The following is a 115,902-nucleotide window of genomic DNA, read 5'->3' as shown; positions in this document are numbered from 1 at the left end:
TCATTGTCATGTTCAAGAAACCAATTTGAAATGATTCGAGCTTTGTGACATGGTGCATTATCCTGCTGGAAGTAGCCAGCAGAGGATGGGTACATGGTGGTCATAAAGGGATGGACATGGTCAGAAACAATGCTCAGGTAGGCCGTGGCATTTAAACGATGCCCAATTGGCACTAAGGGGCCTAAAGTGTGCCAAGAAAACATCCCCCACACCATTACACCACCACCACCAGCCTGCACAGTGGTAACAAGGCATGATGGATCCATGTTCTCATTCTGTTTACGCCAAATTCTGACTCTACCATCTGAATGTCTCAACAGAAATCGAGACTCATCAGACCAGGCAACATTTTTCCAGTCTTCAACCGTCCAATTTTGGTGAGCTCGTGCAAATTGTAGCCTCTTTTTCCTATTTGTAGTGGAGATGAGTGGTACCCGGTGGGGTCTTCTGCTGTTGTAGCCCATCCGCCTCAAGGTTGTGCGTGTTGTGGCTTCACAAATGCTTTGCTGCATACCTCGGTTGTAACGAGTGGTTATTTCAGTCAAAGTTGCTCTTCTATCAGCTTGAATCAGTCGGCCCATTCTCCTCTGACCTCTAGCATCAACAAGGCATTTTCGCCCACAGGACTGCCGCATACTGGATGTTTTTCCCTTTTCACACCATTCTTTGTAAACCCTAGAAATGGTTGTGCGTGAAAATCCCAGTAACTGAGCAGATTGTGAAATACTCAGACCGGCCCGTCTGGCACCAACAACCATGCCACGCTCAAAATTGCTTAAATCACCTTTCTTTCCTATTCTGACATTCAGTTTGGAGTTCAGGAGATTGTCTTGACCAGGACCACACCCCTAAATGCATTGAAGCAACTGCCATGTGATTGGTTGATTTAGATAATTGCATTAATGAGAAATTGAACAGGTGTTCCTAATAATCCTTTAGGCAAGTGTATAGAGAGAGAGAGAGAGGGAGAGAGAGAGAGCGAGAGAGCAAAAATCTGAGCATTGGAAAAACCAGGATCAAAGTTGACATTTTGGAGTTAAAGGTTTGGAATTTTGGATTTCTCTCTTTCTTTCTTTTTTTCTTTTTTCACTCCATAAATCTAAAAATACCGTAAACAGCCAGAAAAGAATCATACATTTCAACAAGTATATAAAATCATGCGAACGATATATGATCAAACCCATCTGTAAAACAATTCAGAATATACTGAAGAGGGGAATAAAACTGTCTGGTGTATGTTAGTGTTAATGAAATAAAATAAATAAAAACAGCTTTAAAGATATGTATTGTAATTGAAAATTTTTTATTAATAAATGAAATGTATAAAATCAAGTGAATGTTATATGAACAAACCCCTCTATAAAATCCTTCAAAATATAGATAGGAATAAAACTGTAAATTTTGGTAGGCTACATGCAATTTTTGAGAAAGTATTGTAATTGAAATCTACAGAAAAAAACATAACATGCAATTAAATAAAAACTTAAAGGGGACCTATTATGCCCCTTTTTATAAGATGTAAATAAAATAAGTCTCTGATGTCCCCAGAGTGTATATGTGAAGATTTAGCTCAGAATACCCCACAGATAATGTTTTATAGCATGTTAAAATGGCCACTTTTAGGGTGTGAGCCAAAACGCGCTGATTTTGAGTATGTTGCTTTAAATGCAAATGAGCTGTTGCTCCCGGAGAAGAGGGCGGAGCTTCAAGAGCTCTGGCATTAGCAGTGCTAGCCTTCGCAAATAAACATTTCACTATTAATACAAGCCTGTTATCTTTACAGAAAACATACTGTTTCAAAGTCAGTCATCTGATTATACTGTGCATAATAAATTTGCATTTATGAATTACACAGATGGGGAGCACAGCGGGATAAAAATAACAACATAGCTGGTCTCATGCTATCACAAACTTTATAAGTCCCACTTCTGATTATGAGCTCGACAACTTCAAGTGATCGACTCACATTGCTTTCATATGCAACTTTTAACAACCACATTCCTGTTCATGATCATTCTGACAGCACGTGAAGACAGCATCAGTGAAAACATGACATTGATAGCTTTAGCAATTAGCCTTACAGAGTTCCAAGAAGCTCTTTCAGAAAGGCAATTTGGAAAACAAACGCGTGATACTTACTTTGTCTGGAGCTGATGTTCATGCACGAAGCGTTGGTATTGATTCCTAAACATTTAGGGGACGTTACAGATTTTTTCCAGGATATTTCCTTTGAAAATGAAATTGAACCACAGTGTCCTCGGCTCAGATGAGGGGAGATTATGGCGACTCCTATGTTCATTAGTGCATCCCAAAACACTACACTTGTAAAGCCTCTTTGGTAGGCTTAGGAGGGAGAATCTGAAACAGCTCGTTTGGGGAGACTGTTCATGATTTATTGGTTTTATAAAAAAATTAGTTGGTGGATTTTTAACATTAGACTGGTTGTTGCCACACAACTGTGTTCAAACACCTTATAAAAGCCATTTTTGCATTATAGGTCCTCTTTAAAAGTGCTTCGAATGTTTTTCAGTCTGAAACGTTATGAAAGCACAATAGCCCAAAATTGACTGTTGCATGAAAAACAATGTCTGTAGTGTCTTGCCTTATTAAAAATGTCAAGTTTGACTGACGATTCTTGGATTTTGGAGGATTCTTGGATACTAAAAAGTGGCTGGTGAACAAGTCTCTCATACTGTTGCTGTTAAGCTATAAACAAAATGACTGTTGGCTGGAGCTAATATGAGGTTATAGAGCTGTAATGTGGTTTGTTTCATATTTAATGCGTCACTTCATCCAGATTTACCTCAAACATAGAAATATCAGCAATGAGCTCATAGTTCATGCTGCGCGCTGGTATTTGCTAAACTTTCTCATCATTTCTCTCCACATGATGTCAAGAAATTATACAAAACTGAAATGAGATATGTTCATCTCCTTTTTCTAGCGAATGCCCTTTCATGATGGTATTGCCTGAATCATCTGTAAAGTAAAAAGATGTGAAGAAACAACCTCAGAATAACCCATCTGTTTCTGCATGTTATTCTCTGAGCTTTTAGTGAACGGATGGAGAGAGGAGCGCTAAGAGCTCCTCCAGAAACTATTCTTGGCCGTTTTGACAACACAGGCCTCAAGTTTCTCTTAATGCAGATCATTTCAGTTTAATGCCACCATCTGGAGTCAAAATTATATAATCCCATAATTCATTCCAAACGGATCCTGGCATGCTTTAACAACATTTAAAAATGCATCGAAATATTAAATATAAAATGAAGAACTAGAAGTTCAAGACAAACTAGTGTGTTGGCTTGACAAAGACTTGCCTGGAATTCTAATGCAATTTTAATACCTGAGCCATTTGAAGGTTCAAGCATGTAGTATGTAGGCCTCACTAGGAGGTTACTATCCGGTTTTTGGGTGTAGTTTTAAAGACATTAACAAAATCTAACTCAATATTTTTAATTTGTGGTAGAGGTCATAAGGTCTCTACTTGGGATCACATTTGGGCGATTGTATCTCTTTTGTCTGCTCTGTAAGAGACAACTCAGGTAATAGTTTGCTGAAATCTGTCACAGGCTTCATTTGTAGATCAATCAACTCAAGCTGATTTGCAGCTGCCTTGCGAGTCTTCCACTCATCCACAACAATCTAATACCCCTCAAACATTGTGATTTCATTTCATGTTGTGTAAAATGTTTTGTTTTTATTCATAATGAGGGCTGAGGAGTGTGTTAGAGATGAGAGACTGAGCTAATGCTGATGCTAATGCAGCAGATGGGTTTTCAAAGAACACTATACCACCATATTGTGTTTGACTTGAAAATAGACAATCCTGCTTAAACGCCATAATCATAAACACCCTCAGTAGTAGAATAGACCTTAGTAACGCCATACATGTCATGAAAATGGTGTTGTGACGGAGCACTGACTATAAATATAGGCTGAATGTCAATATAGCTTAAATTTTTTTGTTTGTTAATTTTTAAGGGGTATTTTCTTTAAGGGGTGTTTTATCAGCTAATCAACAGCAACGTTAAACGTACACAACCTCGAACTGAGTATAGCATCGTTTTCATTCGAAAAGAAAATATTTTATTTTGTGTTGATTAGTAGCCTAACGACTTCCCAAACATTTGTGTGTGTGTCAGATTTGACATGAAATATGTACTTAGAAGTACTGAAGTGTTTTCGCTCTATTTCGGCATTGAAAGTAGTTCTAAACTAACTACATCGCTGTTTGCACTTTTGTTTCTGAATGAATCGAGATGGTCCTCACTGCAGAACACAAGATTCAGGGGGTGTGGTTGGATCTAGATCCAACTCCTCCCACCTTACATATACCCGAACCTACCCGTCTCAACCCCCTGATCCCTAAACCTACCCATCTCCACCCCTAAACCTACCCATCCCCACCCCTATACCCACCCATCTCCACCCCTAAACCTACCCATCTCCACCCCTAAACCCACCCATCTCCACCCCTAAACCTACCCATCTCCACCCCTAAACCCACCCATCTCCACCCCTAAACCTACCCATCTCCACCCCTAAACCTACCCATCCCCACCCCTATACCCACCCATCTCCACCCCTAAACCCACCCATCTCCACCCCTAAACCCACCCATCTCCACCCCTAAACCTACCCATCTCCACCCCTAAACCTACCCATCCCCACCCCTAAACCCACCCATCTCCACCCCTAAACCCACCCATCTCCACCCCTAAACCCACCCATCTCCACCCCTAAACCCACCAATCTCCACCCCCTATATGTGGATCCAACCCCGCCCCCTGGATCTTTGTTCTGCAGTGAGGGGCTACTGAATGAATCGCGTGTTTGAACGAATAGGTCTAATAACTTAAATAACTCGCTCACTAGTGATTTACCGCAACCTACTGTCATTTTTTACCCTGCTGAAAAAAACAGCCTAGGCTGGTTGGCTGGTCTTAGCTGGTTTTAGCTGGTCTCCCAGCCTGACCAGCTAAGATCAGCCTGGCCAGCTGGGAAAGTGGTCAAAACCCCTCTAAAACCAGCCTGCTAACCAGCTATGACCAGACTGAATGACCAGTTAAAACCAGCCAAACAGCTTAGGCTGGTTTTAGCTGTTTTTTTCAGCAGGGTAGTTTCATATTTAAAAATATGATTTTATTTTTTTCAATCATTTCATCATATTTCTATTATAGCTCTTCAGATAAGTAGAATAAATCCTAAGTAAAGAAACAGCTCCTCAGATTTGAAGAATCATTCATGTCTAGAGCACAACGCTGCAGGATAGCACGCACTTCACTTTAATAGTGTTAGTTACTTGAACAAATCTTTAATTATACATGAATTCATTCACCTTCAAATAGCATTCTAGTTTCTGTCTTTTTATACAGTTCAGAACAATTTATCTTCAAAGACATTTATATAACATGCAGAAATGGCACAGCAAAGACAAAGAACAAACCAGCATAATTAATGAGATGAATAAAACCTGACTCTTATTGCAGTGTGAAATAACTCTATTCGCTGCCCTGCTCTGTTCTACAGTAATTCTAGCTGTTGCTTTGGTCTCTTGCGCCACTAAGTGGTTGATCCTGTTCTGTCATTTCATAAGAGGAAAGATCAGACCTGAAAATGCAACGGACTTGCAAAATTAGTACTGCATCAAGAATAACAACTTTTCACTCACAATAAATATCGGAGCTGTAAATGCAAAACACAATTATTAAGTAAAATAAGTAAATCTATTCATGCTTGCAAAAGATATACATTTTCTCTTCATGAGAACAACAATAGCACAAAACACACTCAAAGGAGACTGAAGTGTATGAAAGTGTGTTTATTCATAGAATAGTCGTTTAAAAAAAACATCCAAAACACAAAATTGCATATAAAGAATGAATCTGATAAATGCACACATAACCGTCTATTTTGTTCAAAGGTAAAACCCAGTGACCTGTCAAACATCAAACGTGAGATCTCATCTCAAAAACCAAGAGCTGCTAAAATGTGGAAGGACATTAACTTGACTTGAGGAGTGTTAAAGCGTCCACAGGTGACCGCAAGGCCTCGTCACGGTCACAGCAAAAACACAGGACAAGGTTCAGACACTAGCACTATTTTGCTGTTTGGGAAAGGCAATCATGTCTTAATTAATTTTAATGAGAAATATATCAAATTTCACCCCAAAATCATAAGCAAAAAAAGAAAAAAATAATTATTTATTTTTATTATTCCCTGTGAGAATATCATACCACGAATATTCTGCCTCCAAATTCATATTATTGTTCCTTGACATTTCAGTTATTTACACTGGTGATTATCATCAAATTTTCACTATTACAGTGACCTATATTATATGCTGATTTTAAATAATTCAGGCAGTACAGCAGATGTTTAAATATAATAATAATAATTCCTCTCTAATAATATTTACTGTTTTAATAATAATAATAATATCATTTATATAAATTAGTTATTGTCATGACAATAATTGTACAATGCAAAAAATGACTTCGTTTTATCAAAGCAAAATAATTAGTTTTAATTTTGTAGTGAAATGACATTATTTCATCCGACATTGTAGTAGTAATAATAATGATAATTTAAATAATAATAATAATAATTATTATTATTATTATTACAAATAATTGTCATGAAGATAGTAAAGAACCATAAAATTGTCTTAATTTTCTTAAAGCAAAATAATGTATTTGCTTTGATTTTGTGGTGAAATGACAGACATGGTTTAAACGTTAAATGTTTGTTTTATCTGACTGTTTGTTTACAGTTAGCATTTATAATGAAACAAACAGAAACTTATCCACTGTTAGATGCTAATTACAGTACATAAATATTGACCAAATATTGCAGACTAAGAGGACAGTCAAGTTCCTGTTACACTTCACATGTCAGCTACAACGCCTTGAAATGTGAACGAGACAAAACGACAGACTTTGGACTGAAGGCAATGGCTGTGGAGTCAAAATAACAGTACAGTGCAAAGTCATTATTTCAATTGGCCGGCTCCAGCTCCGCCCCGGTGCTCTTTTGATTGGCCAGCCGAAGCTCCGCCCTCTGGCTCTTTATACATGCGACTCAGATGCTGCACCAAAGCCTCCAGTTCGGGATTCCCTCCGAGCTCAGCGATCAACCGATAGGCTTCGGCTTCCAGATCCAGCAGCGTCTGACGGGTGTAAGCGAACGAGCCCACCTTCTCCAGATAATCCACGCAGTAGCGCTTGATATCCACGTTCTCCGTGCGCTGCCGGAGGATGTTCTGCACCTGCGTGCTCTCGGGACGCGACCAGATGGCGTGAATGGTGGGGAAGGAGAACTTGCCTTCCGTCAGATCCTCGCAGAAGCTCTTGTTTTCGCTGTACTCTGTCGAGTTCAGGTTGGCGTAGTCATCCCGTATCTGGAAGAAGAGCCCCAGTGTGTCCAAAAGTGGCTTCAGATCTTGTTTCCAGTGGGAGAAGAGCTGCATGAGGCCCACGGCGAGGCCGAAGAGACCGCCGGTTTTCTGCAGCACCATGCCGCGGTACTCATCCTCGCTTGGGCAGGTGTAGGTGTCCCTCCAGTGGATGTCCAGGCCCTGGCCGCGGTGCAGCTCCAGCAGCTGACGGGTGAAGACGTGCACGGCCTCGGGGTGCTCCAGCGTCAGCACCTTCTCCAAGCCGAGGAAGTAGACGTAGTTGGCGGAGTTGATGACCGACGGGATGCCGTAGATGCTGTGGGCCACCGGGAAACCACGCCGCAGGTTGGAGCTGTCTTCAATGTCGTCGATCAGCAGACTGGCGTTGTGCAGCATCTCAGTCACCTCGATAATCACCTGGGGAGACAAATATAAGATCATTGTGAAAACCAGAGCCTGTATTCACAAAACATCTTAAGGCTCAAAGTAGCTCATAACTCGCCAATTTGTGACCCTGGACCACAAAACCAGGCATAAGGGTAAATTTTTTGAAATTGAGATTTATACATCATCTGAAAGCTGAATAAATAAGCTTTCCATTGATGTATGGTTTGTTAGGATCGGACAATATTTGGCCCAGATACAACTAATCTGGAATCTGAGGGTGCAAAAAAAATTTATATTGAGAAAATCGCCTTTAAAGTTGTCCAAATGAAGTTCTTCGTAATGCATATTACTTATCAAAAATTAAGTTTTGATATTTACATGATCTTTACTTAAAGGGATGGTTCACCCAAAAATTTAAATTGTCACCCTCATGTCGTTCCAAACCCGTAAGACCGTCATTCATCTTCAGAACACAAATTAAGATATTTGTGATCAAATCTGAGAGCTCTCTGTCCCTCCATAGATAGCAATACAACTGCAACGTTCCCAGGTCCAAAAATACTGATTACGTTGATTGTGTTCTGGGGTACTCTTCAAAATGGTGGAAGACGGTAACTCGGGGAGAAGAATTGTTGAATAAATTGTTGTTATTATTGTTTTCTTTGTGCACAAATTCTTGTAGCTTCGTAAAAGTACAGTTGAAACACTGATGTCACATCGCTGCGTTTCTGGACCTGTGAACGTTGCAGTTGTGTTGATGTATACGGAGGGACAGAGAGCTCTCAGATTTGATCACAAATATCTTAATTTGTGTTCTGAACATGAACAAAGGTCGTATGGGTTTGGAATGACATGAGGGTGAGTGATTAATGACAGAATTTTCATATTTGGGCGAACTAACCCTTTAATATCCTAATGATTTATTCCTAAAGATAAATGGATAATTTTGACCCATACAATGTATTTTTGGCTATTGCTACAAATATACCCCAGCGACCTAAGACTGCTTGTGTGGTCCAGGGTCACATTTAGGAGAAAATCTTAAAAATAATGGGCGTCAGTCCTAAATTTAGAACAATTTTTGCTCTGAGAGTGTTTCACAAAACGTTTTAGCACTAAAACTAGCTCCTAAATCTGTGAAACGTTAGGAGTAGTGAAGAGGACTAAGACCAAATCACAAACGATCCTAAAATGTCTGTTGCTGGCAATCTACCTCGGAACTTGAACATTTTAGAAACATTGGACGATAATGAGCTTTTAAAAAGGTATCACCTTTGGGTTTGGAGGTTATCCCAATTCCAAATTTTCCTTTGATTATATCCTTGTTTTCATTAACAAGTTGGGAAGTAACCGCTGTTCTTGCGTCTAGTTTTCTTTTACGTTTGCATATCTTATGATTATTCTACTCTGTTTCTGTAATTAAAGGGCTGTTAATACGATCGGTTGAGCTGCGTTTGAAGCTGTTGTAAATTACTCTACAAACACACACCTCTTTGTTTCTGCGTTTGCTGCAACCACAACCGTTTCTGAGGAACTACACTGTTTTTTATTAATATCATTACATTTTATTTGCTTTGTTTTATTCTGTGAAACCTTGCTACGTATACGGAATAACCGTTTTATAAAATCAATAAGCTCCGTGAAGCCATGGTTTACAGTGAATTTATAACAGCTAAGGGGGTTTTAGGCACTGTTATAAATGCACTGTAAACCACGGCTTCTTGGGGCTTATTGCTTTAATTTACTTTGTGTATTAATAGCTTCCTATTGTTGTATGTGATGTGTGCAGTCATGTAAAAGCTCAAAGAAATGATTACCAGACATAAATGGCAGTCTGTCTCATCAGAAAAGCTGTGGTGAGATCAGCAGAGACTGAGGAGTGCACAGATCTGCATGAACTGTAATGTATGTAATGGCCTGGAGAGGGCAGCACTAGATAGGGTTCACAATCAGGGTGTGTCTGAAATGCTGACTAACATCCCTGTGTTGTGTATTTAGTGAAGGTCTGCGCAGACACATCGTGTCATGATCAGCAAACATGTTTCAAAGGAAGCAAATCTGAATGTGACATGCATAACTGTATCTTTGATTATTAAACGGTTTGATAATTGTAGGTAAACGGTGCTCGACTAAAACTACAGAAACTTTCATTTTTGTAACAAATATAATACCAGGCTAACAGAGAATATAAAGAGACACTAATGAATATAAAATAATATGTTTTTAAAGAGATCTAAAATAAATTAGTATTAAAATACATAATAAAATATACCTAATAATTTCATATAATTTGTGCAAATTAATTTATAATAATAAAAAAAAATAATAACTAAAAACACTACAATTACATTAATCAATCAATGAAAATAATAAAATATTATTTTATGACATTAAAGCGTGTAGGCCAATTTAAAAGTTATTTTAATGCAATTCATTTTATAATAATTAAAACGCTACATTAATACGATTAGAATTACGTTTTAATCAATCAGTTAAAATAACATAATATCATAACATTAAACAAAGTTAATTTAGGAAAATTTTTAAGTTCTTTAAATGCAACAGTAATACAATCTTTATGACAACCTACTGATGCTAAAGTAGTATTTATATAATGTAAAAAACAAAAATCAGTGCTTAAATCTACAATAATGTTCTTTTAAGAATATAGCACAAGTGAGAAAATGCATAATATAATTGTCACATAAATAAATGATTTATTTAGTGTAATATAATTAATTATTCACACTTGTTTTGTATTCCATAAAGGCAGTGCAGTTCTTGACGAGTGAAAGTGTTTCCGATCAGCGCTGATAGGGAGCATATGGTGAGCAGAGGGGAGGCCAGCTAACGCATTCACTCGTTAAAGTAATCAGCGCTGACACGGTGGGTCGAGTCCTCGGGGTCCGTCCACAGCCGAGCGCTTTACATGACCTCAGATGACCTCTGAGCCACATACACTCACACAGACAGCAGAACAAACACGCCGCGTGAGTAAACCCACCTGTCAGTCACAGCGGCAAGTGAGCGCTCGGCTTTCACACTCCTAGACAATACTGTAAACCATAATAAATCCATGCAAAACTATTTAGGGCCATGCATAAACTTAAAGTGATGCATATTCATCATTCATATAAATGAAACAGGTCATAGTAGCTACTAATCAACTGAATGTGTTTTAAATACACAACAACCAGATTCATATATATATTTTTAAATCAATCAACCATTTAATTGAATCCCATAGATTTGAACTATTTGAATAGGATCAACAGCTAGCCATATTTTAACCATCTTCATACTTATTAATTAAATTAGGGATGCACAATATTTATCGGACAGATAAATTATCGACCGATATGAGAGAAAATGACGTCATTTTTATTGCTCCGATAAATTCCTTTGCTTAAATAGCTTGTAAAAGCACCGCGCGTATTTTATTTTCACTTTTAAATTAACGGCAATTCGGCATCAATTGCTTGAATTCAATTCAAGCAACAACAAAATACAACACAGTTTATTAACAAAACAAATAAAAATGCACCATGCTATATGCCTATAAAATAACAAATAACTTAATATGCATGGTAGGCCTATACAAAACTGAAAATCAGTAAAGACTGAGGAACAAATAATTATAATAATTATAGAGCGTTTATTAGTGAGATGGGAAGTTTTGAGGCACGGACTGCATACACCTTGATGTAAAATAATGGGAAAAATATCACAGTTTAAATAAAATAAAAATCAGCAAATACTGTGGAACCAAATAGGCTAAATGAGAAACGAATGTTTAAAAAATAAATAAATAGACCTTCCAATATCACCTTAGATAAATGGCAGGTCAACAGGCTTTTCAAAATCCAAAAATATTTTTGAAACAGGCGCTTTTACATTTGGTTTTGAAACTCTTCTGCCATCGTCTTGTGTTTTTCACCTCACTCTTCATCAGTCAGCTCGACTCTCTCTCCTCAGGTGATAAATGAAATCTGATCTGTGATGCGCGACTGTCGTTCGTTCGGTGTGCTGCATTGAGCAGCCGCGTTCAGTTCTAATTGTAGTGTCTGTTCTCTAACTGAACTAAATGATTTTTATTACTAAAATCAAAATGACGGTGAGGGACGGTGCTGCGGTGGGCAAGTGATAACTGGTGTTGCGACTTAACCTTGGTATGAGGATGCACTTTGTTTTTGTTGAGCATGCACTTTTGTTTTTCTTTTTTTTTTGAGGCTGACAAATGTCAATGCATTTTTTTATAATGTATTATAAAAGTACCGAAATACATGCCTCACAGACATGATAAATATATCTAAAGAAAGCTTTAAATTGCTACTTAACGAAATAAATAAAAACAAAAACTATTTAATACAATCGTTATCCGTGAAGATGCACTTCTCTCTAAAGGCGCGTCTAACGAGGAGATGGTGAATCCTTACGATTTCCCCCGGACACATTCATGGCAATTACTTTTTCTTTATTGCGTGTATTTGAATCAGAACTCTTCATCTGTGCTGATGGCTTGCAGCTGCTGCGGGACACTAAACACCGTCGAGTCGCTCTCAGTCGCGGCAGCACGGACTCATGTTGTTTCCACCAGTGCGGCAATTGTTTTTCATCAATAATTGATGGATGTCTAAAATATAAAGATAAGGAGAAGCCTAAAACAGGCCCGAGGCCCGGCCCGCATCTGAACTATGATGTGAATATTGGCCCGAAGCCTGGCCCTAGGGACATAAAAAAGTAGGAGCCCGACTTTAAATTAAATTTTAAAAAAAACAATAATAATTGGGGGCTAAAAGTGTGTTGTAATGCAAGCGTTACTGAACATGTACCGAGTAAAATATTACTGAAAATTGATTAGTAATGCCTTACACTACTGCTTTACAGCAAAAAGTTATAAGTTAATGCATTACTTTTGTAACGCCTTACTCCCAACACTGCTTAAAGACTATAACTTTCTCATCCTCGTGCACTAAAAACGTTGAATACATGCATTTCTTTATGCATGAAATATTTGAATAGAAATTTCAAATAGTAGCCAGAGCTACTAAAATATCAGTTTAATCAGTGAATTCTCCTGGGTGCACAAACTGCAGATTATAATATAAAAATATGAACTTATCGGTATCGGGCATGAGAAGGACTTAATTATCGGTTATCGGTTAAAATGTTTCATATCCATTTATGCTGATTCTAAGCAAGTGGAATAATCATATTTCAAAATGCATTTATTTAAATCAAATACATGCAAATAGTTAATAAGTTTAATTTATGTGTAACTGACAAATATGCACCAAATTAAGTTGTTAACAGTGTTATTTTAATATAATTGAGATTATAATTTCTATTAATATTTTGAATCAGTTTTTATTTTCATTATTTTAATTCGAGTAAAAGTTTTACTATTTTGTGTTTGTAATTTTTAGTAGCATATTTTTAATTGATTTTTATTTCAGTTTCAATTTCTCATTACATAAAGTTCAAATAAATTTAAATTGGAAATGTAGCTGAAATCATTTTTTAAAAACTAGTATTTACATGTTATTTCAGTTTAGTTTAAGTAACAAATGATTAGTTTTTAAAACATTAACACTGTTATTACTGTAATACAAAATCGATCCAAGTTTTATAGCCATATTTTAAGCATGTTTTTCTTAACTGACTAAATGTAATTCACAATGAACAGTTTTTTGTTGATTCTAAGAAATTTCAATAAATGCATTTTGAAAATTATTATTTAAATAAAATTAAATAGATGCAATAGTTAATAAACTACAGCATGACTTTAGAGTGCATAAATCTGATTTGTTTCATTCATGTATGACTGACAAATAATGCATCACATTAAGTGTATTACTTTGTTAAAACAGTGCCCAATCCAAATGCATGGGTGTTTTATATGCTTAAATCTTAAATTTAGGCCTAAATATTTGAGTGATACGGGCTGTGAAACAGGCCTAAACGTTGATTTACAGGCCCAAAAGTGCATTTAGATGAATTATAGTAACCTACTTTAAAGGGTTTAAATAGAGACTGATCTTTACTTTCAAAAACAACAAACAAAAAACCACCAAAAACTCCACATGGAAAAAAAGCTGCCGCACCGGAGCGACCAGCAGGGGGCATCAGCGCTGGCATCCGCTTCAAACATGGTGAATGCAGAGAAAGAAAAAGTTCCAGCGGAAAGACAGGCGTGGAAGATTTCAGAGACTGAAGAACTGCTGAGAGTTTGACCTTAACAAGTGAGGATCAAGAGCTGCTCTGAGACAAAGTTAAAGTTCGTTCGCTGTCGTAGTAATGAAGCGTGTGCTGGGCTTCCAGCCAGCATCAGAGGCCCTCACACATTCATCCTGCAAACACGCTGCTTACAGTAAGAAACCGCCCCTGTAGAGACCCTATAATCACACACACACACACACACACACACACACACACCTCGGGTATATCAGTGTGACATCTGTAAGAGCAAGCGCTGATTCTGATTCTTGGAAAGCATTTTACACAGTAAGACAGAGATTACTACTGTATTTGTCTGCCTTCTAGAAACATTACATCACCAGCGTTGCTGCTTGATTACAGATGCCTGCAAAAAATCTGGATCAGTCTTGACTGTTTTCCAGAGGAATGCTTAGATATCTGTACTGAAGTAAAGACAAATACACTGATTAACAACAAGATTCTTTGTAGTGTGAAAGCAAAATTAAGTCATCTAAATAAAATTTATTTAAAAATATAAGAAAAAGTATATTCATCATCAAATCCAATGCGTTTCAGTATAAACTATTTGAATAAATGCATATTTAAATAGATGCAAATAGTTCAAGATATTTATATACACATTTAAAGATAAAGATACGGATTAAAAAATATTGCTTGTTTTACAGCTAGCAATATTTCAATCAAGGTTGTCCTATTTAACTGAATAACTATTATTATTATTTATTTATTTACAATGAACATTTATGCTGATTCAATACGCAACTGGAATAAATGCATTCTAAAAATAAGGTTTAAATAAAATCAAATAGATGCAACTAGTTAAAATATGCCATTTTTTTTAAATAAACATTTAGACAAATACAAACATTAAAAAATAAGTAAATAAAAGTATATTTATTAATAAATCCAACGCATTTCACTCTCTATATTTGAACTAATTAGATATTGCTTGTTCCACAGCAACCTATTTAACTAAATAAATTTCCCATTTCACAATGACCCAATATATGGTGATTGTAAGCAATTTGAATAAATGCATTTTGAAGATGATTTAAATGAAAGGCAACTAGTTCAACTATGCTATGATTTTATATAAAATTTAAATAAATAAATCTTTAAAATAAAAAAGTAATATTTAATATATATTAAAATAAAAAAAATGAATACATGAATACAAATTAATTTACAAGCAAGTAATTATTTTATGCAAAACAGTTGTTTTCCCTTTTTTGGCTTTAAAACACACACAAACACAAACACACACACACACACACAGACACAAACACAAACACAAACACAAACGTTTGAGGGGACTTTCCATAGACTTCTATTACTTTTATACTGACTAAACGATACTTTCTATCCCCTAACCTACCCCTTACCTGTTGCATTCTTACACTTTCAGAAAAATATCATTTATTATTTTCAATATTTTTTTCCCCTTGTGGGGACCCCACAATGTCATATTTCAGGTTTTACTATCCTTGTGGGGACATTTGGTCCCCACAATGTAGCATAAACCAAGTGCACACACACACACACATTAAAGACAACAACCTGGACATGTTTTTGTGAGATTCCCCCATTTTTATTTGGCTATTCTGACCTCTGACTGAAGTGCAGTGAACTCGTCGATCCGGCAGATAAACCTTTCTGAAACTCGGGTCAAATCACAAGCTCTTAAAACACCAGCATTCCCAAAACATCTCAGGAAAACAGGATTTCTGCCACTTTAAACCCTCTAAACACACAAACAGATGGGAAACTCAGGCACTACGTCCTCTAAAGTCAGAAAATCAACGTCTGTGAGGAAACACTGGCACTATTCAGTGCACTTCAGAATCAAAATACGGTCTTTATATTTTTAGATTTGAAGCTGTTCAGTGAACGGTGAATGAGAAGCGATCTGTTGGCAGGCGTCAGTGCAGTGTGGCGTGTGTGATACAGCGCATGTGCAATCATGCTGACGGTTCAACAAGAGTTTACAGCCGGATAAACCACGCCACAGAGACAGAGACAGAGACACAGAGAGAGAGAGAGAGAGAGAGAGACAGAGAGATTCAAGGAGACCAATCAGAAATATGAGCAATCACTCCAGCCCTTGAATATAATTCACAAACCGATATAATTACTTAATTGACCAGTAAATAGTATAAAATGAATGCATATTCATTATTAATCAGAAGTGTCACATGAAAGACAATTTGAGACTAATCCACTAAATGATTGTTTCAGACTCGAGAAAGCAAAGCAAACGCTGTAATTACAACCAGACATTTATTACTGCTTGCCAATCAAAAATCAAGACAAACTAATGATCCTCTGTTTCCGAATAACGTCTGAAAGACATCTTGAAAAAGATTTGTGTCTACGTTACTGCAATGACAATAGGCGTAAAAAATAATCCTGCATTATGAACATGAAACGTGCTGGAATGATCAAATTTTCAAGCCCTGTGAAACAGGAAAACCAACCTGATATAAACAAGCCTAATAATGATTAAACCGCATTACACGCATCCAAAAAGGAAGCTGTTTTCTATTCACAAGATCAAGTAAACTTGGAAGTGGAGAAAACAAGCTCCGTAAAACAGCTTTAATGACACGAACGGCTGACTTTGCCCCGTCTGAAGAGCTTTAATGAAATATTCAGGATAAAAAGAAAGCTGTCGAACAGCTGGTTGAATGTGATCTGATGGACTAAACTGAAAACACCGAGCTCTGACAGATTCACTATGACAAGATTAACATGGTTTAATCACTGGACCAGATACGAGTTCAGTACGATCTCTCAGACTAATGCCTTCAAAGCTTAGAGCGCTAATTAACACTGACGACGCCGTACAAAAGGTGCAAATAAAGATTATTGGAGTATGTTTTACAAGATAATGCTAGTTCAGTCTTTCGACTTTAAAATGTAATGTTGAATTTGATATTACTTTGTCATTTAAGTTTAATAGAATTAAAGTGAGAAAATTCAAAGTTTCAAAATAAATCCTATGATGTATAACAATATTTCTTTCCATACTCACATCATACATTAAAGAAAATGTACTCACCATCAGGCCATCCAAGATGTAGATGAGTTTGTTTCTTCATCAGATTTGGAGAAATGTAGCACTGCATCAGTGTCTCAGCAATGGATGCTCTGCAGTGAATGGGTGCCGTCAGAATGAGAGCTGATAAAAACATCACAATAATCCACAGCATTTTGTCTTCTCCAGATGTTAACTGATGGACTGGAGTGGTGTGGATTATAGTGATGTTTTTATCAGCTGTTTGGACTCTCATTCTGACGGCACCCATTCACTGCAGAGGATCTATTGCTGAGACACTGATGCAGAGACACATTTCTACAAATCTGATGAAGAAACAAACTCATCCTAATCTCAGATGACCTAAAGGGGAGTAAATTGTCAGCAGATTTTCATTTTTGGGAGAACTGTTCTTTAAAAACAAACCTTTTGAAAGGGAAGACTCAATTATCTTTAACAATCAGTAGCACAGAAATAGTAGCACATGAATTCAAACCTGGAACTGATGCAACAAAAAACACTTAAAACCTCTTCAGCGGCTCTCAAATGATTTTTCATTGATTAAGAGCCCTTTCCTCCAACACAATCCAGTGCTGTACTAAGAATATGCCACTGACAATATCTAATAATCATTGCAAAGTGTCCTTCTGCATTAATGAGATTGCTCATGTGTCAGTCAGCGGTACAGATATCTGCAATGCTGGAGAGAAAACAGCAGGATTGCCAAAAAATTAATTACATGATTTTTTTTCCTCCATTTTATGGCTGCTGGATTGTTTAGCATTAGCATGTAGAGCACTGTTTAGAGCATTGTGTATTGTTGGCATAACTATATGAAGGGGTTTAATGGGTATAATGAGATTTTGCCCTTTCATACGCACTTAACCCACCAAAAACTTTCACCGCTAACAGACTGCATGTGTTTGAACATCAAAAACATGTACAAGAAGAGATTCAGATCTCATATCTGGTTATTTAAGAAGTATTTCAATCACATTCATTTAAAAACAACTGTTGTACGACTAAACCAAATCAAAGCAGACTCATATTGACTTACGGTATCTTGGGTGCTGTATGTGCAAACAATAGCTCTGTGTGAGAAACGGTCACAAATTCAAGACTTCTTGCTCTTGAAGCAATCCTGTAGCTCATTGATGTATTATGCATACATTTTTACACTTGCTGCTTGATTCATGACGAGTCCGAACCAAATCAGGGCTTAATATTACATATAAACAAAAATATACAGGCAGTGTCCAGTTTAATAAAATGTAAATACTTCATCTGGCACATAAAATTGCAATGTCTACAACAATATTCTAATGACCATCTGTACTAATGGGTCAAACTGGAGCTTTCCACAACAACAATGAAAATAATCATGTAAAGGATTATATGCAGTAAATATTACATACAGTATTAGTAGGTATTTTTGCACAGTATTCATATTAATTATTATTATTAATATAAAAAATATTAAATTGCATAAATAATTTTATATTTTTTATAAAATTACATATACATATACATATATACACATACATATATACACACATATATATATATATATATATATATATATATATATATATATATATATATATGGCATTGCAGATATATATATATTAAAAAAATTACCCAGTATTATTATTATTAATAAAATTAGTATTATATAATACACAAATATAACGTTAATTAATAATAAATAAATAATATACACACACACACACAAGTACATATGTACATATATTATACAGTATTATTAATTTTTATCCAGTATTATTACTATTAATAATTATGCTAATAATAATAGTAATAATATACAAATAAGGTAATATGATAATAATAATAAATTATTATTGTTATTATATAATATACACATATATGACAAACTTTATGATGATGATAATACTACTAATAATAATTACATTTAAGAAAAAAGTATGAATTGTGAGAAAAATTCACCTTTTTTATGTCACATCTTCAAAACAATAAATAATTTGATTAAATAAATCATATTACAATTTTTTAAAACTGTAATACAATAAAAACACTAATCACAACATAATGAAAAACACTAGGAATAATGGAGAACTCTGGGTGAACCGTTCCTTCAAAAGCTTCTCGTATCCTTCATGTGCATGTATTTCTCTCTGCTGTAACACGATCCCGTCATGAACGCCTCGACTCAATCTGAAGGGCCGAATGCTGAACATGGCCCATGATGTGATGGTTAAGAGCTAAAATCTATTTGCATTGATCATTTTCAGTCTCTGCAATGCCAGCGCAGAAAAACAACAAGACAAAACAGGAAATGGCCAGTTTGCACAAAAAAGGTTTGCATGGAAGTTAAGCTGCAAAAGCATGTAGAAATGATTGTGGGCCTTCTGAACTAACCATAACCGCATAAAAAAAATAAAAAAAAAGACAAAACCTTCCAATAGTAGATTGATGACGTAACTAAATCACCATGCATCATGCAAAGCAACTCTCTCAGCTGACAGACATTTAAAAGTAGGCATGCAATCTGATGAAATAACTAGAAATCGCTGATGCCAGGGTTATGACATCCCAACCACATTTACACATCAACACCATAAGAGTTCATTTACATATAAACGTTTGAAGGTACTGCAGCGATTCAGAAACAGGCAAGAGGCTGGAAAATGATCTGATCAATCCTAACTAACATTAGTCATGTTAAACCTTAGAAGCATGTAGACTAGTTGATTAAAGATAAAAGCCAGTGTAGTGTGAAAACATCTGTTCTCTTAATTAGCAACTGAGACAGGTTTTCTGCCAAGTCGTGAGTTCCTCAACAAAGCAGCAGATCTGTTTCACTTTCTGTTCTATGTCTGTTTAAGCTTTGCCCTCGGCAAACACAAGCTGACTGAAATAAAAATCAACACAAATCTAATAGAAACCTCAGGGAGAGAATACCACAAGGACAATCTAAACTAAACCTGTCAATAACATGCACAGATCTGAGGAAGCCTGTTCAAATAAAATAAAATAAAAAAATAAAATAAAAATAAATGAAAAATATTAAAAATCTAAATAAAATACAATAAATAAATTTTAAATTAAGAAATAAAATAAGGTAATAAAAAAAAAAAGTTTTTTTTTTTTTAAATAAATATAAATTAAGGCATCCTTTCGTCTTGCAATTCTGACTTTTTTTTTTTTTTTTCAGTTAACATCAGAATTGCAAGGGGGAAAAAGTCAGAATTGAGAGATAAAGAGTCTATTTTTTTATTGTAAACTGTACAGAAAAGTGTGAACTGCTAAATATTCACATTACAATAGAGAATATTTAATTTAAACTTTGTTTCTCGCCTTCCACAATATATTTCAACAATACTGTGAATGCAGAAACACTTCCTGATAAACACAAACAAAGCCTTACCTGAAGCTTGTCCTCTGGGACGTTGAGCCAGTGGTTGAACGCTTGCGAGAGTTTTGTTCTGACTTGTTTTCCTACCAAAACAGAGAAAAGCAGGAGAGATGACAAGAAATCCAAATGAGCTGCAGCACAAACACGGACAGAAAAGATCAACTGATGTTTCCCACCGAGACCGATTCCTCAAAAACACCTCAAACCTTCCCCAATAACGTGAACGGAGAGGTTTAGCTTTTATTTTTACTGAAGCTTTTCAACAACAGAAAAAAGCATTTCTTATTCTTTAGCACAAAAAACCTCGTGAGTTTGTACCCAGACAAGCAGACTGAAATAAACTGAAAAATATGAAATACATTTTTAAAAAGTACACATTTCAGCTAATAACTAAAATAACAACCTAAATATTCTAGAACTAATAAATACAATTTGATGTAAATGTGTGTATATATATATATATATACAATACAATTACTAAAATGAACAAATTGTCATTAAAACAGGGTTATATTACCATATAAAAGAAAAACAAACATTTTCTTTACTTGGATTAAACATTAACATAAAACATTAAAAATACAACACGACATGATTTCAGCTAGTCTGAAGTACTAAAAACTAAAACTAATAAAAACGACAAACAACAACAAACTAAGAAAATCTAAAAATAAAATATGCAGTATCTCATCTAAGAAGTTTATATTATAGTTATTATAGTTAACTAAAACCATAAAAAATGAACAGCATGAAACAAGCAGTGGCTCAAGTCTGAATGCTGACATAAATCAATAGAAGTGTATTTGCCTTTAAAACACAATCTTAAACGCTGAAGACTGCAGAGCTCTGATTATACAGCAAGCTGTCTTCAGGAGGATCTCACTTCATCTCCATTCATGAACGTTTTCCCTGCAGCTTCCTGTAACTCGAGCGAGTTCGGCTGCGCTGATCTAATGCCCTCCAGTAATGATGACTCCGTCAAGAGCATGCCAGATACACCCTCAATAATCAAAGAGAACAGACCATTTCCAAAAACATCACAATGTGTATGTGGACTGGATCGGCCTCAAAATAGCACTTTTAGCTTCGAAAACACTATTTATGATATCATTGTATCAGATTTTCTATTCCTGACAAATTGTATCAACGGAATTCTGACAAACTTTGGTTACACAAACTAAATTTGTAATTCTTTTTATAAATTAAATTGATTCATCTTTAATTGTAATTTATTTTATTTCTTACATTTGTTTATTTAATATTAAATATTTAATTATTATTAAAACTGAAAATCTTTTTTACTATAATATAGGTAGGAACCATTTCACAGATTACTGACTTTGATTATACAAACTAAATTTGCATTTTATTTTCTGAATTAATTTTATTAATTGTAATTTTTTTAATAAATTTGAAATAAAATCATTTAAACCTTAAATTATTATTAAAATGGAAAAACTTTTTATAATTTATAACCATTTATTTACAGTAATAGGAATCACTAAAAAGTAAGAAATCATCAGAATTAATGAGAAATCTGAATTCTTTTGACTCTGGGGTGAAACATGACCTGGACCTGTTTTAATGAGTTTCACCCTTAAATGGGAGTAAATGACCTACTGGCTGTCTTTCTCAATCTCTGCACTGTTTTCTCTTGCTTTGCCCTTCACTGGCGCTGTTGAGTTTGTTCCTCAGTGATTTCTTCCCTGACCTCTGCAAAAACTAGCATACTGTCACAAAAGACATCATTAAAATTGCAAGAGGACGATGGGAAAACAACAGAATGAGTTCTGATGCAGCAGCAGTATTTCTCCTCGCGCTCGCAGACTGAATATTAGAGGAACAACTCCTTCAGACTCAGCAGGCTTTCTCTGTCGATACAATTAACACACTCTCACTTAAACAGCAGCAAAGAGATGGAAAGGGGAAGATTTAATTCTGCAAGACGGTAGGAAATTGAAGCAGAGGCAACAAAATTCTGATAATTATTAAAAAAAACATTTATGCATAATTCAAAGTTTTCATTAAAACAGTCAGATTATAGTTAAATAAAACAATCTAAAACCATAAAAAAACGTGTTACTTGAAAAACAAAAACATTAACCGAAATAAAATATGAAATACATTTTCAAAGTAGACTTTTTCAGTTAGTTTCAAGTACTAAAATAAACTAAAATGAATCATTTCTAAATTACTAAAGAAATAACTAATTATTTAAGAAATAATAAAAATAACAAACACAACAAAATACTTGAACCAAAATTAAAATGAAAACAGAAAATATAAAAATAAAACCTGCAGTATCTTATCTAAGGAGTTTATTCAAATATTTATAGTTAAATAAAATCATAAAAACTTAAAATATGAAGAAAAAAATATATACATTTAATTTTTTTTTTAATAAAATAGTGACAAATTAAAGTGAAAATATAAAAATTCAATCTAACTCAATGTTAACAAAAACTACTAATGATACTAAAATAACACTTGAGAGTAAAAGACATCTATATTTTACAGAAAAATTACATGGTAACATAATCTCACAAAATGACTTGGAAATATAAGCCTACACTATAGTAATGTATCATACTAGAACTACACAGTGGGTTACTACTAAAGCTATAAGCTACTCCAATGTCTAAAAGGTCACAAGAGCCATGAGGAACAAATCAACCCATCGCAAATAGTCCTTAACAACATGTGACTCTTACAGAATCTCATGTCTGGAGCAGCTAATAATAGACACATGATATTGTCATTTATTGTGCATTGTGCTGACTGCAGACTTCCTGAATGACTGCTGCTGGATGATGATGCTTCAGCCACAGAACAGCCAGCTGACATCAAATGTCAAGCACTGACAGCAGCTTCCAGCTCCATAAATCACGGGTTTACAGGGCTGTAACAATATATCCGGTCACAACACAAAACTGCAACAATATGCATCGTGGATCATTTATTCAGAATGAAAGTTTAGACAGATTTAATTTAGCATCATATTTGGTAATTGCACATAAAACGTGGCGAACCCAGAAGGTCACACATTTGAGCTTTTATGTTGATTATTATTTAACAATGAAACATTAAATGCATTATTTGATCAAATGTAACACTTTTTATAATTTACAAATTTATAAGATTATTTCTATAATATTTATAATTTACAGATATTTCTAAAATACAATATTATACCAAATATGTTAAACCCAGAAGGTCACACAATTGAGCTTTTATGTTGATTATTATTTAATAATTAAAAATTAAATGCATTATTTGATAAAATGAAACTTTTTATCACTTACAAATTTATAAGATTATTTATATAATATTTATAATTTACAAATATTTCTAAAATACAATATTATACCAAATATGTTAAACACAGAAGGTCACACAATTGAGCTTTAATTTTCATTATTATTAAAAAAATTCATTATTTAATAAAAATGTGTAAAATTAAGGAATATTTATGTTTATAAAATACTATATTGGATCCTGATGTTATGGTAAACCCAGATCACACATTTGAGCTTTCATGTTAATTATTATTAATAAATGAAAAATAAAGTGTGTTATTTAATCATATATAAATTTGTAAATTACAAATAAACATTGTAAAAAAAAAAAAAATACAATATTTAACAAATAATTATAAAATACAATATTTATGCTTTTTAAATGCATGTCAGGGACAGAGTGAAACTGAAAGTATATGTTTGTAATAATGCATTTTTATCTAAGCGGGATCATGAATATTTATGTTCTTGTTAATGAACAGAACCATTTGTGACGATTCAGCACCAGTTAGCAAGCGCTTTCGGTGTGAGAGTGCCTTTAGTCTTCCACGTTGATTGGTCGGACTCCTGACTCTAAACAAATCAGATGCTCGTGACCGATATGAGGCCACTGTCCATGGTGGAGGACAAGGGATTTAGAGACATGATCTCAACTTTCAATCCTAAATACAACCTGCCGCCAAATAGCGCGTTTCAAAATTAAATAATTTTATAGGCACATCGGTTTTGAAAATGACCAATACCGATTATCATAAAAATGCTTAATATCGGTGCCAATAATCGGCCAGGCCGATAATCGGTCTACCCCTAATTTTAACTACTTTGGCTGTTTAAAGTATTGTGAGAGTATGGTATCATGTAACAAACCGAATCATTGACGTGTGTATCGTTACACCTCTACTATTTTAAAAACATTCTCTAATGCTTGGATCATTAAAACATGTTTACAACCTCATACTAAACTCAAAGACCACAAATTATTTATAATTTTACCACTGCAGAAAATGGAAACGATTTACAGCATCTAAAATATATATATTCAAATTTGGAAAAATGGTTCATGTTTGTCACCAACACAATTATGAATAATTTCTCATCTCTTAAGTCTCATCGTAGGAAAGATATATATGGCGACAATAATATACATCAAGTAAAATTGTCAATTTTTTTCACCCTAATGAATTATTTTTCTTCTGTGGAAGGAAAAAGATGATATTTTGAAGAATGTCATGTGTTTTTTGCATACGATGAAAGTCAATGGGCATTAATGACATTTATTTCTCAACATTCAAAACAAGTCCAACAGCTTTTGAACGACATGAGGGTAAGTAAATACTGGCAGAATGATTATTCTGGGGCAAACTATCTCTTTAATGACAAACCAAATCCCATCACCCATAGCCAGGTCAAGGCCTGCAATCAGAGAATCCTATAGGCTGGATTTTCAAATTCTACCTCAAAAAGTTCTACGCATAAATTCTACGCATAAAAAGTTCTATTCAATTTAAAAGAGTAATCAATCTTAATTAAATGAATCCAGCAGGTCAAAATAAAGTCATGCAAAATGTGGAAGCATTTCCCTATTTCAGCAAATGTCATTTGTTTCATTTAGGACTGCTGCATAATTCTGTCATAAATGTACCGTAGTACAGTGAACTCGACTCATTTCATTATAAAATCCCACTTCATCTCCATAAAGCACTTTTCCTACAGCGAAGCCATTCTTAAAATATCATTTAACCTACATTTCAGACAAGACCAAGCCAAGCTATTAATATCCAAGACATTCAGCAACATTAAAGCAAAGATACACTCACAAATTAAAACTTATTCTCATGCCAAACCCATATGAATGACTTACTAGTTTAGACACAAAACAGTAAAGGGAAAATAAATAATACATTTTATATTATATTATACATTTTTTTCATACTATGACAGCTCATGGTGACCACGGCTATATTAATCATCAATCTCAATAAACCATAACAAATGTTCATCCACTATTTGTGTCCCTGGAGCACAAAAGCAGTCTTAAGTCGCTGGGGTATATTTGTAGCAATAGACAAAAATACACTGTAGGGGTCAAAATTATAGATTTTTCTTTTATGCCAAAAATCATTAGGATATTAAGTAAAGATCATGTTCCATGAAGATATTTTGTAAATTTCCAACCGTAAATATATCAAAACTTAATTTTTGATTAGTAATATGCATTGGTAAGAACTTAATTTGAACAACTTTAAAGGTGATTTTCTCAATATTTAGATTGTTTTGCTCCCTCAGATTCCAGATTTTCAAATAGTTGTATCTCAGACAAATATTGTCCTATCATAACAAACCATACATCAATGGAAATATAATTTAATCAGCTTTCAGAATATGTATACATCTCAATTTCAGAAAATTGACCCTTATGACTGGTTTTGTTGTCCACGGTCACATATTTCAAATCTTCTGAAGGGCACTGAAATATAGGTCTAGCTGTCTAACTGCATTTCATATATTCAAAATAGCTTCTATTTTGTGTCAAACTATCAAAGAACAACCTAAAAATTCAGTCTGTTTCTGTTCCAAAGTGAAGATTTTGTCAGTTTTTCCTCATGTTCCACAGAATAGTCTCAGTTTCATGACATGGTGAGTAAATTAATTTGTATTTTGTGTGATTTATTCCTTCAGCACCACTGTACTGTACATGCAGCCAAAAATATATGCGTAATGCCCTACAGATGCTCTCACCTGGCAGCTGTAACAAGTACTTGTACGGTTCCAGAAGAATCCTTTCAGAAGTTGCTCTTTCGTCTCCATCCATCCCTCCGTTTCTACAAAGAAACCTGCTGAGAGAAGAAGAGAGTGAGAGTAAAAACACAGCCTCCACAGAAGGTGACAGCTCAGTATTTTCTCTTGTATTCGTGCCGCAGCGGCTTCTAACAGCTCATTATTCCTGGCCGAGTTGTCATTAATTTGATTTGCTTTACTTCCTGGTAAACTGCTAACATTATGCATGCGGTGGCGGGACGCTTTGGGGTTTTCCCACAGTAAGCAGGGCTTCATTTGTTGCAGAACAATTGGAACCTATTTTAGTGGACCTCAATTTAATTTACTTTTGAAAGTGATGTAACATGTTTCATGAAACGTAATATACTACTGAGGTCAGTTAGTTCAGTTCTTATGCTCTTCTGTTCACCAAGGCTGCATTTATTTGATAAAAAATAAATAAAAAATAGTAAAAATTGAATTTATAAATGTGTATATGCATGTATGTGTGTGTGGTTGTACATATACACATATATAGTTGTTGTATAGAGTTATTATACTCTTATACCTTTTGTTATTTAATTGTTTTTAGCTTTATTTTTTTAGTTTTTAATTTATATGTTAAGTTTTGAAATTTTGTTGTATGCATTTGTCATTTTTATTTAATTTCTTTATTTTTAGGTAGTATTTATAAAGGTTTAGCTTTTAGTTTTGGATCTGTTTTTAGTTGTTTTAATACTACAATTGATTGCGTCTGTTGTCCTCATTTGTAAGTCACTTTTCTGATTAGGACTAAACTGTAACTATTAACTGAATACTGGTGTGTTCTATTGCTGTTGCTGCCATTGTATAAAAGCAATAGCCATGGTTAAAAATCACTAATATATGAAGTGGCTTATTGCTTTATTAATGACTCATTGTTTTGAATGAATAATCTTACATGGTGACCAGATAAACTGTTGCTATTTAAACCATCAGGTGTTTAATTGTCGTGCCTATTTAATCACTGTATAATGATTAAATGAACACTTGCATTAGTTGGATTATCTATCTATCTTCTCTAAACTCAAAAACTGAGCAGAACATCAGCGCCAATTAATGCAATTCTTAATTTCAGAGTAAATGTAACTGGGTCATTTCTTTCAATGAGATATATCTCAGCAGCTGGAGTGACACAAAACAATAGATGAGCGCTTAAGCAACAATGGGAAAATTTATTATAGCATGTCGCAGTCATGGAAGCACAGCACTGGACTCATAACCAATTTCATGGACACAGCAACATGATTCTGCAGTCGCATCCCATCACTCAAACAGACACGGTCGTCTCTTCTGGGCCAAAACAGATACAACCATGACCGGGGTTTTCGATGGAAGCTTGTTTTTGCCATGGGGTAAAACCAATGTAATTAAAAAAGGTAATTGCGACACTTTAATTGTACAATTCTGACATTTTCTAGCAATTCTGATATAAAACTCAGAAACGAGAACTGTAAGCTCAAATTCGCAGACTTGTGCGTTTATATCTTGTAATTCTGACTTTTCTTCTCAGATTTGCAAGCTTATATTTTGAAATTGATTGGTTTTCCCAGTTTATCGGCCATACCGATAAATAACATTTTTCTGTGTTGTGTCCGTTGCTTGAGCAGCTGATAAGCTCATGTACAAGAGCGGCCCCTAGAGCAGTGGTTCTCAACCGATTTACATGTACATTTCATTAAATAAAATAAAAATATTGGTTGGATCACAACAAAACAACATGTTAACTACTAACATGTATGAAATTAAAATAGGGTTTTGACAAAAAAGTTTTAAAATGCCTCTAAACTTAAAACCATTTATAAGAAGAGAGATGAGTCAAAATGATGAATGATTATATTATTTTATCAGATTTTTAGAACATTTGGTCATTTTCATCAACTGGTTAAAATTTACAACTGTGCATAAAAAAAATTCGGTCTGATTTTTGCGTTGATTTGAACAATAACGGGAGACGGGCCAAAGTGGGCAAAGGTAAAAATCTTTGTCATTATTTTATCTTTCTTATTAAAAAAATAAGAATACACATTGCAAATACTAGGGCTAAACGATATATCGCAAAATTATCGTTATCGCGATAATAGTATATGCGATATCCGTATCGCAGAGAGTTGCGATAATTAAAATTTATTTTATGTGCCAAGCATTTGTTGCATGCATAGGTTGTCCAAATTTGACCAATCAGAAGAGGCTTTACCATGTTTATACCCGCCTCCCAAGTAGGTGCTATATGCTATTGGCTAGACCGGGCCCAAAGGTGAATCTAGTGGCTCAGAGCAGAAAGTGGAAAATATGGCGGGAGTAGAGACAAGCGAGGAAAGTGACAGCAGCGAAGAACTTGTGCCTAAAAAGAACTGTACGTCTGAAATATGGCAGTATTTTGGCTTCAAGAAAGACGACGTGTCACAAATGCAGGTACTGTGTAAGTCGTGCCGAAAAACTGTGGTCACGTCGAGAGGAAATACAACGAATCTCCACAGTCATCTGGAACACAACCACAGGGAGCTATATGAAGACTTCCGAAAATGTAAGGCCAAATCTACCAAAACGGCTAACGAAAAGCCAAGTAACAATAAGGGAGTCGTACAGACAACCATTGATCAAAGTTTTACAAATGCAACGCCTTACGGAAAAACGTCGAAACGCCACAAGGAAATAACAGATGCTATCACACGCTTTTTAGCTAAAGACATGATGCCTGTTAACACTGTGAGCAAAGAAGGCTTTGTGGGTCTAATTAACAAATGAAGATATCAGCTGCCATCGAGAATTTTTTTTTCTCACGTCGCAATTCCACAGATTTATGACACTTTGAAGACAGTGAGCTCCGAGCTCCACCAAGTGGACTTCTACGCTAGCACCACTGACCTGTGGTCGAGTCGTACGACTGAGCCTTACATGAGCTATACCGTTCACTTTCTTACTCAAGACTTTGAATTAAAAACACTCTGTCTGGGTGTTGTGTATTTCCCTGAATCCCACACCAGTGAAAACATAGCCCACGGACTGCGGGACGTTTTAGCCAGCTGGAAATTAAAAGAGGAAAATCAAGTGTCCATTACAACGGAGCCAATGTGGTGAAGGCTACCGAACTTAATAATTGGGTCAGGCTACAATGCTTTGGACACCGCTTGCATCTGGCCATCGGTGAGTGTTGAATGTTTATATTTGCAATAATAACTGAAAAAAATGTTCAGTTGTTTTGTTTGTATAGTTGCATGTAGACTAGACATGATTTTGGATATTGTAATATTTAAGATAATGTGTTTATTTACATTATTATATTAAATATATTCCACAGAGGCTAGTAAATTGTAGCTGACAGTTTTCTATCTCAAATGCTGTTATATAAAATTGTAATTATAATATTGTGTTATTTCACCCTGTATGTCCTTGTTTTGTTCTTAACTCTTCAGAAAATGCTGTTAAAGGTGATGAGCGCATTACACGAGCTGTTGGTCTCTGCAAAAAAATAGTGGGACATTTCTCCCACACCTGGAAGGGGAAGATGGCACTGAAAAAAGCACAAAAAGAGCACAACCTCCCGGAGCACTCCCTCATCACAGAATGCCCTACAAGGTGGGGTTCGAGGCAGAGAATGATTCAGAGAGTTCTAGAGCAGCAGCGGGCCATAAGCGACGTTCTGTCAGCAGACAAAAAGTCAAGACATTTAGTTCCTACTTGGCAGGACCTTGATGTACTTGAGTCCATAAACCAGGCATTGCAGCCTCTGCAAGAATTTACAGATGCTCTATCAGGTGAAAGTTACGTAAGTGTTTCATATGTGAAACCTGTACTTCACTTGATGAAGACCTCAATTCTTGCTGCAAAAGAAGAAGACAGTGACTTAACAAAGTCCATAAAGAGGAAGATTCTAGAGTACATGAACACCAAGTATGACATCCCTGCAACTCAAGAACTTCTGGACATGACCTGCTTTATGGACCCCAGATTCAAAGCCAACTACATCAGCTCTGACAAGGTGTCAGACATCAGAGCCAGGGTGATGTCTGAAATTGAAGCAACTGTGCCACAGCCAGGTAAATGTTAATATGACAGTAGTAAGTGACAAAGTAATGCACTATAACTAGATTTGTTTACAATATTTACTTTATTACTCTATTTTAGGAGCAGTTCCTAAGTAATCAAGATCACCAGGGCATGGGTCCATCAGATGTCACCCTAAAGAAGGCCAAAAAATCCCTGGGCAGTTTCTTCAAGACATCCCCAGCTCCGTCATCTATGGAACCATCGCACACTGTGGAAGTTGAATTAAACTACATGATGTCTCCCACCATAGACAGTGAGATGGACCCTCTCACTTGGTGGCAAGTCCATCAGGTCGACTTTCAAAACCTGAGTAAACTAGCCAGGAAGTATCTCTGTATACCAGCAAGTAGTTCACCTTCAGAGAGACTTTTTAGTACATCAGGAAATGTTGTGACGTGCCAACGCACATGTTTAAAACCTACCAAAGTCAATATGCTAGTTTTCCTGGCAAAAAACCTGGAATAAACATTTGGCATTGCATTGTTTACATGTTATAACAATGTTTACATGTTAATAATGTTTACATGTTAATAATGCTTGCATGTTAATAATTATTTTATGTATGTGGATGTTGACAAGATGTTAGTCTTTCCACTACATACCAATTTATTTAAGCCCTTCACACTTATTTTTTATTTAATTTGTTTAATATTTATTTTTATTTAAAAAAACAGTCAAGGCAAGGAAATATTTTGTTTAAAAGATGCTCTTGTTTTAAGATGCTCTTGATGATTGCATGGTTACATGTGAATAAAAAGTAATGTTTGAGAGTAATGTGATTTTTGTTTGCAGGTCTATGGTAACACAAAACCAGAAATCAGAATATCTGCCCAGGTTTTCAGTCATTCATAGTGTTTTAAAGTCTAAATGTTTGCACCTTCCTTGACAGTTTTTTTTTTTTTAGCCTGAATTAGATTTAATTAGATCTGAAGAATATCCTGTTTATTTTAGTATGATCATTACATATATAAATGATTTTAAAAAAAGCTAATAAAAATAGCATTTCTCTAGGGAAATGTTATATCGCAAGAAATATCGTCATCGCAATATTCAACAACAATATCGCATATCGCATATTTTTCCAATATCGTGCAGCCCTAGCAAATACACTTAATATACAAATACAACTAACTTTACTTCCAGGTACAATAGGTGTATTTAGCAGGAGCATTCAAGAAATTGAATGAACAAATATAAAAATTTAAAACTATATAGACTGATTCCTAAAGCAACTGTATTAATGTTTTCCAGTCAAGAGCAGAGTGATTTTTCTCTTTGCATTTTGTTGTTTTATTAACGTTAAAGGAATAGTTCCCCCCAAAATAAATATTCTGTCATCCGTCTATCAATTCTGTCAATGTTTTATTTTTATACCATCATTTACTCAAAAGTTGTTTTATTCTGAGTGAGTTTCTTTCTTCTGCTGAACATAAATGCTCTTTTGAAGAACGTGGAAAACCAAATGGTCCACAGTGACTTCTTCCTACTATTAAATTCAATGTGGACCTGCAACTGTTTGGTTACCAACATTTTTCAAAATATCTTCTTTTGTGTTCAGCACAAGAAAGATATGAATACAGGTTTGGGACAACATGTGAGTGAGTGAATAATGAGAGAAATTAAATTGTAGGGTAAACTGCATGTTCAGTACTGTAAGACCTGCACGCATCTACAGACACGCATCCATTTTTCTCTCAACGGTTTACTTTCATTTTAGGCATAATCAGCCGAGTCTATACATAAACCTTGTGTGTTTTGACAGTATTAGCGCAAAAGATTTTAGTGCGCGCGCTTCTGGTGTATGCGCTCAGACAAAGCGGTCGTCAGACCAGCACGAATTAAACATTTAACCGGCAAGGCTTGTGGTGCAGTGCCAGAGTAACTCTACTGCTGTATGTCGTGTTGTACAGAATATAGAGACGGCGGCGCCAGAACTGTATTTGATAGAATATGTTCTGTAGCACGATACTATGATATTACTTCAAAAGCAGATCGTGGAGAGATTTTATCGTCCACAATCAAAAATTGTCATATTGCACACCCCTAATTCATATAATTTCCCTCTGTAAAACCTTTCAATGCTTTCCGCCATATTTTCAAACAAAACGAAACCTACGCTGCATGCTGCGACTGTGTGAGATTGTTGGACAGTATTTAGGTGAGTTTATATAATCCTGGTAAACAAATGGTTTTAAACAGAATATTAAACGGTAGCACTAGCCGTCGGGAATTTCATCTTGTGGTCAAACTAGAGTGAGCTTGGCGACCCCTTGTAAATCTTTAGTAGGGGTCGTGACCCCAGGTTGGGAACCACTGCTCTAGAGGAAAATCACTGGCACTGCATTAGTGCTGTCAAATGATTAATCGCATCCAAAATAAAAGTTTTTGTTCACATAATAGATGTGTGTGTACTGTGTATATTTATTATGCATATATAAATACACTCACATTAAAAACTTTTATTTTGGATGCGACAGTCTGACAGCACTATACTGCATGCTGTTTGTTTTGACACGTGACACTGCGTGGGAAACATCAGATGTGGATTTAATAAAACCTTGACAATGAAACACTACAGTACATGTTTTCATATCATTATAACGTTTGCACACAGATTTCATGCTCAAATTTGCTTAGTGAATGAGGCCCAATGTGACCGAAACACACGCACGTCGACCCAAATGTTTGACATCAGGAGTGTTACCGTCAATTTGCAGTAGTCTATGTCCACTTGGTCACTTTTATGCATTTGTGAAGTTGCATATTTTAAAGCTAGAGATGCGAGAAAGAAAACTGATGTTAATGCAGCCGACTGTACGGAAGTTCTAAGCGGCCATGCATTATTATAATTTTTCTGTCTTGTTTTCTCGTGATCACGACTTAATTTTCTCGTGATCACGACATAACGAGTTGTTTTGTCGTTATCACGACTTAATTTTCTCGTGATCTCGACATAACGAAAGTTGTTTTGTCGTTATCACGACTTAATTTTCTCGTGATCTCGACATAACGAAAGTTGTTTTGTCGTTATCACGACTTAATTTTCTCGTGATCTCGACATAACGAAATTTGTTTTGTGGTTATCTGGACATAACGAAAGTTGTTGATCTCAACCTAAAAACCGTTTTCTCACGACGTAATTGTAGCTATAGTGAGAAAATCAGGGTCGCTATATTGTCTTCGACGATAAAGTTGCAGACCCGACAGCCTCCTTCTCAAGTGTCCAACACTTATGTGTAAGTTGTCAATCACTGACAGACACAGAGCTAAAATGTCCGAGTATGAATATGCATGACAAGTATTCTATCATGGATCAATGTAGTCGGTCACACACACAACACCTTCAATATTTGGGATGGTACTTATACCATATTTTTATTTTTATTATTTCAGTTTGAGTGAGTCCCTGATCAAAGTAAAAGCGAATACGATCATCCATGATGCTGCTTCTATAGCATTTTCTCATGACGAATACACAGAGAAAATTAAGTCGTGATAACGACAAAACAACTTTCGTTATGTCGAGATCACGAGAAAAATTAAGTCGTGATAACGACAAAACAACTTTCGTTATGTCGAGATCACGAGAAAATTAAGTCGTGATCACGAGAAAACAAGACAGAAAAATTATAATAATGCATGGCCGCTTAGAACTTCCGTACGACTGAAACAAACTCAAATCATTATTCTTAAAAGTTAGAATTGTGTGGGGGAAGATGTCCGAATTGTAAGAGATTTTTTTTTTCTTTTGACAGAAAAAAGCATCCAGTTTAAACATCTGTTTTGATAGGATCACAGAGGGCAGGGAAGAAATCATGCCAAATCATAAAACGCAACTAACCATATAATACTGCAGTTAAGATACCAGAATATCCATGTTTCTATACAGAGAAAATCAATGTTTTTACTCCCTAATCTCCACTGTTGAAAAGAGACAACGCTAACACAAGACACTCGGTGAGCAGCTTCTTTAATGGCTTCAATATAGTGAAAGGACTGGAGATCTAGGATGAAAGGAGGCGATGCTAGGATTTCTCTGGTCTACATCAGCAGAAGTCTTTAATAACACTGCATTCACAAGATCAGCATCCCCATGTGGCTATCAGATGGGATTGTCCTCATGCTAGTGATGAAAACATAACCAGAAAGTTGAGCCGGATCATACATGATAAAACAACGGCTCTCCATTCTCCCTCCATCACTCCAGCCTTCACCATGAGGCTTGAAGAGAAAGCCTTAGCATTTCTTTACCAAGGAAAGGTTTAACAGTCTTATGTGCAAAATAAGCAGCTTAGCAAAAACAGATGATCATCATAATCAAACTTGCTTTTATGATGTAAATGTACTGATTATTTGCCAAACGAGCTAAATGTAATATTCACAAATGTACATTTATAACAATAAGTTACAATAACATTTATTAAATGTACATGATGATGATAATAATAACAGTTATTATTATCAATGTATATTAATAAAATAGTAACAACATGTCTTATTAAATGTACAATTATAATAATAATATAATTAATGATATTAATAATAATATAATTATCTTATTATAAATCACTATTATTGTAAATGTACATTCATAACAACTGTGATAAATTATAATAACGTCTATTATTATTAGTGTTCATTGTTATTACTATTATTCTTATAAATGTATATTTAATTATAAAAAACAAACCAGACAGTAAAATAAAATGATGCCCACCCACCTTTCAGATCGAGAAGCCGCACTGTAGCACTTCCGGTTTCGTAATCAGCACGTTCCTCTTCCGCTTTCAATTTTTTCCCCACTGACAGCCAGCTCGCTAGCATTAGCCAGTTAGCCAAAGACGACAATTTAACTCCACTTCGATTCACAGCTCATTAAAAACACGATCAAAACGGCACCTTATCCTCCTTATTACTGGATGTAGAATAGGTATTTAAGACGCGCCAGAGAGCCTTGGGTTGATCTGTCTCGTCTGGGTTTGACCGGAAGCTCACTCATCTGCTGCTCGCGCTTAAATACGCCATGGACTCAGCAGAGAGCAGGCGCGGAAAGTGGGCGGGGCCTGAAGACATCTCTTATTTTTTGCGACTGCAACAGCATTGAATTATGGTAGACGTAGTTTAAATTTAATGTTTTATATGTTTTTATATTAATATACTTTAGTAATATTAAAAGTATAAATATATGTGTGTGTGTGTGTGTGTGTGTGTGTGTGTGTGTTTATGAAGAGTTCAGATGCAAAAGCCTCTAAGTGCCGTTTGAAATTCTTCTAAAATTAGTATTTTTCTCAGGCTCCTATGTGTTGGTTCAGTAATTTAACTTTAATTGAATGAATAGGTTCTTTTCATTGCCATTAAAGTGAAATAACTAAAAAAACATAGGAGCCTGAGAAAAGTACTAATTTCAGAAGAAAATTTCAAACGGCACTTAGAGGCACTTATATACACACACACACACACACACACATATATATTTATATATATATATATATATATATTACATACGTGCATACATATAACTTAAATATATTAAAATACAAATTTTACTAAATATTATATATATATATATATAGAGAGAGAGAGAGAGAGAGAGAGAGAGAGAGAGAGAGAAACACAAACACACACATATATACATATACAGTGCCCTCCAAAAGTATTGGAACAGTAAAGACTAAATTGCTCTGTTGGCTGTGGAGTCAAGACATTTACAAATATGATTAAAAGATGAATATGAGACAAAACTACAGAATGTCACATTTTATTATTAGCCGTTTCAACACATAGATGTTTTAGCAGCTAAGAAGTTCAGCACTTTTAGAGTTTCATCTCTATCTGATGTGAGCATAAGTATTGGAGCAGTTGCCTCACAGGTCTTTCTAAGTGATCAGCTGTGTCCTGTTGCATTAATTCTTCAGATATTAAAAGCAGGGAATGTGTCGTATCAGTTATATCCATTACTTCTGTATTCTGAATCTTGCATTCGATGATGACACACAAACCAGGATGAAGATGAGGGAGCTGACTTTGAGAGAAAAGCAAGTGATTTGGATGCTAAAAGAAAAGAGGAAGTCAGTTATAGCTCTAGCAAAAATAAAGGGCATGGAGAAATCAAGAGTTTGGAAACCACCAGCAACCAACAACGACCTGATCAGCTGAGAAAACAACAGTAGTTGATGACAGACAAATCATAAAAGCTGTGAAAATTAACCCTAAAAGACGTGTCTGTAAAATCACCAACAACTTCCAGAAAGCTGGGGTGATGCTCTGACAATCTACTGTCCTCAGGAGACTTTGACACAGAATTACAGATGCTACACAGCAAGATGCAAACCTCTGACCAGCACCAAAAATAGAAAGACAAGATTAGAGTTTGCAAAAAAGCACAAAGGTGAGCCAGAAGAGTTTTGAACTGTGTTTATGGACCAAAGAGACAAAGGTGAACCTTTATCTAAGTGATGGGAAAGCAAAAATGTGGAGAAAAAAAGGGAACTGCAATGATCCCAAGCATACAGCCTCATCTGTAAAGCATGGTGGAGGTGGTGTCATGGCATGGGCATGCATGGCTGTCTCTGGAACAGGCCCTCTCAACTTTACTGATGACTTAATGTATGATGACAGTAGCAGAATGAATTTGGAAGGGTACAAAACCATCTTGCCTACCAATATTCAAGAAAATGCCACCAGATTCATTGGGAAGTGCTTCATATTGCATCAGGACAATGACCCAAAACACCCTGCAGTTCAGTCAAGGAATTTATAAGGGCAAAGAAATGGAAAGTCTTATATTGCTCAAGTCAATCTCCAGATTTAAATCTGATTGAACATGAATTTCAGCAGCTGGAGAGGAGAGTAAAGGCAGAAACTCCCCAAAACAAGCAACAATTGGAGTTGGCTGCATTAAAGGCTGGGAAAAGTATTTCAAAGGATGAGAGCAAGAGTCTGGTGATGTCTATGGGTCACAGACTCACTGCTGTGATTGTGTGCAAGGGATCTGCAACTAAATAATAGCTTTTAATATTTTATATCTGCCTTATGTTCAACTGCCCCAATACTTATGCTCACATCAATGAGTGGGATGAACTCTAAAAGTGCTGTGCTTTTTATTTGGTAAAACATCTATGTGTTGAAACGGCTAATAATAAAATGTGACATTCTGTAGTTTTGTCTCATATTCATCTTTTAATCATATTTGCAAATGTCTTGACTCCACAGCTAACAGAGCAATTTTGTCTTTACTGTTCCAATACTTATGGAGGGCACTGTATGTATATACATATATTTATTTTAATTAAATGATTTTTTATATATAATATATTACTTAAGTTACAGGCTAATTTAATAGAATGAGTGGGATGTTGTACATACATTAAACACATACATTTTCTGCAGATGTAAAATGTATCAATACCTGTGTAAGATGAGGACTATGCTATTTGGGGGCCTTTTTCACCACTGTGTTAGAAGAAAATACAAAGTATTTTGTGCAGATGTAGTGCTAGATTGTCTAAAATGACACTGAATGTTGTTATTATTACTACATTTTCGTGAATGTAATTTTAAAAACATGCAAGTCTCATAGTTATTTTAAGGACAACAAATGCTGCTGCGTTTTAGTGCCTCGGGAAAATGGCCAAACGTTAAATGAGAACATAAAACAAATGATGATTGTTTATTTCTTTTATTCAAATAAACGTTTAGACTTCTGATCATCAAGTGTAATTGTACGCAAAGAGCAGGCCCGTGAAAGTGGGCGGAGCCTGGAGATGTTTCCCCACTCGCTGTTGAACTCTGGGAAATGTAGTTTTCGTCATCATCGTGTGTTCTATTGTCCCAACGCGAGTGTTCCATTGAAAACATACAAGTCCCATGTGTCTTTGCGATTAAAGGAACGCCGAGGCGGTTTACCTTCCAATAGAGAACGGACGGGGCGGTTCCACGGTGGGAGGTTTGTGTATCCTTCAGTCCGTTTCAGAAGCGGAGAGGATTACCACCGAAAACGAGTGAGGAGCGATTTTATCGGATTCGCATCCCGACACCTTCCCTACATTTTCGGACGACGTTTCCGTCGATGATTTTCCACGATTCTCCAATGGATTACTAATTTACCTCAGGAACATCGTGATCTGTCGGATATATCAGGTAGGACGTTATGTTGACCAGATAAAGTCTTAATGGAGACGGAGATCGAAAGAAAACCTGAAAAGAGCTTCTAAATTAGCACTTGTTAGCATTATTTACGCCAATGTCATTTATTCGCTATTTTGACAGCTAGGCGTAACGTTAGCGCTGTCGATCAACGCTTCTGCTAACCTTGTTTTCTCGCTGGCCAAACGGGTTACGACGTTAATAGTGCATCTAGACAGCGGGAGACTTTTTGTTCGCCTTTATTAGTTTGTTATTAGTAGATGCAGCAACTTTGGGCTCCACTTTTATCAGCAGATGTTGTTGTGTTGGAATCCGCCAAAAGACTCGAGCACTTTCTTTTCGCTGCTCGGCATCAGATAGCTGATGGGGAACACTGCCTTACGTAAGGCTTTGTGTGATCGAGAAGAGATGTTTCGACTAAACCTGACAGGATAAATGTATGAATCTGGAGTGTTTCACTGGCTCCTCGCGAACTCGACCGCAGCCATCGTCTCCTCGAATGAATCAACATCGTTGCAGCTTGCGTCCAGAAGCGATCCAGTATCGCGCATTTTCTGGAAACGCCGTGTTTATTATGTTTTTAACCTCGACGTCGATTTCTACGGATCTTTGAGCTCGAGCAGAAATGGCCGGTGAGGTAGTTCTCATCCCTAACGTTAGTTTTCAGCGAAAACAGTTTCATTTGCGAAGATTAAACGGTTGTTTCGACGACACGGATGTTCTGGACGCGACAGTTATTGTTTGAGGTGACATTGTCGTTTCGTCTCACAGCATTCTCTGATGTCGAAAGCAAATAAGTCCCGATCGGAGCAAGTTGTACAAACCCCGTTTAGCTTGACCTTGTTCTGATCGTTCATTGTGTCGAGCGTGTTTCAGCATTTTGTAGCCGAGCTTTGTCGCCTCCATTTAAAGCGCTTTGTGATTTAACCGTGATTTTCTCCCGTCGCGACACTTGGCTTTATTCGAAATCGCAATGTCGCCCCGCTTCGTGAAGTCAACACGGCTCGCGTTAATAAAGCACGGTTCAAAGCAGCGCTGAACGTCGCAATGTTAAGGATGTCGATGTCAAGCGACTGCAGTTGTGTGGCACAGAAATGGCGTCATAATGCTGTAGCGCAGTCGACATCACGCGCAGACTACTGTAGTCTAACAACACCGACGCTTAACTTTATCTAGTACTTTAACTCTAGTTGTTTAACTCGAATGTAATGCTGACTCCTCAACTCCAAAGAGTTCAACTGAGGAACAGAGCATCGATCATTATCGTTACATAAACGGCTGAAACACTTATGGTGCTGTAAGCTATTTTTTCTCTAAGTACCACAAATGAAATGTCCCTGTTATCACTGAATAGGTGTCTTTACAAATCACAACTGTCTCTGTGACAGCCACTTAGTCAGGGGAGCGGCCCGTCCTCGTTTTAGCCAATCAGAGACGCGCTTCGCCCGTCAATCATTTTGTGCTGACATCGCTGGCATGTCTGAGTAGGGCGGGGCTTCAGAAAGAGGGCGTGGCGTTGAAGGAATGGGGGTTGGTTGGAAGTTAGCAAATAGTCACTTTTAAATGAACACTCCACTTTTTTTGGAAATCGGCTCATTTTATAACTCCCCAAGAGTTAAACAGTTAACCATTCAGCCGATCTCCAGGTCTGGCGGTAGCACTTTTAGCTTAGCTTAGCATAGATCATTGAATCGGATTAGACCATTAGCATTTGGTCATCAAAAATGTCCAAACTTGACACTTCTGCAGTTACATCGTGTACTAAGACCGACGGAAAATGCAAAGTTGCGATTTTCTTGGCTGATATGGCTATACTCTCATTCCGGCGTAATAGGGTGCAGCAGGCGCAATGATATTACGCAGCGCCTGAAAGTAGTCCCCAGCTATATCATAGGCTACTGAGCTGGGGACTACTTTCAGGCGCTGCGTAATATCACTGCGCCTGCTGCACCTTATTACGCCGGAATGAGAGTATAGTTCCTAGCCATACTTGCCTAGAAAATTGGAACTTTTTATTTTCCGTCGGTCTTAGTACACGATGTAACTGCAGAAGTGTCAATCTTTAAATAGGAAAATTATCGAAACTCTTTGGTCATTTTTGAGCGAGATGCTAATGGTCTAATCCGATTCAATGATCTATGCTAAGCTAAGCTAAAAGTGCTACCACCAGACCCGGAGATCGGCTGAATGGATTCAAAAATGGTAAAACTCAACTGTTTAACTCTTGGCGAGTTGTAAAATGAGCCTATTTCCAAAAAAAGTGGAGTGTTCCTTTAAGCCTTAATGACCAGGGGGGTGTTTCAGAAAGCAGGGTTAATTTACCATCTGCTAAACCCTGAACTCTGTTGATCAACTAAACCTTGCTTACTCGAGGTATGTTGGTTCCAAAAACGAGTCCAGAAGTAAGTTCATTCAACCCAGAGTATGTTCCTGGTTAACACGCAAGACATTCTCAATAGAGCGATGAATCGACGAGTCACTATGGAAACGGACGCTAACATAAAGTGCGCCATTCTGCTTCTTTCTTCTTCTGTTCAAAGGCCATTTGCACACTTAGTGCATATCGCCACCTAATGGGTGGTTGTGCAATCATTTTTCTTTTTTTACGTTTAATCTTTAATCCTTGAAAATAAGAATTGTATTGTTTGTTTGATGCTAGTTATATAAGTAATCAGATATTTATTTTTATTATAGAAATACATTATAGAAAATGCAGATCCATGATGTGTGAGATGATAAAATATAACAAACATATATAATAAAATAAACATTACCTCATCATACAAGTGTTTTATAATTTAGGCAGATAACTATTATGCCAATAGAATAAATATAATAACCATATTATAATAGATTACCTTATATTTTACTTGTATTAGTGCTATAAACTTATTGTAATAATATATAATATTGTGCGCTGATAGCTCTGAAGTAAGCTAACCCTGAAACAGAACCTAATCCGGAGCAGGTTATCTTCAGAGAGCAAGTTGCTATGGTTACTTACATACCCTGAAAGTTATCCGCATACTTACCTTTAAACATACCTGGGTATGTCACATAACCTGCTTTCTGGAACACCCCCCAGTTGGATTCCTTTTGTATTTAGTCTGTAGAAAATGTAAATGCAAAGACTGTTGTCAAACAAGTTCCCACCTAACGCTCTGCCATTGGTCGACAAGTCCTGGCCATAATTCATACCATTAGTTGAATTGAGTTCATAAAGCTGTGTCTGGTTCACACCGTTTACATTTAGCATTGAAATCGACTTAGGAATAGTTGTCTCTGTATGTTAAGCTAGGTTATGAATATGATGAAAAAAACAATGGCTGGCGAGAGGGCTGTATTTGTATTTCAGAAGTTTTTCTGTTGCTTGATCATGAACACAACAATGGTGATTGATGGTGATCAACCCTTGCAGGATATGAACCTACAACCTTTTTGTAACCAGACAAGGGTTAACAACCAGTAGTTAGTTCTTCCTTTTTGCTAACATACAGTCTAACAACTAGAAGCAATTACCTGGTTACATTTCCATAGATTATTACAATGTTCCTCATATGTCAATTTGGATAAAATGGTCTGCTAAATGTAAAATATAAATGGGCATTCCATGTCAAGAGGTCCTTGACTAAAAAAAAATATTTTGATAATTTTGTGACCCACACTTGGTTTGGTTTTTGACCACTGAAAATGTGTATAATTACTCGTGGAGCCACATTGAAATATCTGTATCTCAGGAAATGAACCACATAAGGCCTTAAAATTAGGATACCAAAATAAAGTGTGCTAAGAACTAAAATCTAAAAGGATATTAAGATAGCTTTAATGCTTTTTGAGTTGCATGCATGCATACTTTGTGAAAAACACACAAAGTGCTTTTTCCCATTTTGCATCTCACCATTAGCATATGCAACAAAGATTGTTGAAGTCAACATATTTTAAATAATATACCTACCAATCTCTGGGCAAAAAAATAAATGATGCTGGCATTTTTCAAAAGTAATTTTTACCCCCTGTAATTTGGCTTCAAAGCTCAGTTGAAAATCGTCATGTTGACCCCCCCCCCCCCTTACAAAATAGTGTATTACTCAATAAATATACATCCAAGATATTTAATGTTTTGGCTTTCATCCTGATTTTGTAACTAGTTTGAAATGATGTCGCACGCTAGATTTGTAAGTTTCACGTTGGTCTTTATTGTCTGAAAATGTAAATGTTAATCACAATTCACAATGTATTAGATTTCGAGGCTGAATAAAAGTGTGTTATAAAGCGCTCACGTTCAGCTTTAATGATCTCGACCAGCAGCATGAAGTATATCTAGAGCTGCAGATGTCTGTGTCTCCCGGTTAACAGCACACTCTCAAGCACAGTTTGATTTCATTGCAAAAAATACAAACATTCAGCTGCAATCAACCGGTTGCTTTACTAATTAGTCATTTATTAAAAAAAAAAAAGTTATCCAAAATAACACAATTGCTGTAGTTAATGAACTAACTCTTTCCAACCATCTGATTACCAAGTTTTTCAACCAATATGCTTTTTATTTCAAATAGTTTGAGTAACAAATCTGAACTATTTCTATTTAGGGCACAGTTTTGGGGAACGTTGTTGGGCACATGTGTTTCTGTGTAGATCTAAAGTAATTCACACTTCCTAATATCAAAAAGCCCAGCATGATGGGTAAATAGTAATTGATTTTTTCTGTCTACTTTCTAACAACTCAACTGGTTACATAATGTCTTAATGTCAGATCAAACATCTCAGGAAAGCAATCTTTTTCCACTCATCTGTTCAGCGTCTTGTTCTCATTATAAATATGTTTTCATGTCTTTCAGCTGAAGATCTGAAAGTGAGTTCACTCGAGAGGATCACCGTCACCGTGGACGGAGATGAAGGTAATGGTCTTGAACTTTAGAGCCACTTTAGAGATGTTATGGAGCATGGCAGATGATTAAATACTTGAAAAGTCTCTAGACGTTGTTTTATGTCACAGCAAGACAAAGCCATGGTGTGCTACTTGCTATTGCCATTTAATTGGAGTTTGTGCTGTGGAAAGACGTTCTCATTAACTGGACAATTATTTTTTTCCGTATTTATAAATGCATTAGTATTCTTGGCCTTCCTGGAGGTTGGAAGACAAATGCATAAATTTACTCTACATTGATTTTTTAATAAATGCAGCACCTTCAATTTGGAATTTATGGCATCTAAAAAATGCTCATTACCTGTTTTTAAAGTTTAAGCTTTTGTATTAAAGTTTTGGTGATGTAACTACGAACACTTGTATTTCAAGGAGGGATGTAACGATTAACCGTGAGCCGGTTGAAAATCGATTCAAATCGGTTGAGATGCTAAACAAATCGTGATTCAGTTAGGGTTAGGAGTTTATATGAATATGTCTGAGGGGAACTTACTGTCTTTCTTTTCATCTTGCCTGTCTGTATAATGCATATTAAAGTTCATAAGTGCAGCGCTGCTTTGTTTACAGCGGAAACCAAGGAAACGCTTAAAGCGCCACCTGCAGGCAGAGAGTGAATCTGCGTCTCATTCAGCTCGTCTCCTGTTTCATTTCATGCAGATATTTGTTTATGTATACAGTAGTTTCCCAAAACTGAAGTCAGACCATTCTGCTTTTGCTTCAAATTTCGAAATTATACAAATGTAATTTAGATTAAAAACTGCTCATGTTGCATGAATGCAGCATCTTTGTTTGGATCATGATTAAAATGCAGTTGTGGCCTCTAATTTTAAAAGAAAAGAGCACAGACAAAACCTGTGTTATTTATTTGATTTAGAGCTTGTTTTAAAATTTCAATGTAGTTTATTTACATTATAATTGCATTTTGTTATTTAGCAGAGGCTTTTCTCCAAAGCGACTTACAAATGAGGACAACAGAAGCAATCAAAACCAACAAAAGCGCCATAATATGCAAGTGCTATATTAGTATATTATTATAGTGTTATATTTCAGTTTCACAAAGAAATATGCTGCATTTTGTCCAAGCAATAATAAAAGGACACAATTAATTTATAATTTGTCTTAAATCTCATTTTGTAAAATAATAATAATCGTGAATTGAATCGTCAGTTGAGTGAATCGTTACTCCCTAATTTCAAGTAGTATTTTATTGATTAATGTTGTCCTGTATCTGCTGTTTTTGTTTATGCAAGAATTTTTTTCTGTGTAGCCCGTATGTATTTTAATGGTCACAGTGTTTTTCATAGTAATTTTGCTTTATGATGATAACTTCGAAGCGCAAACATTTTCCTACAATTGCGCTGCTCTCTGCATTAACTCTAGATTTGTGCTCGGTACAGACAACATGAACACTTTGCTCTGCTTCCTGGTTTTCTGTTGGTCTGTTTCTATCTATAAATTCATCATTGTAGGACATTTAATACCAGTTGGCTGTGCAGTTGTTTTTAATTTAAAGCGCTTATGCTTTCCTTTTGTTTCCATGGTGACTAGCGACCAGATCGTTACCTGTAGAGTTAAATTGTGGTCCTGGACATGCACTTAATGACTAGTTAAATAACAAACGTCTGTTCAGTGAAATCCAGTGGATAGTGAAACTAATATTGAAACTAAAGCATGCTTTGTCACACGTGATCACATTAAGTAAAGCATCTCTGATTGCAATAGAGCGTCACTGCATGTATTTTAAACAGAAAGTGCATCCTACGGCATTTTAATAATACTAAGTGTAAACCGGATCTGCTTATGCAAGATACCGGGTTCAGTCTGTAAAAGGGAATATGCTAAAAATTCATGGAGGCACTGAGTCATGCTCCATTAGCAAACTCCAACACTTCTTGCATCCACCTCTGTAACATATGGTCATGCCCAGCAGCAAGGTGGACGGCATGAAGATTATCGCAGAGATCCATCACGCGCTAGTGCTCCGGTCGGTGGCGGCGCTCAGATTCTCTTTTGGCTGTGGTTGTTGTTATCTCTTATTTGAATAATCATAAGTGCTACAATGCGATTTACCCATCTGCTCCATTGACTGATGTCTGTCTTTGTAGAGATTGAGGAAAAGCCAGAGACTCTTGTTCATGTTTTTCATTAAGCTGCTCCTTTAGCTGTGAGGTTGTATTGCTCTTCTAGTGAGAGTTTTGGGTACGTACTTAAATTTTGGAAGAGAAGGCCATCTAAGAGTCTTGATTGAATAGATTCTCTCACACCAGAGACTGATGCATGTGTCTCAGTACATAGCTGCAAAAGTTCAGATCTATTCAGTGCATTCAGTGCTATTCTTTAGGAGATGTACTGTGTAATTTGTCACTTTTTACACAAAGAGTCTAGATTTTTCAGACTTTTTATCAGCATAAACTTCAGTCCACTTTAGATCTTATTCTGGCCATAAATCACTGGCTTATATGGTAAGCGAGTGATTTGACATATAAAGTGAACATATAAACTGTCTAATTGATATATAAAGTGAACAGTTACGCAGTGTTTTGTCTTTGCATGTCATCTTTGGTTTATATGAAATAGTTGATACCACAATAATGAATCAGGTTGGAATCTACTTTGCATTACTAAATAACTAATTACTGTAATTTACTTTTCCCATGAAAAAGTGATTACTTTTGATTTTTCTGTAATTTAAAGGGGCTACTAACCTGACAAACTTTCCTCAATTGTTGAATAAGACTCGTACCTTGTCGTTTTCAGGGTGACTGTTGCATCCCTGTTGCATAGCTGGCAATTTCAGTCGGCACTTGCCTTTTTTCTATCCAGTATGCAACAGATAACAGACTGTCCAGAGCTCAATGAGATCTCCAGCCAGCTGAGTGAGCACGACTGGTTGTTGAAGCTGTCTTGGCATGTAATTATATGACATTACATCACATCCTCAGTCATTTGAGCGCTGTGAGGAGACTGGCAGTGCCAGGGTGTGTGTGTGCTAATTTTAAGATGTTCATAAGAGACGCTTCCGACAATAGAGAATAGAGAACAGTGCCCTTACAAGGCACCCTACTCCGCAGAACGTGTTAACATCCCTCTGGATGTGTTGACGTCCCCATTCTGAGAAGCGTTTCTTTTCACCTTGTGGCGAGAAACGCTGACATCGAACTTCCGTCAGTGTTCCTGCGACTGCGTGCAGCGCCGTGGACGAATGAAGATGGCACTGGGTATTCATCTGCTGTTTTTGGCTCTCAAAATGTAAATAACACATCTGAGGACTCTATAAAGTCGAGCTCTTTATGTGCATGTATTAAGGTTACGCACCCAGCAAAACAAATGTGTTTTTAAAGTAAATGTTGGTGTTTGCCTTTGCAGAAGTCATTGTTGTAAAGCTAGGATGTTCTGGGTGGTTGCTAGGGCATTGCTAAGGTGACTAGTGTCGTTGTTTGGACATTGCTATGGAGTTGCTAGGGTGTTCTTGTTGGTTGGTTGCTTAGTAATCTCTTTATTAGGCACAAAAGGCCACTGCCTATAATTTAGTATTATTTATACTATTGTAGTATTTACTCATGTTTTGAATTAGCTTTTGTTTTGATATTTTTACAGTTGTAATTTTAGTTTACATTTTTAGTAATTTTATTGTGTGCTTTAGTTTTATTAGTTTAAATATATATTTACATTTAGCATTAATTTATATTTATTTCCGTTTTCAAACTTTTAGTACTTACTTGCCATTTTAAGGCAGAATTTTCAATGAGTTTTTAGTTTTAAATATTTAAATTAAATTTTATTTAAGCTTTATTTCAATTAACAAAATAATAAATGTTAAAAAATATTTTAATAGTTTTACTTTCAGTTTTAGGCAGTGTTATTTTGATATCATTAAGATACTATTATAGTTTTTATTAATGTTTTGAATCCGTTTTTGTTGTTATTTTAATTTTAGTTAAAGTTTTAGTGATTTTTTTCTTGTGTGTTTTGTCTTTTTTAGTATTTTGAGTTTTTTTTTTTTATAGTTTTTATTCATTTTTATTTCAGTTTTAGTCATTTTAGTACATGAGGTTAAACTAAATTACCATGAGAAATGCTGTCTTGGCAACTAGCTGAAATTAATAATATATTTTATTTCAGTTAATGTTTATTTTATTCCAAGTAATGGAATTTTTTATATGCTTTTAATTTTAGTTAACTAAAATTAGCCATAGTTTTAGTTAACAATAACAACACAACTAGATATGGCTCATGTCATTTTTCCAAATTATTATTATTATTACTATAATTATTGTTATTTTGAATGATAATAAAAGACTTTTACTGCAAATGTACAAAGGTATCCTAGAATTGTCTACAAGTTGTTCCTGAAAACCTTCTAAATAAATAATTGCACTTGTGTTCTATTTAATAGCTATTTGCCTCAAGAAGATGAACACCCAAACATCTTTTGTGCATGCTAAGATAGGTCAGCAACAGCACAGACTACTTCACCAGTTTAAAGTATTGAACAGCACAACAAAGAGAGGCTTCAAAGCAGGGCTATTTTCTACTGTTTGTGCTCGGAGAAGCTTAATTCTTCCTTACATTCCCCTCCATGTCCCTTTGCTTGCTGAATAAGCCCAGTCATGGTTAGATAAGAGTATTGTTTGGTTCTTGCTTTGAATTTTTGTCCTGAAATGCACTTCAGGATGCCTGAAATTGCTATAGCAGCGAGTTTAGTCTCTGTGTTTGGTGTCGCCGTTTGTCTCTGACGTGCGGCTCTGTCTATCAGAATGACCCATTTTGAGGAGGGTGATTTAGGGTAGGTGGAGAGACGGACATCTCTTGGCTGTTTCTATTTATAAAGCGTGACACAGAAGACCGCCAGCATTGCCCTCCACAGGCGGCTGTGACCCTTGTTTGCTTTCACGTCTTACACCCGTCTCAATTCGAGTTGCTTAAGTGCTGTAGCTCATGTCAGTCTTTCAAGCAACACTATCAAAACCGGTTTTCAGTGACCAAAGCGTATATTTTTTTTTTAGGGCTGTTATTGTTGTTAACTATGAGCACCCTTGCACATTCATTTGGTCGTTGCATTGTGTCTTTTTGTTGTACAGGCCATCGAAGATGTAGATGAGTTTGTTTCTTCATCAGATTTGGAGAAATGTAGCATTACATCACTTGCTCACCAGTGTATCCTCTGCAGTGAATGGGTGCCGTCAGAATGAGAGTCCAAACTAGGGCTGTGCAATTAATCGAAATTCAGTTTGATTTCAATTTCGGCCTCTAGCGATTATGAAAATATAGTAATCGAGATAAAACGATTAACGCCCCATTCCACCTCCCTTCCAGCAGTGCGCTTTCACTCATAAAAGCCCATTTTCACGTGTAAATCAGTAAAATCATGTAACGTGACTTTTGCAAAATTGGATGTGCTTGAGTTATTAAAGTTGACAAATTAAACTGAATGGGCTTTTATGAGTGAAAGCGCACTGCTGGAAGGGAGGTGGAAGGGGCGCAATAATCGTTTTATCTCGATTACTATATTTTCATAGTCGCTAGAGGCCGAAATTGAAATCAAACTGAATTTCGATTAATTGCACAGCCCTAGTTTAGACTCTCATTCTGAGCAAGTGATGGAATGCATTTCTCCAAATCTAATGAAGAAAAAAACTCATCTATATCTTGGATGACCTGAGGGTGCTCGTGCACCCAAAATCATGCCGCTTCCGCAAGCACGGCGCCAAAGAAAAAAATATTCTATCTCTTTGTGAGCTCATGTGTTATAAACATGATATATTATATTTTTTATTTAAAGTCTGTCTAAAGTTAACAGACAGTGTTTAAAAAGTGCAATCCACATGTTTACATGTTTATTACAGTGAATGAATTAATTACCTAAATACTGAGTGTGGTAAAGCAACAGATTTGTTTTTATATTTCTGCAATCTACCTTAGTTTGTGTGATTTGTTATTGACTTTCATAATAATGTTTAGGGCTGCAACAACTAATCGATAAAATCGATTATTATCGATTATGAAAATCATCGACAACGATTCTCATTATCGATTAATCGGGTCTGCCCACAGTGTACGTCCAACTTCAGCTGGTTAGTCAAATTACGGCACTGAATAATGCATTTCTATGGACAAAATGCATAATCTTATGCTAATAAGATTAGCATAAACTATGATAAAAATAGTGGAGGAAACAGAATGAGATTCTGCCGGAGAAGCACGTGATCCAAGCTGCCCAAAACATGATAATTCTTTATTTTAAGCTTTAAGTTAATGCATAAGAGTAATGGCTTGCCCTGTCAGGCGCTTTGACAGATGCGTGTGCGTCCTCAGCGCAAAAACGTTCAGTTTACGGTCATATCCTTATCTATAAATGCCACAAATTCACGCGAGCATTTCCATTTTTGCATAAAGGTCCGTCCTGACAGTCTGTGTTAAGTTTAAAATACCGAATGAGCGCCGGCGCGGCGGACGCGCGCACGCGCGTCAGACGGACAGAACACAGTAGAGAGGGAGACAATTAATAGGCTTTTCAGCGCAAACATATCCACTGTGCTGAATTATCTGTTGTTGAAAGTTAATTTAAGGTTTAAAAGTCAACATGCAGTGCGAATATTTTATGAGAGTAGGAACTTTAAAGGGATAACAGCGTGTAATTGTCTGTCTGAATATAAGCATGAGACGCTCCATAACGGCCTTTTACAGGATAAAGAAATGACGAGGTGACTGTGATCAAAGTAGTTCCTGCAGAACATTACTCTTACCTGTTGGTTAACACTGAGTTTGTGTTTTTATTCGTCTTTATTATTATCTTTATTATTTAAATTTTTAATAGAGGTTTAAACTATATTCAATTTTTACAATGCTTAACAAATTTATGTAAGTTTTTTAACAATGTGTTTATGTAAGGTTTGTGCCACTGCTGCTCTAAAGTAACAGTATTGGTGATAACCAAAATCATTTTTCGGCTTTCTGTACTGGTTAGTACTCCAATATGTGTAAGCTCTTTAGTAACAGTAGTAGGCTATTTTTAATGCTATAATATCATTATTGCTGTTATCTATGAAAGAAAACCAGAGCACTTATTTTTTCTTGTATTTTTTATTTGAGTATTTTTTTTCCGCGATACCCAATTGCAGTCAAAAAGTACATAAACAATACCAGCAAGAATGCAAGCTGTTATGAGGCCATTTTTTATTATTATGTCTAATAAATGACAATAACATTTTTAAATTTAAACAAATTTTTGACAAATTTCTAAAATATGTTTTCTCTTTATTATGATAAGTGGTCTAATAAATTAAGCACTGTATGTTTTCATAGCATTCAGTTGTCACGTTTGTTTGTAGAACATTGGGCAGAATGTGGAATAGTGTTTTTTTTGGGCAATAATTTTTAATCCGATTAATCGAAAGAATAATCGGCCAACTAATCGATTATCAAAATAATCGTTAGTTGCAGCCCTAATAATGTTTACACCAGGCTTATTTGTCAGTGCCTTATGTTGTCATAATTATTACATGCTTACAAGGCTGGAAGTTCAACAAATCAGTCAATATAATACTGTGATTGTAGTTGTTAAATATTGCCATTCATATCAATTCATGCATCACCTAATTACATCGTAACATATAGGCCTGGCCTACAGAAAAGATCTATCTAATATTGTGTTGGTCATATACAATGATATAAAGAGCTTTAAAAAATAATTGCATATTAAATCGCAATCGCAATATTGGTAAAAAAAAAAATCGCAATTAGATTATTTTCTAAAATTGTTCAGCCTTAATTCATGTAGGGCAATTTTTTTGTCCCCATGTTTTGAATATCTAGTGTATTTTGTCAAACCGCTGGTGTTTTTGCCCCCCAGCCCTGGTTAATTTCTAACCCTGCCTCGGCATTGTTTATCAAACGCTGATGAATGAATATGATGAGGTGTGGTGGAGCTACAGAGTGTCTGATGGTAATTTCATCCTCCGGGAGATGAGGTTGTGATTCATAGAAACTGAACAGATTTCGATATGTTTGGTTGTGATTGTAGGAGGCATATTTTTGGGTCAAAGGAAGCTGGCTGGCTTGGAGTACTTGTTAATCACCATATTAGATGTTGAAGCCAGAGGCAGACTTAACTGAACTAAACTGTGGATTAATGAACCAGCCCAACACAGTCCCGCATGGTCACGAGTCACGACAAAGTGTTCTTTTCAAGCACAGATGAATTTCAGATTTTAGAAAGGGACAATCAGGGTTACCTAGAGACAGCCTAGAGTTAGACTAATCAGCTGTATTGACAAAATATTTTAATTCTAAATAAATATTAATGTTAATAAATAAAATTAATAAATAAAAAGTTAATTCTTAACCATTTAAATAAATTGAAATGTTTATGATTTTTTTGCAGTTTGAGTAAAAGAAAGGCACATTATAAATACATGTTGTTGTTATTATTAATATTGGTTCCATTTAATGGTTTGTTGCTGCCATTCTAAATTTTTTGCTATTATTATTATTATAATATTGTTATTAACTATGTTTGCTGTTAGTTATTTTACCACTGTTAAAATGATCTCTAATCTGTTACCTTAAATGACTGCTTTTGTTAATGAACTGTTAACTAATAATTTAATACTAATAAAATTATTTTATTTATGTTTGTGTCATTTTGAGTATTCATTCATTCATTCATTCAGTGCCTTTTACTTGTTTGCAGTTGCCGCCGTTTTCCACATAAGCAAAATAATAATATGACCAAGTTATTTTTTACTTAAAAAATTAGATACCCTCGTTTGTTAAAGCTTTTCACAATCATGGCTCATCAGATTTCAAAGTCTGAATAATCAGTTTCATAATTTAATGTCATTAAAATTGTTGCAATTCTTTAAAAAAAGCAATTAACAGCCAGTGCCAGCCAGTTTTATTCACTCATATTTACCAATTTATTATGATGATTTTGGACTAAAACATGATTTTGTTAATATTATTTATTTGTTTATTGTCCACCACATTATGATGTTGGTGCGTTGTCTTTTATTTTAGTAGTATCTCTTCACTCTTCCATTGTTGACATGCTCATTGTCAGATGAGAGAGCAGCTACTCTGGCCACCCGAACATGTGTGTTTAATCAGGCGGTGGACGGCAGGGGAGAATTTTCCACCCCAGCAGAGGTAGATGAATCGAAAAGCTGTAAAACAGCCAACACGAGGAACTGTTTTCCCCTCGCACAAAGTCGCCAATATTGCAATAGCTTTTCTGGCGCTTCAGCTTTTCAGGTTATATAACCTTCACTTGAGAGGAGTTTGTAATAACGTTGGCAGAGCAGTGCAGGATTGTGAAGTCATTACACTGCTGGCCAAAGTTCCTGCAGCCGAATGCAAATGGCAGCGCGGAGGAATCTCCTGCGCTCTCCTGCACACGCAGCCCTGCCTTTGAGCAGAATCCGGATGCATGATCCAGAAAATACATGAGTGCTGCTCTTTGTTAGCTATTCTAGAGTAATGGATACTCTCTCTGCAAAGACGTGACTCGTGAAACTACAGCAACACTGATGTTGTCATTTAGAGCAAAGCCAATTGAATTTCTGGTTTGCTGTGTTGGATCATTTGTCAACTTTTTAACAGCAAAGTGATTAGTAAGACAAATTAGGTAGAGACGGTTCACCCAAATTTGAACATTCTGTCATTATTTACTCAAGTTGTTCCAAACCTGTACAAGTTTCTTTCTTCTGAGCACAAAAGAAGATATTTTGAAGCATGTTATTAACCAGTACTTTTAAAGGTGCCATAGAATATGTGGCTTAGGTAAGGGAAAAAAGTTCTCCAGAAACGGTTTTACACATCCATTTACAACCCTAAGATTTCTCCCCAGAATGAAACTGTCTGTTATTACCTTATTTGGAAGGGTCATGAATAATAATGAGCTCTGCTCTGATTGGCTGTTTCACAGTGCAGCTCATTTCAGTAACTCACACAGCAGGAAGGAAACAGGGAAAATATATATTTCAATACTTTCTCTCGCAGTTATATCATCGGGTAATTATACGGTAAATAAAATGCCAGCATCAGGAAGCCGCTATTAATATAATAATCGTATAAGATTATTAATAATCTTATACGACAGGAAACACATCTCATGGTGCGTTCACACCAGACGCAAATGAAGCATTAAGCGCGAGTGATTTACATGTTAAGTCAATGCAAAGACGCGAATAGACATTGAGCCGACCGCATTTCAGTCAGAATGTGCTGCATGATGGTGTTTTTGAAAAAGAACTTAAAACTTAATTGAACTTCCAAATGTTTCTTAGAGTGGACAAGCCAGTGTTTATTTTTGACTAGAGTACATTGGAGTTTATTTATTTCATTTTAGTTTACTCCGGTATGCTGACTGCACTAAAAATGTGAAGCCAAAGTTAATAAAGAAAAAGTTAAGTCAAGTTATTGTTATTATTGAGTTAAGTGAATCTATTGTTCCTTAGCATTGCTGGTAAGATGACATGAACCCTACCCCCACAGCAAACCGGACCGGACCGAACCGTGGCTCCAAAACCGTGAACCGAACCGTGCCACTGGTGTATCGTTACACACCATACTATGGAAGTCAATGGCTACTGTCAACTGTTTTCATTAAAATATCTTCTTTTGGGTCCATCAGGGGGAAAAAAAACCTCATACAGGTATGGGACAAGATTAGTAAATGATGACAGAATTTTCATTTTTGGCTGAACTGTCCCATTAATACATCAGAAGTATTGGTCATTTTTCATTTTTATTATTGGTTTTATTTTTTATTAATTTTTTTTTTGCTTATACTAAGTTGAAGTAAAGCTAAACCCTACACTGTAAAAAATTACAAGATACTACTATTTCAGTCTTTCTACTTTTAAATTTTACAATTAATTCAATGTGTTATTTGCCATTTGTTTGTAATTGTGAAATTTAGCAGTTTTTGAGTGGAAGGCAATGAGCATAAATGTTACATCAAGTTTTTACATAAATGTTTTTATTGATTTATTTATTTTTACAAGCAATCAGATTTACAGTGTTTGCCTAGAAGAGGCTCAAACAGGTGAAAAAAGCCAATTGATGTAATTTAATTAAGCAATGTAAAATCATATCTAGAGAGGAGACCAGAATTGCTGGATATATCAGTTTGTCATTTCCAACATCTTAATCTTATTTTCATTTTGAAAGGTCATTTTATTTGAAGATTCAGAGAAGTTATTTCACGTCATAGAACGACAAAGTACTTCTTTTGTATTTGTTTAATCAGAATTCAATGAAAGGAAATGAGTCAGTAACTCTTTGTTATAGTTCATTTTTTGATGGGTCATGGCAAGAAATTACAGTCATATCATACTAAAACACTCTCAAGAACATCAAGGCACCGAACGCTGCGGCTAAGAGGAAAATAACAAGTCAAGTTAATTAAAAAAGGTTTTTTTTGAGGTGTTACAGTTTGCTCCCGACCAATCCAGTGCTCTTGTAGCAGAACACAACAGATCCATCACTCATTCGGGCCGCTCTAGTCGTGAAGATCTTGCCAAACCAAAACTTTTCCTCATGTCTAACTATCATCCCTCAGTTCGGCAGTGTGAAAATGCAAAGGGAGGGATTCAGGAAAGCGCAGCCGAATAGATTCCAGCACAGCCTTGTATTGCCAAGGGATGGTCTTGTAAACATTATGCAGCCGTGTCGGTTCCTAGGCTAGGCGGCTCTGTGAACTAATGAGGTGTTTATGTTGGAATGAAGTGCCTGCGACTCCCTCTTCCACTGACTTGATCTGCCAGTATTGACTAATTGCCATGAATAAAGCCACATATCTTACCTAAAGAGCTCCTACCGTGACGCTCACAGCTGTGACTCGTTGAATGCAATCCTGCAATGCTACAGAAATCATCTGTAAAAATAAAGCTTATATTGGAAAACTGATGAAATTCTGATTGAAGCATTAGTTCTGAAATCGCTGATGAATGCATTGCCATGAGCACGCATAAATTCTGTTAACGTGGTAAGATGTAAACAACTACACTCCGTTTTACATTTTTGCTTAACTGAAGTTCTTCCTCATCATGTTTGGGTGATGTTTCACTTTGTTTTCTCAAATTGCTCCATGTTGCTAACATTAAGCATAATCGCTGCTGGCTGATACATTTCCACCATTATGTTTTGCAGTAGCCTTGTCTGAAGGGTTTGTGTTTGACAGCCAGGCGTGTGTGTGTGTGTGTGTGTGTGGAAGGAAATGACCTCATGCATGTACATTCAAGTGGTTCATTTTGGTCATCTTTGGGGGAAAAATAGGCTAATATGCATAATAGTTTGAAGGTGGTGATCTGTCATTTGCTTCAAGTGCATTCAATTATATATAGGTTGTTTAAAGTGTGAATAACTTAATGGCCATTTACACAATGCGTTTTCCCATGTACACTTTGCCTGTTTTCCATTGTTTTTCTATATAAACATGGACAAGTTGTGTGCATGAGGATGTGTTTGACTGTTGCTCTCATGTTTTTATGAGATTAAAGGGGGGGTACAATGCTGTTTCATGCATTCAGAGTTGTCTACACTGTTAAATGTGGATTCACATGCTACACATGGACGTATAACAGAGTATTTCTGTGCCAAAAATCTCACTTCCGGGTTAGGACAACTTTCGGAGAGTTTTTTTCGATCGTGGTTCTTGCTGACGTAAACGACGGTGGAACTCCTTATATGGGCATTACTCCCAGAAGAACACGCCTGTGCACGCATCGACCAGAGCGAGAGCGCGCTCATCAACGCATTTCTTTCGGCAGCACTGCACGGGACTCGCTAAGGGAAGAATGTCTCTAAAGAAGTGTGTTTTTGGTTGTAAGGGAAAGATGACCTTGTTCAGCTTCCCAAAAGAACCCAGCATTACGTGAACAGTGGATACAGTATGTTTTTTCAGGGCAGCAATGGAGTTTCTCAAGTGTGTTTGTTGATGAATGTTTTACAAACAAGACCCAGTTCGAAGCTGGATTTGCGCATCGTTTGATACTGAAAGATGGAGCAGTCCCGGCTATAAAAGATCCCGGTCATGATTCAGAACTGCAGATGGTAAGTGAAACGGCATCAAATGTCTGTGTTTTGTTGGCAATCGGCGCAAGTGCTCGTCACTCTTTAGCTCCGCCCACATGGCACGCCTCCAGGAGCTCAGATTTTTCCGGAGAGAATCGTAAAGCTGTATCCTTCTTTCATTAATATGATAAAACTAAAGACTTTTTGGAGATATGAAAGATGCAGTACTACTCTATAGGTACTCAAGATTAACATGAGATCGGGTGAAACTGTGTGTGTTAGGTCCCCTTTAAGACATCAAACTTATTTAAATTATTTAAAAAAAATGCACTTAAAGGGGTGGTTTACTGCCATTTTTCTTTGCTTGATTGTGTTTATGGGGTGCAATATGTGTTTCGTTTGTTAAAAAACACCTTATTTTTCATAAATTTCACCTTTATTGTAAGCCGCACTCCTCTGTCATTTGAACGACCGGTTGACTTCCTGATTCTATGAAACCACTCCCTCAGAAACAGGCAATGGGCTCTGATTGGTTAGTTGGGCTGGTGTGTTGTGATTGGCTAAACTGCATACTGCACATTGTCCGGAAACTTCACGCCCATTACCTTTACGGGCGACAGGTGCATGTGCTCCGGTCAAATATAAATAATGGTGTCAATAGTGTCGTATCAGTTTGAGCCAGAATCAGACCCAGAAAGCGGTAATGAAGAGAGTCAAGCAGAACCTCCGCAAGCACGGCTCTTACAAAACGTTTCTGAATGGTAAATATTTTTTTAATTATTATTCTCTCAAAGAATTTCGATATGCTGTTACTTGAAAATGCTACTGCTGTTCGTTAGCTTTTGAGATACGGTTTTCTCCTGATTAAACATTTAATATAACTGAATACATGACTGAGTAATTACATGAAAAATTACCTCATAAAGTATACATGGAAAATACATTTACAAAATTTGTACATAATTACAAATTCGGGTCCAAAATGTTTGTACGCGTTTGTCATAGACACACGAAATAGCATAACTAACTGGCTACTAAAGCCAGCGTTGGCATTTGTTTACGTCCTTGATAAAACTAAAACATTACATCTGAAATTATACATGCAAATACATTTAAAATGATTAAATCTTACTTACAGGTTGTGGCCGAACAACTGCTGCCTCTGGTTTTAAAGTTGGAACTGCTCCATGTTTTAGTAATAGTTTCTGGTTGAATCCGGCATTGAACTCGGGTAGATTCTGGAAGCTGTCTTCCGTAAAATGCACAGCATAGAGAGCTAAGTTACGATTGTAATTGTCAGGAACATAATCAAACATAAATTTTAACCATTGTTGACGAACTACAGTGTCCGTAGGAAGCCCGAACACAGAAGACCTGAGAGCTGGGTGAAAATAACACACTTTCGACGGCAAGGCTACAGCTCTCCACTATAACTCTTCCTCTTCGACAAAGCCGCAGAACATGGCCTTGCCCCCTTTTTTGCATGTTCCGGAGGGAGGGTTGATGCAAATTTATGGGTTTGTTACATATGAAACCCGGGAAGTATCTCGTTGTAGTCCCATTTGACTCGTTTTTGTAGGCATTAAACTTCCTGATTTTTAAAAGACGATATCTCTGCTTACGTTGAACTTTCAGCGCAGCAACTTTGCAGATACTGTTCATGCACCAACAGCAACATTACACACTATTTAAAATGAAAAAAGTGAAATCGCAATCAACCACCCCTTTAATGTAAAAACACACACACTACTTTTTTCCCACAATTCACTGCCCAGCATCACTGTTAAAATCTTGAAGGGATAGTTCATCCAAAAATGAAAATTGTCCTCGTCTTCCTCACCCTCATGTCGTTCCAAACTAGAGCTGCATGATAAATCAAAATAAAATTGTGATGTGGCTTAGCGCAAGAGTATGCAGTTTTATTTTACATTTGATTATTCAATTGCTGCACCTTCATTAATGTTTGAACTTTGTTTGAATTTATTTATTTTTAATGTAAAAATATAAAAATATTTTATTTATTTATTGTGGTGAGGCAAGTGAAAATTTTGGTAGGGCAAGTAATTATCTTATTTATTTATTTATTTTTTAGCTATGTATTTTTTATGTTTTAATTTCTATGTAGATGCACTCCCAACAAAATCACCCCACTAGCTCTTTCAAATAAGGCTTTTTTTTTGTATTGCAATATATTGCAGAAAATGTTAATATTTTTTCCAATATCATGCAGCCCTTTTCCAAACTCCTCAATCAGTTATTTTTCCATACATCAACAGTTCCTAGTGTCTGATCTGTAAACTTTTAAAAAGGACAAAAAAAAAATTTGGGGATAATTTTTATTTGTGCTCTATATTCCTTATGTTCCTTATATGGGCGTATGACTTCAGATGAATATCACAAGTCTTGTTGACTACTTTCATGGGGTTGCTGTTTTGTTTAAAATAAATTAAAGTCATAACTGTTTTGAAACGACATGAGGGTGAATATTTAATATCCCGTTATACTCCTGTTCCCCTTTTGAAATGTCTAGAGATAGTGATTATGGGCTGTTAACCCAAAGCTGATGTAATGCTCATGAACTCAGCAGATTATGCTCATAAAAACTTGGTTTTGGATACTCGGATGCTCGACACCGTGCGCTTTTTCTGCACGCCTCACTGAAGGAAATTGGAAGGATTTTTGAAAGTTAAACTGCTGAAATAATCTCTTCTTGAAGTGTAGGGTCGCTCCGATCATGCATGAGCTGAAAACACCTTAAGGGCTTCGACTATATGAAGCCAGAAGCTCCAGTAATAAGTGTGTTTGCTCGAGGCCTCCTGACCTTCAGATCTCACACATCTCCAGTTGGTCACCATCTGTGTCCAAATTTGCTGAAATAGGTTTTGAGGCTGAATATCTCTCACCATCCTTTATTAAACACAACAGATGAAGCCCTAGTAAGTGCTTACTAAATCAAACGCTCCTTATCTGATACTTAAAGGGAAGTTTTTTCCAGTTTTAAATTAATTAATTAATTTGATTAATTACTGTAGAATAGTAATATTTGTCATAACTTCAGGTCAAACCAGACTTTTTTTGACAGTTTGCGGTGAAGATATTTAAGTTTGTGTGTGTATATGATATGACAGCAGGTTTTGTCAAATGCTCATGAAGTGACTCTCCGAGCAGCTCTGGAAATGAAGTTTACATATTCATGTCCTCCTATAGCGAGAGCATCATGTGTGCTTCAGTAGATGAAACCGCGCTCTTGCATGCTGTGCACAGTATAGAAATGATACGCCTCACTGTTAAATGTGTGCATGATTTATTTTTATGATTTATTATATGTTTTGTGGTTGGGTTGGTGCGGCGCTGGAGAGCTACACGCTGTCACTGACTGTTGTTTCTCTGTTTCTCTGGACTGATGGCAGTCATCTAAGAGCAGATTGTCAGGGCCGTGTGTGTGATGGTAATGAACATCTGTGGCGTGTCTGCTGATGCCCCGTCAGGCTGAGAGCCACAGGATGGGCCAGCGGAGCAGAGCAGGCTGGGTACTTCACTCTTTGGCAGCGCCACCGTTCCTTCTGGAGACTGAGAGAGTTTGTGACGATATGCGGCTCGCCGTGTGGGAAGCTGGGAACCCTAGCGGAAGTGAGATCTGTTATGCGTTTGAAGGAAATTGTATGTACGACTTCATATCAGCTGCATATTTACTGACAATTCATTTAAAAATGTTACAGAAGGAAGTTGTTAATAGTACCAGAAGTGAATTATTTTCATGCCGTTTATTGGTTCTCAATCTTCAATTTTAGTACCAAATACTTGAAATACTGTTAAGTCAAAGACTGCTACTGAATAAAAGAATGATTCTTACTCTGTCACTTAGTTCCTTTTAGAGAATCAAAAGCACTTGAATCAGCCAGGGCTGTATTTCCCAAAAGCAACGTAGGCTTAAAGGGGTCATATGATGTTGCTAAAAAGAACAATATTTTGTGTATTTGGTGTAATGCAATGTGTTTATGCGGTTTAAGGTTCGGAAAACACATTATTTTCCACATACTGTACATTATTGTTTTTGCCTTTCTGAAACGCGTCGATTTTTTACAAAGCTCATCGTTCAGTGCGTTGTGATTGGCTGAATACCTCAAGCGTGAGACGGAAATGTTATGCCCCTCACCGTATTGTGATGCCGTGTCCCGTGAGACGACACAAAAACAACAAAACCCATTACAAACGAGGCATTTGTTGTTTCCAGTGGGGACATAATTACTGATTATAATGACTTATACCAGGGTTCCTCAAATCTTTCACTGGAGGGCCATTCTGCTGCAGAGTTTAGCTCCAACCCTGATCAAACTCCCCTACCTGTGATTTTCTAATGATCTGGAAGACTCTGATTAGCATGTTCAGGTGTGTTTGATTAGCGTTAGAGCTACGCTCCGCAGGAGTGGGCCAGATTTGAGGATGCCTGACTTATACTTTCTTTTTATGCGTCATGTCACATCGTGCCGCATAAACATTAGCATGTCTGCATTTGTGATTGGAGAAACAACAAGCACTACTCTACACTGCTCAAAACTCACGTTTGAATAGTCAGTGGCAAATTCTTTAAATATGAAAACGCACTTACAGGCTGTGAGTCAGAAGCGCCAGACTGTCTTTGCAAAGTTGGAATTACCCCACTTTATAGAAACAGCCTTTGTGCAAGCCAGCATTGTAGGATACTCTTCCAGGTTCAGGAAATAGTCTTCCATAAAATGCGCTGCACACACTCTAATATTTGCGTTGAACAGTGTTGTAAATACAACTTAAGCACTAGGGATGTAACGATTAACCGTGAGCCGGTTGAAAATCGATTCAAATCGGTTGAGATGCTAAACAAATCGTGATTCAGTTAGGGTTAGGAGTTTATATGAATATGTCTGAGGGGAACTTACTGTCTTTCTTTTCATCTTGCCTGTCTGTATAATGCATATTAAAGTTCATAAGTGCAGCGCTGCTTTGTTTACAGCGGAAACCAAGGAAACGCTTAAAGCGCCACCTGCAGGCAGAGAGTGAATCTGCGTCTCATTCAGCTCGTCTTCGGTTTCATTTCATGCAGATATTTGTTTATGTATACAGTAGTTTCCCAAAATTGAAGTCAGACCATTCTGCTTTTGCTTCAAATTTCGAAGTTATACAAATCTAATTTAGATTAAAAACTGCTCATGTTGCATGAATGCAGCATCTTTGTTTGGATCATGATTAAAATGCAGTTGTTGCCTCTAATTTTAAAAGAAAAGAGCACAGACAAAACCTTATTTTGAAGAGATTTCTTTTATTTGTGTTATTTATTTGATTTAGAGCTTGTTTTGAAATTTCAATGTAGTTTATTTACATTATAATTGCATTTTGTTATTTAGCAGAGGCTTTTATCCAAAGCGACTTACAAATGAGGACAACAGAAGCAATCAAAACCAACAAAAGAGCCATAATATGCAAGTGCTATATTAGTATATTATTATAGTGTTATATTTCAGTTTCACAAAGAAATGTGCTGCATTTTGTCCAAGCAATAATAAAAGGACACATTTAAATGATAATTTGTCTTAAATCTCATTTTGTAAAAAATAAATAAATCGAGAATCGAATCGTGAGTTGAGTGAATCGTTACATCCCTATTAACCACTGATTTCTAGTTGTGTCCCCTTTTGGAAGCCCAAACAAAGTAGCTTCACTTTCACAACGAAACACAGCGTCTCCAGGACATGGCGCCGGCGGCAGCAACAATACAACAGTGAGAATAATAGTTGCGCCTTCTTTCTAGACATTTGGGTGGTGTTTTGCAAATCTTCCCACACCGTGACTTAGACGTGAGGGCGTGTTTGAACGAGCCGTTTTAAAGGATTAAGGATCTGTCTGTCTGTCTGTCTGTCTGTCTGTCTGTCTGTCTGTCTGTCTGTCTTAAAAATAAAGGTGCTTCAAAAGGTTCTTCAAGCGATGCCATAGAAGAGCCATTTTTGGTTCCACAAAGAAGCATTCAGTCAAAGGTTCTTTAAAGAACCATCTCTTTCTTACCTCTTTATAATCTGAAGAACCTTCATTCGCCACAAAGGAGCTTTTGTGAAACAGAAAGGTTCTGCAGATGTTAAAGGTTCTTTATGGAACCATTCAGACAAAAAGGTTCTTCTATGGCATCGTGAAGCACCTTTATTTTTAAGAGTGTATCGTTTTCTGCGATTCCCATTATCACAATTTCTACTACTTTATAGAATTTTTTTTAAATAATTAAAAAATCAAGTTAATTTGTTTTTTTTGTAACTTGGATCAAATGAATGTATTTAATTATTTATTTATATTTTAAGGCAATGGAAGTACTGTGTGTTCGGATGGCTTTTGCAGAAATGGTATAATGTTATCACTGGGGCAGTTGTAGTAATGATGCTATTCATTTGCATATCGATTAAGTTCTTCGTAGTGCCAATGATAACTAAATCACAGCTCTGTTTAGTTAAACTGTTGTTATCAGTTGTAACAGGTTTTCAGTGAAGCTTCTCTTGTTTTAGATGACTGTGTGAATCAGACCTGTCCATTGCTCATTTCATTGCACAATTTCATGTTAAGGAGCCGTAGGAACCTTTTTGGAAGACTATAGCATCTGCATGTTTGGGTTTTCCTGCCGCGTTTGACTAAATGTTTTACATCAGATGGCAGTTAAAGAGCATAAAACCCATGCTGTTCATCATGTGATCATCTCTTCTGTGGTGTAAGGATCTTGTCATCTGGCAGTCGGTGGTTTGTCGTGGGTTTGTTTAAGCTGGGAGTTTAAACTGAGCAGCTGGCTTTAATTTACTGATGCTTTAGAGCTAGTATGATGGGTTTTTCTGTTCTCAGTGTTTGTTCACTTTCTCTGCTGAAGGTTAATGCAACAGTTGCATTTATGTAGAAGCACCTCACGATTCAGTTTCAGTTCAGGGAGTCACAACACGACTACAAAACAATTCTCCATGCATGCAGTGGCATAGAGACACAAATGCTTTAACTAACAATAAGCAATATATTTGTTGCAGTACTTTTTCTAGGCTTGATTGTTTATGGGGTGCAGTCTAGCATGTTAATGCTTCATTTAAAAAAACAAAAAACATTATTTTTCATGTAATTTACCTTTATTCTACACTGCCCTGTCCCTTTTCCTTTGTACACGCCGATGATTTCCTGGTTTTATGAAGCCCCTCCCTCAGAAATACGTGATGGGCTCAGATTGGTTAGCTGGCCTGTGCTGTGATTGGCTAAACTGCCAGTTGCGCGTCTGAACGTCCTGCCCTTCAGCTCAGAATGTACTTTAAACAATGGCATCATCAATTTTGCTTATCAATTTGAGCCCGATTGAGACGCAGAGAATATTGCGTCTCAATCGGGTCAAATAGTGGTCAAAAACCAAATGCAGGTCACTTTGCATTCAGATGATGCTTCTTTTCTTTTAAAGAGGAATGTCTGAAGAACAAATAATGTTGTAACTACAAATGTATCTCATTTCCTTCTGTCAAAACAACTGCATAGAACATACCTGTCCGAGTGCCATAAATATTCCTTTTCCTAAGTTTGCATGTCTGTAACTCAATAAGTAGTAAAGATATCTCAATATGATTTTAGATTCTAGTTCAAAATAAACCTTTCTTTTGGAATCTTAATTTTTAAGGCCCTGTATTATTCAGTCCCAGTGATATGGGGATCTCAATGTAGCTCCATATTCAGATTGTTGAATTTGACCCATTTTCAGTGGTCGAAAACCAAATGTTGGTTGGTTGATACTTAATGTCTTTAAAGAACGATGTCTGAATAATAAATAATGTTGAAACTAGAATTGTAGCTTGCGTGCCTCTATCAAAACAGTTCCATAGAATTGTAAAAATGAGAATCAAGATACTTTTTTTGTTTCACCCAGCCTTAAAATTTATCGAAAATAGTTTCAACGCCTATTTATTTATTTCCAGTGTTGATCATTCAGATGAATATTCCTTTGTTTGTCCATGATTAAGTTTCTTCGACTCTGGTTAGAAAGTTAATCTAGGCTCTCAAGAAAAGTCCAGCTTTTTGAGGAAAAAGCTTGCTTTTGTTTTCGGAAGCCAATCATCCCAAAGTCCCGATCACTGACACGTCAGGACAAGAAGAAACCTGGACTGACAGAGCGTTTGGAGGATGTCGTGTTTCAGCTGTGAAGTCTGGATGTCTCTGGGGAACCCTCGTCTCTGTGTTGGTTAAGATGTTTAGTGCGTGAGTGGGTCGGTTATCTCTCTGCCTTTTCTCTAATAAAGCACAGACTCCTCAAACAAGAGAGACGGGTCGTCAGGGTTCAGCTTCACAGAGCCGCTCCACCTACACACGCTGTTCCTGCGCTTACGCTCATCTTAAGAGAAATAAAAACCAAGAGTAATGTATGTTCAGAGATCACAGATTACCAGAGATCGTGGCATAACCGGAGCGTTAATGCTGTGTTCACACGGAGATTTCAAACATTATCTCTGATTATTTTTCTCACTTCAACAGAATATATGTGGCCTTTACCGCATAGTACAGTCTGTGAGATGGTCCAGTTTAATTTAGATTAAATTTAAATTATAATATTTAATTTAAAGTAAATGAAATTAATTGAAGTTTCTTTGGTGATTCAAATCAGGGTTGTTATTGTTAACTAAAACATTAAAATAAACATTTACTGAAATAAAATGTATATTTTTTCAGCTAGTTGCCAAGGTGATATTTCACATTTTAGTTTAACTTGATTTATTTAAAAATAAAAATAAAACTGAAATAATTTAAGACATAGAATTCAAAAAAATTAAAATGACAAAAACACAACAAAGTTACTAAAACGTTGAAATTTTGAAAAATGTTAACTGCTATATCAGTGATACCAGTATAAGACTGATTCACCAATTTCATAAATAGTTTTATAATACATCACGTTTTGTTTTGTTTTCTAAATGTTTGCTTAAATAGTACCTGTATTTTATAGAAATAACTTGACATACTTCAAAATCAGCAAGCATTGTTACTAATTTGCTGTTTGTTTGTTTTAATGCTTGTAATTTTTCTTGATTCATTTTGTTTTAATGAATCTTTCTTTGAATAATTGCTGAGAAACCCTGAAGCAGTGTTTACTCAAATACTTAGTCTACGTGTCATTGTTTAAATATTAATGCAATATTAGAAATACTATGACGTGCGAATAAACATTTATGAATGTTCTGTTTTTAATTAAAGTAGTATTATTTTACATTTGATTACTTTTGTTGTTTTTTTTCTTTCTTTTTGTCTTTTGGGCTTTCTGAATGTTTTCTTGAAAATACAAGTTGAAAACCAAGTTTGTTGTTTGTTTTTTTTTTATGTTCATAAATATTTATAATATGTACTATTATATTGTGTTGTTGTTACTTTTTAACTTCAGGAGTGTGTTTAGTAGGATAACAGCTTTTGTATTAAAATTCATATTGTGGCAAACACCTCTCTTATTTTCTTCACGCTAGCTTTTTTCCATAGCTGTAATCTGATAACTCGTGATGCATTTTAATGTCAAACAGTTTCCATATTCAGACGTTGCTACACCATTACACCCTCTGTATTTTCTTATGGCTTCATTTTTCTTACCTGTCTCACTTTACTAGTTCTCATCGTTTTGCTTCCTAGAAGCATTTCGATTTCAAAGAGTTTTACAGCGGTATGCATACATCTTCATGTTCAGTATCCAGCACACGATGTTGTTTTATGTAAAGTGAATGGAGTCGTGGGCCGAGGGAGATTGAACTGTGCTTTAGTGCCCTGAACACTCATTTCTCCAGTACATACGCCTGATCTTACATGCTTTGAACAAATGGACTTATTATGCCACATTATCATTAATCGGCAGTGAAATTCATGCATGTTTTGTGTATTTGTTGTTGTTCAGACACTGGAGGAGCCCCCTTACCTGACCGTTGGTACAGACGTCAGTGCCAAATACAGAGGGGCGTTCTGTGAGGCCAAGATCAAGACCGCCAAGAGACTCGTCAAAGCAAAGGTGAGCCGCAAACGGGTCGTTATTTCTGCTGTTTGGGATCATTTGAAGACATGTTTTGAGTAGGGCTGGGTATCGTTCAAAAAATTTCGATACCGGTACCGATACCGATACCTTGAGTTCGATACCGGTTCCTGAACGATACTTTTTTCGATACCAGTTTTATGAAATCAGTTTTAATAAGATTACATTATCTCAAAAAACAATTTTTTAATGTTAATATTTATACAGACTCAAAGCCTCATCTCCTGAGCTACTGCATAAAGGAACAAAATATATCCAACACAATAAATAAATAATTTTAATAAAGTTCAAATTGTTTTCAGTTTACACATCTGTTAGGCTACGTTTACATTAGTGCGTGTTCATTTTAAAACACATCATCACTTCTAGGTTGTTAAAGACTTCAAGAAATTTTAAATCTTCATCCACTTTCATAAGTGGGTGTTTTATTTTCTTTCACCATATGTTTTATTGTTATTACATTCTGGTGTAGTATGTCTAATTATTTGAATGCATAAAAACAACTTAGTTTATTTAAATTTATTCTTAAAATAGCCTAATGAAAGGTTTTATTTTTCCTCAGAAATTCTGTGTTCTGTATCTGGTTTTCAAATGAAGACATAAACATTAATTTAATTTCTTTAAATTATTGAAAATCAAAGTTTATTTATTTTGGCAAACAAAGGGGGTTTACTATTAACCCCTTAGGTATCGAAATTTGGTACCGAACGACAAGACGTTTTTCGATACTCCGTGGTATCGAGGCAATTCGGTCGGTGCCTAAAAAGTATCGAACTCGATACCCAGCCCTAGTTTTGAGTTTATGGATGATCAATGATTAGAGAAGACTTATGCATATTTGAGGTGTCAAAAATGTATACAGTAAATAAATAAAGGTGGAGGTCTGTATTTTGGTTGTTTATTGTATTTGCTTATTTTGTTTACTGTGTTGAGAGTTGCTGAAATGGCGTTTGGTCTCGTACTGTATGGCGTATCTTGTCAGTGTGTGCACTTGCTTGGCCATTTTTAGTGATTAATAGGAAAGTGGGTTCAGCTGAATTCTAGCAGTGATTTGTTAGATGGGTGTAAAAAAGGTTATTATACCGCGGCAGCCCTCGTGTGAAGCCCTCTGAGTGTAAAGATCATCGACTCTACCGTGCGACTCCACCGGGCTGGGACGCCGGCAAAGGATTTAAGTATCGCTTTTTATTTTTATTTTATTTATTTATTTCCTTTATATGTTTACTATTGAAATGTTGTTGTTGTTGTATGCATTTGTCAATTTTATTTAATTTCTGTAATTTCTTAAATGGATGTGTATAGAGTATTTACAGAGTGTTAACTTTTAGTTTTAGTTACTTTTTCTTATTTGTAAGTCGCTTTGGATAAAAGCGTCTGCTAAATGACTAAAAGTAAAGTACGTAAAGTTTATTTTTGTATTGTTCATCCCTGCTTTTGAAAGTAAACAATGCCAGTCTGATGTTTCTATATTGTTTGATTTATTCTAAATTTATATTTAATTTGAAAAAAGTATCTTCTGCTCAACAAGGCTGCATTTATTTGCTCAAAAATACAGGAAAAATTGTGAAATATTATTCCAGTTTAAAATAATTGTTTTCTATGTGAATGCATAGTACAATGTATTTACTGCTGCAATAAAATCAGTTGTGAAGTTGGAGAGAAAATGGAGTCGGGTAATGAATGTGTTTTCATTGCGGTCTCTTCTGAGGAATCGAATATTTTCTTCTCAACCGTCCTCTGCTCTGGTCTCTCTCCTCATGTGTTTCTCCTGATGACTCTCTGATGTTTTATAATTCCTCTCTCATAGTCCTGAAATGTGATTAGCTGCCTGCTCGCAAACCAGAGACCTTGTTCAAGGTTGTAATCATATTCCTGCTGTTGTACTACTGATTACATCATTGCATCTCTCTCTCTCTCTCTCTCTCTCTCTCTCTCTCTCTCTCTCTCTCTCTCTCTCTCTAGCTGTGTTTATGCATTAGAAAGAAGAGTCTTTACATGGCACATTCACACTAAGATTGTCAGAGAAATCAAAGCAGAGCATTGGAGCTCATCATGCTTTTGCTTTATATTCCTACAGTCTTATTCATCGATCAAATGCATGTGTTTTTATATCTTCCAGACTTCAGCATTTGGTTTTCTGTGTTTCTGTAGCTCAAAAAAAAAAAGTAAAGCACTAGCAACATCAATGACATGGGTTTGATTCCTAGCAACTGCATGAACTGATCAATTATATGCCTTGATTTATTGCAGGAAATCATTTTGGATAGAAGCGTCTGCCAAATGCAAAACGTGATGGAAATGTGATGTTTTGAAAACTTATTCTGTTGATATAAATATCTCATCAAGATAATGTTATGTAGCTGTCTGACCTTAAGGTTTTAATTATTATTACTATTATTTTCATTTTTATTAATATTATTTAATTGTATTTTTATTTTCATTATATTTTATTTTAGATATCATTTTAATATTGGATTATTTTAGTCATCATTAGTCTATTATTCGGTGATATTTGAAGTTAAAGTTAGCTTGTTGTGTCTGTGTGGACTCCTCCATGCGTCCTGACAGTGACTGTAATTAGAAATTTTCTCGTGTGACCCGCTGCGGAGCAATCAGAGCTTCATCAGACACGACTGCCGTGATATGCTGAAGTGTGAGACTTATTATCTCCTGCGACGACGAGACACGCGTGCACATGTCTCTCTGATGACAGTCACAAACTGCTCACAACACAGCGCTTATGAGCTGGAGTAATGCATGTGTGGCTGTAAAACACAGACATCTGCCATGTGTGAGAAATAATGGACTTCACAGAGTTAATGGACTGTGGACTTTCTCATATTTTTAGTACATTTATGCATATCATATAATCAATGTATTTACAATTTATTAATATTATCTCAAAACAGTACTGAGCATTTTATGATGCTGTTTGTTTTTTAAGAACAAATTTAAGAAATTCTAATAAAAAAATTAAGATCATAAATAATAATATAAAAGCATCTGCTAAATGCATAAATGTAAGAATAATAAATGTATAATATTATTAAAAATAAACTATTTAAAAATAAATTCTAAGATTTTATATATATATATATATATATATATATATATATATATAAAATCTTAGAATTTATTTTTAAATAGTTTATTTTTAATAATATTATACATTTATTATTCTTACATTTAGCAGATGCTTTTATATTATTATTTATGATCTTAATTTTTTTATTAGAATTTCTTAAATTTGTTCTCAAAAAACAATATATATATATATATATATATATATATATATATATATATATATATATATATATATATATATATATATATATATATATATATATATAAGCATAAAAATAAAATGGTCTGCTAAATCCAGGAATGCAAATATAATAAACTTCGTTTACAGCAATAAAACATAACTATAAATAATCTAAGTAATACGATTACAAAAATATAAATAACAAATTATTAAAATAAATCACAAAAATAATCTATCAAAGTGTCTGCTAAATGCATATATAATAAACTTTAGTTTATAAAATAAAATATATTTTTAAATAATTAAAATAATACAATTATAAAAAAATTATTGAAAAATCATAAAAATGTGTTAGTGAGTTTAGAAAAATGTGTTCTACTTAAGCAAAAAACTGAAACAATGAATGAAACAATTGGCACAATTTGGTTAATTCAGTTATATATTAAGTTTTACATTTCTGCGTTTTAATACATTTGTTTTAATCAAATCACCTTACATTACACCTTACGTTGCACTTTTCAGTTCATGCATTTCCTGGGACTTGAACCTGTGACATTGGTGTTGCTAGCGAATGCATCATGTATGTTTATTCACAAAACCTGTGTTGGACCGTGTTGCTGTTGTGCATTTCTATAGTTGCAATTCAGTAACTCCTCTTCCTATCATTCAATTTCAACATCCTGCAGGAAGGTTTCAGTTGAATTCAAAGTCCAGTTTGTGAACCGAAAAGATGCAGTCTTAATTCTGCATTTTGCGCAGCCTTATGTGTGGCGTCTCGCAGTGTTGTGGGTATTTCTGGAAATATGTTCCTCCATTTTTATCCCATCCTTTTGCACAGCATGTTTTGTCCGCCCCACTTTCTGTGTATTATCTTCTGTGACACGCAGTGATTCAGTGACACAGTGTGTCTGTGATATCGGCACAGGGATGCTCGGCTCTCTCTGGTGGGGATCTGGCTGCCTGATATGAGCGATCGATGCGTCTTGGTCTTTAGGGAAAGCCTTTCCGTGTTTACTATCCTCACTGATTGTGTGTGGCTCTTTCCAGGTCACCTTCAAACCCAACTCGTCCACTGCGGAGGTGCACGATGAACACATCAGAGGAGTGCTGAAGGTAAGAGCCAATCTGCCTCCTGCAGCACAAATACAGGCACTGTTTGATCATATTTATAAACTGTTACACCGTGTCTTAAAGGAATAGTTCAGGCAAAAATGAAAAATTGCTAATAATTGACTCACCCTCAGGTCATCTAAGATTAGGATGAGTTTGTTTCTTCATCAGATTTGGGGAAATGTAGCATTGCATCAGTGTCTCAGCAATGGATGCTCTGCAGTGAATGGGTGCCGTCAGAATGAGAGTCCAAACATCTGATAAAAACATCACAATAATCCACACCACTCCAGTCCATCAGTTAATGATCCTGATGATTTTTGTTTTGCATTAACAAGTGCAGTTACTAATAATATTACACATTTCTTGGTAATGCACATTTGACAGTAAAGCACTGAGCTGGAGTTGGGAAGCATACAATTTTCTTTTATTAAAAAAATGTTAATATGAAAAAAGGAGGGATGCACGATATTATCGGACTGATATCGGAATCGGCCGATAATGGCTTTAAATGTAAATATCGGCATCGATCCGATATGAAAAATTGTGCCGATATGTCTTGCCGATAAGATGAATACGTTAACTCACATGTGCTCAGGGTGTGCTAGCGATTAGATCACGTCAGCAGTGTGGCTCATTCTTGAAGCAAAGTTTTGTCTGAATGATGATTAGATTCACCCTTTTGGATCACTGAATTTAAACTGTGAAAGCACGTACAGAATCAAGCTTTCGGTGTGTGATTAGGTGCGTTCGACTTGAAGCAGCGCTCTGCAGAATGATCACTGTATGACATCAAAGTACCACGAGAAAGATAAGAGAGCAGACGGATCCTATGCATTTGAATCGCTCTCGCGGTATATCGGTATCGGTATCGGCCAAAATGAGTTAAAAAATATCGGCATATCGGATATCGACAAAAATCCAATATTGTGCATCCCTAGAAAAAAGTATATATTTTGCTTTCATTAAATGTGCCATTATTCTTTTTATAGTATTATACTGAACTGACCGACAGCATCGGTGATTATAGAAGGAGCGCTCTTTACTCTTTCGCAGTAATTGAACAAACGTTTGTTTTTCAAGGCACTTTGCAACTTTTCTTACTTCAAACACATGAAAAGTGCAAAGCTTTGACAAAATTTGATTTCTTGATGATTTTATATTTTATTATAGTGATTTTATAATATCGGAATATAAAGCAAAAAAGTGGAAACGAATGACTAATTAGCCAATAAGTGCTCCTCTGCTGCCATCTTCTGTCTGGTTATAGTGTTAATTTGCTGTCTTTTTACATTTTACATTGACTACTTCTGCCACAGCATCATGGTTACATAGTGTTACTGCTTCTGGTTTTCTACATCAGCGCCGTTTGATCTGCTTATAACAGAATTCTGTGCAGAATTAACTAATGCATCTCAATAGATCTGGAAGCAATCTTTATTCATTCTGCGGCGAATTTAAACGCTTCTCGCTGGATCTCGCTGTAACAGTGTCACGAAATCAACTTTGGTTTCCTAGTAAAGCTGTTTTGAGCTCGGACAAGTTTGCTTGTGCTGCACTCAATTATTGATCCGAGCTGATAAACGGTCCGGCGCAGTTTCGTAATGCTATCGTTTCGTTTGCTGTTTGATGTTTCTCATATGCAACAGCTTTTTCTGGATAACAAAAGTCTAAACTATCAATCAGACGAGATTGTGTGAGTGACAGGATTAACAGCAAAGTTTTGACTGTCAATCATTTAGAGGCCTTGCATATCAAATACAGTATGATACAGTTGCTGTATAGGGTTAAAGAATCTTCGCAGCTCTTTATGTTCAATGAAAGCAGAGAGTGATCACATCTGTCAAGCTCCAGAAACGCAGCATAATGCTGCTCTGATTTAAAACTCGTCTGGAGTTGATGTTTGATGGTGCCGGTGATGCCAGTAATCCGCATAATCCTCTGTTTAATATTGATGTTGTTTATTTTAATTTTTTTTTAGCTCAGCCATTTGTTTGAACATCTCCTGGCAAAGCAGCCGTTGCATCTGTAGCTGTGATTATGAATATGACAGTAATTATTCTCCGCCGGCTGCCATCAGCTCATCAGAAAACATCTCACTGTCTGGCAGAACTGTTTGCTTTGAGCACTTCGTAATTCTTTTTCCGAGAGAATAAATAACAAATATGCTCATGAGTGTCTTTACAAGCAGAAGTCTTAAGAGCTCGAACACGACGGGCTGGAAATAGTGAAAACCACGGAGGGCGAGACTGATTCCATGCCCAGACTAGATTAATGCACACAGCTAGTTATTTACTGGTTATTCGCAAAATCGCAAGTCAGATTTGTTACGCTTGGAGCACACAAGCAATAAAATGCCATAAATTGAAAACTATGGTAAAACTATGCTACAATGTTTGTATATTTTGAAGCTGAATCTTAACAAAACATGTCCACATTTCTCCTACAATCAAAAAACTGAAAAATGTAGTTATATTTGGCAGTAAGAAAAGATCAGAATATGGTAAAAAATTAATTCTCATTGGTTATTCTTATTTGATTCTTGTTACTGTAATAGTGTTATTAATTATATAATAAATATTTAATAATAAATTAGTACAATATTTTTGTTGTATTAAATATTTTCTACAATAGAATTAAAATGTATTAATTTTATTTATAGGCAGTATAGCAGATACTACCATGACATGTAAATACAGTAGAAATGTATATCATATTTTTATTTATTTATTTTGCATTACAGTAATATTAATAATCAGATTAACTGTCATGACATTTTTTAATGGTGCTTGCTCTAATATTTTTATTTTATTTTTTTGCATTAGTCATATTAATCACATTTATTGTCAAGAGAATATTATTTAAAAAATCTTAATGTTAAAATAGTGCTAAAATAAGCTTTCTTTCTTCATGCATGTTATTTTATTTATTTTACTGTGTTTATTTATTTATTTTTGTGACCTGGATATGTTCTTGACAGGTTTCTGTGAAATGTGTCTTTATATGAATATGTTAAACATTCAGAATCATCTGATACCATCACTTTACCATGGTGCGGCCCATGGTATTTTATTGTAAAGGTAGCGTGCCCATCTCACAGTTCATGAGAATCCCTCACAGGCGTTCCTCTGTGAGTAATGTCAGTCTGTTTATCTCCAGTCTGAGTGTTTTAACACCCACTGGAGCGTGAATCCAGTTCCAGCCGGTCAGGAACGCTGTGGTGCGACGCACTAAAACCCTGTAAATATGAGTGTTTGTGTTTTAGGTGGGCGCTGTGGTGGAAGCCAGGAATCAAGATGGGATCTATCAGGAGGCCACCATCAACAAACTCACTGACGCTAGTTTGTACACCGTCGGTAAGACCATTACATCTCATCTCATGCTAGACTGCATTTCAGCGCTGCACATCTCTTCAGATCTCTTCAGCTGGTTATGTATCTGAGACAGAGATGGAAACGCCACTTCAATCCTTGTTATATGGGAATGTGTATTATTTTATATTAATTATAATTTATTAGATTACAATATTGTACTTTTTTAATAATTTAATAATTTATATTATAATTAATTTATATATTTAATTTTTTTATTTTTTTATTAAGTGTCAGATTAAACATTTTTATCATTAGGATCATAATAAATAATTCTTAATATAAATATAATAGTGTTGGTGTATAAAATATAGACACTGTTATATTTATATATAATTAATATATATGTCAATATTTAGATGAAAACTTGTTTTTAAATTAGGATTTAAAAAAAAAAAGTCAAAAAAACATTTCTCAAGACAAATTTACAACAAATAATTTAATTGTAAATATCCTTTATATGGTTCATAATTTCCTGTAATATTCAATTATAATGTTATATACATTTTTCAGACATTTTTTTGCCACACTGATCAATGGTTGTGAAGAAAATTGAAATATTAGTAAATAATAATGTTCTTCACTCTAGTCATCAACATATATTTTGTACTTGTGTTAAATATTAGCAATGTTTTTATACCTATGACAATTGAATTAGCCAGGCTTTTTTTTTTTCATGCATGTTAGTGAAAAGCATCACAGGTTGTTTGTCACTCAGCATCATAAATGAGATGAGTCCGTGTCCATCTCTCACAAAACAGAATTTCATTCCTCATTTATTTTTATATATTTGATGTCTTAATGCGAATTCTAATCCACAAATGTGTCTTGACATGGAGAGAAAATGAACTTGATGCGCCCTAGATGAAGGCCTGTGAGTTTTCTCCAGCAGATGGTTTGAATTTGATGCTGTCGTTCTTTCAGTTCAGTTTAAACCATATTGTGTGCCGCAGCTCCTAATGAAGCTACAAGCCAACTGGTGATTCCTCACAGTTTCAGTGTTCATAAACGCACCATATAGACTCTCTTCAGCCGTTTACACACAGAAACTGTGCCGGAAATGCATCAAGAACCAGAGTACTGATTAAATCAATAAATAATTCCATTGAGAAGGTGTCTCACGTGGGTCGTTCTTTCCATGCTTTCCCATGTTCACTGCGAGTTTATCATTAAAGCTGAAGAGCAGTGGGCGGCCGGAGTGAGAGCACTGATCTTACGTAACTCTGTCCTGGAGTGTTTGTGCGTCTGATAACTCGTCTCTCTCTCTGTCCTGGACTCAGTGTTTGATGACGGTGATGAGAAGACCCTCAGGCGCTCGTCTCTCTGCCTGAAAGGAGCACGACACTTCGCTGAGAGTGAGGTAAAGCCGCTTTCTGCTTTCTCATTGGTTTAGATCGCTAGCAGACTCCTGTACATCACAACACATTCACATCACATCCTGTTCTGGGCGCTAGTTATAACATTGAGGATGTATTTCTATTGAAGTTTTAACAGACTTTCAGACATGCGTGCCCTCTGGTGATCTTGAGAACATATGAAAAAAAAAAAAAACAATGAATTTAATATGAATTAAAATGATATTTCAAAGAAATCATGTTTTGTTTGAAACATTCTGATTTTGAAAAAAGAACACCTGGAATGTTTCTTCATAATGTGCCAGTTTTTTGATTGCAAAATAAAGTTTATTAATCATTTTGTTTGCTTATATGATTTTTCTTATGCAAAAATTGTGAGTTTAACATTTAATCCAGTATATTAGGACATATATAATGTGTTCAAGAAAACGTCTGCATTGTAGGAATGAGTCAAAATTAGAGGCGTTTCATTCCCAGATGATTATTAGAAACTGTCACATCTCTGCGTTTGATAAACCGTGTGCTAGTAAAGGATTTCAAACAGATTGTCAGTTGTTTAAGGCCTGAAACTACACCAGTGTATGTGAACATCAGTGATATTTATTATCATTGATGTACTATTATAGTTTTTGTTCATATTTTAATTTTTACTTTATTTAATTTTCTGTTTTCTCTTTAAGTTCAGTTCAAATATGTAGACTTTTGTTTTGTTTTTTGTCATTTGTATTATTTTTAATTTATTTAGTTGTACTTATTTTAGTACTTCAAAGTAAACTAAAATGAAAAATGGAAGATAAAATTTTAAAGTTTTTGTGTTTTATGATAATTAAGCACAACTTATTTTATTTCAGCTAACATTTATTTTATTTCAAGTATCAAAAATATTTTTTTACACATGTATATGAATGCCAGTGTTATTTAGTGTCATTCATATACCATTATACATTTTGTTAATATTTAGATTTTGTTTTTATATTTTTCTGTTTTCACTAACATTTTAGTTGAAGTTTTAATTTTTAATTTACTTTTAATCTATTATAAAGTTTATTTTAGTTTTTTTGTATTTGTTTGTTTATTAATTTTAGTTATTTAATATTTAAGGTTAAACTAAACCAAAATGGGGATTTTTTTTTTTTTAATATCATTGACATACTATTATAATTATTAATATTTTGAAGTTTTATATTTTCATTTCCATTAAAATTTTTTCTTATTAACTTTATTTCAGTTTTACTTATTTTTGTCATCAATTTAAAGTAAATGAATATGAAGAATGTTGCCTTGGCAAGTAGCAGAAATAAAATAAGTTTGTGTTTTAATATTTTATTTTATTTCAAGTAATAGAAATGTCAAACGATTAATCGCGATTAATCACATCCAAAATAAAATTATTTGTTTGATATACGAGTGTGTACTGTGTACATTTATTATGTGTATATATAAATACAAACACATGCACGTATATATTTAAGAAATATGTTTATATAGTATAATAATAGAAATATAAAAGTATATACATGTAAATATTTTTGTTTATTTATAAATACATAATAAATGAACACAGTACACACTCATATATTATGAAAACAAAACTTTTATTTTGGATGCGATTAATCACGATTAATCATTTGACAGCAGTAGTATTTTTATAGTTTTATTTATATTTTAGCACTGACTGGTAAATCTTATGTCTGTTTCTCTTCCAGTCGCTCGACAGGCTTCCTCTGACGAACCCTGAACACTTCGGCACTCCTGTCATCGGCAAAAAAGGGAACCGCGGAGGCCGACGCTCCAATCCCATGTGAGTGCCTTTAAGTTATGTAATATTTTGCGATACAGCATGTTTTGCCATTGAATCAGCAAAAACACAGTGCTGCTGGAAGTTATTGACACGTTAGTCTGATAAAGAAACATGCATGATTGAGGAAATAAAGTACAGTTATTAAGAGTTATGATTAGTTTGAAGCATATTGGTACCCTAATTATGAAAATAACAGCAAATTGTCTACAAAGCTCTGGAAATTAGTACTTCCACTTAAACATTAATTTAAAATGTTTATGCTTTTTTCATTTTATTTCAGCTCTTTCAGTTACCATATAGGATTTTTAATAATATCTGTAAAATTCCACTTCAAGAGGGCCGTTCAGTACACTATTGACATGTTGTGAATCTCACTGATAGAAACACACATCACCTGAAGGATGAAGCGTCTCAGTCCTGATGCTCCAGGGACGCGGCGGGTTCGTCTGGGAATACTGATTACAGTGTTTGCTGTTGTGAATTACGCCTCTTCTTTTAGCTGTCGCACAAATAGGACAAATGCTGCCCTGGAATTCAAATCAGAGAAAAGCCAATGCTTTTCCTCCAGTGCTTCGTCTCGAACAGGACACGTCCCACATGAGCTTTAACAAGGAATCAGAATCATCAATGTTTGGGATGTCATTGGTTAGTTGGCTGGTGGATTAGTTCTGCACATCAAATAGTCGTGGATCCTTAAAAAAAATATTTGTCTTTTTCAGTAAAAATATGAAGCTGAATTGACTTGACGCCAGTGTTATTTTAGCATTATCTTTACACTATTATAGTATAATGTTTTGAATTAACTTTAAGTTTTATTAATTGTATGTGCTTTTGTCATTTTATTTTATGTATTTCCATATAGCTTTCTTTTTTCAGTTTAAGCAATTTTAGCATTTATATATATATATATATATTGTAGTATTTTTAAATGTTTTAAATGAGCCTTTATTTGTGTATTTTTATATTAATTTTAGTTTGTTGTACTCATTTTATTTGCTTTTTTAATTTTTATAAAATTGTCATATAGCTTTCATTTATTTATTTTAGTTTTAGTAATTTGAGTACTTCAACTTAAACTTATTTAAAATGTTGAAGGTTTTCATGCAGTATTTATTTTATTTCAACTTTATTTCAGTTACCGTAAATGGTTTTAATAGTTTTAATTTTAAAAGTAGTTTTAGAATCTAAGAATAGTTGTAATTTTTTTTAACACTGCTTGAAGCAAAATTGCCAAATGTATAATTACATAAACTAGATCTTTCCTACTTAATTATTCCATAGATTGTTTTTTCCCCATTATTTTAGTATTTATATAGTATTATAGTATTATAGTATTTATTAAGTATTTTAATTGCTTTTATTCATTTTAATTTTATGTGCTTTTGTCGTTTTTTTTTTAATAATATATATTTCCATATAGCTTTAATTTTAGTACTTAAACATACTTATTCATTTCAAATGTTCATTTAAATTTTTCATGCAATATTTATATTTTATTGTTTTTCAAATTTTTTTAATTACCATAAATTATTTTAAATGGTTTAATTTTTAGAATAGTTTAAAGGTGTTTTTTTTTTAATAGTTTCATAATAGTTTTATAATATAATAATAGTTAAAAAAAATTTTATGCCATTGCTGGAAGCAATCTCTAATATAAGCAAAATCTAATAGTTGCATAAAGTTTATTTTTCCTACTTAATTAGCACTTTTTGTTTTGTTTTTTGGTAATAAAAAAAAAAAACAATTTTAAGAAAAAATCCAACAGAGAGTGACTTTTCCACAGGTTTTCAGAAGCAGTAGTTGCTGTGGCAGGTCTTCTTGATTTTGTTTGAGTGAGCAGGAGTCTCTGTGGTTTATCAGGTCATGTTTATTCGTGATGCAGGCTGTTGATTGGCTCATTTAACACTAACAAGATTGGCTCTCCTCAGCGGTGAGCTGGAGTGTCGGCTGTTAATTGAGAGCGGCCGTCGAGTCACGCTCCATATCCAGTATTGGCAAGTGAGACGCTCGTCAGCTCACAGAGCCTAATTACTTATTATCTTCATCAGAACACGCGACCAAAAGAAGAGCAGCGTCTTCTATTGTGCCGCTGGGATACAGGCGATGCTTGTCTTCCTGTGAGTGGATCGGCTGAAGCATGTTTAGCTTTATCTGAGTCTAGAACTAAACGATTAGCATGTTCTCTTCCGTTAGCAGTTCTTCACCGTCTAAACGCCAAATTAAGATGCACTTCTGTTCTCAGTCTGAATTGAATTTGATTAAAGAGAGACTTAAATGACGATGAAATTTGTTCTTGGCTATTTCCATGATTTATTTTTATTGTTGGTTTGTTTATAGTCATGGCAACCCTACTAGGGCTGAAAAATAGAATCTGAAACAATTGTTGATTGGTTAAAATAATTCACTTTTTAAAAATGCTTAGAACTTTTAATTACAGTTAATATTGTTTCAAAATGTAACATTTTATTCAAATTAATGATATGCTGAGTCAGCTTTAAAAATTATTGTACTATTGAAAGAAAAACAAAATTTAATATATAATAATAAAGTTTTAGATAATAATAAAGTTGTGCTTAATTGTCATGCAAATAATATAATTCTTAATCATTTTTAATTTATCTAAAAATAAATGTAATTTTCTGTATGCAAAATATAGTGTCGTCTTTATTTCTTTTTATTTGAACGTGATTTCATGAGCCATATCTAACCCTTTTTAATTGCATAAAGGTTTTATTATTGCTGCTTTTTAAAGAACAGATTCTGCTTTTTGATCAGCAGCGATATTTCACTCTGAATTTTAAATATGTTCTTGTGTTATCTGGGATGTTAATGTAACTCAAGCACCTTTCAGTCTGTTGTTTATTACGCATTAACACATAATCTTGTTCCACAGTCAAGAAGAGGAGTCATCTTCATCGTCTAGTGAGGAAGAGGAGGGCGATCAGCAACAAAACGAAGAGCTTTATGGCAAAGTGGTGTGTGTGGACGGAGTCATCACCAGTGACAAAAAGAAAACCACATGGTATCCTGCGCTGGTGAGTCACAACTGCTGGACACAGCACAAAAATCAAGCCTTTGTGCTAAGTGCAACTCTATATTATGGTGCTTTTTTTTTTTTTTTTCATTTACATAAATTTGAAGTATAAAAATTAATTGCTAAAATCACTAAAACTGAAATAAAAATAAAGCTAATTAAGGTTTTTTAATAATTAAAGTTATGTTAAAATAAAAAAAAATCCTCAAACTAAAAAAAAAAAAAAGTGTTTGTAGTATAAATATTTATTTGTATATTGTAATATTTGTATTTAGCAACTTGAAGCTTAATTGATGATAATTAATTTAAATTTATTTAAAGATACCTTTTGCTTAAATATTATATAGAAGTAACGTATATTTCTAAATGATATTGACTAATATAATTATTCACCGATACCACTTTTTCCAGAACTAGGCGAGTACCGATGCTTTATTTTTGGAACTTGCTGATACAGAGTATTTTCACTACATTTGTAGTTTAAGCTAAATATATATATTGGGTACAGAAACCAAAAGAATATGTATAATGTTAGTTGATTTGCTTCATTTAGCAAATAGATATTTCACACTTAATAATGTTTTTGTTACTTTCACTGTTCATTCTTTTGCTTTAAGGTACATTATCTTTAATTTAATAGCATTAGAGCTGCTCCATTGCAGCGGCTCAGTACTGTAATCATTTTGCCATAATAATGCTGGGAACCACTCATTATATATAAATCTTGTAACTGTGGCAAACAAATTTTCAGGAATATGTCGTGTTTTTTTTGTTTTGTTTTTTTATCTGAAACGTGCTGCGACTTATATAATGCAGAAACACTCATGAATCATGCAAACATGTGCAACAACACATGCACGTTTATATTTGTGCAGAATGAGAGAAACGAGTATAGCCGAGCGCATTTCACACAGCCTGCTAGTTTCACTTTTCACATCAGCTATACAGGCATGAATTGTATTATATTTATTGCATACATATACCTTGTAGACATCTTTAATCTCTAATAAGTCCATTCTGCTGTCTGTTGTTCTGTTGTCGGCGTTTCTTTGTCTGAACACAGCACTGATCACACGCTGTGTGGTTCTGGTGTTTGGTATCGGGGCATTTGAACAAATACGAGTGCAGGAGTGCAGTTATAATCACTAATAATTATTATATAAATTGTAAATTTATCAATTGTAATAATTATGTAAAATTATATAAATAAATTGTGTATTAAAAAGTATATTTCAATATCTTTATATACTTTTTATATTGAATTCAAACGGTGCTGTATTTGAAACCTTTACAAAGCCTTATTTTGTGCACAAATATTTAATTCATTAAATTTATTTCAGTATGTTTTTTTATTTGCGTGCAATATTTAATTTGATTTCATATTGTATAAAATAAATATATATTACTAGTATTAATATATATTACTAGTTTCATATTGTATAAAATAAATATATATGACTATATTTCTAGTAAATATATATTACTAGAAACTCACTTCATTAATTGAGGCAGAAGCTCATGGAAGGAAGAAACACGTCGGGCCACTCAAACAAACAGACCAGTGTTTTAAAAACGTCATGGTATTTCCCTTTTCAGGACGTCAAACTATCAATGACTCATTAACCTGACACACCAAAAACATCGTTCTAACATCCAGAAAACGACATGCTTCACCCTTAAACCTCACGATCAGGAGAGAGTCTTGCACGTTGCTTCCTGAAGCTGCATGTATTGTGCGGCATGCTAACAGACTCTCTCTCTGACTCTGTCCCTCGTGTACATGCAGTAGTTGATGATTCACAGAGTCACGGCAAACCAGACGCTGTCTCTTTAAATATTGCTGCTAGCTCTGTGAGTTGTTGTTGTTGGCGTAAGTGTTTTGCGTCGCTCTCTGACTCCTCCTCACGGCTCTCAGCAGAATCACAGCAGTCAGAAAGAAAACAAAGCAAATGAACGGCCGTGACGTGCTCCTGGGGTTTGGTGACGCCCATCCTGCTGCTCATCTGAGGTCAAAGGTGGCTTCTGATTAAATAAAAGGCAAAGACGTAGGTGTAGCAGTCGTTTCAAAATGCTTATGTCATTTAGGCTTTATTAGAATGTGGATCTTGTCCTTATTAATGGATGCACAAGGTGCACCAAGTCTATTTTATATTATATTATTTTATTTTATTTATTTATTTTTTTTCACAACATTGCCATGGGTTCCTGCAGCCAAGAAAGACCTGAAAACGTTATGAAAATCAATAAACTTAAAAAAACAATCTTGAAATTTATACAGAAAGTTTTATTCTTAATAATGCATAGCTTTCATAATATTCATATTAAGCTCAAATGCAGTATTTATGAAATTATACTACTGGTCAAAAGTTTGGCCAAAGTTTTTAAGGCAGCATTTATTTGGTCAAAATACAGTAAATATTTTAAAATTGTAAAATATTCTTACAAGGTAACACTATTTTAGGGTCTCTTAACTAGTTGCTTATTAGCATGCATATTACTAGAATATTAGCCATTTATTAGTAGAAATTAAGCACATATTAATGCCTTATTCTACATCCCTAATCCTCCCCAACACCTAAACTAACTATTAATAAGCAGCAAATTAGGAGTTTATTGAGGGAAAAGTCGTAGTTAATAGTGAATGTGTTCCCTATTCTAAAGTGTTACAACTCCTTTTAAAATAACCTTTTTCTATTTGCATGTATTTTAAATGTCATTTATTCCTGTGATGCAGCTCTGAATTTTCATTGCTTACTTCTGAAGCATCATGTGACACTGAAGACTGAAGTAATGATTCTGAAAATTTAGCTTTGCATCACAGGAATAAAATGCTTTTTCAAGTATATTCACATAAAAAATAGTTTTTTTGAATTGTAATAATATTTCACAATATACATTTTTTAATCAAATAAATGCAGGCCGCCTTGGTGAGCAAAAGACACTTCTGTCATTAAGTAAATTGGTACAAACAACTGGAAAGGTTACTCGTTTGCATATAATAATTAATGAAATATTTTGAAGGTATAAATAGACCCGCTTGTCTAGCATTCATTTCTTCAAGCGTAAAACCTTTTTTTTTTTTTGGCAAATAGAGACAAATGACTTGGTGACTAAAACGACATCAAATAATGCTTTCTGTTCTGAAGTCTCATTGACGTGCTCATCCATCCTTTTATTTTCTCTCTTCATTTTCTGAAGGTCATCTCTCCAGACTGTCATGAAGATGTGACATTGAAGAAAGACAACGTTTTTGTTCGCTCCTTCAAAGATGGGAAATTGTGAGTAACTTTCAAATGAAGTTATTTCAGTCCGTGCTTCTACTTTTAGTGCTCCAGCTGCAGAAAATCAAGCTATGAAAGCGGCACGTGTGCTTTTATTTCACTGCATTGTGTCTGTTTATAGCTGTGATTTTACTAAACATCCATTAAATGTGGCGGAAAGAGGAAAAAAGGAGGAAAGATGCCACCGCTGGGCTTCATGTAATGAAGCAGCCGCTGATATGTCTGCAGGGACAGTCGAAGAATATTGTAGTTAAACGCCGTCTGAGATGAACCGTCTGAAACCAATTTATACTGCCGCTGCCGAAGGTATTCAAGCATTATGCTGAGAAATGTCTGCTCATTGAGGTATTTGTTAAACCTGTGAGAACTGCCAGGAGCTTCTGATGATTCAATAACTAGACTTATCATTTATAATGTTGTGCTTGTATTGATTGACGATAGACTCTAAATTGCTTGGATGCTGGTAATCAGTTGCTAAGGTGATCTGATTGGGGTTGCTAGGGTGGTTACTAGGTGGTTGCTTAGTCCCTAATATGTCATTTATTATGTCATTTTACAATTTTGGTGAATTAACAAACAGATTTTTTTGCTTTTGAAGTCTGTTTTGCTCACCAAGGCTGCTTTATTTGATTACAAATACAGTAAAATCAGTAATTGCACTTTAAAATAGCTGTTTTCTAAGTCAATATATTTTAAAATATAATTGATTGCTGTGATCTGCAGCTGTATTTTCAGCATCATTACTCCAGTCTTCAGTGTCACATGATCCTGCAGAAATCATTCTAAGATGCTGATTTGCTGCTCAAGAAACGTATCTGATTATTATCAATGTTGGAAACAGTTGTGCTGCCCAATAAATTTGTGGAAATCATGATACATTTCATTTTCAGCATTCTTTGATGAATAGAAAGTTCAAAAGGGCAGCATTTATTTGAAACCGAAATCTCTTGTAACGTTTATAAATGTCACTTCAGATCAATTTAATGCATCCTTGCTGAATAAAAGTATTGTTTTCTATAAAACTCTTCTGAACTGCAGTGCATATAAGTATTATTTAGCAATGAAAGGCTTGTGAGTGTCACAGGTTAGCTGTAGTATCTGTACATCTTCACTGCTCCCTCTAGTGTCCGCCTCGGCATTGTCATGACTTTACTGGCCCATGTAGATTTATAAATATTCATGAACAAAGACATGTCTGCTAGCTAATAATGACCTCTTAATTCCCTCAATAAAGCAGCTGCTGAAGGTGTGTGGACACTTCAGGACGTCTGTGACTTCATACATCCACTAAAAACCACCAAAACAGCAGCTGATTCAGAGTTTGAGCACACATACAGAAATAAAAAACATCTCGATATTTCAACTATGATTTTTAGGTTTCCAAATACTTTTAAGGGCATGATAGATAGATTTACTGTATGTTCTTATTCGGTTGCCAGGGTGTGAGACTTACTGATTGGTTGCTTTTCCAAATAAAAAGAGCCACATTTCATATCTGGTGCTGAGAAATGGCCCGTTTCTTAATTACATTACTGCTGTATTCCCTGGATAAAGGTTTTGTTATTAAATTTGGTGCTTTTTTTAAGAAGCTGTGTGATGATGCTGATTTGGTGGATGTCTGGAATAAATTCTTGAAGTAGTACATTAATGTTGTTGCAAACAATTAAACACAATAAAAGCTTTAATCGATACTCGGTGACAAGCGTAATGGTTTTTGCAGTCAGAATGCTGATCTGTACAGCAGTGTGTTGAATTATGATCAGTAACTGAAATCACTGCTAACAGTGTTGTATTTTATCTTATAGTTACACCGTTTTGCGGAAAGACATTCGAGAGCTGGATGAAGAGAAAGCTCCTAAAGCGGACGCAGGACTCAAACCAGGTGAGAACAAGTGTGACGTGCGGATCAGTATATATTCATTTAGTTATCATCATTAAATAAAAACTAAAACCATAAAACATTTTCATTGGAATAAAATAAACATTTAGTGAAATAAAATATATAAAAATAAATAAATATATACAAATATTTAATTTTATATTTTATTAAATATTTTATAATATTTATAAATATATATATATATATATATATATATATATATATATATATATATATATATATATATATATATATATATATATATATATTTTTTTTTTTTTTTTTTTTCAGTATATATATATATATATATATATATGTGTATATATATATGTATGTATATATATTAATTTAAAAACTATAGATATACTTAATAAAATAAAATAAAAATTATAACAAAATTATCAAAATTTCAAGCAAAGTTCAAATAAAAACACAAAATACAAAAATCTAATCTAATTCAAAATATTAATTAATTAAGTTTTTTTTATTATTATTATTTGAAATGTTTGTAAACATTTAATTTTCCCCCTGAATGTAATAATAAAATGTGACTTATGCACCAATGCAACTTCTCTATTTTACTCTCAACAATGCAGTTTTGACCCGATGTACACAATATGCATATTCTGCCATAGACATAATATATATTTTTTCTATATACGAAATCAACATCATTAAATCAATTTTTTTTATGTTATCGAATTTGACTGTCATTTGCAAAGCTTCATTGGATTGTAGTTCTTTCCCCCATTAAAGCTGTGAAGTACAGTCTTGTATCTTTCTTTCTGTCCGATTTTCAAATACTTTTTTTGCTTTAATCAAAGTTTGTAATATTATATTTCACCTTGTAGCTGCTAAGCTTGGTTCATGGCTTATAACTCTTTAACAAAGACTTTTTTATTAAATACCTATGGGGAGAAAGAATATGAAAAATACTTCCTAAACAAAGGCCTCTGAAAAAGTGGTGTGCCGGAAAGTTGAAAGTGGAAAAAAATGACAGACCAAACAAGGGATTTCCAGTCACATGCAGCTCATTCTAATCTCATTCTTGCTGTGTGTGTGTTTCACAGCGTTAGATGCAGCGCGGGATTTCCAGCGTAACGGCACTGTGCCCAGCACGTGGAGGACAGAGGTGAAGGATGAAAGCTCCAGCAGTGAGGAAGATGATGAGGAGGAGGAGCAAGAGGAAGAGGCCAGCAGCGAGGAGGCAGAGGTGACAGCAGTGTTTATAATCATAAAAACAGTTGCGAGATGTGAGGGGAAAATTATTTTGAGATAAAAATGACCTTTTTAGTTTTTTATTTGGTGGCACAAAAAACCCCCAATGAAGTCTTTCCACTTAATTGTAAGACATAAACTTGAAATTACCTTTTTTATTTTACATTTCATGGTTAAAAAAGTCAGAATTAAAAAAAAAAAAAAAAAAAAGAATTGCGAGATGAAAAAGTTGCTGTAAAATTTCTTTTTTTTTTATTCTGCGGTGGAAAAAAAAAAAAGAATTCTGAGGGGGGGAAAGTCAAAATTGCATGGTAAAATTAAATTTTTTTTTTTTTTTATATATATTTTACAATTTGTGGCAGAAAGAAAAACTGAATTTCAAGATATAGACTCATAAAAAATTTAATTGCAAGATGTAAACCTGCAATTGCAGAAAAGTCAAAATTGTGAGATACAAAATCAGGAACTTTGAGATTTAAAAAGTTACAATTATCTAAAGTAGCTAGTTTAAAAAAGCCCAGAATGAATTCTGAGAAGAAAAGTCAGAATTGTGACACATAAACTGAAAATAGCGAGAACAAAGTTAGAACTCTGAGGGGGAAAAGTGAAAAGAATTTTGAGATAAAAAGTAAAAATTACCTTTTTTTTTTTTTTGTGGCAGAAACAAAATAAATAAATTAAACCGTCCGAATCGCAAGATATAAACTGGAAATTCCTTTTTTTTTTGCCAGAATTTTTTTTGAATTCGCAATTCTGAGGGGGAAAAAAATCAGAATTGTTAGATAAGATTTATATTTCTTTATTCTGTGGTGTGAAATCTGATTGAATGGGGAATCTGCTGAAGTGTAGCACTAATGTTTATGTTCATGTGAGCTGATATAGTGGTGCTTTCACTCTTACAGCACGTCCTCCTGTCATCAGCCATTTGTTTAGCCTGATTTATTGACCACGGAATATCACCTTTAGAGTTGAAGTGGCGTATTTAGTGATCGATGAACAGCTTGTGCGTGTGATGACAGGTTTCGCTGTTACTCAGACTTGTGTTAAACTGTGCCGCAGCTGACGTGTGTGCAGTCATAGTTACATAAACTAGATTACAGAGGAAAAACACATCACAGCCAGACAGTTTTCATAAGAGTGTTTTAATAAGCTATTTTCTCCAACAATTAGCAACCAAACATTACATGCAGGGGCGCCTTAAGGTAACCAGAGGCCCCTGGGCTACAGCATTATGGTAGGCCCGCCTACCCTAGAAAATCCTTTTTTTATTTGTTTATTTTTTATTTTTTTTAAGCTTCCTGACAATTATTAGTAAAATAAAAAAAAATTCCGTTAATATGCCATTTAACATTCACAACACTGGTTCTGCGTAAAATGTGAATATGCAAATTCACTGTTTGCCACAAGGTGGCGCTTATGGAACATCAGAATTATAGCGGTTACATAAAGTAAGTACGTATGTTATTACAGGCATTATACAGAGGTTATAAGAAAAGAAAATGCCATCAAAATATTCCTGGCTGAAATGTGAGTTTACAGGTATGATTTAAACACCATAAATCACATAAAATAGTCATTATTCATCATCAGTAGATTGAAAAGCACGTTGCATGTTGGCATAAATGTGGACTGTTTGGTGATTGCTAACTGCATTTTTATTTTGAAACATGCCGTGCTCACGTTTAATTAATTAAATCACATCCGTATAAAGTGATAATGTAGTGCTACTACAACCAGGGCGTAGCTGAAAATGAGTGCCCTCGTTTGAGCCCTCGCTCGCCATTGTATGTTTGCGTTGAGCATCAGAATACTTAGTTAAACCCTGTTATTTATCCCTGTTTTCAACCCAGTTATTTTGATTGGGGTGTTTTTGTTTTGTTAGTATTTTTAATTTTTTTTGGGTCAATTTCTGTTATATATTGCTGTTTTGGGTCAGTATTTTATATATATATAGTATAGTATATAGTAATCAGGAATGTTTCTTGAGCAGTAAATCAGTATATTAGAATGATTTCTGAAGATCATGTGACTCTGAAGACTGGAGTAATGATGCTGAAAATACAGCTTTGATCCACAGCAATAAATTACATCTTGCAATATTTTCACTTAGAAAACAGCTATTTTAAATTGTAAAAATGTCACAATTTATACTCTATTTTTGATCAAATAAATGCAGCCTTGTTGAGCAGAAGAGATTTCCGTCAAACACATTAAATCTTACCGATCCCAAACTTTTGAACGGTAGTGTATATTTTTCCCCAAAGATATTGTCCCCTTAAATAGCTTCAGTGTAGTTAACTACTATTGGTTAGTAGCTTGTAGTGTAGCTAACTAGTTATTTTAAAGGCACCTTTGAAAGACTCTCTGCGTTTGTGTTTCCTTTATGCAGGAGGAAGTAGAGCCGTTCCCAGAAGAGAAGGACAACTTCCTGCAGCAGCTTTACAAATTTATGGAGGATAGAGGTGAGCAGTGTTATTTAGTATTATTGTTTTATACTCTTGCAGTATTTATTTTTTTAGTTAACAATAACAGACTCTAGAGGGGAAAGGAGTGCTTGATGATATGCATATCTTGAATGCAACACAAGTCACTTTATATAAAGCATCTGCCGAATGCATTAATGTTTAAGAGCTTTCTTTACTGATCTGCTCAGGAACTCCTATCAATAAGCGACCGGTGCTGGGCTACAAGAATCTGAATCTTTTCAAACTCTACAGGCTGGTGCATAAGCTCGGAGGATTTGACAACGTGAGTTTTATTTTATTTGACACAGTCTGCTGCTCCGTCTGCGTTAGCTTTGACTCGTGTTCCTCCCTGTGTTTCAGATCGAGAGCGGATCTGTCTGGAAGCAGGTGTATCAGGATCTGGGCATCCCCGTGCTCAACTCTGCAGCCGGTTACAACGTCAAATGTGCCTACAGAAAGTAGGTACATCCTTCATTAGCCCCTGATGACAGTGAGAGCAAACCGTGAGCTGTTCATTGTAAAACGTTTGAGAAGAACAAGCACTGAATGCACCTGTTCTGTCTCTTAGCTCAGAACCATTGCAAAATGTGGCACACGTCTTCTATCTAGGGTTATTATTGTTGTTTACTACAACTATTAAAACAGTTTTGTTTATTGAGCTAAAGCTTAAATAAAATAAACTATAATTATTAAATGATACACGAGCACAAAGCTCCATTTTGCAAACAGTTGAGTGCAAAAGCCTTTAAAGTATACTCCTTTATCAGCCTATGTGAGAGACTCGTTCAGAATCAGCACACGGTCACTGTTTAGTGGGCTTTGTTTTCAAGCATGCAACTCATAGCATTCGCTGTTCTTCTGCTGGCGGTTATCAAACAGCGTTGCATTACTGCAGGTGCCCTCTTCTGGATTGGGGGTAAATTCCTTGTATTCGTCGTAAGGCCTCATGCACCGAACAGAGATGTTCGGTACGAATACATGTACCGTGCCACGCCTACCAAATAGACATATAAAAAAATAAAAATAAAAATGCAATTTAAAAAGTATAAAAAAAAATAATAAATAATATCTATATTAGATTATCAGTTATTTGCCAAGGTAACATATATAATTTTCATTTAGATTAAGCTGAAGCACTAATTACAAACTGGACATAAAATTAAAACTAAAGCTGATTATAATAAAAATTATAAAAATAAAATGCAAAATATTAAAACATATATATATAAAATATAAAATTAAAAATTAAAAAATGAATTAAACCTACATAATAGCATGTAAAAAAAATAACACTAATAATTAAATTGAGAAAAGTGCAAAAGTCAATTACTAAATGTAACAAATTAAACTTGAAATTATTAAACTATAAAAACCATTTCAAAACATTAATAAAAACTGCAATAGTTAATAACGCTGCCCCGCTCAAAGCCTATAGCACCATCAGCATTTCAAAGTTTCATGCTCATTTTAGCTTTTTTTTTTTTTTTTTTTTACTAAATTGCTCAATTTGGATCATCTGGATCATAATCAGATCATCTGAAGACCTTTCTGGTCAATTTATTATTGATATACCTGGCTAAAGGTGTAGTGATGATAAGTTGAGCATAGTTTTACCATCTGATACCATGGAGCAGCATCATGTGATGTGGTAATCTGTGTTGTTGAACCTCCTGCAGGTATCTGTATGGCTTTGAGGACTATTGCTCCTCCACGGGAATCACCTTCCGCATGGATCTGCCGTATAAGACGGCCGAGAAGACGAGCTCAAAGAGCGAGGTAAACGCTGAGGAAACGGCCAGCGGCGGAAACACTGTCTCTGTAAGCTCATCCAGCGCAGGAGAAGAACAGAAAGCCCTCAAAGAATCAGAGACCTCCAGCACGCAGCATGTGCTCAAGGTACTGAAGCATCGTCTCTGTGTGTCTGATACGGCAAACTAAACACACCTCTCATGCCGCGTCTGTGCTGCATGCATTGAATACGTTATCTACTACATCTTCAGTTATACTTCACATATTTTCAGATAATTTCCAAACAGGTGTAGAATTAAATTTTTTATTTTATAAATATGTGATTAATATAAGATCACATTTATTTATATATATATATATATATATAAAATTATACAAATTTTATTTTACAAATTTAATATTTTACAAATATATATATATTTTATATTTATATTCCGTTTATACAAAAATGTATGAATAGAGAATAATTTATATTGAAATTGATTTATAAAGCTGGACTAAAATATGAATTTATTCTTATAGATATTATACTTCATTATTTAAAAAAAAAAACAATTCAGATACCTCTCACTAATTTAAATAGCAGGCAGCATTACTGGAAGTATTTACATGTAATTACATAAAAATTATAATATATTTTTTATTTTTTTATTTATTTCTTTTACTTTTTGTATTGTATTTTCATTTTATATAAATGTGTGTATATGTATCTGTTTATGTGTGTGTATGTATATATATGTATATATTGTATGTGTATGTGTATATATATATATATATATATATATATATATATATATATATATATATATATATATATATATATATATATATATATATATATATATATATATATATATATTTAACTTTTTAGTGTATTGACTATGCAGCTTGACAAAATGTGCTTAGTGTTCATTTAATGTGATCAGTAGCTGTTTTTATTAATGTGATCAGTAACAGTATTTCTGTTTTGATCATTTGATAATTTACAGTGTGACAGCTTTATCATGTAACTAAGTATTTTTTCACAGTTACAAAGCTGCTGTAAGCAGTATACACTACATACTGTGCAGTAAGCAGTACACTACTATTGCATTTGAAGCACAGCCAGTATCTTCAGCTGTTTATTTAGTCTCTCAACAGGATTGTCTGACCTCATGTATATTTATAAGTCATGCTTTTTTCCCGACACAAGCTGCTGAAACAAAAAAAGATGCACAAATGTAGCTACGGCAGAGTTTAATTAGGGTCAAATAATATTAATTTCAAGAACATATGGGTGAGAATGTGACATGTTATTTGATCTCAGGAGGAGAACGCAGAATCCACAGCACCGTGTGAAGATAAAGCGGACATCAGCAGCGTAAATGAGGAGGACGATAACCACGCTGATGAAGAGGAGAACGATACGAAAGAGGAGACCAAAGAGTACATTCCGACAGCGCAGAGTCCCGTCACTGAGAGCGGGAAGGAGGAACCATGTGAGGAACCTGACAACAAAGATCTGTCAGGGTAGGTGCAGCCTAAACCCTCCTCACTTCCTGTCTGAGCTTCAGTGCTTCCTGTCTGAGCATCAGTGCATGTGGATCTCTGAAGTAGGGCTGTCAAAAAAATTATTGAATTTCGAATATTCGTCAAATTTAAAATAAAAATCCACATTCAAATGCAAAGCCATCTGCAACATATGCATGTATGTTCACAGTCCCGTGTCAATGTAAGAGTCCTTTTCATAATAAAAGTCTCTAGTCACAGAGCCATTATGGTTTATAAACATTAATTTAAACATGCACTCTTTTCAAAGACAATCGTGTTATTTTATTACGAAACGTGCATTAAACCCCTTTCACACTGCACGTTGATCCTGGAAAATTGCCGTAAAATTGCCGGAGTGCCCTCTGTGTGAACGCAAACACATCCCGGGATTAAGTCCGGGATCGATCCCGGGTTGGGAACCTAGTAACATTGCCGGGTTCAGTCCCGGAACAAGATCTGTGTGAACAAGAACCAGAACGTGCGTTATCATGCAACTTTTTTTACCAGGTGTTTTGAAGGCAGATCAATGTTTCCGACGAAAAAACATATGTGCAAACTGTAATGAGGCAGCGATCAGGGAGTTCCTCACTGTCTGCACTGAAGCGAATATAATTCGAATATTGATAATATTTAGTTTTTCAGCCATTTTGCCAGCCCTACTCTGTAGGAGATCATCATGGGAGAGAGAGAGAAACAGAGACAAAAATGAGATCAGTGCAAGACAGGTGAAGAGTGAGAGATTTTCAACCCAGGCTCATTTGAAATACATTTCTGCAGCACCGTTATTATGTACCCTACTGCACGTTTCTCGGCTCTAAAACCCGGGTTCAATACGTGACCCTGGCTGTGTTTGTATTACGTTGCTTCAGGTATGTATTGCGGTGGTTCATCATTCAAGTATCCGGGGAGTATTGCTAAAAGTTAATGCTGTATCGTGTTTGAAACACCAAACCCAACCCTAAACCTACCTGATAGTTTTATAACAAATCTGTGGACCTGCAAATCACACTTTGTGTGAAAAGGAATAAAAGTTATGGGAGTTTTACTGCCTCTAGTGTTCATTCCAACTGGAAACTGCAGCAATTCATACGTATAAGTACGTTTTTTTGAGTTTTGCAGAAATGTTGGTAGAGGCATGTATTTCCAATGAGCCTATGTTGGAGATTTTGGTAGTGCAGAAAAAATAGATGAGAGGAAAAAGAGGGACGAAGACTCAAGTCACCTTTATTTCTATAACGCTTTTAAACAATGCATATCGTTTCGAAGTGGCTTCTCTGAAATAAACAGTGATGCAAACTACTTCAAATATGAGACAAATTCAGATTCTGCTGTAAAGAAGCTCTAAAAACAATATTCAGTTCAATAGCTTTAAAGTTCATGAATTATGAAACAAGTTCAATTTAGCTATAAGCAGCTTTGAAGACAAAACTAAGGAAGATTGAGTGAGAGAAGTACAAAAAAGTGAGACGTTGTTCAGGCAGTATTTTTGCTATGTGTGACTCAAAGTTGTTGATAGGGATGGAAAGATTATGTTGATCGATCATAAAAGCACTTAAAAATTGTGTGACCTCAGTTTTTTTGAAAATATTTCACTGATTTTATTGGTGGATGTTCTCTGGCTTGAGCGGACGGATGAGACGTTGAAGCCAAGCATGACGGTCTTTATGAAACTGCATGTTGGCTGAAGCATTTGCTCTTTTTAGCTTGCTTTCTCTCTCTACCCCTTTATTTTATTCAATGGCAGGTTGTTTTACCTTAAATGCATCAACTGAAAAAAACTTCAGTTCTTATTTTCCATTGCGGTGGATATTTTTCATCTGTCTGTTTGAAATTGTTATTTAAATGATCTGTATCATGTGACTCAATTCCTGTGAAGTTTCTGTAACTTTTGTTATAGAATATAACATATTACAGCCACTATATCACAGCCAGCTTGTGATAGAATAAAGACAGTAATTCAATTTCATTAATTTCATTAATTTCTTTACGATAAGATTCAAAACCGGGTAGACAAAGCTTTTACAAGTTTCATAAAGAAGCTCACCAAGGCTGCGTACATGTGATCAAAAATACAGTAAAAATTCTGAAATATTTTTACAATAAAAAAAACTGTTTTGTGATTTAATGTATTTTAAAATAGTAATTTATTTCTGTGATCAAAGCTGAATTTTCAGCATCATTACTCCAGTCTTCAGTGTCACATGATCCTTCAGAAATCATTCTAATATACTGATTTGCTATTCAAAGATTTCTGATTAAAATATTAATAATTTCAGATTATTATCAATGTTAAAAACAGTTGTGCTGCACAATATTGTTGTGGAAACCATGATACATTTTCTTTTTCAGGGTTCTTTGATGAATAGAAAGTTTTTATAACATTATAAATGCCTTTACTGTCACTTTAATGCATCCTTGATGAATAAAAGTATTAATTTCTTAGAAAACTCAAATTTGTTGTAACTGACTACATTTCTCCAAAAGTCAGTAGAACCAGAGGTTGAATCTGAAATATTCCGGTTTTTGTGTTCACTGTTTTCTAGTCAAATCTGGGATTTGGGTGTTTTAGGTTTTGTTTTTCACGATTCAGGTGTGACTTTGAAGCGATGGACTGACTAGTTGAGCTCTACCACTGCTGCCCTTCACTGTTTAAAGTGTTTCCTGGCGCTTTCTGCTCTCTCATATCATGCCTTTAGTGTTCTGCTGTGATGTTGTGAGATGTTCTGTGGATGAAAACTGACCCTGATGCTGAGATCATGTGGAGATTTGTTGGGAATCGAGAAGCTGTTCTATTCTCCAAAAGAAACACTCTTAAAACTAAAGGTTCCAAAGGGGATTTCTGCTTCCCCAAAGAACCTTCCAGTGAATTCTTAAAGGAACCTTTTTTCTTAGTGTGAAGAACATTTTAATAATCTTTGAACACTTTCAAAGTTTTTCATGGAACCATCGATGCCAATAAAGAGCTTTTATTTTTAAGAGTGTAATGGAATAGACTAGTGTTCTATTATTGTCTCATAAATGGTTCTTCATCTTATAAGCTATAGAATTGATTTGGTTTAATGGCTTGCTCACTTTACTCACTTGCAGGTGTTTAGTCACGATGAACTCTGAACTAAATCAACAGTACTAACAGAATCATGAAATCATTAAAGGAATAGTTCACTCAAAAATTTAAATGTACAGAAAATGTGCTCGCCCTCAGACCATCCAAGATGTAGATGAGTTTGTTTCTTCATCAAATTTGGAGAAATGTTGCATTACATCAGTGTCTCAGCAATGGATGCTCTGCAGTGAATGGGTACCGTCAGAATGAGAGTCCAAACAGCTGATAAAAACATCACAATAATCCACACCACTCCAGTCCATCAGTTAACATCTGGAGAAGACAAAAGTTTAAACTAATCCATCAAGAGGTTTTTAACTTCAAACCATTGCTTCTGTCCAAAAACGAGTCCATAATCTATAATAATGCTTCCTCCAGTGAAAAAGTCCATCTCCTGTTGTCTCTCACATCAAAATCCACTCACATATTAGTTTAGAGCTGTTTTGGCTTGTAAACGGTGCTTGATCTGTGCAGATTTCACTCCTGATTCAGACCAGAACACTTTTACACTGGAGAAGTCAAGTCAAGTCTGCTTTGTCAATTCTTCCACATGTACGGCGCATACATACAGAGAATTGAACTCTCAGACCCTTGGTGCATACAGTTAACATTTAAGACACTGACAGTAGACGTTCAAATACAGATAAATACAGTTTAAACATATGTACATACAACTATACAGATATACAAATGATGAGATAGATAAAGTGGCGTAAGGCACATGGAGTGCAAACCAGTTAAATAAAACAAAACTGTGCAGATATATGTGTAGTGCACGAAGAGCTTATCAGTCTGTTAAAGTGAAGAAGCTTGATTGTGGAGTTTAGTTAAAAACACATTAATGATGGATTTATTTCTCACAAACGCAGCTTTGGTCTTCTCAAGATGTTAACTGATGGACTGGAGTGGTGTGGATTACTTTTTATCAGCTGTTTGGACTCTCATTCTGACGGCACCCATTCACTGCAGAGCATCCATTGCTGAGCAAGTGATGTAATGCAACATTTCTCCAAACCTGATGAAGAAACAAACTCATCTACATCTTGGATGGCCTGAGGGCGAGCACATTTTCTGTACATTTTCATTTTTGAGTGAAGTACTACTTTAAGAAACCAGAACCAAAATGGAATCACAACCATTAAATGTCTAACGATTCCCTCCTCTACTGCTGGTCTTTAGTTCATAAATAAAATCTGGTTGCATTGACTCGACTTGAATGCCTTTTGAGATTAAACTTGCCTTACTAATCCAGTCTTCTTGAGTTAGCTGGTCTTCGTAGATGCTTTTCACCACCGTCTCAAAGATCATCCTACAGTGGTGGTTTTCCAATGATGCTTCCCCCCTCCATTTTCTGTATTGTTTTGCTCAGAGTGAATCAAATAACTATGGATTGGAACCAGGGTCCTGCCTAGTCCCAGCTCAGTTGTTGCATCTCTAGTTGAGTTGTCTGCTGCTAACTAACCAGGGTTGTCTCTCGGTAGTGCTATCCACACTATGTAGTCATTACACACAGCGGAGCGGTAGGATTCAGTGTGCTAACTGTCTAACGTGGCTTCCTTTCTGCTCTCTAATGTGTTTGTGATTTGCCCCTTGCTGAGCTTCGCTGTGCCTCTCGCAGCACTCTGACCCTTTCCCTGTCACACGCGCACATCCTGAACTCAAGTTCAAAGTCACATTTGAAATATCTTTAAGGTTAGAAACCTCATTTACTCACCCTCATGTTGGTCCAAAGCCATTTGACTGACTTTCTTCTGTGGGACACTAAAGGAGACGTTTAGCAGAATGTTCATGCTGCTTGTTCATATAGTGACCGCAGGCTGTCAAGCTCCAAAAAACACCATAAAGGTCAATTTAAGGTCTTTATGATTATTGAAGACTTCTGTACAGTGTTTGGCTGGTTAGCATGAATAGTTAGTCCCTTCTAGTAGATGCTGTAACTACACCAAATGCATCTTTCTCCAGTTAAAAGTGGCTGTGCACTTTTTGCAAGCAGCATATTAATTGATAATATCTCATGATATTATTGTAGATGTTTCACCAGTCTCCAGTTATTCATCAGTTAATTTTTTTTTTATATTATGCATATTTGCAACAATAAATCAACACACAAGTAGGTAATAGTGAAACATCTGTATATTTTGTATATTTAAAAAATGTAGATGTGTCACTTGTGTACAATTATTTATTAATTGTAAAAAAAAAAAAATAATATTTTTTTTTAAATTATATAATACATTAAATAACTGGATACTATATGTAGATTATGTACTATAAGATGTTTAACTAGTATACAAATATTTACTTAGTTGGGGACACTTCATTTCCAGCGATATCGTCGACCTGATTGCAAAGACACTATTTAAACTGAATTGAGCTGGATGATGACATCACTGAATTCAATAATGAAATGCCTTTAACAGTTTGTGCAGTTGCTTTGACACAATTTACATTGTTAAAAGCGTTAAATAAATAAAGGTGACTTGACTTAAGTAGTTAATAATAATAATAATAATAATAATAATAATAAAAATAATTTGTATTTTTTATATTTTTTATTTTTATAAATAATAATAATATTTTATACATTTTAATATGCAGTGGTGGACAAAATGGTTAGAACACTATTTTCAGCAGCTAAAAATGGTTTTAAGTCAGTTATTTCTATCTTTTACTGTAGTGTGTCAGTAGGAAATATCACTAATAATAATAATACTGATATTTCCTACTGACACACTACAGCAAAAGATAGAAATACCTGATTTAAAACCAAGTTTTAACTGCTGAAAGTACTAGTGAAAGTACTCTAAACATTTTGGCCACCACTGTATTAATATTAATTGTATTAATAATATTTAATTGTCAGTAATAATATTTTATAATATATTTGTATAATACTTTTTATATGTAATAAATTAATAAATATATTTCAGTAATATCAAAGTATTTATTTATTTTGTTTCTTTTTTTTATCTTACTCTTTCTATATATTTATATTTATATATATATTAATTTGTCACAGGTCGCTTTCAGTTCACTGCAGCCCTTATTCTGACTTTAGTTTTTAACATTTGGAAAGTGAGGAAAGTAAATAACTTGGTATACAAAATACATTGGCTTCAGAATACATGGATGTAGTGCACAGATTGTATGGAGCACTTTTATTTATTTCAGTACTTTTTGGAGCTTGACAGCTACTGGTCACCATATGCTTTCATTATATGGAAAAGAACAGCTTGGAAAACTTCTGACATGTTCCACATAAGAAATACAGCATGAGGGTGAGTAAGTGATGACAGAAGATTCATTTTTGGGTGAAATATTCCTTTTAAACAGGCAGTAGTTCTAAGTATATTCCAGGTTGAGGTTCAGACAGCCGGCTGATGACCCCATAATGTCCTCCTCCGATAATCTCATCCTATCAGGAGGATTGCTAGACTTATCCGACAGGGAAAGATGAGGATAATTAGATTTCAGAAGCTCTAGGCTGAGACAGCGAGCTCACTTTGGGGAGGTTTTTTTTGGGGAGGGCTGTCGGGGAGAAGTGTAGGGCCAGGAAACAGGAAGTACTGAATTGTCTTTCTTGCAGGGATGTCAGCAGTCAGGAGTGGGAGGAAGGGGAGGAGTTTGAGTGTTACCCTCCTGGGATGAAGGTGCAGGTGAGGTATGGGCGAGGCCGCAATCAGAAGACGTACGAAGCCACTGTGAAAGAGTCAGACCTGGAGGGGGGAGAGGTGCTCTACCTGGTGCACTACTGTGGCTGGAACGTCAGGTAAGGCAGGACCCTGGGAACTCACGCCTAATCTGTTTGCATTTACGAAAAACCTGGTAGCCCCGATCAGATTATGGTACTGGAGTCAGAAAGTCTGTAGGGATTGAGAGTTTTTGTTGGCCAAACCCAGAATCAAGCTTTTAGTTCTCCCATTTGCATTGCAATGGAGTCAGTGGGTTTTTGAATGGGTTTTTGGTTAAATGTCTGAAATAAGGCCAGTGGTGAACAAAAGCTCAAGACACGTTCACATAGTTTTTGTAAACCAAAATCCAGAAATTTTAGCACTTCTGGATCCATCGTCCTGAAGTCAATGGGTTTTTGGCAAAATCCCTGTAATAAGGCCAGTGGTGAACACAAGCTCAAGATATTTTCCTGTTTTTGTAGGCCAAAACCTAAAAAAGTGTACGTTAGCACTGCCAAAAGCATCGTCTTGAAGCCAGTTGTTTTTTTGTTTTGTTTTTGAATGGGTTTTTGGTTAAAAGGTTTTTCGTGAACATGGTCTCAAGGTATTTTCACATTGTTTTTGTTGGCCAAAACCCCAAAACAAACGTTTTAGTACTTCCATTTCCATCATCCCAGTGTCATTGGGTTTTTGAATGGGTTTTTGGGTAAAAGCTGGAAATAAGGCCACTGGTGAACAGTTACACTCTCTATTCTACGACAAAAACTGCATCAGTAATGTCACCTTGTGAGGTTTTTTTTTTTTAACAAGTGGTTAAACGGCACAACAGAAGTTGTCGGGGACATTATACGTCATCAAATGAACAGGAAAACTCGTCTACTTGTGTTTATCTTGCAAACTATTCTAACTCAAACTTTCATTGAAAATGTTTTTAATAAAGGGAGTTGTTGAAACTCAATGGTGGTGTTGACGTCATGTGACTATGGTGTTCATTTATAGGCTAAGTTTAGCTTTTTAATTCTGCTGATTGTGTTGAGGTTTCAAAATTTGTTGATTTGTGAAGATTAGCATGGGTAAAATGCATAAGAATAAAACTCTTGTTGGTATTTTCTGCAGTAATCCAAGAGCCAATGGAGAAATCCTATTGGGTTTTTGTCGGTGGAATCAGGTTGACACTAACTTACGGGTCGGCCTACAAAAATACATCATTGTTGCTGCACTGTATTGCTGCTTGATGGACACATCAAGTGACCGAACACAGCTTTTTTGGTTTTGATGTGGAAATGTGTTTAAAGGGGTCATATGACGTTGCTAAAAAGAACATTATTTTGTGTATTTGGTGTAATGCAATGTGTTTATGCGGTTTAAGGTTCCAAAAACACATCATTTTCCACATACTGTACATTATTGTTGCTCTTTTATGCCCCGCCTTTCTGAAACGCGCCGATTTTTACAAAGCTCATCGTTCTGAGAAGCAAGGTGTGCTCTGATTGGCCAGCTATCCAGTGCGTTGTGATTGGCCTAAAGCACTCGCCCTAATCGCACATGTACATCTTGGAGATGTCTATTTGATGTATGCATTTACATATGCAAGATGCGTTTGCTCATCTGCAATACGTCTCTAAGACGTTTCCTGTCAGATGTCAAATAGACATTTATTAGAATGCATGTAAAACTGCTTCTGAGACGTTTATCAGATTACAAGGCAGGTGTTTCCTAGATCTTTAGCAGACGTCTTACAGATTTACTTGTGCTGTCTGGGTAGTTGATATGCAGATCAAATTAACTTTTATTACCGTCATTTGATAAATAAAAAAAATAGGGAGTGGAAATGGCTAATAAGCCTACAGGTACTTCTCTGCAGCCATCTACTAGTGGTAATTTAATGTCTTTTTTTTATTTTTAAATAAGTGTTTTCTTTCCTGCAATTATGAAACTTTTAGTTTTATAAATGGGGGCAACCTATGAAGGATGAACAAATAATGTCATCACATTAAAAATAACTTTCAAATTCTGTAATACGTAAAGCTTTGAAGTGCTGGGAAAAGCATTTAAGCATTTAAAAACACTCGAAAACATTAGACCATTTCATTTCTGCCACAAGCTGTTCCTGTAGTTATGTTAAATCCATGGTGAATGGTGGAGATTTGTATTTATTGAACAATGTTTTTCCTGGTTTCCACTTTAGTGGCGTTTGATTTGATATCCGTAGCTTTAACAGAATTCTGCGCTGAATTTGAATGCTTCTCACAAGATTTGACAAAGATGTTATTGATTCTGCGGCGAATTCGACTACTTTCTTCTCTGTATCTCCCAGCGCTGTGTGTAACGGAGAGCAGCCCGCGGCTCCGGCCGAGCAGATACATGGTCTGCGCTGCATAGCCCAAACGAGTAGTGTGGATTCGTTCCGCTTTCGGTTCGTTTGTCCAATGTAGCTCTTGTAAATCGGGCATGATGAGAAGGCAAGGCTGTTCATTACATTTTTTAAACTGAGAAACAAACTTCTTTGACTGAATGTGCATTGTGATGACGTCTCGGGACGAGTCTAAGACCAAAATCTGCATTAAATTTCCGAGCTCTTGCAAAAATTGCGGAGTTTGCTTGATTTTGCGATAAATTCAGCAATCACAGAATCCCAAAATCCTGGAGGGACTGATAAACAAGGCATTTGTTGCATCCAGTGGGGACATAATTACTGATTATAATGACTTAAACTGTCTTTTTATGTGTCGCGTTGCATCGCGCTGCGTAAACATTACCATGCCTGCATTTGTGATCGGAGAAACGACAACAACAAGCACTACTCTACACAGCTCAAAACTCACTTTGAATAGTCAGTGGCAAATACTTTAAATATGAAAACGCACTTACAGGCTGCGAGTCAGAAGCGTCAGACTGTCCTTGCAAAGTTGGAATTACCCCACTTTATAGAAACAGCCTTTGTGCACAGCTATCATTGTAGGATACTCTTCCAGGTTCAGGAAATAGTCTTCCATAAAATGCGCTGCACACACTCTAATATTTGGGTTGAAGTGTTCTGGAACAGCGTTGTAAATACAACTTAACCACTGATTTCTTCCCACCTTCTTTCTTTGCGTATACATTTGGGCGGTGTTTTGCAAATCTTCCCACACCGTGACGTAGACATGTGGGGGTGTGTTTGAACGAGCCGTTTTAGGAGGGTGTGGACAAGTCTTAACTTTCATAAATAATATATCTTTAGTTTTGAGACTTTAGTCTTTGCAGCTTCAGGGATCTTATCTATCCACAATCAGCTTGTAACACTCCAAAGAGAAAGCAAAACTTGAATCGCATCATATGACTCCTTTAAATAATACTTTCTGCCCATCCAAAAGTAATAAATACTGATTGTTTCACAGATCTAAGTCCAAAAACAAAGCAGAATTTGCACTTCTGCTCACCGATATTTAGTTAAAGTTCCTTTCAGAGATTTGACGCACTGTAAAACTTTTTTGCAGTTAGTTCTTCCTAAGCATTTATAATATCAAACTGGTACTTTGTGAACTCGACTTGGTTTCCATCCTTGCCAGATTGAGGAGGTGCTTTCTAGTTTCATGTGTCGTCTTGTGGAAAATGTTCAGCTTAGTGATGGACTGATACAGCCTCTTATCATCATCTTTGAAGCGGGTGAAGAATGTTTCTGGGTGGTTTATAGAAACAAGTCAGGTGTGCATTTGATACTTGACACGTTAAAGACTTTTTGACTTCTCCATCTGAGAGGATGATCAGAGACGTATGGAGCGTGAAAGTACGTTCACACTTGTAACCATTTGTACTGAGGATTGCATTGAGGTGGATCACGTGAACTCAGGGTTCGATCCGTTAGCATTCCCATTCATCTCAAGGGCAGTTGCCATATGAAACTGAAGTACACAATCTTCTTCATTTCAGTTCTGAGTGCATGTTTTTTCCTTCCAACTCTCATTGAACAGGAATGATTATGGTTGCTTTGCCATTGCAAATTGCTGTCAGTATGAACAACCCTTAAAACTAGGACATGTCATCATGGTTTTACTTCTCAGACTTGGATTTGAGTGTGTGTTGTGTGGGCATTTCTGATGCTGAAGCTCATTTCTGACAAAAATAGCAGACCTGGAGACCTTGTTGCAGCTTTGGTGCTTTACACTAGTCATGTTGTCTCTTTCGCAGCGTTTTATGTTTATGGTGCATTTGTTCTCTTGATTTGTGAATTTATATCTTGCAGTTATGACTTGTGCAATGTAATATCTCATTATTTGTACATTGCATCTTGCAATTGCAACAAGTTTTGGAAGTTTTGGAACCGTATTATTTAGTATGTTGACCAATCTGTCTCTCTTAACAGGTATGACGAGTGGATCAAAGCCGACAAGATTGTCAGACCAGCCAATAAGAACGTCCCTAAAATAAAGCACCGCAAAAAAATAAAGGTACAGTCTGATTTCCTTAAGGAGATTTTCTTTTCTTTCTTTTTTTCTTCAGATTACTTAAAAGTTAGTGGTCTGGAAGACTTTATAAATATTTTTAAATGTCTCCTATCCTCACAAATTCTGCATTTATTTAATCGATAATACAGTAAAAATTCTGAAATATTTTTACAATTTCAAATAACTGTTTTCTGTTGTATTATATTATAAAATGTAATTTATTCCTGTGATAAAATCTGTATTTTCAGCATCATTACTCCAGTCTTCAGTGTCACATGATCCTTCAGAAATCATTCTAATATCCTAATTTGCTGCTCAATAAACATTCCTGATTATTATCAATGTTGAAAACAGTTTTGCTGCTGAATATTTTATATTTTTGTGGAAACCATGATAAATTTTATAATTACTTTGAACAGAAAGTTCAAGGAACAGCATATATTTGTGATTTGATCAATTTAATGCATCCTTGCTGAATAGAAGTATTAATTCCTTTAAAATAAAACTGTTTAAACTGTAGTGTATTCTTTATGCATATTCATATTTAGAGAGGTAGCATTGTTAATTTGCTGTTTTTGTTTAATCACAGAATAAAGCAGAACGGGAAAGAGACCGAATCGAGAGACTGACGGACAGAGAGGATCTTCCTTCATCCAAAAATCGCATCAACCGATTGTCCAAAGCAAACTCTGGCAGTGATGCTTTCTCCACGATGGAGGAGTATGATGATAAAGGAAGCCAGCAGACGCCCATCAAACCCATTGAGATCACATCCATTCTCAACGGCCTCCCAGGTACCTTTATATTCACACTGCTTAATTACAAGTCTTACTTGAAGGTGAAGTGTGCAATTTTTCAATGCTAAAATACTTCCTTGTGTTCAGAGTCACTATACGACAGTCATTAGTAATTTGACTTCGTAAAGAGTGTCACTGTGATTAGAGATGCACCAATTGACTGGTCAGGGACTGGAATTAGCTGGTTTTCTGCATTTCTGCATTGGCGTCACATTTACGGCGACTGATAATGTATTTATGTCATGCCAGATGAGGCTTGCGTAGCTTGAGTGAGCGTGTGTGAGAGAGACTCGTGCAGAATCAAAACAAATGAGTGCAACAACACACACAGAAACGAATAGATGTATACTGCGGTAGTAAAAAAAAAAAAGAAATTCATAATATATGATTTAGGTACGCAACATTGCACGACCAAAATGTTTCAACACGACTGTAATGTGATTTTATACAATAGTAGTACAATAAACAAGAAGTTAAAATGAAGTGACTTACATATTAGGCACAGTATTGACTGTTTTTGCTCATTTTCTCTGATGAAAATATTAGGCGATTTTTAAACTTGAATTTTTGAAAAACTTGAAAAGTCTCATTTATTTATTTTGTCTATTTACACCAGCGTTCAATTCCGTTCCATTCAATATATATATATTTTTTTTTAAGAAATTAAAACTTTAAATAAGCAAGGATGCTTTAAATAAATTAAGACTGACACTAAAGACATGACATGTAAGATTCTTTATGTAAGATAATTCTTTAGGAAAATTAATACTTTTATTCTGCAAGGATGCATAATTGATCAAGTGAATGTAAAGACATTTATAATGTTGCAAAATATTTTGATTTCAAATAAACTTTCTATTCATCCAGGAAAAAAGTATCATGATTTCCACAATAAATATGAATCAGCACAACTGTTTTAAACACTGAAAATAATAAATGATAATAGTAAATAACAAATGTTTTCTTGAGCAGCAAATCAGCATATTAGAATGATTTCTGAAGGATCATGTGACACTGAAGAGTGGAGTAATAATGCTGAAAATTCAGCTTTGATCACAGAAATAAATTACATTTGACAACATATTCAGATAGAAAACTTTTAAATTGTAAAAATAGTTAACAATATTTCTGTTTTACTGTGTTTTTGATCAAACAAATGCATCCTTGCTGAGCAGAAGAAAGTTCTTACAGACCCCACACTTTTGGACATTAGTATATGCAGTTTCATCAACTAGAAAATGTTGGTGGTTGGATTTCTATCACATGCAATAAAATAAACATTAACTGAAAAAAAAATATATATATATTATTAGTTATTATTATAGTTATTTCTCTTTTTTTAAGCTGAAGTACTAAAATAAATAAAAAACAAACAAACCAATCTATTTCAAAATATTAACAAAAACTATAATAGTATACCAGTGATACTAAAATAAAATTACCTGTTTCAGTTGTCTAATTTAGCACTGGAGCAGAGCTAATGTTTTAGTGCCATCCCTCTGTTTCCCACAGGCTCTGAAAGCTCCACAGATGACAGTGAGCGAGAAGAGGACGGAGAAGCTGATCACGACGAAGAGGATCATCCAGGAGCTCGAGCGAGTCTTCGGAAAGCAGGTCTTCCAGAGCGCCCTCGTACGCCACAGCACTGGGACAGCGGAAGCCCATCTGAAGCCTTCAAAGCTCCAGCAGTCGCAGACGAGGAGCCGAGCGTCCAGGACGGCCCCGAAACGGGCAAGAGAAAGGGCCAATTTGATGTGGAGCTCGAAGGTTCTGGCGGCAGAAGAAAAAAGGCAGAAGGTCAAGGCGAACGCGCTTTGAAAAGCCCAGCGAAAGGCAAAACTAGAAGCAGCAGAGGAGGCGATTGGCTGCCAAGTAGTTCTCCCAAAAAGTTAGAAGAGCGAGGACCGGTGGAGGATAGAGGCGCTCAATCGTGTAGCAGCTCTGAAGACGAAGCAGATCCTTCAACAGAGCCACATACCAAGGAAGAACCAAGAGGAAATCCCAAAACCAAGGGCTCCCCTTCAAAGAAATACAATGGAGTGAAGGAGAAGAATAAAAGAGGGCGTTCGGGATTCTGGGAGATCCCGGAGAAAAGAGCCAAAATATCCACAGGGAGTGAAGAAAGGTCGCCTGGCTGCCGTACCAAAGGCCAGAAGGACGTGTGGTCCAGTATCCAAGTGCAATGGCCCAAGAAGATCTTAAAGGACCTGTTTTCGGACTCTGATACCGAGGCGGCCAACTCGCCTCCGCCCGCCGCAACGGCTCCGGATGAGCCCTGTGGTGAACCCGCCCGGGATGAGGAGATCGCCGAGGACAAGCTGCAGGAGCATCCAAGCAGCGGCACCAATTCGGTCCTCAACACGCCACCGACTACGCCGGAGTCGCCCGCCGTGGGCGAAGGACTCGCTGAGGTCCGAGCGCCGTCGCCACCCGCCGTGCCGCCCGCGAGTCCTCCAGCCGTCTCGTCACCGACAGGAGCTCTGATGGAGGAGCAGGCGGGGGTGCGCAGCGAGTCGGACAGCAGCACGGTGGAGGTGGAGAGCTTGGGTGGAGAAATCCAGGAGATTCCTCAAGAAGAAGGTGCAGGTTCCCCTTCCAAAGCATTCGATGGAAACCTGTCCTGCAACAGTAACAGCAACTGTAGCCTCACGCTAAGCAGCTGCAGCCAGCAGGAGAGCGAGCAGAAAAATAAAGGTTCGTACTGTCACCTACATCATAAGCGTGTTTCTGACGCTTCCAAATCTTCAGATTGTTTTGTTTTGCTCCAATTCTAAGGTAACGTTGCTTTTATTTATCGAGGATGCATTAAAGCGCCGCTATTATGGTTATGAAAGGTTTATATTTTGGGAGTCCCCAACAACATGTTGACATGCATGCAAGGTCAAAAAACACTATCTGCGGTGATTGGTCGATTTAATTTAAAGCAGTGTTTATGAGTGCAGTGCAGCATTGTGTACAGCGTTAACGGGGAAACAGCTATTTTTACAGCTCCAAAAGTGGCACCTAGTGGCAAAGAATGAATTAGCATTTTCATTCAGACCAACTTGATAAGACCAACAAGTGGGCGGGCAATATGCTAATGTTACATGTTGAGGTCGGCTCTTTCTTTTGGGAGACAATAACTTTATACGAGGTGCACTTTCAGATTTAAAACTTTGCAGGATGTTTTTATTCACTTAGAGCTGTGTTACACACTGTATGAAAGGTCAATCCATAATAGTGGCACTTTAAATAGTTTAAAAGTGACAGTAAAGACATTTACAATGTTAAAAAATATTTCTATTTCAAATAAATGCTGTTCTTTTGAACCTTCTAAGAAAAATAAAATGTATCAGTTTCCACAAAAATATGAAGCTGTACAACTGTTTTCAACATTGATAATAATCAGAAATATTTTTTGAGCAGCAAATCAGTATATTAGAATGATTTCTGAAGATCATGTGACACTGAAGACTGGAGTAAAGATGCTGAAAATACAGCTTTGATCACAGCAATAAATTACTATTTTACAATAACCTATCCTGTATTATGACTTGGCTACATTAAAAAACAAGGCTGCCAGCAGCCAATCAAAATTCAGCCGTTACTAACATAGAATCTGAATGGCCTGCCATTACAAAAATGTATATATTTGCACATGGTGGTAAAACCAAACCAAACCATTTGGTGTGTACCAAATCTTTCCAAACAATCGGTCACAAGGTGGCGCTATAACAAGCAACCTAACATTTTAGCTAATAACTCAGCCGTGCAAAGTCTCGTGTTTTTAAATATAAAAACTGCTAATTTCACTGATTGTGTTGTGAATATTTTTTGAACCTTTACTAGTTAAAATCTAAAAAATTAATAATAATAATAATAATAATAATAATCATCATCATCAGCCCAAGAAATGCATTTTCTCACTGAGTTCTCATCTGTGTCACAGCCTCATCCAGTCAGAAGCGGCACAAGGAGTCTCAAGGTGGCGGAGCATCAAAGAAACACAAGCGCAGTCATAAAAACCTGAGCTTGCATCCCAAGAAGAACCGCAAACCAGGTAACAGAACATGAAGAGCTTTAGATGTCAGTGGAGCGTTGATAAGCTTCAGCACAGTTGCTCAAGAGCTTTATTTCTATGAAAAGCAGCTCCTGTGTTATTCAGTCCTTCTGTAGTCCTTCCAGATTGCCAGTCTTTTATTCCTGCAGAGATGTGAGCGTGTTCGGTGCACATCCATTTCTTCAGTGTTTTGAGTGTGTATTGCAGCAGTGTAGCATCATTCTGTAAATCACCTGTGATGAAGAGCTGTAGGAGTTCACTGACTTCAATAACTCACTTTCAGCGATGGCTTTTGTCTCCAAATGAAGTTATGGTTTGCTCACACTCTGCTGCCAGTAAAAACAGATACCTAAGGTTTGCTTTTCTTACACTGAAGTCCTCTCAAACCACTTTCAGTGTACCCAGATATAAGCTGTGTGGAGTTAGTCTAGTTCTCTTTGCATTCACACTGTATCTGAACATGAATGTGAACTCAGCACACTTCTGTCTCACACTGTGTTTTGGTTTGATTCTTGTAATGTAATATTAATATTAGGGCTGCATTATTTGGAAACGTAACATGCTAATAATCTTCCCATAACTGTAATAAGAAGTGCTTATCAACAAAAGGGAAGGTTTAAGGGTTCCCTGTGTGTTTTTTGTTTGTTTTTTCCATCAAAATGAAAGTTTGATGGTTTAATGTTTGAAAATGAGCCCTAATTGATGTTTTTTGTTTTGTTTTTTTAATACAATAATAACATAATCTGCAGTTTTCCACGTTCACTGCATTGATAGAATGTGTGGTTCCTGAAAATGAAGGAAGTCTATTGAGTTTGACCTAAAATATTTACTTTAAGTACCAGCTGTGGCTTTAATTTATTATTTCAATAATTTAACTACAAAAAGCCTACAATAGAACAACAATTAAAATATTTGATCTATTTTTGTTTTATTTATCACTTTTATTTATAAATATTAATAAATTATTATGTAAAATAGTATGTCTTTATGAATTATTATTGCATTTTAGTAAAATTATTAAAAGTAATTAATTAAAATATTTAATGTAAACACAATTAATAGTTAAATTATTTATTATTAGCTTTAATTAATAGTTACTATTAGCACAAACTGCATCAAGCTTTGTTTTCACACATACTGAACACTTGTTATTGAAATCAAACTCAAGCATAGTTTGTTTTTGTTTTTTATTCAGTATAATACAATTTTATGTGATTATAAAGGCAAATATAACTTGGCCTTTTTAGACTTGCACTCTATTCATTTACTATCTATTTGTTTTCTTTTTATTTATTATACAATTAACAAAACGCAAAAAAGGCCTCTAGCACTAGCTTGCTCTATTCTTTATTATATAATAAACAAAATCAAATAAAACGTGCTACATTGTCCTGCTTCGGCTAAATGAGACTTGTCATAGCACTTGCATATCATTGCTCTTTTGTTGATTCTTCCATTGTCCTTATTTATAAGTCGCTTTGGATAAATGTGACCCTGGAGCACAAAACCAGTCTTAAGACGCTGGGGTATATTTGTAGCAATAGCCAACATCGTACTGGTCAAAATTATCCATTTTTCTTTTATGCCAAAAATCATTAAGGGAAGTGGTGTGTGGCCAAGTGTGGTGACCCATACTCAGAATTAGTGCTCTGCATTTAACCCATCCAAGTGTACACTCAGTAGTGAACACACACCCGGAGCAGTGAGCAGCTATTGCTCTATCAGTGCAGTTGGGGGTGCGGTGCATTTGAACAACTTTAAAGGTGATTTTCTCAATATTTAGATTTTTTTGCACCCTCAGATTCTAGATTTTCAAATAGTTGTATCTCAGCCAAATATTGTCCTATCATAACAAACCATACATCAATGGAAAGATTATTTATTCAGCTTTTATTCAATTCAAAATGACTGGTTTTGTGGTCCAGGGTCACATATGAGCTTTGATGAAGAGGTTTGATGTTTGTGACGATCAGTGTTTGTCTCTCCTCTCCTCCGGGTGGCGCTGCAGCCCACAGCAGTGACAGTGAGGACCAGTGTATGAGCGAGAGCACTGCCAAATCCCCCTCATCCAAGAGCAGCAGCGAGCTGAAGACACCCATCCCTCCCAAGTGCTCCAGCCGGACGCCCCCCTCAGGCCACAAGTACCACAAACACGGCGATCCGGAGCACTCCCACGGCCGGAGCAAGTGGAGCTTCCAGATGTGTAAGTGCCACAGACGGCCACAGATTCTCAATAAGAAGAAATGAATGTTTGATGCTGATTGCCTTTCGCTCCTGTCCCTCCAGCGGACCTGGAGAAGATGAGCAGTCTAGAGCGGATAGCTTTCCTTCAGGAAAAACTGCAGGACATCAGGAATCACTACCTCCTGCTCAAATCTGAGGTGGCCTCCATCGACAGGAGACGCAAGCGCATGAAGAAGAAAGAGAGAGAGAGTGAGTGCTTTATTAATCACCTTTCAGTTTGTGTTGGGCAGGATTATTTTACTGTTACTTAAACACTGTTATAGTATTTATTACTGTTTTGAATGAGGTTTAGTAGTATATTTTCAGTTTAATTTTGGTACAAGTTTGAGTTATTTTATGTAATTCTTTTGTCATTCTTAATTCTATTTATTTATGTATATATTTATTTTTTCTGTTTAGCCTTCATTTATTTGCATTTCACTGTCAGCTTTAGCAATTTTAGTACTTAGTTATTTCAGTTAGTTTCCAAGACACCATTTCTCATTTTGTTTTTTTTTACTTTTGTGTTTTTTTTTTTTACTTTCCTGTTTTATTCCATTTATTTTAATTTCAGCTATATTCATTTTAGTACTTAAACTCATTCAGTCACCAAAAAAACTTAAATTTAAGTTTTATTTAATTTTCATTTAACTTTTAATTAATTTAAATTATTAATAAAAAAAATAATAATAATTTAAAATTAAATTAAATTTTCTTCTAGTGGTTAAATTATTGGATTTGATGTGAACTTTTTCTTATTCTTCCAGCTAGTTCTATCAAACCTTTGCAATTAATCCAGAATGCAGCAGCAAGATTAATTTTTAATGAGCCAAAAAGAATGCATCAATTTCCACCGGCTACATATAGCTGCTCGCATAAAATTCAAGGCATTGATGTTTGCCTACAAAACCACCTCTGGCTCTCAGGGCTGTGCAAATAATCGAATGCGATGATCAAGCGCATCTCGTCAGTAAAGCCGGTTCTGTGATTAGTAGTTAATCTTCTTCAAGTGCATTCAGATGGAGTGGCATTTAATACACAGAGCCGTAGTTCATTCTCCTCATTTGTAAGTCGCATTGGATAAAAGCATCTGCTAAATGATTAAATGTTAATGTAAACTTTAAATGTTTTTGTAACACACAAATGATATGTAACACATTCATTTTTTTTTTTTCATTTTTTTCCAAATTTGGTATTATTTTACCTGTAAAGTTGTCTAAATCTTAGTTAATCATAGTCTCCAGAATTTTCGCCCGTCCAGAGTTTGCAAGATTAGCTTGAAAAGCTGCCTTTAAAAACACTCCCTAACCTGTTTCCCCCCGACACTCACCTGTGACCTTTTTGTGTCCCAGCAGGCACAGCGGCAGCCTCGTCCTCGTCCTCATCCTCGCCGTCCTCCAGCTCTCTGACGGCGGCTGTCATGCTGACTCTGGCCGAGCCCACGGTGTCCGGCGCGCCGCAGAGCTCGGGGCTGTCCGTGGAGTGCAGGTGACAGCAGCGGGACGCCGGCGACGAGCAGCACGGAGCACTTAACCAGCACCCGGCCCGCCTCGGCCTGCCCCAGAGACACAGCGACGGGACGAAACCATAGCCACCAGACAGCAACAAGCACTATTTTATATCGACAACTGTTTCCTTGGCAAGCTAATTGCACTCAAGTGCACTTTTTTTCTGAGAGTTGTGGGTGGGTCAGGTTTGACAACAAGACAAAGACTATTTCTGTTTGTTCGTCCATTCGTTTTACAACCCAATCCCATTCATTTTTGACCATTATGAGTATTTGATTCTGTCTTTGAATATGAATTCATCTACAGTGAGTGAACACTGTAATTCACCCTCAGATCCATCGGTATGAAGTCAGTCCCGGGCCGGAGCCGTTTGAGAGGCGGCAGAGTTTAGAAACATGGAAGAACACTGATGGTCAGTCGACGCTGCAGTGCCTTACGGTTTGGGCGCTCGTGAGGAATGCTGGGAAACGCTCAGTGCTGGCTAACCTGTAATCCAGGGGTAGATGTGTGTGTTTCATAACCGAGCCCAAACTCACATGAAACAGAATGTCTGGTTTTCTTTTTAATCATAACAGGAATCAAGAGTCTGTCCAGGTCATATTTCACCCTAAAATTATATTTGTTTGTTTTGTTTTTTTGCCCAAAGAAGTAAATTACTGCATTTTTTAATATGTAATTATTTATTCATTATAACAATACTATAAGATAATTTACTATACTATAATAAGAATCACCACTGATTCATAATTTCACAATAAATGCCATTCACATTGATTTCTATATAAATACTGTATTTCAGTAATGAGATTTGATAATCACTGAGAATGGAAATAATTTAAGCAATTTCACACAAAAAAAATAATAACAGGTTTTATGCTTTTTTCATTGTAATTTTTATTAATTTTTTAAATACTGCATTAGAGTAATGCGAATCACCACTGACTAATAATTCAAAATTTCACAAAATTAATGCTCCTAAAAATAGGTTTCATTTTTTAATTGTGAAATGTTTCATATACATGCTTGTTAATTAAAGTATACTGTATTAATTTTTACAAAAACATTGAAAATAATTATAATGGTATATTTAATAAATATTGAATATAAGTAATTTCACAAAGAAAGGCCTTTATAATGAGTTTCATTATGCAATTCTTTATACTGATATTTTTAACATATAATTATTTAATATATAATCTGTTACAGTATTAATTGAGAATGAAAATTATATATTTAATAAATAATAATATATAAATCATGTCATAATGAAAAACAAAATCTTAATAGCCATAAAAATTGGTTTCATTTTGAAAGATTTTTTGCATATTATTGTTTATTGAATATATAATTAAAAATGCCATATTGCAGTAATCAGACTCTCCATTGAAAGTGATGAGAATTGTATATCTAATAATTTAAACTAAATTCAATTGTGAAATGAGTTTATGGTTAATGTTTTAGGGTTAAATTTGACTTGGACGTGTTTTGGTTCAGATCACACCTTATGAATGTTACATCCCGATTTGTCCATTGCTTTATTTTTAATGATTTCAGAAAGCCTTATGAAAGATATGTTGATCAGCCCTTCATCTTCACCGCTCCCCACTCGATCCTCTACGTTTGTCTCGTCGACGAATGGCTGAAGGAGGTGCGAGCGAGTCGGGCTAAGGGCTATTTAGACGTTTGGAGAGAGTTTGCGTTCAGTATCTCTGGAGGTGAAATGTATTATGATTGTTGACAATTTGAGAATTGATGACTTTTTCTGGCAGCCAGGATTCTAAATGTATATTACTACTGAAATCTATCCAGACCCTGTGGGGTTTAAATGGTTAATGTGGCAGTATTCAGAAGTGCAATGGCAGATTCATCTGTGATCGTGTGCAATGACAGATGCCGGTCTGTTCTGTACGTAGCCTTTGTGTGTTTATGTCTTCCTTGTTTCCATTTCCCACCTCTTTTTCCAATGCCGTAAGTGTAGGATGTGGAGTAGGAAAGCACTTCGTTGCCACTGTGGGAAACGCTCCGCTGGTTTGGTGGCTTGTGCTAGCGGTGACAGCAAGGCGGACTGTGGGTTAAAGCAACGGTTCACCTAAAAATGAAAATGCTTTCATGTTCTTCCAAAACCATTTGATGTTATTTTCCTGTGAAACACAATAGCAGATGGTTTTTTTCCCTACAACGACTTTCAGTCTCTAAAAACAACGTCATTTCAGTCTGTTTCTCACACAAATCTATCGGTGGAAGCTTGTTTCCACCACGGGATAAAAAAGTAAGAGGTAACTGTGACTTATGTCACCATTCTGACTTTTTTTCCACCACAATTTTGAGATTTATATAGATTTAGAGAGATTCTCAGAGTTCTGAGAAAAATACAGAATCTCAAATACAAATTATCTAAAAAAAAATTGAATATGGTGAAAAAGTTAATTTTTTTCTTGTAACTCTTATCAAAAAAGTGAAACTTTCATATATTTTAGATTCATTACATGTAAAGTAAGACATTTCAAAAGTTTTTTGTTTTAATTTTGATGATTAGCGCTTACAGCTCATGAAAGTCAAAAATCAGTATCTCATTATATTAGAATATTTACATTTGAGTTTCAATTAATGACCATCTCTACAGTATAAATTCAGGGTATCTCTTGTTCTTTGAAACCACAATAATGGGGAAGATTGCTGACTTGGCAATGATCCAGAAGACGAACATTGACGCCCTCCACAAAGAGTGTAAGTCACAGAGGGTCATTACTGAAAGCTGTGGCTGTTTACAGAGTGCTGCATCAAAGCATATTAAATGCAAAGTTTACTGGAAGGAAGAAATTGGGTAGGAAAAGGTGCACAAGCAACAGAGATGACCGCAAGCTTGAGAATACTGTCAAGAAAAGCTGATTCAAACACTTGGGAGAGCTTCACAAGGAGTGGACTGAAGCTGGAGTCAGTGCATCAAGAGTCTCCACGCTCAGACGTCTTCAGGAAAAGGGCTACCAAGCCACTTCTGAACCAGAGACAACGTCAGAAGCATCTTACCTGGGCTGTGGAGAAAAAGAACTGGACTGTTGCTCAGTGGTCCAAAGTCCTCTTTTCAGATAAACGTAAATTTTGCATTTCATTTGGAAATCAAGGTCCCAGAGTCTGGAGGAAGAGTGGAGAGGCACAGAATCCATGTTGCTTGAAGTCCAGTGTGAAGTTTCCACAGTCAGTGATGATTTGGGCTGCCATGTCATCTGCTGGTGTTGGTCCACTGTGTTTTCTGAAGTCCACAGTCAACGCAGCCATCTACCAGGAGATTTTAGAGCACTTCATGCTTCCTTCTGCTGACAAGCTTTATGGAGATGCTGATTTCATTTTCCAGCAGGACTTGACACCTGCCCACACTGCC

At 35.5% G+C, this 115,902-nt stretch overlaps 2 protein-coding genes across 5 annotated transcripts; one reads left to right on the top strand and one right to left on the bottom strand.

Moving 5' to 3' along the window:
- Nucleotides 1–6,718: 6,718 nt before the first annotated feature.
- On the bottom strand, nt 6,719–35,609 carry ggps1 (geranylgeranyl diphosphate synthase 1). 2 transcript variants are annotated; one of them, XM_079436994.1, is made up of 4 exons: nt 35,297–35,609; nt 26,469–26,566; nt 20,446–20,516; nt 6,719–7,816 (listed from the first exon to the last, which is right to left on the bottom strand). In XM_079436994.1, the coding sequence occupies exons 2-4, from the start codon at nt 26,539–26,541 to the stop codon at nt 6,995–6,997; spliced, it is 966 nt and encodes a 321-aa protein (XP_079293120.1). In that variant the 5' UTR covers nt 26,542–26,566; nt 35,297–35,609; the 3' UTR covers nt 6,719–6,994. The 2 variants fall into 2 exon arrangements, with proteins under 2 accessions (XP_079293120.1, XP_079293121.1); XM_079436995.1 differs by having other exon boundaries at nt 26,469–26,563; nt 35,297–35,546.
- A 2,859-nt stretch (nt 35,610–38,468) lies between these two features.
- On the top strand, nt 38,469–113,374 carry LOC306882769 (AT-rich interactive domain-containing protein 4B-like). Of its 3 annotated transcripts, none has more exons than XM_079437644.1 (24): nt 38,469–38,714; nt 43,559–43,618; nt 66,566–66,676; nt 71,010–71,075; nt 74,338–74,428; nt 75,724–75,803; nt 77,505–77,599; nt 80,493–80,634; nt 83,832–83,911; nt 85,720–85,796; nt 86,864–87,006; nt 89,401–89,473; nt 89,665–89,759; nt 89,837–89,934; nt 91,153–91,372; nt 92,532–92,734; nt 99,445–99,627; nt 103,875–103,959; nt 104,546–104,750; nt 106,266–107,447; nt 108,682–108,792; nt 110,801–110,995; nt 111,079–111,225; nt 112,371–113,374. In XM_079437644.1, exons 2-24 carry the CDS (start codon nt 43,613–43,615, stop codon nt 112,505–112,507), a joined length of 3,825 nt encoding a protein of 1,274 aa, XP_079293770.1. In that variant the 5' UTR covers nt 38,469–38,714; nt 43,559–43,612; the 3' UTR covers nt 112,508–113,374. The 3 variants fall into 3 exon arrangements, with proteins under 3 accessions (XP_079293770.1, XP_079293769.1, XP_079293771.1); XM_079437643.1 differs by having other exon boundaries at nt 112,368–113,374; XM_079437645.1 differs by lacking the exon at nt 99,445–99,627 and having other exon boundaries at nt 38,489–38,714; nt 112,368–113,374.
- The last annotated feature ends 2,528 nt before the right edge of the window (nt 113,375–115,902 follow it).

This window comes from Barbus barbus, assembly GCF_936440315.1.
Source record: "Barbus barbus genome assembly, chromosome: 16".
Taxonomy (NCBI): Eukaryota; Metazoa; Chordata; class Actinopteri; order Cypriniformes; family Cyprinidae; genus Barbus; species Barbus barbus.
This window is presented reverse-complemented; position numbering and strand designations above follow the sequence as displayed.

Excerpts from the sequence above, each read along its gene's own strand:
- ggps1 (XM_079436994.1), bottom strand. The coding sequence starts at position 26,541 with ATGGATGGAGACGAAAGAGCAACTTCTGAAAGGATTCTTCTGGAACCG. Across the intron at positions 20,517-26,468 it reads GTACTTGTTACAGCTGCCAG|GAAAACAAGTCAGAACAAAA; the intron begins GTGAGAGCATCT and ends CTGTTTTGGTAG. Across the intron at positions 7,817-20,445 it reads TCCCAGAGGACAAGCTTCAG|GTGATTATCGAGGTGACTGA; the intron begins GTAAGGCTTTGT and ends TTGTCTCCCCAG.
- LOC306882769 (XM_079437643.1), top strand. Across the intron at positions 85,797-86,863 it reads GGACGCAGGACTCAAACCAG|CGTTAGATGCAGCGCGGGAT; the intron begins GTGAGAACAAGT and ends TGTGTTTCACAG. Across the intron at positions 99,628-103,874 it reads TACTGTGGCTGGAACGTCAG|GTATGACGAGTGGATCAAAG; the intron begins GTAAGGCAGGAC and ends CTCTCTTAACAG.